At 34.1% G+C, this 130,754-nt stretch overlaps 1 protein-coding gene and 2 pseudogenes across 1 annotated transcript; 1 reads left to right on the top strand and 2 right to left on the bottom strand.

Annotated features, from left to right (window-relative positions):
- Positions 1–19,483: 19,483 nt before the first annotated feature.
- On the bottom strand, positions 19,484–121,241 carry SPRED1 (sprouty related EVH1 domain containing 1). Its single transcript, XM_039843944.1, has 7 exons — positions 120,331–121,241; positions 74,991–75,165; positions 56,480–56,648; positions 55,708–55,757; positions 45,613–45,768; positions 25,604–25,705; positions 19,484–24,335 (listed from the first exon to the last, which is right to left on the bottom strand). The coding sequence occupies exons 1-7, from the start codon at positions 120,360–120,362 to the stop codon at positions 23,685–23,687; spliced, it is 1,335 nt and encodes a 444-aa protein (XP_039699878.1). The 5' UTR covers positions 120,363–121,241; the 3' UTR covers positions 19,484–23,684.
- On the top strand, positions 55,024–55,142 carry LOC120587281 (uncharacterized; annotated as a pseudogene).
- On the bottom strand, positions 107,391–107,509 carry LOC120587268 (uncharacterized; annotated as a pseudogene).
- Positions 121,242–130,754: the final 9,513 nt, after the last annotated feature.

Here is a 130,754-nt window from a genome sequence, read left to right on the forward strand (position 1 = left end):
CCTAGCCTAAAAAACTGCCTAAACAAAAGTAAATCTTCTTAGAGGAAGATAACAATCCAGAGAATTAAACTATTTCTTCAATGTCAAGATCTCGATAAAAAATAACCAGGCATAAAAGAAAATAAAAATAACTGAAAATCAAGAGAAAAAAAAACACACAATAGATCAAATGCACAAGGAAGCCAAGTAATGAAATTATCTGATATAACCCTAAAATATATATGATTAATATGTTGAAGTAATTAAGAGACAAGTCTGGAAATGTTGGTAGAGACTGAAGCATGAAGAAGAAAAAGGATCGAAAATAAAGAAAGGAGATATTCAATATGTGATAAATATGTAAAAACATCTATAATTAGAAAAGAGAGAAAGTTGGGGCAAAAGCAACATTTGAAGAAATAATGACTGAGAATTTTTTATAACTGATTGTCGATATTAAGCTACAGATTTAAGTATATTGACACAGGTAATGAGCAAATTTCTCTGAGGTACAAAGTTATCTCATTGATGACATCTTATGGCTCTCTGCAAATTCCTGGCTTTACCCATTTTTGGAGCAATAGCTTGCCTATGAATCAGGTGGAGGATGAATTTCATATATGGTGCTATATTTGTAACTCCAGAATCCTTTATTTACTCTGGTCAAAGCAGCCACTCTCTTAAGTAGTTACATGTATACAAATTTTCTATTAATATTGATATTTGTTAGCTTTAAAATATCATGGATTATTGAACACAAACATAGTTTTTATATTTCATTATTAAAAAATTCCAGGAATTACAATATACTTTAATATATTAGGAACACCTTACCTTTTCATCGAATTCAGGTGTCAGTAAACTTTTTCTATAAAGGACCAGATAGTAAATATTTTGGGCCTTGAAGGCTACTTATAGTCTGTCATAACTACTCAATCTGCCATTGTAGCATGAAAGTAGCCACAGACAATACATAAATGAATGAGTAAGGCTGTGTTCCAGTAATATATCATTTACGGATATAAGCAAAGTGCTAGTTTGATAATCGGGCCATAATTTGCCCATGCCCTGATTTGACTGGATAGCAACCCTTCCATTCTACACGTTTTCTTATATTTGCACCTTCATATTATCAGCAATGATTTTTTTTTTCCTACAGTATCTCCTAACAACCTCATTTCTTCAAAAGAAATTTGAAAGGCAGAAAAAAGGAATTGAGAGACAGAAGAGACATACCGACTAATTAGAACATTTGAATCTGAATTGTATATAGGTCCTTATTCAAACAAGCAAACTGTAAAAAACAAATTATGGGACAAACAAGGAAATATGATATGAACGTCAACTTGGATATTTGTTGATAGTAAGAAAATACCATTGTTTTTAACTGTTTATGATGATGGTATTGCTTATATTTTCATAGCAGTCTATATCTTATAGAGATACACACTGAAATACTTCTAGATGAGAGTAAATGTAATCCCTTTAGAATTTTCTTTAGAATATTTGAGGTGGGGGAGAAAGTTAAGGTATATATAAATAAGGTTAGCCATGAGCTAATTGTTGAAGATGGGCGATTTCCATATTGGGTGCTTTATCTTTTTCTTCTTATTCCATCTACTTTGTTTGGTTTAAAATATAACAAAACTTTTTTTAAAAACTAGTCTCAAATAGAAGGCCTCCACAAGTGGGGGCAGAAGTCCTGCCCTGGCTGGCCCCTCTTGCCTAACCATTTGCCTTGGAAGGCAGTGGTGTCAGCAGGAAGAAGAAACATTTTTTAATGGTTCACTTAGAAAGGTCATCTTTTTGCTATTCGTAGTGAGATATCATCCTTTAAAAATCTGCATACAGGCGACTATTAGGGGGCTTAGTCAGGGGTGGCACTCGAGAGCTAGTATCACTGAGGACAACGTCTTCTCTGATTTGAAGAACTGCAATGGAGCCAGCAGCAGAAGACAGGTAAGACCCCGTGAGAACAGCACCTGTCGCATTTTTCCAAGAAACAGCAACATTAGAAGGGGACCCGGTTCACACAAGCTCATAACCACTAGGAGGTGCATTAGACTCACTGCAGCCTCAGTGATAGGCGGGGATAAAAGGCATTCTCAGTTCAAGTAAAAGCTTTGGACAAAGCTCAAAGCATCCGCCTTGCAATTATATTCAAGCCTGTCTAAAGTGGAGATAGCCTCAGGAAACACTAGCTTACATAACACAAGCATACACACCACCTTGCCCCAAAGCACTCATAAATTCTTGATACCCTCAGGATACTGGCTAATATCTCACAGGTAGCTATCCACTGATTTCAGCCAGCTCTGTTAACCTGTATATTCCCAGCCTAAATTCATGATCATTAGGTAACTAAATATTAGCAGCCTAGCCTTCAATAGGTACATTTCAAATTGGTGATTAACTTTTTTTTGAGGTCATTATTGTTTCAGAATGGCTAAAAATGTATTGAAATTGCAGGTGGTCAGTTGATTGGGAGTCAGCCTCATCACACTGCAGCACACACAGTATCATTCTCAACGCCCCAGCTTATACTCAAGCACAGCCACACAGCCTCCCACATGTTCCCAGGCTGCATGTGTCTAGCAGAAGAAAATGCCGGTTCTCAGACTTGCTGCATGGGGAGCCTGACTCCTCGGTTTCCTCCCTGGTGATTTCCAGACTTGGCTTCTGCAGGAAGCAGATCTGCTCTTCTCCCAAAGGAGGCCAAATGTCATAACAGAGGAAAAGGCTGCTAGCAACGAGGGGGCCCAGAATGAGAGAGCAGGGGAAAGGTTAGACCCAAGAACCTGAACAGATCATTTTACTGGAATGGAGGAAAATAAAACTTTTTCTAAAGCTGATTCATTTACTCCAGATAGTTCTTGTTCCCATGTCTCTGCATTCCTTCTTGGATTCCGTCCCCCACCCCCATTTATCCCCTTCATTGCTAGTTCTGGAAATCAATGAGTGATAGGTTAGCATGGTGCTCATCTCATGGTGTCACCTAGCAACATGATGTTCATAAATAGCTACAATCATCTCTTCTCCAAAAACAGCTCAAACTTCTTTTAAAGACATCAGGAAAAATGCTTAGCTCTTTCAGAGCTAGTGTGAATGTCCCCTTGTCTCCTATTCCCAGCCTTTCTCTTCCCCTTCTCAGTTTGACCTCCCAGCATGTTTATTGTTTATACTCTGCCTTTTTTTAAATGCACATTTCCTTCTACAGGGTCACATAACAGCTGCCCATGTAAAAGTCTCCCAGTAGTTTTGTGAACTTCATTGAGCTCAAAAACAACTCAAAAGCCAAAAACATTCCTACTTAATTCTCACTCCTTGCACTTTAAAAGAACTCAAACTAAAATTCATAGAATACTAAGGCTGAGAAAGAATCACTTCTAGATAAGTTAAGACCGTACTAATCAGATAAGAATTTTATACTTTATTAAGAGATTAAATATGCAAAAACAAAAAGGGTGCCTTGATTTGACTGGATAGCAACCCTTCCATAAGAAGACCAATACCCAGCAAACCTTAATTAACTCATAAATCCAACATATGTATTTTGGGTATCATATTTCAAATACTGTGCTAGGTAATGATACAAAGATGAATAAAGATGAAAGGTTCACAGTGTAATGAGAAATGTCAGGATATTCTCCTTGCAGGAGAACTAAAGAGCATTTAGGAGAAGCCCCAATCTTCTAATTCTGTAGTTGTTACAGATAGAGAGTCACAGATGAACAACTTTCAGGTAAAAAGCATGAAGAATCAGCAAAATGCTTGATATCTTATAATAGAATTGAATCTTAGGTTCTTGGTTTGAGCGAGGGGGTGCACACTGGCGCCATGCACTGTGATGGGAGGACTGGGAGGTTTAGGACAAATAGGGGTCCTGTTTGGGCCATGTTAAAGCCACAGCACAGAACTGTGACTGACTCTAGGTCTAAAGGGGCAAGGAGAGGAAGGGTGGTCTTATCAGAAGCGAGAAGGAATAGCTGTGGCCAATGGGGAGGGCTGACCTCAGCAGAGAAACATCTAACCCATGATGAGCAGGCAAAGAGGAAGAAAAAAAGATGCATACCCTGAACTCATTCTCTTCCTGCCTTCGCAAGGATTGCCAATGCTTCCCACTGGGCAAACCCAACTGGTGTCCAGAGACAAGGCAGCTTGGTGATGTAGCACATAATGGTCAGCCTCATAGGGCACAGAGCAGGGAGGAGAGGAAAGAGTGGATCTGAAGGAGGAGAATCAAAAATATCCAGCGCCCACGTTGTTGCATTTTCAACAACATGGATAGAGCCTGAAATAATCATACTAAGTGAAATAAGCCAGATAGAAAAAGTTGAAAATCACATGATATCACTTATATTATATGTGGGATATAAACCTAAAAGCAACAAATAGCAGGGCAAACAAACAAACAGAGACTCATGGACATGGATTATAGACTAGAGATCACCAGAGGGTAGGAGGTAGGGGAGGAGCAGGGAGGTAGACGGGGTAAAGGAGGTCAAACATAGGGGGTTAGGGGGAGGGTGAAGTGGGTAAAGGGATCAAATATGGTAGCTGAAGGAAACTGGACTTTGGGTGGTAAACACACAATAGAATATACAGATGTCAAATTATAATGTACACTTGAAAATTATATAATTGTATTAACCAATGTAACCCCAATAAACTTAATTAAAAAAAAAATATCCCACACCACATCCGAATGGGGATGATGAGGGTTTTTTTTGTTGTTGTTATACAAGTCTGGGAGTCAGGGGAGAGGTCAAAATCAGAGATATAAATTTGGGAGCCCTTCAGTTAATAGATGGTAATTAAAGCCATGTTTCCGGATGAGATCACTCAGAGGAGATAAAAGGGCCGTGGCCAGGGATACAATTTAGCCTCTTACTGGAGAAGGAGGAGGCAACAAAGGGGCCTGGAAAGGAAATGCCCAAGAGTCTAAGGAAAACCAGAGAGTGGTAGCTCCAGAGCTAAAAGAAGACTGTTTCAAGAAAGAAAGAAGTATTGGTCCACTGTCCTGAAAGAGGTTTGTGAGGCTGAATAAGTAGGAGAGTATCTTTCACTTAGACATAGAAGAAGAAATACCATGCACAAATGAACATTCCATTGAATAAGCAGAACTTTAAGGGTACAACAAAAAACCACTTTATTCTCTGTCTCACAATTGCCTTAATAATCCTGTTGAGTGCGTTAATTTTGTCTCACCCACATACATAAAATTTAGGCAAGGCCCATGATTTTTTTGGTCACGCTCAGATATAATTATTTTAATTACATGGCTACCTGAATTTTCTCCCTTTTGGTTTTCAGAATTGGAAAGGCCCTGAGAGCTCAGGAACCAGTGGGTGGATGTCCTCTGTTCATGTGAGACCTTCAAGCAGACAAACCAACATGCAGAACCAATCCTGGGTACCAGGGGAAACAGCTATGTGTCTTACTTGATCTTCAGCAATTACTACTGCCCCTTTCAATGTTCACTCCACACTCTTGAGTGACCTGCAATACCAAATATACAATGATCTCAGTGCCCCTCCAGGTGGTTACTGTCATCAGGAAAACAGGTCTGATAACTTTGAGTGTTGTCTGGTCCCAGGGTACTTGTGCCTCAAGGGAAGACCAGGGGAAGAGGGCAATGCTTAACACTATTCATTTATTTTAAAACTATTTATTGAGCTCTTACTCTGCTAGGTGTTAGAGATTCAAATGATAAGCAAAAATAAACACAGTCCCTGGTCTCACAGGAGAGGGTGGGTCCAGAAGAACCACTGGGTTTCTAGCTTGTAGACTGGTCAGATGGTGATGGCAACCACTAATTCATGGAGCAAGGAAAGGCCAGAAGACCATGAGTAATGTAAGGAATGTTCTACTCTTTATACCATCTCTCAACAGAACCCGCTTTCAGTCATTTCTGTCCTTTGTAGGCCACCATTTGGACAAAATAATCACCAATTTTGTTCAGGAGATAGCAAGCTACCAAATGCAATGTTTCACTCTACAGTATGGGAAGAACTTTGCATAAAATGCATAAACATTTTCAAAGCATGTTCGCATTCAGCATATTTTATCCTCACCAAAATTTCATCAGTTCCCCTAATCATCCTTATTTAAAGATTGGCACATTTACAATCTTGATAGAATTGTGGTGAGTATTTCTGGGCACATCATCAAAAACCTGCAGCTGCTAAATCCATTATGAAATCTCAGAATCTCAGAGGTTTAAGAGAACATTAGCTCTCAGTTACTTCCAAACCACTCATTTTGCTGAGTCCCAAAGAGCTAGCTAGAGGCAAAGCCAGGAATGTAGTCAAATAAAACAAGTACATATCCAATTAATACTCAAAATCTCTGATAGTTACTACATTACTTTCACATAGGGTTTTTTTTTAAAAAATGCATGGAAAATTTAAGACTCACCTAAGCACATCCCCATCACGCTAACATGACCACCCAGTTCTGCTGACAAGTGGTCTTCATAAATCAGCAAGAGGTGTGTGGCTCCACGCAACATGCTGTGAACACCAGAAGACAGAAAAGACTCAGTCCCCTCACCTCTGTCCCGCCCCCTGCCTCCCCTGGGTGGGTATTGATCTGCACTAGGAATTCTTGGCTGCCTTCTCTCAGAAAGCTGCCTCCAGGACTCCAACAGGGAACCCTAACAGATGAGGAGAAAATCAGAACTGTCTGTTCTAGTAGGGACCCAGGGTTAAAGGTGTGTTAGGGTATTATAAATTGGGTTGACACCTGGAATTTATAGGTTGAGGGGTTTAAGGGCAAAAAGATTGCTAAAAAGAGAAGAGGGGATGATGGGTGGTGTGGTGGTACGAAAATAAACAAACACACCAAGGTTTATATATATATATATATATATATATATATATATATATATATATATATATATATATATATATGTAAAACTGACCTCAAAATTCCCAAGACTACAACAGTCTTCAGGATGAAGACTACTTTACTCTTCAAACTTGCCCTTGATGTTTATTTGAATTTGATTTTTCTGCAGAAACATGATGGAGGAAAGAAATGAAAAAATTCCAAACAGAGAATTTGCCCCAAACTTAAAACATAATCCCCACCCTCATGACTCACTCTTCTTTGGGTCACAAATTAAAAAAACATTCCTTGAATACTCATCAGTGCTAGATTTTGTGCTAAGGTTTGGGGACTTGATATAAACATAGATTAGTCAATCTCCCTGTCTTCAAGGGGACTACAGTCTAGCAGGGGACTCCGACTGGTAAACAGATATACAAAGATGAGTTCATTGGCATGTGAACAAGTGCTGGAGAAGGTACTAGGAGAGACTGTTGGGGGATGCTTCATAAAAGAGATGGCATTTCAGTAAGTTTTAAAGAGTACATATAATTTGATAGGCAGCCAAAGGCAGAGGGTATAGTGTGTGCAAAGTGCACAGAAACGTGGAATCACTGGGAAGAGATTGTCAGGTAATGGCAGGAGGTGAGAAACCAGATCATGAAGGGCTCCTAGGCCATGCTGAAAAATAGAAGCAATCCATTGTAATATGCTCTGTGTATGCTCAGTAGATGCTCATTTTGCTGCAGTCATGCTGAGGAACAAGTAACCTTGAAATCTCAGTGGTTTGCAACAACAAAAGTTATGTCATTCATGTTACATATCAGCAACGGACCCACTGAGGTTCAGCAGCTCTGTGCCTCTGAGGTTCTGTTCCAGGTTGCAGGCAGACTATGCCAACCCCAGATGTCTTTCCAATCTAGGACTCAGGCTGACAGAGAAGCCTCTTTTAGGGCTGCTTTCATGCTACAATGGCAGAGGTGAGCAGCTGTACTTGTGATGACTGTATGACCCACAAAGGCTAAGGTATTTACTATCTAGGCCTTTATAGAAAAAGTTTTTCTAACCCTGCTCTAGAGGACAAGCAAAGTGATGCTGTATAACTCCCCAGGCTAGATCATAAAAGGTGAAGCAGCTTCTGCCCTGTTGACTAAATACTCAGCTTTGAAGGACACCACATCAGCAGCCTGAGTACCGTGGGGTCGCTGTGTTGTAAGAATGCACAAGCCAGCTGACATGCAGAGTCCCTGAGACTACGTGAGAGTGGCTCCAGTCCTAAGGTTCCAGCACCGCCAAACTCCCACTGCAAGTGCACCACAAATTCCCAAGTCAGAACTATCCAGCTGAGTCTTTCCTGAATTCTAGACCCACAGAAACTGTGAGGAAACATTAAGATGATTGTTTTATTGCTTTAAGCCACTACATTTTGGGGCAATTAGTTATGCAGCAATAGGTAAGTGGAACACTTATTTTCCTTTTCACCACTACAACAGCCTCTTCCTTGCTCCCAGGCATTTGGTAGCACATTGTGTTGTCATTTTTAAGTGGTTGGAAAAAAATCAAAATAATATTTCATGACATGTGAAATTCACATTTCATTACCCATAAATTAAGTGTTCTTGGAACATAGCTACCCATAAAAACCATACTTAGTTTGCAGGCTATGTAAGGCCAGCCTTGGCTCACAAGATGTAGTTTGCCAATCCCTGTCTCACTGGTAAGATACCCAGTAGGGTATGTCCACTGGCAACTGGAAACACAGGTTTTATACTCATAAGAAATATCTGGGCAGAATTATAGAGTTAGGTATCACTTGCATACGGGTGGTAGCGACAATCCCCCACGTCTATGAGATTTCTCCGGTAAGTGTACATTGAGTAGGAAGCAAAGATATCCTGGGATGGAATCTTTGGGACTTCAGCACTCAAGGGATGATTAAAGATGAGGAGCCAATGAAGAAAGGGGAGAGGACCACAGCCCAGTTCCTCTTTCACTTTTTTCTCCACTCTAATTTCAATCTTCTTGTCCCCCCATTCCTACCCTGTGCTCAAATCCAACCTCCCAACCCCGGGGACTATTTTCAAAGTTAGAGGTAGAAAGCAAGCAGGTAACACTTGAAATTCGGAGGAAACTGTTCTTCACACTCCTTTCTGTCCCATTCATTCAAGCAAAAAACATAATAACTTTGTGAAATCATGCTATTTAAATACTAGGTAGCATTACTGCATGTTGATTTTCTTAAAGAAAGCTGGTATAATAGATATTTATAAACCATAACAATTTACCATGTAGAGAAGCAGACCAACAAATTTAACCATATAAATTAGTATTTGAAAACATTATTTTTTGTACCTTACTGAGAAGGAAAATAAATTTCTCTAGAGGAGGCATTAAATTGAAGCTTTTGGGAAAGAGAATGAGAGTTGCTTAACTATGTTTTCTCCATTTCTCCATTTCTTTCTCTGAAATCTATTCAGAACTTCTTCAGAGGAGGGACCCTAACACTGAGTAATGAGTGTATTTTTTATTTAATGTTCGGGGGGGGGGTGAGGAATGATAGCTCTCTTGGCACATAAAAGGTCTGTGCAGAACAGGCAATAATATTTGAGAGTAAAGTATCAGATCGGAGCACAGCTAATTTCTCAAACTGAGGCCAGGATAAAAACAACAGACAAGCAGCAGGGTGTCAGGATGCAGCTCAAAAGAAGCAAGACAGAAGCAGCTAAATCACATGACAAGTTCTGGGAAGACAGATTTCTAACTGTGGAGTGGGAACATGGGAGGCGGGAAGGGACCTGAGCTTCTGTCATTCAATTACTGTTTTCACCTGACTTTAAATAACATGTAGCCAATCATTCATGTATTCAGCAAATATTTAGTTTAGTGAACTTCTAAGCTGAGATACAAATAAATATAAAGAGTATACTGTGAGGATGAAGGATAAACAACATTTAAATAACATTTAGTCCCTGCCCAAGTGAAATTATACTTTGTTAGGGAAGATTTGATATATAAAAAGAAGGACTGCTCTGGACTGAGAACATAAAATTTCTATGGACCTCCATTTGATGACTGAAATTAGTAGAGGCAGAAGCCTTGACTAAGGAAACTATAATTTAAAAACCCAGTTTGCTTGTGGTGCTGAGAGCCAAGGACCAGGAGGTCGGCACCTTTAAGAAAATACCTTAATGAGTGTTTTTTCTTGTTATGCAAGTTAAGTGCTGGGGACCCCTCTAGAGAACTAAAGCTTTCCAGTCTGGTAACGTTAAGAGGTTAGTTACCTCCTTTATGGACAGCGGAAATCTTCCTGAAACTGTTTTGCTATTTTAGAGGTTACTTTGGAATTTGTAGCATAAATATTTACCAGTATGCCTTTAAGTGATAATATTTCATTTATAGTCTAAGAACTTTATAATTCCATGTCTTCTCTCTGAGTTTTTGTGCTATTGTCATATATTTTATTTCTATATCTGTTAGAAATCACATACTACCTTGTTTTTATTTTTGGTTAAACAGTCAATATTCTTTTAAAAAGAACTGCATATGAGTAAAGCATTTATTTAATCATGTGGTTACTACTTCTGGTGCCCTTCATTCCTTCATTTAGATCCAGATTTCTATCTGGTATCATTTTCGTTCTGGCTGAAAGGCTTTTTTTTTACATTTAGTGCAGTCTGGGTATGCTCAAAATGAATTCTTTCAGCTTCCATATATCTGAACAAGTCTTTATTTTACTTTTGTTTTTGAAATGTTTTTGACTATAGAACCCTGATATTCTTTATTTGTCCCTAGCTTATTTTATCCCTAGCTTATCTGATCCAGTTTTACCAGTGGTTTATTAATTTTATTAGTTTTTTCAAAATCAGCAGTTGGCTCTGTTGATCTTCTATACTGCATGTTTTCTAGTTTATTAATTTTCAACCTTTTCTTATTTCTTTCCTTTATAAACTTTATTTATACTATTCTTTTTTTAACTTTTTGTATTGACTCTTTAGTAGCTCATTAGTTTTAAGACTTTCTTCCTTTCTAACATTAGAATTTAAAGTTATAAAATTCTCTCCAAATACTGTTTTAGCTGCATCTTACATGTTTTTTTCTGATATTTGATGTTATTTTTATTACTGTTCTGATCTAAAGAATTTTACATTTTTATTAAGTCCCTCTTTGAACCAGTTATTTAGCACTGTGAGTCTAATGTTTCTTATATATTTTTTCTAATTATCTTTTTGTTTCCTAACTTCATTGAGATCAGAGATGTATCTATAACTAATTTTTTAAACTTGTTAAAATTTGTTTCATGGCCTAATATATAGTCAACTTTTATAAAACTACTAAGTATGTTTGAAAATAATGTATATTCTGCAATTTTAGGGTATAACATGTGTTCATAGATCAAGCTTATTAACCATGTAATTAATAACCCTGAGTCCCAAAAGACGAAAATTGAAAGTCAAGGCAAAATCATCTATATTACCAATTTCACATATTTAAACCTAGTTGCTCCTCAAAACTATATTCATAAAGTACTCACTTAACTTCTCTACTTGGATGTCTAATAGTCACATCAAATGTGAAGTAGACTTCCTTCCTTCCCCCACCAAGACGTGTTCCTTCCCCAAGCTTGCCCACATCAATCTTTCTCCAGACTTAAGCCTAAAGATTATTCTTTCACTGATTCCCCCTCCTATCCATTCCATTTAATCCATTAGGAAGTCCTTTTGATATTTCCTCCAAAATGTATGTAATATCTGTCCACTTCTTTTCATCCTCACTACCACTACACTGATCCAAACAATAGTAACTTACCAAGACTACAATAGCCTAACTGACCTTCCTGATTTCTGTTTTGCCCCCCTCCTCCCCAACCAGTTCTCCATATAGTTGCCAGAATAATCTTTTAGAATTGTAAATTATGAAATGTCATGCCCTACTTAAAACCCCCCTATCATTTCTTCTCACACTTAGAATAAAATCAAAACTCCTTACCTTGGTTTACAAAGCCAGTAATATCTGGCTTCTGACTGCTTCCCCATGCTCACTCTGCTTCTATTCTGGTCTTCTAGTGCTTCCTGTAACCCACAAAGCTTGTTCCCACCTTAGGGCCTGTATTAGACAGGATAGGGTAGGTTATACTACTGTAATACACAATCCCTAATCATACAAGTATCCAGTGGGGCTAGGCAATATTTTAGGGCAACCGCTGTCTGTGAGGGGACTCAGTAATTGAGGCTGTCTCAGTCTTGACGTTCCACTATTTCAGTATGTGGCCTCGTCCATAACTATGTGGTAGAGGAAGAGTACTAGAAAACTCTTAACATCCGCCTGGAAATTATTTCTATCACATCTTCTCACTGCCCATTTTCCAGAATGAGTAAAAAATCCCACCTACCTGTAAGATGTTGAGAAAGTATGCTCCTGTATGCCAAGGAGAAGCAAGTCAGATACAAGTATCCAAAGTCTACCATATAACTGTTCCCTGTTTCTAAAATGTATTCCATCTAATTTTCACATTTGGGTTTCATCTCAAAAGTCACCTTCTTAGGCTATCATTGGCTACCCAGGTACTCCCTATTGCAACTAAATATTAATTATCTGTATATAACTTTCAACTGATTTGGTTGTTTCTTGTACTCCCTCTTCCCTATCTGGAATATAATCCCCATCAAAGCGGGTAGCTTGCCTGTATTGTTCACTCTTGAATCCCCTTAATAAATATTGGTTGAATAATAATCACTCGATCAATGCAATCACATAATCAATGCAAGTCTGATTATGGCATCCCCCTCCCATTAATGGATTTTTATAATCTGCATGATAAAGTTTAAACTCTCTGGCATGACATATGAAGGGAAGCTCGAAAAAGGTAAACACCCGGATGCTGGATAAGCACTAACAATTTCTGCCTTAATCAGGTCATCAATTATTCCTTTAACTTTTCTATCCACACAAAGAACACAATCCATTCTCAAGTGAGGCAACCTAAAGTGCCATCCTATTGTTCCATCCAGCTTAATGTCCTGGAACTCCAAGTGATCTATGTATTTTTCTTCTTTGAGACATGTTTCTTCTCCATAGATCTGTGAGCCAAGACAGTCAATTTATTTGTCCTGCCCTCCAACACATCTAATATACAATGCTGAAGCAAGAACAGGATAACTATGATAAAATCTCTCATTTGAAAAGAGAAGGAATAGCAAATATAAAGCAATCAATAGTCTACAGTTGTTCTCCCATCTGAGACACACCAATAAGGTCTCCTATCCTAGACACGGAAAAGAATCCTTGATTAGCCTGATTCTGCTGAGAAAAATTCCTTTATCCATTGTTTTCTATGACCCAATGCTCTGCCTTTTGAGAAGTATGGTAATTTTCTGTGGCTGTCATAACCAATCACCACAAACTTCGGGGCTCGGAAAAAAAGAGCTCTACAGGCCAAGTTCTCAATTAGAATCACTGGGCCGAAATCAAGGTGTCAGCAGGGATGTGCTCCCTCTGGAGGCTTAGGGTGGAGGAGAACCCTTTCCTTTCTCTTTTAGCTTCTGGTGGCCACCAGCATTCCTTGACTTGGGGCTGCAGCTCTCCAATCTTCCAGTCTCTCCCTGCTCCATCTTTACATTGTCTTTTCATGTGTGTGTATAAACTCTTTTCTTAAAGGACCCTTGTAATTATATTTAGGGTCCACCTGAATAATCAAAGATAATCTATCTCCAGATCCTTAAATTAGTCATACCTGCAGAGATCATTTTTTTGACATAAAGTAACATTTACAGATTCCAGGGATTGGGATCTGCTATCTTTGGGGGCTTCTATTCAGTCTACTGCTGCAAGTTATTCCTTTTTTTAATCTTCCATCTGACGTGGGACTTTGGAGGCTACACAGCTTCCTCAGCCTGCTTCTTGCTGGTGAAAGTTTAGTGGTTCAAGGAATATTTTGGTCTTAAACACCATTTTCCGGAGTTTTTGTTCTTGATTCAGTTTTATGATTTTCTGAATCAGATGACTTCTAGAGAAGCAAAGGGGAGTTTAAAAACTAGATACTACAACTAATAAATAATAATAATTTAATTCTGGTTAAAAACACTATCATGTATTATTAGTTTTCCTCATTAAAAATTGTGGAAAATTAAGTCTAAAAAATCATTGATATAGAAGAAAATAATTTTTAAATCCTGAAAAGGAGAAATTCTCTATCAAGATACATGGATTAAATCTACACTGTCATTAGAAGTAGAGATTTTAATCAACTGCAAATCAAACTACAGAAAGTAATAGATGGGTGCCAGCATTTCCTAAGCAAACAGACTGAATGTTGCTGTTACCAGGAAGCAAATGAAGACCTCTTTGTCAGAAGGTAAGGTATTGCAGAAACATGCTACAGAGGCTCATTCTGACCATCCAGTTAGTCATTTTCTTCGTACATCTTCAAAGCATAGACTTTACATAATTAAGTGGCTTTAACATTGATGGCAGTCATGAAGCTAATCCTACATAGACTGTCCTTGGAAAAGTGACTATTACTTGAGTGTTACTAGTGGGTAAGAACAGGTCAGTGAAGATAATAAGAGAAAATGCAGAATAATGAGAGAAAACACAAAGGCAGGAATTTGAGAGAAAAAAGACAGATTGAGCAAAAGCAATAAATAGAAATCAAAGTAGAAGACTGATCAGGGACTTACTTAAGGAGGACACAATGGAGGAAAGCCCCACAAAGACAGAATGGGAGCCAGGAAAAGTGGGGAAGTCAGAAAGAACAGAGTTTGAACTTAAGCTCCCACATTTAACTAAGAACTGATGTAAGTTTCTTAATTTCTGTATGCCCTCAGTTTCCTTATCTGTGAAATAGAAGTAATATCTACTTCACAAAGTTTTCGAGGAAATAATATGTGTATGTTCAACAGTGCCTAGTACTGGTAATAGGCATATAATAAATGTTCTCATTTCTCATTACTTGTTCACAAAGTACAAGCGGAAAGGAAAGGTATAGAGTAAGAGAAATAATTGCTAAATTATGAAAAAAAAGTAATAATTCTGAAACTACGATAGGAAAAGACAAATATTCAATGAGCATAAGGTAATAAATCAGTTCTAAAAATAAAAGATCTAGGCCACATTGTTAGTGTAAAAGCCATTTTTCTAATTCTCACAAGTTAGAAGTGAAAGGAATAAACATGAGTGTTGCATGGGGGGAAAAAGTAACAAGAAAAGATCTAAGAGTGAAAGAGTGGAAGCAGGAAGCTGTTGGATAAGTCTAGGTAAGAAATAATTGAGGCTTGGACTGGATGGTAGTGGTGCTCATGGCGAGAACTGTTCAGATTTGCAATCAATTGTTGAGTCTCTTGATGACAAAGGACTAATTCTTGGAGAAACTATGTAAATTATGATAATTTCTTATAATAAGGCAACAGGAAGTGGAGCAGACTTAGAGAGGAAATCAAGAGTTGTTTAGGCTTTATTAAAACTGAAACGGAACCAGTGTTACCCCAATAAACTTAATAAAAAATAAAATAAAATTGAAATGGGAGACATCCAAGCGATGTCACGTAGATGATCTAAATGAGGTTACCAGCAGTATATTTATGACAGGTAATTAAGATTGACTGAGATCCCCTAGGAGGGGAATATTGCTTAAAAAATAGAATTTATTACTGTGCCCTGAGAAATTCCAACTTACAGAGATTGAACAGAAAAGGATCTAGCAAAGAACGGAGAAACCAGTGAAATAGGAGGAAACCAGATGAGCATAGTGCCAAGGAAGTGAAGAATGTGTCATAAGGTGCTCAATGAAGTGATATCTAAGAAACATCCACCAGACTTAGAAACACGGAGGGAATAATGGACTTTGCTGAGAGCATTTCAATGGAATGGTTGGGATAAAGCTTGAGGTAATACAACATCTGAAAGTAGAATTGGGTTTTCTATTTAAAATTTTAAAAAGGCCACGTAGCAGCTAGAGCATGAAATGTCCCTATCAAAACCTTCCAATAGATTTCTATATTACCCTCAGAATAAAATCTGAACCCTTTCCTATGACCTACAAGTCCCAAGATCTGACACCTGCTGTATCTGTGAGTTTACCTCCTTTGAGCTGCCTCATTCTGCCCTCTAGACATACTTGCCTTCTTGCTATTCCTTAAACAAGCCAAGCTTCTTTAACTTCTTTCTATTCAGAGCCTTTGCATTTTTGATCTTCCTTTAACTCAGATGATTGTTTTTCCACTTATTTGCATTACCTTCCTTGACTACTATATCTAAATTGGTACCTGCCAAACATCCTTGAAGTAGTCAGCCTTGCCTGGAGATGTGACCTTCAAAAGGGAAAATCTATACCAGGTAGGCTATTTTTGATGTCGCTTTAGGGAAAAATGATTTGTAAAAAGCAAATAAAATCTTTTTAATAAGGGCTTACCTGCTTAAGTATTGATTTACTTAAAATGCTATTGGCAATAAGATTTCAAATGTTTCCACTAATGGACTCTTTTTTTTTCAACCAAGCTCTCAGAAAACCACCACCACCACCACAAGTAGACAATGAGCTTATATTACATAAAAAGGGGAATGGGTTTGAGGAAAGGAGATTATATATATACAACTTAGTTTATCATTTCTGTAAGTTTGTACTTTATAGTTCAAGTTCATTCAATTCCTCATTTTGACCAGGAACCATTTATTTTGTCTAAATCCGGGGATATCTCAATCTGAACATATCAACTTTTTACCACCATTTTGTTGCAGGCTTAAGTTATTTTCATCTTCCAATCATATTTAAAATGTAGACCACCTTTTATTAAAAATAAAGATCTCCAAGTGATTCAATGTCAAATCCCCAATGCTAGATGTGTGAAATAACTTCTACCAGGATAGTGATAGTAAAAATAGATAAAGGAACACAGACAGATTTGAGGGACACTTAGGAAATCGAACTGTAGAAAACTGAGAACTGATGGTGAAAAATGAGGGAAAATGAGACATTAAGGATGATGACCAGGTTTCTGGCTTATTGACTACTGGGTGGGCAGTGGTATCACCAGCCATCCATCCAGAGAAGAGAGAAAAAAAGGTTTGAAGAATAAGAAAATTCAGCTTGGGGAATATTGAATTGAGGTTCCTGCCAGAGATGTACTCTAGGTAGTTGGATGTATGAGTTTAAAGTATTATTAAATGAGTGAATGAATGACTTTGCACTACTATCTTAGCCTCCTTGGGTTTGTTTCTACATTTGTAAAATAAGGGCGTTGTACTAATAATCTCTAACATGCCTCACAGTCGTAAAATGTCAATGAACTTTATCAGTAATCTTAAATAATTTCCTTCTTAAATCTTTGGCGTATCATGTGCGCATTTTACTTTGACAATTTAACAAGAACTTTATTAACTAGCTGGGAGCTCATGAATTCATACGACTTTGTTTTCTCTTAAATTTTAATAGATAGTGAAACACTGGTTTCCTTAATTGATAAAAGACACAAATTTAAGCTTGCTGGCCTTTCTTGAGAATATAAGAATTTTTAAAATAAATATACTGTTAAAATTTCTTCTCAATGTTTTCTTCTCATAGATTTGGAAAAGTTGGAGACGTTATTCCGATAACAGGGAATAGGAGGTAGGAAAATATAGAAGGCACAAAAGGAGTTTATGTTTCACAAGTAGTATCCGTATGAGCTTCTCTATCACAATATATTTTTTCACAATTAAAAAAAAAACATTTACTATCTTGCAATTTGGCAATGCAAAATTAAGAAGTGATGTTAACAAAAGTTACACAGGTCTCCTTAAGTTTTATTGTCCAGAAAAGTATTATCTTATTTCAATATTAGAAATTCTGGAATTCTTCTTATCCAACTTCTTTCCTAACTGCACACAACCTCTGGGTTGTGAATTATTTCTAGGTTAAAATTAAGTTTGAGGGAAGAGGGTATACTAACCTGATCATTGTGATATATGTGCGAGAAATAGCTCTGCTACTAAATTCAACTCTGGTTCAAAGGCAGGATGTATGGAATAACTGACATGTGAATGCTGGCCATTTTGAAAAAGGAGTATAAAATACAGTAAAAGACTCATTTGAGAGCACTGTTTTCTACTGCCTCAAGAGGAAGTATTGCTTTGGTGAAAAAGAATCCGTCCAACTCAAAATCTTTAGAGAAATGCCACCAATTGAGCTAACTGAACAATACCATACACTGAACTATATTTATATCTTTAGTGCTTTCTATTGGATTGGCACACAATTGATACATACTGAAGCATTATCCCAATTTTACTTTCCCAATTTTAAAGATCTCCACAGGCCATACTGTGGATGGTACACAACCTAGTAAGAGAGATAAAAAGGGGGCCCACAAATGAAACAAATATGAGTGGGAATTAAGAAATTATTCCCCTATAATATTATGTTTAAAAAAGTAAAATTGCATATTAGCATAACAATGTTTATTCTATGAAGTACATCTATAGTAACAAAAGGCAAAACTGGACTGTGACTAGAAACAATGGAGTAAGCAGAATATACAGTTCAAATCCTGGTGCCTCTTTTGTGATTTTGGGAGTATTTTTTTACCCTCCGGAAGCCTAAATCTCCTCTTTAGAAAAAGGAAGAGGGTAATACTTACATTGTAAGATTATTTAAAATACATAACAATAACAAAGATTGCTAAACAAAACACCATTTCAACTATGATTCTGCAGTTAGACTTTTATTATGAATATATTTTAAGCCATCATTTCAAGGGTCTAAAACTGCAAATCTTAAGAGCATTTAACTTTAAAGATGTCAACTCCAGCTTTCATATTATTAATATTGTTGTTTTTTTAAGGACCACTGTGTGCGTACTATATTGATGACCACGCAGAAACCCTAGTTTTAATTTCTCTAATGTAAAAACTATCCTACTTACTTGTGGGTATTAACTTGATGTGAAGAATATAGAGCAAATTCTGAAAACCTGTAAATAAGCAAATGAGATTATATTTCATAATTCATGGTAAAGGTATAAAGAGTTAACTCTTAATTTTTCAAACAAATACAACTATAATATAGTAATCCAAAAATTATTCTGGTGTTGAAATACACTATTAGTTTTTGAGTAGTGTCCTAACAATTTTTCATTTAGAATATTAGTTATCTTTGTTTATATTACAATTTAAGCAACACTGAAACTGATTAGGACACACACAAAAAATAAGCAGTCTTGGGTTAAAAATTTCCCACATATTATTTAAAGTGGTTAATCTAGACTTAGCTGTAACAAATCCCCAAACCAATAAATGTATTAGGTAACAGACTATAAAAAAAAATCTGGATACAATCAAGGATGAATAAATAAGTCATTAAGATGAACCACACATGAACTTTCAGTTAAAAATATACCTTAAAAAATTATGAGCAAAAGCTTCCATTTCTATTCATTTCTCCTCTGGTAATTATTATCTCTTATGTGATAGTTTTATCCTCTAAAAGAGTAAGAAAAAGTCCTTTCATATTTCATGACAGGTTTAATCACGTAATTAAAACAAATTATTTGATATTATCTGATATGTCCAATTACATGGGTATGATGTAACAAAAAGAGTTACAAACTTATATATGCATATTTACATTATATACCAAAACTATCAAGCTAGTCAACTATATCTTAAGGAGATACATTATGACATGAATTAAACAATATTTCATTGCTTATTATGCAGTCAAGCTTTTAATGGAAATAATATACAAGTGAGGCACTTTTGAGGTCAAGAATAGAAAGCAAATGACACTACATACTGGCAATGTTCACAAAAATCTATGTGTATCTTTAATACAAAAACTTTTCAACTAGATTATTTTTGAAAAATTGCAAAACTAGCAACTTATGCATTTTAAGGAGCTTTCGGACACAATGGCTAACATCAGTGTATCAAAGCATATGAAAGTTTTATAACCACCTGGCTGCTTGGCAAACAGTACCTTAATAACTTAAAGCCCTTTTTTTTTCTTTTTTTTTTTTGGTTTATATAAATCACCTCAGGTTGTGATTTATGTTTTGACTTACTGCAAAGCACCTTATGGTGCTATTATTATTGTGGTTTATAGACCAATTTAAGTGCAACAATAACTTGTTTCTACTGCTTTCCCTTATACTTAGAAATATGCTCCCAGAGGTCAAATTAAGAATGAGAATATTTAGTGAAGAATCTGTGTCTTCCTGGTAACTAAGGATTTCAGTTTTATGTAGAAAAATGTTACACTTACTTAATGTATCTCTGGGCTAAAATTAAAAACCCAATCTTAAACATATTCCAAAATGTAACAAGACCAAAAAATTTTTCAACAAACATCCTGAAGATTCTTTAAATTGCCCATGTGGAGAAAGTACATGTTTGCTATACTTTGGAGATTTATATGGATATTAAGAAACATCTCTGTGCTATTCAATTAAATGGTGGTGGGATTGGTGGGGGTGGGGGCGTGCAATAAAAGAAAAAGACTTACCTAAGATATCGGATGGCACTATAACATGAATTAAAAGTGCATTTGTATCACTTCAAAAGTTCATATTAGGCACTGCTGAATAACCAATAAAAATAGGTAGTTTCAAGTTTTCCCCTTTAAATTTTAACCCCTGCCCCAGTGTCCCAGAGACATACACAAACACTCCCTCTGAAGTTGTCTTGATGTAATACAGGTGATATTTATTTATTTGAATTTTCCCTGACTAGTCATGGGAAGAAAAATAAGAATACCATTTTGGTAATGGCTTGAGCAAGTTAAAAGAATTGGTTGTATAAATGCTTGGGCACATTCATTAACTTTGATTGCCAGTTCCAAATATCAATAAATACTCTAAAACAGGATATATATAAAAAAAAAAGTGCTTAAAATCTTTCAGAAACCAACAAGATACATTAGGGAAAAGATTCCTTTTAGAGTTCCTTTGAGATATTTCTTACTCCAGCTTGCTCGGTTTGGAGGTGGCCACCACTTAAATAGCCCTTTACTGGTAAAGGGGCTGGAACCCTGTCAGACCCCAACTGCCACCTTATTTCTCTGGCCTATAAATCATCCAGTAGGTGGTACCGAAGTTCCACATCTCATGTTTTTTGAGAAATCGAATGATTCCCCCTCTAACCCACCCATCTCTTCCTTCAAGGCAGGAGAAAAATCATTTACGAGATACCAAGTCTGAACACAACAAGCCATCAGTCATGCCATCTAGATGATTTCACTTTCAATAGTTACTATCCCTTAAGTAGTTTTGTTTAGCCATTTGCTTAGACTACCAGATTAAAAACAAAGAAGGTTTAGAGGAAAAGCCAACTGGCAGTGCCAAATCTGTATGTAGAATAAGAAAAGGTCCCTAAACATACCTATACACGTTTAAGAACATGAAATTTAAACTACCCATGAGTTTTCACATAAGCATTCTAATTTAATCAAGAGAAATTTTCCACATAGGGATTCAGATAATGTTAATATATTATCAGTTAGTCTTCTAGACCAATTCGGAAACTGGGTATGTTAACTATATAAAGATCCAAGGTGAAATAAAAACCATTTTATTATCACCATAGTTTTTAATGAAGAAACTTGTTTAAAATTGTAAAGGAAAAAATGGGGATGGGACGGCAAAATCTTAGCAGCAAAGTGGTTAAACAATTTGAAAATATTAATGCACAAACATTAAAATATTAAAGCATATATGTTGCATATAAAATACAGTACAGAACCAGGAGTTGCACTATACTGATTAGTGCTTAACAGAAGAAATGATTAAATTTGTTCTTCCCAGAAGTATATACACAGTTCATTTCCACAGCATTTTCCTATATAGCCAGCAAGTTATTTTTTTCAGTTAGTCACACCTTGCTCAAACCTGAATTATAAACTCCGCACTTACAAATATGAAAATCCATTCAGAAGGAAAACCAATATTCCCATCCCACCAATAAAAAGTAATTTTGAAAGTTAACAGTCTATTCTGGATAAACAAGTTTAGCTGAAAACTTCAGGGATGAAGATCATCTGGCGTAGCAGCGTCCAAATATATAAACAGTAAAAATAAGACTTAAAACTGCTGCTACAGTGTGTCATGTTTGGATTTAGTTCATCCAATTGATTTTTAGTACAAAACTAGAAATAACCTCTTCTTCATAACATCTATAGTTATCAATATATTTTTCTTCTTTTCAATGTGAAATAATACTTCAAGATGATCTATATACACAATGTCAGTTCAAGCTGTCATATAAATATAAATGCTTTCTTAAAAAAAAAAAGTATTTTACAGACAGTGTTATATACATTGTTCAGTTTGATCTGGGCAAAAGAAGACAGCTAACCCAAGCTAAAGTGTGAATGTAAAAAGAATGATACATAAATGACATTTAAAATCCTGCATAGAAAATGAGCTTCAAATGGTAGTGTGATTTCAATGTTTTCCACTTCTGAAACTTCAAGCCATTAAAAAAAAGGCACGCTTCTTAATTTTATCCTCTAAGAGAAAGTTCTTAAAGAACCCCTTACTTGGTTAGAGTTTAAATGTAACACTTACAAAAGAAAAAAGAAAAAAAAGCAATTTGACCCCAAAGTACTTTAAACAATTTGTTGGAACATTTATCCAACTACTTTGTAAATAAAACATCCAGTAATACAATGCTCTGCGAAAGAAATAGATTTATATGTACAAGATATTCCATTTACAATGTTGGATTTAAATACTTTCCTGGGATAGTTTAGTACACGCTTTAACATAAAATATTTTTGCTTTAGGCCAGTTTAAATAAAATGCAAGTGAGAAAGTTATTGTTATGTGAATAATAAGCACTGAAGATTAAGCTAAAAAATTAGTAACACAGCTGAACAAATTCTGGTGTAGCAGAATGATAAATGGAGATCTGAGAAGGAAACCTTTACACTAACTATCCAGTTACACTTTTGCCTTATAAATATTTGTAAATGCAATATAATTTTTTGAAGGAGGAAACTGAAAGAAAACAACTTGCTGGTTGAATACCACAAAAACAAAACAACAACCCCAAAACCTCATTTTTTTCTATAATGTTTACTCAGTCTCTTTTTATATAAAAATAAGTGTTACGTTCCCATCAAAACATTAGACAATTACATCTGTGCTTTAAAAAAAAGTTGGTCACTCAAGGCTATTAGAATATTTTTAAGGATTTTAGATTACCAGAATGTACAGATATAACTCAATATAAACTGGAGCCAAAGGGAAATGAGGATGAAATTCACATGGAATAAAAGCATTATTAACTAGATGAGTAAAATATTCAAAATATAATGGAATGTGACAGTAGATACATGTACATCTACTTCAGAACTAGGAAGGGGAAGAAAAGTTTAATATGTCATAATCCGTACCTTATATTTAGTTAAATATAAACATTTGTTATTTATACATAAAACTGCTTTCAAAAAAACGATTTAGTTGCATTTGTTTAACTTCTTATAATTTCCAAGTGTTAACTTTTCTTAGATTGAAATCAGCTGTCCCCTAGTGCACTTTTTAGTTCATGTCCTAGAATTCAAACCTTTAAAAGTCCCATCACCTAATGCATAAATATACAAAAATGCCAAAAATTAATCCCTTTTAGTCGGATCATATTTTATGTTCACTTTTTATAGCCAATAACCAGAAATGATTTCCTTTCACAAATACTCTTTACAACCTGTAACAAAACATGCCATGCACTCAAGGGAAAAGTTAGGCATGGCTAGCATTTGTGAAATGCCAAGAACGGACAAGATCTGCTTCCTCCACGTGTGGCCCCAATGACACCAGGCAAGATTTCATATTGCTTGCCAAAAGCTTCCATAAATCCAAGTTAGCTAATTCCTGGAAACAAAGATTTTAAGCTCATTCTGGCACTGGATTCTTTCATCCAGCAGCTTTATGTTTCCCACCACAGCACCCACATGCCTCACCACAACGATGGCACATTCTCAAAGGGACGTAGCAGCACATACATGGTACAATGAAAGACAAAGCTACTAGGGCTAACCATCGTAAGCAGAACTTGTCATCGCTAGTGTCACATGAACAGGGATCTGAAAAATCTCCCTCTGAGTCTGACATACAATGATACAACATGCTCTCTGCACAGAGCATGCAACTAACTTGATATATGCATCTTTTAATAGGGTCTGGAGCATCCTGACATTTTCCTCTGCCATTTTCTTCATGATTAAACCTTTCCTGGCAGTATACGCAGCGAGAACGTTCACCATCTTCTTTTCTTCGTTTTGACTTCTTAAATTTTAATGAGGAAGGCTGTGTCTTAAATACCACAGAGTCTTTGAGTGAACTTAACTTAGTCTCATCCCCATAAGAGTACAGATAGTCTGATTTTTTACTGTCTGGTTTAGAAAACTGAATGTTGGAGTCAGTATCATCTCTCTCCAAGTCATTTTTCCACATGTCAGGATGTCTGTAGTCTGCATAGCGACGTATTAAAATATCTCGAGGGTTTATTCTGACAATCTCATCCTCATCTTGAAAGCTGACATGTCGGATTGATTTCAAAGGGACCTAAAAAGGAAAGAGATGAAAATTGCAATAAGGGCTGTGAATGCTAATTTTTTGTGTCATCTTGGCTGGGCCATAGTGCCTAGATATTTGTTCAAACATTATTCTGATGTTTCAGTAAAGATGTTTCTTGGATGAGATTAACATTTAAATTGATGATCTATGATGAGTTAAGCATATTATCCACCATGACATAGGTGGACTTCATCCAATCAGCTGAAGGCCTTAATAGAAAAAAGGCTGACTGGAACTCTTCTCCGGGTCCCCAGACTTTGCAACTGTACCTTACAGATTTTGGAACTGTACCTCTACTATCACATAAGCCAATTCTTTAAAATAAATATCTCTGTATATATACATATCCTATTAGTTCTCTTTGGAGAACACCCTGACTCATATGGATTTTGGTGTAGAGAAGTGGGCTGCTGTAACAAATACCTAAAAATGTGGAAATGGCTTTGAAATTGGGTAATGGGTAGAAGCTGAAAGTTATGAAAAGATGACCACTTGCAAGCCAAGGAGAGAGGGCTCAGAAGAAACCAAATGTGCTACACAACCTTGACCCTGAACTTCCAGTTTCCAGATTCACGAGAAAATGAATTTTTGTTGTTTAAGCCACCCAGTCTGTTGCATTTTGTTATGATAGCCCTGGCAAACTAATACAAAGACATGTGTTTTTAAAGTTTGGCTATGTAGGTCTCTGAAAATGACCTAAAACGCACTGTACCACATATACATACATGTATATGTGTACACACACAGATACACACACACATACATTTTTCCCTTCTGGATACACTATCTCCTTGAGGCCAGGGAGCAAAGTAAATCTTGTGAACATAAATCATATTGGTCTAAATAAAAATGACCCTTCCCTTTACTCACACTGATGGGCTTATAGTACTCATATTTTTATCTTCTAGCCCCTGAACACACAGTGACTTATCTACAAGTAAGCACCTGACCCTGGTTGGGGCAAACATCAATTCCCTAGATATTTGGTATTGGGGCTAAAAAAATTCCAGATCTGGGCTAAAGGTGGAGTGATTAATGCAGTCTATTAAATTAACAATATACAATTCTTATTAGTTTTATCTAGTAATAAATACACTGTGGCAATCACTCAGACTCAAACCAAAAATTTAGAAGGAATTTAAGTAACAGGATTTATAAGAATGAATGTAGCAAATCCATACACTAAATTTTTTTCTTGTATAATTCAACTATATGGAGAATTAGAAAGACTCTAAAATTTCACAAAGATTACTTACCCTATTTTGGGACTTTAAGCTTCCACATTCCTTGGATATTTGTCGCTGTACATATTCTATACTTCTGCCCTGAACGTCTAGGCTTGGATGGCTGAACGTTATCTAAAACACAAACAGTTTCTACTTAATTGACAAAAGAATGAATTTCTTATGTTTAATAAAACTACATACATTGTATATTCCAAAATTTTATAGTTTATTAGTAGTGAAGTTTTCCAAAATGGTTTTAATAAAAGGCATTATTTGAGTCTTATTTATTATTTAAACTTCGGTCTTTCCTTACACATTTAAAATTTAAAAAGTAATACAGACTTCTGGTTTCTGGTTCTGCATGTAAGGAGCTTGGAAGTTGCCACTCTGTCCTAACAAGTTAAAAGCTAAACAGGAAAAAAAAACCCAGCAACTCTCTTTGGGTCCATAATAGAGAGAAGGACATAGAGCAAACTGATGTCTCCAAGATTCGAGAGACAGACAAGAGATAAAGGGGAGTAATCACTTAACAGAGCAGACTCATGAGTGGAACTGCCATAGAAGCCAGTGCTGGGTGAAGAAAAACCAAACTGTAATTTATGAGTTGCTGGAAGCTCAGGGTGGACAACATTGAAAGTTAAAAACTCCAGGGGTACCCAGTCATAGTGAGTCACCCAACTTTTGTGAGTTTATCTGAGGAAGCTCAACCAGATTCCCATAGTAAATATCAGAAAAATCTCTACATGATTCCGGCAGGGAAGAAGAAAAAGAACAATTTTTAAATTAGAGAGCACTAATTCTTAACAAGGCCTGCCCTCAGGAGAGACTATTTAACCTGAGCCTGACCTGTTGGAAATACTTTTTGCTTCAAAACTGAAAGCAAAAAGAACAAAGACTAAAAGAAAGAAACAAAACATTCAAAAACTGTGAGATAACTACAAGAGGTGTGACATACACGAAATAGAAATACCAAAATGAGGAAAGAACAGAAGAAATATCTGAAATAATAATGCTGGAGAAATTAATGTCAGACACCAAACCGCAGATCCAGGAAGGTCGGAAAAGACCAACCTTGATAAATGCTTTCCAACCTTCCAAAAGTTCACCTAAGCATAATATTTTCAAACTATAAACAATCAAAGATAAAGGTAAAATCTTAAAAGAAGCCAGAGGAAAATATACCTTATTCAAAAAGAAGCAAAGATGAGAATTACATCTGACTTCTCAGAAATTATGCAAAAAGAAGAGAATGGAGTGGAACATCTATCAAGTGTTGAAAGAAAAAGCTCACCAACCTAGAATTCTGTACCCTGCAAAATTATCTTTCAAAAGTAAAGACTTTCTTAGGCAAACAAAAATTGAGGAAATTTGTTGCCAGTAGACATACTGCGCAAGAAATGTTAACAGAAGTTCTTTAAAGAGAATGAGTAATTTAGGTCAGAAACTTGGATCTACGTAAGAATGGAAGAGCAACAAAGAAGAAATAAGTGAAAATAAAACCCTTTATTTTTCTAATTCTTAATTGATCTAAGAAAAAAAAGTTTGTTCAAAAAATAGCATCAATGTATTTGATTATGTGTGACTATCTATGTATGTATGTATGTTTATACACAAAATGAAATGAACAACAGCAATGATACAAGGGATGGGGAGGAGGAATTAGGATTATTTTGTTATAAGGTACTTGCACTACTTATAAAGCAGTTTAGTATTATTTGAAAATAGACTTGAACTAAATGTAAATATATAATGTGAACTATAGAGCAGCCACTAAAAAGTTTTTAAAAGTCTGATATGCTAAAAAGGAGAGAAAACGGAATTATATAAAATGTTCAATAGATCCATAAAAGATGAAAAAAGGGCAAGACAAAAATAGGAAGAACAAGGGTAACAAATATTATAGATTAATTCAACAGTATTAATAATCATTATTTTTATTAATGGTAAAAATATACCAATTCAAAGATAGAGATTGTCAGAGTGAATTAAAAAAATAAGACGCAACTAAATGTCATCTATAAGAAACACACTGTAAATATAAAGACACAGAGTAAATGGATGGAGAATAACGTATCATGCTAACACTTATCAAAAGAAAGCAGGAGTAGTTATATTAATTTCAGACAGAGTTGACTTCAAAACAATAAAAGTTATCAGTGATGAAGGGCATTACATAATGATAAAGGGGCCAAATCTCCAAGAAGACATAACAATACTTAGCCTGTATGTGCTTAACAAAAGTTACGAGACAAAAACTAACAGAACTGAAAGGAGAAACAGATGCAGCACTCATAGCTGGAAACTTCAACACTCCTCCATCAGAAATGGACAGATCCAACAGGCAGAAAAATCACTACAGACATAACTGAACACAATAACTTCACCAATCAAATGGGTATAACTGACATCTATAGACTATTTCACCCAGTGACAGCAGAATACACATTCTTCTCAAGCTCAGATGGAACATTAATCAAGACAAACCACATTCTGGGCTATGAAACAAACCTTAACAAAAAAATTGTTTTTAAATCATATATCTGCTCTCAGACCACAAAGGAATTAAATTAGAAACCAGTAAGAGAAAGATGACTGGAAAACTTCAAAATACATGTAGATTAAACAACACACTTCTAAACACATGGGTCAAAAAGAAATTGTTAAGAGAAATTAAAAGGTATTTAGAACTAAATGGAAATAAAAACACAACTTAATCAAAGTTCATGGGATACACTTAAGTGTTTAATGAGAAACTGATAGCATTGAATGCATACATTAGGAAAAAAAGAAACATCTAAAATCACTGATCTAAGTTTCACCATAGGAAAGTAGAAAAAGATTAAATCTAAAACAAGGAGAAGAAAAGAAATAACAAGAATTAGAATAGAAATCAATACAGAATATTAACAAAATCAAAAACCAGTTCTTTGAAAAGATTGACAACATTGATAAGCTTCTAGTTGGGCTAACTAAAAAGAGAACACAAATTAGTAATATCAGAAATGAAATAGGGAACATCACTATAGATCCCATGGAAATTAAAAAGGATAATAAAAGAATACTATGAATAACTCTACATCCACAAATTTGAAAACCTAGATGAAATGATCAAGTCCTTGAAAGGCACCATCTGCCAAATTTAATACACAATCTGAATAAGCCTACATCTACTAAAGAAGATGAATCAATAATCTTTCAGAACAGAAAGCTCCAGATTCAGACGGATTCACTGGTTAATTCTACCTAACATTTAAGGAACAAATTATACCATTTGTCTATAACCTCTTTCAGAAGATCCAAACAGAGGAAATACTTCCTAATTCATTCTATGAGGCCAATATTACCCTAATACTAAAAATAGACAAAACCATTGCAAGAAAAAACTCTACAGACCAGTATCTGAAAACACGGATGCAAAAATCCTCAACAAAAGGTTAGGAAGTTGAATCTGAGAATGTAGAAAAAGAATTATATGCCACAGCCACAGGGGATTTATTCCAGCTGGCTTAACATTAAAAATCAATTAATGCAATCCAATAATAGAATAAAAGAAAAATCACATTTAATGAAGAAGAAAAAGCATTTGAAAAAACCCAACATCCATTCAGGACAAAATAACCTACAACTAACATAATTAATGGTGAGAAACTTGAAGCTTTCCCACTAAGATCAGGTATGAGGCAACAATGTCCCCTTTTACCCCTCCTTTCCTACATCATACTGAAATTTCTAGCATAAGACAAGAAAATAAAATGTATGGTTTAAGGGAAGAAACACAACTGTCTCTATTCACAGATAACATGATCATCTATGTAGAAAATCTAAAAGAACAGACAAAATATCTCCTGAAATAAGTGATTACAGCAAGGTTGTAGCATAAAAGGTTAACATATAAAAGCCAATCACTTTCCTATAAACCAACGATGAATAGGAATTTGATATTAAAATCACAATACTATTTACATTAGCACCCCCCAAAATGAAATATTTAGGTATAAATCTAAAAAAATATGTACAAGATCTATATGAGAAAACCCACAAAACTCTAATGAACAAAATTAGAAAAATAAATAAATGCAGAGATAGTCCCATGTTCATGTATTGGAAGACTCACTAATGTCAAGTCAGATCTTCCCCACATGGTCTGTAGATTCAATACAATCCCAATTAAAATCTCAGCAAGTTATTTTGTGAATATTTACAAACTGATTCTGAAGTTTATATAGAGAGGCAAAAGACTCAGAGTAGCCAGTACAATTTTAAAGAAAAACCAATCTGTAGTGCTGACATTACCTGACTTCAAGACTTACCATAAAAATACATTAATCAAGACAGTATGGTATTGGCAAAAGTATAAACAAATAGATCAGGGGAACAGAAGAGATGACCGTGGTTATGGCGATGACTTTTTAAGATATAACATCAAAGGAATGATGATACATGAAAGAAATAATTGATAAAGTGGACTTCATTAAAATTAAAATAGAATGTCGAGAGAATGAGAGAACAAGCCACAGACTGGGAGAAAATATTTGTAAAAGCTATCTGATAAAGGACTATTATCCAAATATACAAAGAAATCTAAAAAAAAAAATCAACAATAAACCAACCAACCTAATTAAAACATGGGCCAAAGACCTCGACAGACACTTCACCAAGAAAGATTTACAGATGGCAAATAAGCACATGAAAAGATGCTCAACACCATAAGCCATCAGAGAAATACAAATTAAAACAATGAGATACCATTACGCACTTACAGTTAAGTCCTCACTTAACATCGTTGATAGGTTCTCAGAGCTGTGGCAAAACAACTTATAACAAAACCAGTTTTATCATACAGTATCAACTTATCGATTGATATAATTTATCAATTGATATAAACAAGAGTTAAGTTCCTCGGGCATCTCATCCAGGTTATAATGAAATGATATTGAATAAAACAATGTTATTCAAGGACCTGCTGTATTAGAACGGCTAATATCCAAAACACTGACAACACCAAAAGCTGGAAAGGATGTGGAGCAACAAAACTTCATTCATTGCTCATGGTAATACAAAATGGTACGGCCACTTTGGAAGACAATTTGGCAGTTTCCTATAAAATTTAACATATTCTTTTTAATATGATCCAGCAATTGTGCTACTTGATATTTACCCAAAGTATTTAAAAACTTATGTCTACACAAAAACCTGTACACAAATGTTTATAGCAACTTTATTCTTAATTGACAAAACTTGGAAACAACCAAGATGTCCTTCAGTGGGTGAATGAATAAACTGTGCTACATCTAGACAATAGAATATTACTCAGTGTTAAAAAAAAAAAAAAGAGAGAGAGAGACACAGAGGAACCTTACATATTACTAAGTGAAAGAAACCAATCTTAAAAGGCTACATACTACATGATTCCAACTATATGACATACTGGTAAAAGCAAAACTATGGAGATGGGAAAAAAAATTAGTGGTTATCAGGGGTTGTGTGAGTGTGTGTGTGAGGAGATGAATAGGTGGAATACTGAGGGGTTTTAGGGTAATGAAAAACTATATGATGTTATAATGATGGATATCTGTCATTATACATTTGTCTAAACCCACAGAATATACCACACCAAGAGTGAAAAGTAATGTAAACTATGACTTTGGGTGATTTTGATGTCAATGTAGGTAACTGCAACAAATATACCCCTCTGGCGGTACCTTCCACTTTTTGGCTATGTATTTTGGCTATGCATACACATGTATGCATGCATGCACATATGTGGATCTTTAAAATTTTTAAATGTAAATAAGATGGCCAGATAGGAAGGTAGTTGGAGAACTAAGTAAAAAAAAAAAAAAAAAAAAAATGAAGGGATTAAATACAAATTGGTAAGTACAAAACAGTCACAGGGATGTGAGGTACAGTACAGGGAATATAGTCAATAATACTGTAATAACTACGTATAGTGCCCAGGGGGGCACTGGATTAATTGAGCGGATCACTTCATAAGTTATACAAATGTCTAATAACAAGGCTGTATACCTGAAACTAATGTAACACGAATCTCAACTCTAATTGAAAAATAAAAATACATACCTAAAAAAAATAGCACCTTTGTATTGTGCTTTGCTTTTTCACACTTACTAATCCATCATGGACACTTTTGTATGTTTATACATATAGCACTACCTTACTTTTTTAATAGCAACTTAATATTCCATTGAATGGATGACTTTTAATTTATTTACCTAGTCTGATTAATATCCACATAGGCTTTTCTCAGTCTTTTGATGTTATAAATAATATTGCAACAAATATTCTTATACATTTTAATCCACATGTCCAAGGATAATGTGTATCACAAATTCCTAAAAGTAGAATTGCTGAATTAAAAAGCTGGTATACTTCAATTCAAAAAAGAATTTAAATGGATATATCCAATTTGAACCATATACTCAGTAGTATTGTAAACAGAGAAGGAAGTAAAAACAGTTAGTAAAAACAGTTAAAGACTGAAGAGGTTATCTCATTCCCGGCCTTGTTTCCTATAGTTTTGAGATTTTACTTTCATTAGCATTCTAATCACATAGTAGAAGCATAAACAAAAGCATTCAAATTTTAATTATGCTATAGAACTATAGGATCCGTGTGGGATGAAGTAAGATTTCTGCATTGAGTTTATTTTCCCCAACCTCTCTATTATCCATTCTTCTACGCCCAGTTACCTATACCTAGTATAGAAAATTATGAGCCAACACTTCCCACTCAATTTTTCTTTCAGTTTCAATATTCAACAATATATTTGATTTCCTAATATATACATACTACTAGTCTCTATGGAAGGCGCAAGGAAACAGAAAAATGGCTCTTACCCTTACAAGTAGAATGATAAAGCAGTTATATAACTATATTATAAAGAGTTATAAAACTACAACTTAAGGTATATTATGTAAGTTTTATAACTACATTTATACATATACAGCTATATAACTATGCTTTATCATCCCACCTGCAAAGTTATTTAACTATTACTGAAGGTGGAATATGTAAGAATTCAACAATTGCTGGATGAAGAAATCATGATGATTAAATGGTCTGCGAAAGGCTTCATGAAGGAAAAGGAACTTAAAGTAAACACAGAATAAAGTAAGCATTTGTTAAGATTTTCAAAAGATGAAAGAGCATTGTAGAAAATAGAGGAAAATTTTTGTTTTCCTGATAGATGTATTTCTTATAACTACAATAACCACAAGTTATATATTAAATGTACATTGCCAAGATTTTTGAAAGTAAAAATGTCATTTTAACTTATTTCTCTAATTTCACTCAGGAAAAAAGTCAAACACTAAACACATTCACACTTTGAAACTACCTGAGTTAATAGAGTCTATAAATATTAATCCTCTCACACGATCTTCATGTGAAAAGACAAACAATGTTGACTCTTCACACTTATTAAACACAGACGTTCTAAGATACACCCCAATTCACCACTGCTTTTTAATACCCTAGGAATGTGATGCTGTTGCTTTAGGTCCTTAGAAGAATTTATCAGCTGAAAAAGCCATGGGAGATGCTTCTTCAAAGTCAGTCACAAATGAAATTTTAAAAGGATTCCATTTATAACGTTAACAACAACAAAATAATACAAAGAATAAATCTTATAAAAGATATACAATATCTTTTCACGAAGAAAATGCAAAGCTCTATTGAGAGATATAGAAGAGCTACACAAAGAGATATATAATCTTCATGACTAAGAAGACTAAATCCCACCCCACCTCACAACCTAATATAGACAGACATTCAGTGCAATTCAAATACAAACTGCAAATGGACTTTTCACCAAACTTGATAAGCTGATTCTAATATTTTTGGAAGAAAAACAAACACTAAGAGGAAAAAGAAGGTAGAAGCACTTACTTTACAGATATTAAGACTTCTTATAGAACTAAAATAATTCTATAGTAAAGAAGACAATATGGCACTCGTGTAGGGACAAACAGACCAACAGACTAGAGAAACCAAAAACATCTCAATGAATATGCAAACTTGATAGATGACAGATACAGCAGTCCACAACAGTGGTGAAAAAGGTTCAAATGGTGCTAGAACAATTATTTTTACGTATGGTAAAAATAAAATTGGATCCCTATCACAGAAGAGAAGTCAGTTCGAAAGCGTATAGTCAAAACTAACTTTCAGAACAAAATACGAAGAAAATCTCTGAAACAAGGATTGGGAGGAATTTGTAAAAAAACACCAAGAATGCTAAATTCAGTTGCATTAAAATTTAGAATGCCTGTTCACTAAACACCATAAAGAAAGTGAAAAACAACCACAAACTAGGAGATTCTGGACACAAATAAAACTCAAAAAGGAGAAGTGACACTGAAAATCTTATTACTCAGTAGCAAGATTATTATATAAGAACATGTTGTTAAAATTAGTTTGTAAAGGAACAACCACAGCTATTTCTGTAATCTTTCAAATGCTCAACACATCTCTCTTGTACTCACAGAACACAGAATCCTATTGACTTATTTATCTCAGTGCCTTTTGTAGCACATCAACCTCAAGAGCTCATTCCTATACACCCTAAAGAAACTCTAGCACATATAGCTGGAGACAAGAAAGTTCATACTAGAAGCATGCTTAATAGCAACAAAAATATGAAATTATCTTCTGGCAGAAGAAATATAAATTAAGTGGTAGAACTATCAAGAAAAGAATAGGAATTCTAAGCAAACAAAATGTAAGTTAATGGCCACCTCTAGGATAAAAACAAGTGGACAGAATGAGAGTGTTCCTTTTTGTTGTTTGGTGGTTTCTCAGGTGTTCATTACATATGTTGTTTTCTATGTATTAAATGTCATAAATCTTTGATCACAAGTTCATTGATACATGTGGTCTTATTTCTCTATAGTGAAATAACCTCCAGGAACTTGAAGGTAAAAGAAATTGAGTAAAAGAGCCATAATAGCTTTTAGGCGTATTAGGCTTAAGTAAAACCTGAATGAGAGTATAAGCATTTTGAAAGAATGAATCTTTCCATCAAAAGAACTTAAATAGCCCATGGAAGCACAGAAAATGAGTCAAAGACAAACACTGACAATGCCTATTTAAACATTACTAGAGGGAGAAACTTAAGCCAATGTTAGGTAACTATTCTCTATGGGTCTCATTTCTGCAGATCTAGTGGGCAGGCGCATTTGTCTGCCTTTGTTTCAGACTGTTTTCAAAGATGTGTGTTTAATGGAACCCTTGGAAGATATAGTGTCTCCCCTGTGACATTAGTTTGTTTAGTATCCAGTATAACAAAAACACTGTCTCCCTCCATGACAAAAGTCAGGTATTGCCCATTATGAAAGATTTGGGTTCCCTAAGCTCAGGGGTTCCAATGCTGTGATGTTAAAACCACTGTGTGTGCAACATCCACCTGATCAGCTCAGCACAGTTCCTCTGGGACTTGGGAGGCAAGGGGAACCAACACAAACATGAAGTTCCCACTACTCTACTGTGCTATGAGCAGTGAAGTCCTTTGTCTCTGATCAAGTAGTCTCATGCCTTCTGGTAGCATCCATAAAACTAGTTAGCAAATTAACTTGTTAACTTATATAAGTAGGGTTAAATCTTTGACTCTTCATATTTCTTGACAGTGAGGAAGTAAGTAGTCTAGTCTAGTCTAGTCTAGTCTTTTTGGCAAGGTTGTTCCTCTCTTGTAGAAAAGGGTCAAAGCATTTAATTACTCTGTTGAACACAAATACATAGCCGGCTTTTGACAATAATGTAGTAATATATCATGAAGATTTATTTTATGCAATGTGCTAAACAAGCTCCTATGAACAACATGATGGTTTAAATTAAAACTTTACATCTGGCTTTTTACACATCATATTCTTAAACTTGATTATTTTAGTCTCTGAAAGATGACTCCAGTTTAACAGCATGACAAAATAAGGTTTCTGGTCTGAAAGTTCAGGGACAGATTCTGTACTATGGAAAAATTCACCCTGTGAGATCTTTTGGGTGACATCCAAATGGACAACCGGTACGCAACCCTAATAGTACTGCGCTAAATGCAAGTGTGCATTTATTATTCCTGTTAATAAAGTTCTGCAATATTTACTAAATGTATAGCTAATGGCTTTTGTAGCTTTAAAAGAGAAAACCTTTTCCATCTTAATTCCTAATAAATCGAGTTCACTTATTTCAACAACAAATGTGTAAACATCTAATTATGCAACATACAACATAACCCTTGTTTCTCTATGTCACATCAATCTTGTAGATAAGTTTCGATAGTATAGCTGGAATTCAGAATCAAATGGTCTGGCTGCCTCTAGAAGCCATATTCAAAGTCCCCATACTAAGAGCTATTTGTCAAACATTGTTCACATCCCTCTCTACAGTTACCCAGTACTATTTTGTACTTTTCTACATGGTGACTACTTTAACTACTATTACCATTACTGCCATTTTGGGAGAGGGGTACAGTTCTTCTCCCCCAACTAATCAAAAAAAAAAAAAAAAAAAAGAAAATAGCTAAAAATTTATAGTTCCCTAAGCCAAAGAAGGTAAGACAAGTAAATTCCCAGAGTCTAGATGACGACTATTAGTCTACTGTAGTTTGGGTTACATTCACCAAGTTTTTTCTCCTTGTTCATCAATATGACCTACTTCAGGATGTGTGTATCTCTACTCTCTCCTCCACCAAAATGAGTTTCTCTGCCCATCACTCAAGATATTAGAACATATTTTATACTTAAAAGTGTTAAAGTGGGTACCTTAGACTTATTTCCTAAGATTCCTAGAAGCTAATAAGCAAATATGACTCCAGATATTGTTCTGATATCCCAAAATTCCTGAATGGGATAAAGCAGATTACTTTTTGCTTTTATTCTTGCTATCATTTGCTCAAAGTAAAACTGGTTTACAATTACTTTTTTCCTTTCTGGTACTAATATTTTAATTGTTCTTGCATTTCTTATAAAATTTCATAATAAACTTAGACAAAAATGCATAAACTATAGATAATTTTTATCCCCCATATAAAGAACCTTGTTATATGGGTTGTGAGGATTAAAATGAATTATATAAGTGCTTTAGACGTACCCAGCACATAGTGGGCACCAGTTATGACTAAGATTAACAAACTATAATCAACTGATTCAATGAAGTATAAGGCTGACTGTTTACCATGAAGAGAAACATTTTAATCTGAGCTAGAATACAGAGGAGGAGAAAAGAAGTACATTTGCTTACCATTTCTAAGTAACATTAGAATTCCAATAATTCAAAATTTAGCGACCTTGGTTCAGGTACTTACTATTCTATGCATTAATTTCTTCACTGATTTTAAAAACTAAAGATATTAGCTTTGCTCAAATGAAATATTGAACTCAAAAGCACTTAGTGAGGCACCAAAGTACTATAAAATTTCCTTATTTTTAACAGTCTTCTTGATTTCTTAAGACAACTACAGAGGTGGAATAAATTATTAAACACAATAATACATAAACGCTTTAACAGCTATTCTGAAATGAAAGCCACCCCCCCCCAAAGTAGAATGATTCCAGAAATGATGTTGCTTTCAGTAATATTTTTATTTTCCATAAAACTTAATGAAAAACACCAGGTAGGAATCACAACAGGTTTCATTATGCCATCTCATATCGTTTCTTCTATAACATATTAGAGGGAAAAAAATATCAAGTATATCAGTACAAACTTCAGCTCTAATGTTCTAAGGGAATAGACACTCCTGTGTCTGTTTAACAGAACAACAAATTAAGACAATCAAATATTATCAAAGAAACAAGAGCCTTGTCTTTTGAGAAAAATCCCAAGCAATAGATGACAAAACTAATGTGTTTCAAAAATGGCTGATGGGAAACTGAAAGGTGCTATAAAATCTGATGTGAGTAGGAAAAGTACAACTTTAGTTAAATGAATAATTTAAAACTATCTGATCATAAGAAATACTTAGGATGATCATCAAAAAAATTTAGATAACAGGATCCATGCTGTTACTGTGACTCTCGCTGAGACCAATTTTCCGTGAGTGCCCCTCAGTTCCTAGAGGGTTAAAAAACTATAATCTTTAATTACTCTGGCCAGGGAACTACGCCCTCCTTCCTTGCTAGGACAATAAACGCCATTAAAGTTTGCTAGTATTTATCTATGTCTTACTGAGTCTGTAACCCAGTAAGATCATAAATAAGGTAAATGTTTACAGATTGCTTAATTCACTCAAGAAAATCAGCAGGCTTATGTTATCTCTAGAATTAGGTTTGTCCTTAAGCCGGATCAACACATTAACCCACCAGTCAGACTAATTATCATGTCCTCTCCCCAAAAAAACACATATGCTCACGAGCATATCTATGTGCACATGCACATATACATACCCTCTGAGAGTAAGCCAACTACTGGTCCTAAGCTGAGGCAAAGGCTGAAATAGCAAGTGTTCTGATCAGACCTTTTGCTGCACAGTTGCTTTAGCTCTCTACTTGAGGAAAGCTCATCATGTAATCATTTTCAAGGAACCCTAAAGATTTAAGAGGTCAACTTCCATACCAGTTAGGACTGTATGGCTAATTTTACATAAACAAACAACAGCAGCAACAATAAAATGTATTAACTATTTGCTCTGTCCTATAAGCAGAGCAGTAACAACAAAATTAGAAGTAGTATCTTAGGACATATATATTTCTTCAACTTTATCTCTTCAGACCACTACAATGGTTAGAAAATTTACTTTTTTCTTTTCATTGTTTTTAGCTTAAATTATCATTTATCCCTCTTCTTATTGCTCTTTTTAAGAATTTTGTTCTTTAAAGGATTGGTTTTATTGTTTTCCTTTTTATGCTACTTTTCTTTAAGTTTTTATACTTTTAATTTCCCAATTCACACAAATTTGGGGGTTTTTCTTTATATTCCATCTATTCTTCATTAAGAAGTATTTATCATTTTTTATCCTCAATTTCTCAGTTTCTGGTTCAAATTTAGTTTTAAATTTTTAATTTTAATTACTTTTAAAATTCCTGCTTTTTATTTACTTTTTCTGGACATTTTAGATTTTATATCTTCTTATGCTGGATGTCAGGACAAGTCATGTCTTTTATAGCCATTAATAATCATGACAGTTTATTTAATCATGAAATGTAAATGTTAATATTGGCAGCTACCTGTTCTAAAATGTCTGTGGTTTCTAACACACAACCTTTGGATATTAGGCAAATCACTTACTCTATGCTCTCTGACAAGAACAGGAAGTGGTAGCAGTGTTGTATTGGTGGTAACGGAGGTAGTCTTCTTCCCCAATCTTCATTCAGATGATTAACCACCTACTCGACTGCTTGGACCTCAAACTCTAAGTCATCCTTGACTATTTTTTCTCTCGTATTCCATATCCAATCTATTATCATGTGGTTTTATTTTTTTTGGCTCTTCCTCCAGAATTTATCCCAAATCTACCCATTTCTCATCATCTCTGTGTAGTCCAAATCACAGTATCATTTACCTAGACAAAAACAATAGCCTTCTAAATTGGTATTAATTCTGCTCATGACCATATTCTGTCAATTCTCCACATAGCAGCCATGTTTTAAAAATGCAAATTAGACCTTTATTAGAGATTAAAAACCTTCCAATAGCTTCCCTTTAACACCGGAACAAAATTCTAAGTCTTCCCGACAGCTTACATTATCTAAACACTACTAGGTTCTCTAACTGTAATTTGCAGTTATTACCACCTTAATTCACTAAACTATAGCTACACAGGCCTGTTTCTCTAAAATACCAAGCTGCTGCTTGGATTATTCCCCCCTCTAGATTTTCATATGGCTGTTTTGTTTTGAAACATCATATATCTGCATATAAATATTTCTTCAGAAGCTTTCCCCAATCATAAGTCCCCCTACTATTCTATTTCCCATTACTTTGTTTCATAGCTCTTATTACTATCTGAAATAGTACTGGTTTTTAAACTTATTTATTGTCTATCTTCCTCACTAGCATTTATATCCTCCATGAGGCTATGGTTCATATCCTTGTTCACAGTTCTTCCCAAGACTTAGAATAGAGGCCTGATATATGAGTATTCAAAAATTTATCATATGTATATATATCATATACGTATCAATGCATGAATATGAATGACTTTTTTTAACCCCTAAAATAACACTATAGGAGTCTTACTATTATTGCTATTTATATATGAGGAGCTTTGTAATTTTAAGTTAAAAAGCCGGGAAGTATAATTAGATCTGCCTGCATCTAAAGTCTGAGATCTTACCCATTATTGCAAAAACTTCTATCCAGGGAATAACTTTCCCCTAATGCCTAATTTAAATCTGTCCATCCTATAAATCTTGGAATGGACAGCTATGTGAGCTATATAAACCTGCCCTAAACTGAGCCAATCAGCTTTCTTCTTTTAAGAATATGACACTGGTTTATAGTATAGGGATCTATTATAACCACAGAACCAGCTCAAAATGGTCCTATCCTGTTTTAACATGATACCAAGTTGCTTTTCAGAGACAACAGACCAAAACCACAAGTCATACAGCTGAAGCATGTGCAGAGGAGAGAACGCTGACCTCCAGCTAGACCCAGACTAAAGTCTCCCTTGCACTCCACCAGAACCAAAGGACCAAGACATAAATAGAACCTGAACACTAAAATCTTTTCAGAAACAAGGAGTCTGTTGTCCAGAAGCAAAGGATCCACTGTCCAGAAGATCTTGTGTTGATGCCCTTTACCATAAATGGCTAAGCTCCAAAGTCTTCTAATTAAAACTTGCCCCGTCAGAGCTTCTGCATACCTGTTTCCCTTAGACCCTTAAAAACCTGCCCTGAACCCTGGATCCCAGTATTAGCTTCCTGTTCTCCTGGGTGGCACCATTCATAATAAAATAACCAATCTTTCTCTACCGCAATTCTTGGTGTTTAGTGTTCAGCTCTGCCAGTGCTGGGTGGACGAACTCTCTGATCTGTAACTCTAGGCTGGAATATCATGTAGATTAAAGGGCTATGCCTGATATTCTGATAGTCATGACTGTTTATAAACTGATGAGGCAACAAAGAACCTAAACTATAGAGAAAAAGAAAGAAACAGATGTGTAATGAGAAACAAAGATAAATGGTCACATGGGGTATGTGTCGGTAGAACAGAAGGGAGGAGAGGGAGTGGGAAAAGAGAAAAGTTACCTAATATCTTTCAGTTCCCCAAAGTCTTAGCCTTATTATTCTTAAAATGAATTCTGAGAAATGCCATTTTGTCATTAAAATAAAGTCGTCTTCCCTTAAGCTAGTTTGAATGGATCTGTTACTTACGACCAAATGATCTTAAATTAACCAAGTTTCCAATACTGAATGATAACAAGACTAGGAATAAGCTGAGTCAAAACACTGTTCGCTTCCAAGGCGAAGCTGTTAGCATTTATTCATTTTCTCTCAACAAATGTTTACTGGATGCTTACTCTGTTTCAGAAACTTCTAAGTTACTGTAAATGTGAACAAACAAAAAATTACAAATAGGAGAAAAATATATAAAGTCAGAAAGTAATAAGTATTATGAAGAAAAATAAAGCAGAATAAGGATATATCAATGGAGAGGTTACTATTTTATTTAGAGTGCTCAGGGAAGGCTTCACGGAAGAGGTGATCTGAAGTGAGAAACTAGCTCTATGAAGACCTGGGGGAAAAGTGTTTCAAATAGAGGAAAGAGATAAATTTATCTGAGGCACAGATAAATTCTTAATACATTTAAAACATGGAAAGTCGGGGTATTTGAGACAGTGAGAGAGAACGATTAATAAAAAGTAAATCTGGAGAAGCCAAGAACAAAATCATCTATATAGTAGCTTTGTTAAAACTCTGAATATTATTCTAAATGAGATTATACACTTTTTGAAAGTTTTGAGCAGGTTGGTGATATGATCTAATTTATATCTTTGAACGATTACTTTGGCTACTACGTGGAGATTGGCGATGTGTGTGGGTAAGATGGGTAGAAATACGTAAGAAATTACGGAGGTAAGAAGAAGAAATATACTTTGAATGTAGAGCTTACAGAATTGTTGACTGACTAGATAGACAGAGTGTCAGAAGAAGAGAGGATGAATCAGGATGAATTCAAATTTGTGCCCTGAGCAAATGTATAAATGATATACTTAGATGACAATTACTGGTAAGTAGAACTAATCAGAGTGAAGGAAAACCAAGAGATAACCTAAAGTGAAGTTGTAATTTTGAGAGAAACAGGGAGGTTGTCTGAATATGTGCTTTTATCATGGTATTTGCCCAGGTGCTTACAATAAGTCCTGACGGTCTTGAAATAGCCTGAGAATGTATGTTTCTTGCAACCTTTAATAACCTAATCAGATCTATTAGCAAAGAACCTCTCACAATCTGTGTTCGACTTAAATATTTCAAACTATATTTATATGCTATATTATGGCTGTATTGAGAGTTGCTATTAGAAAAGTTACCAGATAATCTAGAAGGTTTTTCATTTTCTCTTCAACTGCCGCCCCCCAATCCTATTCAAGTCTTTAGGATTAAAAAAAAAGAAAAGAAAAAAGAGTTAAATTTTAGGCTCATCCAAGAACGCTGGGGTCCACAATGCTGAATTGATAAAGTTTGAATTTAATTAAATTTCTGTCTCCTTTATAATAAATATGTAATTTTAAATAAACTTTTCTTTGGCTTTGAAGGTTGAAGTAATGCTACCTCCTTAACCTGTGTTCTCTAACCTGAATCGTTACCTTCTCTTCTTTATCCCTTCAAATTATAAGCATTTTCACTCCTTGGCCCCACACACCATTAAGCTCTAAAAAAAAGACCTTTATAGTCAAACTTTTTGAAAGGAGCCCATAAAAAAGAAATGTTTCCTCTCCCATCATGAATGTCTCCTAATCTCACTAAAACTGTGCTGTTACCAATTACGTTTTAGAGATGAATTCAAATTTTATTGGGTCATTTAACTGCAAGACATTAACTTCCCTATCATTTCCTTTCAACTCTCCTTCCTATGCTTCTGAAACATTACCCTACCCTAATTCTCCTACCTGTGTGACCATTTTTCTTTACCTCACTGTCTTTTAATATTTAGATACCCCAGTGTTCTAGTTCTGAACACTGTTCTTAACAAAGTAATTATAAAATAATTCTAACTGTTCTAATTTTAATTTCCATCTTTGAATAACGATTCTCAAATTTTATCTCGAATCCTGATCTCTCCCCTTAAACCTCAGATCTAGAAATATTATTTGAAGAGACACTTGGTGGAGAAATTTCTAAATCTATTCAAATATAAAAAGGCACAGATTCAGGAAGCTCTATAAACCCAAACTAGATAAATAACATAATATCTAGACATAGCAAAATCAAACAGCTCAAAGCCAAAGATAAAAACAGTATTTCTTAATAGCAATGATGGAAAACTATAAGACAATGGTACGACATCTTCTAAAGTGTTAAAAGAAAATAAATGTTAACTTAGACACAATAGTCAGCAAAAAATCCATCAAAAATGGAGGAAATAAAAGATGTTTCCAAAAAAACAAAAATTGAGATTGACAGCAATAAACAGCAAATAATCCTAGATGGAAGTATGGTAATAAACAAGGGGTTGAAGAATATAAAAATTCATAAATAAGTAGATAAATCTAAATAAATATTGACTGTTTAAAATAATATTGTGTGAGGTTTTTCATATATATAAGTATATACAGAGAGAGAAAGAGAGAGATAAAGTGAGAATGAATTAAAATTCATGACAACACCACAAAAAGTAAATGAGGGATAAATGGTGTTAAGGTATTATAGGATCCGTGCATTGTCCAGGAAATAGTAAAAAAAAAAAGAAAAAAAAAAGTCAATTCTAAGGAGCCAATGATGCATACTATAATATTTAGAACAATTAATAAAAATATTGAACAACTGTATTACTAATTAATAAAGGGGAAAATTAAGTAGTTAAATAAGCAAAGTGAAGAAAGGAAGAAATATGCAGAGAATCAACAGGACAGACAGAAAACAAATAAGATGATAGATTTATAATTAAATTTATCAGTAATTGCAGTAAAAGTAAATGAACAAAAACCTCAAAGACACCTGGGGAAAAAAAGTCCAACTATATATGGTTGAAAAGAGACATCTTATATATATATAAGATATAGAAATATTCCAAGTAAAAGGATGGGAAAATATGTACTGTGCTAACCAAAAGAAAACTGATGTAGCCATACTAACATCACACAAAGCAGACTTTCAGGCAAGAAGTATTACCAGAGATAAAGAAAGATATTTCATAATCGCAAAAAAGTCAATTCAAAAAAAGATAGAGCAATTGCGAAATTATGTGCAATGTATAACAGCTTTGAAAAGCAAGAGTTGATAGAATTGAAAGATGATTCTACAATCACAGTTGGAGATTTTTTAACATACCTTGCTTAGTTACTAACGAATTAAAAAAAAAAGTATAAGGATATATAAAATTTGAACATAGGTTCAAACAGATGTCCAACAACAAACCTGATCTAATATATATAAAGAACACTGCATCCAACAACTAAGAAGACACATTCTTTTCAAGAGTACTAGCACTTGACCATACGTTGAGTCATTAACCAGACAACAAAAATTTTGAAGGACAAAGTTATAGGACATAACTCCCAGAATCCAGAATTACTGTAAAGCTATATAATAATTTAAAAAGTCTAGTAAAGGTGAAAAATAGACAAATATGCTAGGGGAACAGAACAGAGATTAGAAAGAGATCCACACATATATTAGTCATGTGACAAGTGCAATGCAGTTTTAGAAACCACGGACTTTTCACTAGACGATGCTAGATCAATTGGCTCCCCAGGTTGGGGGGAGATCTTGACCTAATCTCACACCATTTATAAAGATCAAATGAAAGGAAAAATAGTTAAGCTTCTGAAAGACAATATAAAATATCTTCATGATCTGGTGAGGATACCCAAAGATTTCTGAAACAGCACATGAAAAAACACTAACTATAGAGGAAAAAATTACTAAGTTGCTTTTATTAAAATTTAAAACTTTTATTCAGCAAAAGACATTACTATGAGACTGAAAAGGCAAACCACAGGAGAGAAGATACACCTGCAATATATAAACCCAACAAAGAACTTATTTCTCAAATAAATAAAAAGAATGATTATAAGACAACTCAATATAAGATGGGCAAAACCAAAATGACACTTTACAAAACAATTTCTAAATGGTCAAGAAGCATATGAAAAAAGTTGCTCAATATCAGCAGTAATCAGAAAAGTATAAATTCACAATATAAATATTACTTTACTTCCATCAAATGACTAAATTGGGAGAAAAAGAAGAGCAATACCAAGTGTTCAGGAAAATTCCCACCACTGATACACCATTTGGGAATTTCTTGTTTTTGAGTAAAACTGACACTCCATAAAAATTCACTGTGTTTATTAACCTGTGGTTTCTTGTGTCTTCTGGTAGGTGACTGTGTACCCAGATTTGTGGGGCAACAAACAAGATAAAGTCCAGGTGTTTTTGCAGAACATAAAAAGCACAACAATCTGGGCCTTTGTTCTATCTTCCTCTTTTCTACCCTCCACATTGTTTTTTCCCCTAGATTGTGCATGCTTTTATTTATGTTGCTTCCTGTTATGAACTAAATATTTATGTCCTGCCAAAATTCATATGAAAAACTACCCCCCAGTGTGATGGTATTTAGAGAGATGAGGCCTTTAGAAAGTAGTTAGATCATAAAGGGTGTGGTCCTGGTCTGAAAGAATTAGTGCCTTTATAAGAAAGAGACACCAGAGTATGCTCACTTTAGTGCTCTCTCTCTCTCTCTCTCTATGCCACATGAGGACACAGAGAAGGCAGCTGTCTGGATTTGATTCATTATAAATCATATTCTCCTGGGTTCCTACTGTTGTTTATTTTGTCTGGAAAAGGGTAGATGGCTTTGATGTTCTTGTCTAACACGTCTGATTTCTATACATATGAATAATACACTGAAAAATATCTTCTCACCTGATTGGCTTGGCTTTGCAAGTAGACTCTTCTGGCATTCAGATCTTCAAAGAGAGAAGGTCTTGAGCTTCTATAAGGCTCACTGGTAATAACTGTCTCTTGCTGGAAAAGACGATCTTTCACTAGAGTACTGGGAGTATCCTCTTCTTCAGTTGCCTAATGGGAATAATCCCCAAATCATTAGTTGCCAGAATATAAAAAACAATAAAAAATTAGATACTTGGGGGGAGGTAGATGGGGTAAAGGGGGTCAAATATGTGGTGACAGAAAGAAATCCAACTATGGTAGGTGAACAGTGTAAATATATATATGCCTTACTGTTAAAGTGTACAGCTGAAACTTACTGGATTTCATTAACTAATGTCATCATAAAAAAATAAATTAAAAAAAAAATTAGATACTTCACTCTCTAACAGATATTTTGCAAATCAGTCAGAACACACCACCGCCGTCACAATGAATAGCAACTCCCAAAACTCAAATGTGTATGATTCTGAGCTAAATGAAAGTAAATTTCAAAAAAAAAAAAAAAATTTTAAATCGATTTTATGAGCAAAATGGGCTTTCTTACAGAAAAGAACTTAGGAAGAATTAGAAGGTTAACCATTCCATGTGTGAGAGAGCTAATTATAATGAAGCTTTTAATTATAACTAAAGGTGGTATCATACATAGAATATGAAGAAAACATTAGGAAGAAAATACAAATCAACAAAACTTTTGCAAGTCAAAAGAAAGGCATGTACCAAGGACTGCGTAATCGTATGTGATAGAGGGGATCAGAAGAAGACAGCAGTCCATGACCTTTTTGAATAATGAATGAATGAATCACGTAGCCTGAACTTGCTGATTATTTAGAAAAATTAAAATCACATGAGACTTAGGTAGGGGATATGCTCAATGACAGTCAGTAAAGATTTGCCTTTAAAATTTCATAAACAATAATTCCTGTGAAATAAATGTTAAATAAGTGAAACTTAGCACATTACAAAATGAAAAGTCCTACACACATTTTAATTGTTTCTTTTCTTTTTCTTTAAGAAATGAAATAACTATTTGATATAACTTTTCCCATTATCATATAATTATTTGGAAAAAAAACAGTGACATCCAAGTGAAAATGACAGAAACACTTCCACTGGTTTATTCTAAAATAATTTAGAGAAATCACGATAGGGCTAACAATTTTAAAGGTACAAATCTTTATAAGTTTTTAAAATAAAATTTTAAAAAATCAAAAAATTTTGGTGTTACTTCTAAAATTAAGCAATAAAGTTCATTAATGTCTAAGATACTTTAAATTTATAAATTCAAGTTCTAGTCTTTGCTCTGAAACAAAGTAACCTTGTGACATTTAATTTCTTTGGAACCCAGTTGTCTCAATTATCAAATAATTATAATTCCTGACATGGATTGTCATAAAAACTTAGTGAGATGAGAAAGAATACCTGTGAAAATGTTCTGAAAATTCAAAGCCATTATTTTATTAGGGAATAAGAAATTTAACTTAAAATATATCTGAGAATCTATTGTCACTTAAAACTAAATATGTCAAACCCAGTTAATTGCTATATTTAGCTAATTTTCATAACAGTTATCCAAATGTGTTTCAACAGTTAATGCTAAATTATTGGAAAGGAGCTGGCTAAATACTGGTATCCAGCATACATTCTTTCGAAATGCATGATCAAAATTTGGAAGAATAAAAACAACTTATTTGTTCTAGAGAGTTCTCAAAACAAATAACTCAAGCAATTGTCAAAAATTAAGCAAAGTGAATAGAAGAAAACACCAGGAATAAAAGGATTTAGAGTAAGGGCTTAGGTTGGAACCTTGTCTCATCCAACTAGGTAATAAAATTTAAGCAATTTACTCCTCTGAATCACAATTTCTTTTTATTATAAATTGGGTATAATATTCATATTAACAATCTCAGGGTTAGTTAAGATACTCAAAGGATTACAAACTACAAAAAGTATTTACTGTTTTGTTATTAAATAAAAATGTGTATATTTGGGTAACAAATGATTTAGTTCTGCTTAAAAATTTTTACCAAAATAGCCGAAAATAACCAATTAACTAGAAGTATTTCATATCACACAGTGAATTCGAATATACGGCTAAGTGGGTCTCAGCTAATAAAATAACTAAAACATCTTTCATACGTCTAGTATTGTAAAAACAAAAAACAAAAACCCTCACTATTTGAGAATGAAGAGTCTACAATCTATAACAAGGCACATACTATACATGAATTGTGAAAAACAAACATTTTTAGAGAATCCTAAACTGGAAAAGAATATTTTCCTACTATTTAATTATGTATATTTCAGCAAGTTATGAATTTAGATGTATGTTAAATTGATAAAGTTAAAAAAAAAGTGGTGATGAATGGTCATTCTTTCATTGCTAATTCTATATACAACAATAAACCCTGCAACAACCATTTTGAAAAGCCATTTCAGTAAAATACAGCAAAAGCTTTTAAAATATTCACACATTTTAACCACTTCTTGAAATTAGTTTTTTAAAAAAGTATTACACGACAGAAGATTTAGGCACAATATATTTTTCTCAGAACTATTTTTAATAGCAAAAAAAGAAATAACCTTAATGTCTCAAAATAAGGAATTGGTTAAGTAAATTATGGTATGCCCAGTTAACAGTATTAAGTGGTCACTTGAAATTAAGTTTATGAATAGTATCTACTACGTGGGGAAATGTTTAGTGTTAAATAGTCAGTATACGTAATTTTATTTACAGCACTATCATAACCATAAAAATATAAAAGACTGATTTTTCTACTTGGAACCCTTCAAGGTCTCCCATTATAAAGCTGTGTTGGGAAATCTCGCACATACTGGAGAGGAGAGGAAAGACAATCAGTATTGTCTGAGGAACACTTCCATAAAATACATAATTTACACAATCCACATAAATGGGCCCTCTCCCCCTAGAAACACTGATGTACAGAATATAAGTCCAATTTTATTTTATAGGGAAAAAACATATGGTAAGTATATGAAAAGATGCTGAACTTCTCTCAGTTAAAGACGTCAAAATATGCTAATTTTCTATACAGATTAGAAAGATGGAAAAGATAAATAGTACTCAATGTTAGCAAAAGTTTGTGAAGAAAGAGGAATACTTTTACACTGTTGGTGGTAGTGCAGTTCTTCGAGAAGGTATATATATAGATATATATACAAATAATCACGGTAGCACTATTTTTAACGACAAAAAAGACAAAATCATATGGCTATATCAGCAGAGGACTGGTTAAAAAATTATGATATAAATATGATAGAATTCTGTGCAGACATTAAAAAGATCTGTATGCAGCACTCACAGGATATTGTTAAATGTGAACAGGCTAGGTACAGAACTGTCAGTATGGCATGATCCTATCTGTTTAACTGACAGGTGGACAGATATTTTTAAATTTTATATCAGGAAGGATATACACCAAACAATTGATATTACTTTAAAGAAATATCGTAAAGGACTATACACATAATAGCATAAAAATAATGAAATGTGTATACCTGTCACCCAATATAAGAGAATATAACCAACACAAGTAACTCCTATGCATTTTTCCATGTTAACATCTCCCGTATCTACCACTTAAAGTGCCAACAGGTAAACAGTATCTTGAAGTTGTTGTATTTTTTCATTTTCTTACTCTTCCTTACAGTTTTCCCACAAGGTATTATCCATAAACTAGTTTTAGATGCTTTTGAATTTTATTTGACTGACATCATGCTATTTGGGACATTACAGGACTTGCTTATTATGATCAACTTTTTGGGGGTGAAACTCATTCATGTTGACATATTGCTACATGCTGACATGTAGCAATAGCTCATATTTTCACTTCTCTGTAGCAATGATAACTAACACATATTGAGCATTTTCTATGTATCAGACATTGTCCCAAGTACTTTATATGGGTTAACTTATTTAATCCCCAAACCCTTGGAGGTACATAGTATTATCATGTCTCTGTTCTATATGTAGAAACTAAAGATCAAAGAAACTACATAACTTGCCTAAGATGAAACAGTTAATTTTTTCCTATTTCAACATGTTTCTAAGAATATTCTTGTACAGCCCTCATGGTACATATGTACAAGAGTTTTTATGGTAATATATCCAAGAGTGGAAATGCTGGATTGTAGGATATACATATGGTCCAGTTTACATAATAAAAATTACTTTCCAAGTTGGTTTTAACAATGCATGTATCCACAAACAACACTCCAAATTTTCACCAAGACTAGACATTATCACGATTTCACTCATATATCTGTTTATTTTAATTTCTATGATAATTTTTGTCTCACTAAAATTACATTATTTTCTTTACACAAACAAGAAATTTTGAGAATGAACAAAAGAACAACAATAATTGTTCCAACAAATGAATGAATGTATAGGTTTTACTTTTTACCTATTCCAAAGAGGTTCATTAATGGAAAGAATTACTTTTTGTGTACTTTGAACTTTTAACTTATTAAAATTAATTCTTTTGTGAGTGAAGATATTTTGTTAAGGAGTTCTTTTATTTTTAGAAATGTATGAAATAGTACATGATAGAGAGACCATTTCCTTACACATTTGCCCACACTGGGCAGTATCATTTACCAATCTTTGCCAATTTAATTAAGAAAAAAATTTTACTGTTATTCTCCAAGAAGATTATCTGTACCATTTCTATAAGTAAAATTAATAATAACCAAAACATTTCCTTAATTTGGATGTGAAAAATAAAAAGTTTTCAGGCTTAGTCAAGTCCGGATGTTTTTTTACTGAATTATAATCCTTAAAAAAAAAACCCAAACAATTACTATGGGGATGTGGACACAATCTAAAGTGAGGTGTGGGAAATGCCAAATATCTTCCACGAGAATAGAAAATTTAATATACAACATGTATAAAGACTGCACATACATCTGCATGATCTTCACCTTTAAAAAAAATTGTCTATAGCAGTTATATGATGCACACTCAATGCTTTTAGTATTGTGCTGCCATAGGCTCATCTGCATTATCTATAAAGTATCCCACGCAAAGTTTAATGTACAATGGAAAACTGTTTCACTATCAGAGGTTGGTATAATAATTATTCTCCTATGGTTGCTAAGAGATTGTTTAGCTTTTTCTTTTTCCAAGACTGTAGCAATTTTGTTTGTAGAGGCAAAGGGATGTGGGTAAAGCAATAAAATAATTCGGGCTGTAGAGAAAATGAAAACAGACTTTAGTTTTCTCCTGCCTTTGTCCCTTCTCCCTATGTTAATTCTGAGGCAGAGAAAACGTCCAAGTTGTTCTGCAAACCTTTTAATAAATAATCAATCAAGCATGAAAAAAGTGATATCACAGTCTACTTATTGCTCAAGAACTTCATTCTTATACTTGTACATCACAAATTAGGTTTGAAAATGTGTAGCTGAGTCATATCTAACAAATGAAATTAATAATTATACTCTTAGTTTATTTTAGCATTATGAAAGAATTTTAAATGTTCTTTGATAAAGAAATCTTATATTTTAGCTCTGCATGTTGAAAATGTGACCAAAGCTATTTTTGGCATTCAAAATAATATACTGAAATTATGCAAACAGCACAGAAAAGGAAAAAAAATTACTAATAACTCCACGAGCCCAGCAAAATCATTATTAACATTTTGGAGTAGTATTCAGTAGCAGCAATTCAATGCATTGTCTCCTATTCGTTCATTAGATTTTTAAAGTTACTTTTGATTCGTTTAAGGATATGAATGAACTGACCCTTGAGTTTCTAATTTTGCATTTGTCTGTAAACTTTGCCTGAAAACATTAATAACATACACATTATTGTGTTTAAGCAACCTGCACACAGTAATCAGTGATGAAAACATGAAAGTATAAGACATTTATTTACCAAGATAACATGCCTAGCAAAAAAACTGAAAACAAGTCCTTCACCCTATCAACAACAGAAAAAAAGAAAACTTAAAGCACCTTTCTAATGAAAGTTTAGTTTGGCTTAGAAGTGGATATTAGGTTTTCAGGGATTGTTCATTGTCTATAAATCTGTTTGTGTTAATAGGCAGTAGTTACATAGTTCTTGATAACTATATAAATCTCTATACAATCCTTTAACCGGCAAATCTACTTACTTCTAGGATTTTATCCTAAGGTCACACTCAGAAATACCAACAAAAATTAATTTAAAAGGCTATAGAAAATAAAGTAAATGTTCAATGAAACATGAATGGTTAAATAAACTGTAGTACAGTTACATGATATAATGGCTAAATCCAAAGACTGTGATGATAAACTGTGTGGGTTCAAATTTCATAAGTAATATTTCTTAAATGCCAACTACCACCATCACTCACTATAATCACCAATACAAAAATCTTATTAAAAACAATCAAAATGGAAAAGAGATCGATCTCAATGGTGTTTTTTAAAAAGATGTATTTAAATATAACATGAAAGAATAAAACAAATATACAAAAAAAAAAATCTAGGCAGGGGTACCTAAAATATTAATAGCAGTTACATCTGGCTGGGGACAAATGATTCCTGATTTCTTCTTTATAATTTTCTAACTATACAAAAATTGTACATAAAGATGTATTTGTCTAAGAGTCAAGAAAAAATTTACATAATGAAAAATTGTTATGCAAAAAGGTTATATAGGTTTTATTTTGTCCCCTCTTTAAATATTAAATAAAACTCAATCTAAAATGTATTAAGATGCTGGGAATTTAGCTATAATTACTTAATGTAGGATGGTGATTAAGTCACAGTAATATAAAATCCATTTTGCTAGCTAAATAAAACCTATCCAGTAACTTAGGAGTTTTCAGATATAGAGTCTTATTAAAATGTTACCACCTTTGAAAATAAGTACACGAACAATTTATACTCCCTTGTCTAAAGCAAAATTACTTTAAACAAGTATAAATCACAGCCTGTTAATCTTTTTGGCTCAGAATGGCATTACCTAATTATAAAAAAGAGTAAGTTAGTCAAGTACTTCTCACTTCAGATCAACTAGGTATCATCTTCCTTCTGCCCCAAAGCATGAAATCTGATCTCTTTTCCTCTTAAAACGTGAAGTCTGTTGTGAAGTGAGTTTTAAGGGTTTTGTTACCAATCTAGTATATCTGAACAATTAGAGCTATTGTAACTGACAAATTTGGTGGGGAAGATATTAAAAATGATCTCAAAACAAATATAAGCTTGCATTAAAAAACTATCAACAAAAACCCTTAACTGGCTCATTAGTTTACAAAAAAAAAATCAAACTTAAAGGTCATTCCTACCTTATTACTGCTTATGATTTAAAAAAATCCTAATTTTTTTAAAGAATTTTCTTCAAAAAAAAAACCTTTCTTGAGTACCAGTTATGTATGTGATCAGCACTGTAATAAACATCAGGGATAAAAGATGGGCATGAAATGATTTTATTAAATTCAAATGATGTTATGAAATCCTTCAAATATAGTTATGAAATAGAAGGTAAATATCTTGTTAATTTATGCTAACTGATGAGGATATGGAATTGTTGAAAGCAGAAAGTTGTCCACCAGCAAATAACCAAATGTCTAGGTATTTATTGGCACAGAATAGGTACTCAAATATTTGCTCAATGAATGAATACTCAAAATGGAGAGGATTTCCACTCTGATATTTAATAACTTTGAGACACTTAAGATCTAAATATAGCATAATCATGACCTCCTCTGGGTTTAAAAATTTAGATAATAGGTTACTCATTTAACACCAATTTAATCACCAATAAAGTAAACATGACATAATCATTACCACAAATCAATTTGTACTCAAAATAATTTCAAAATGTTTATGCCAAGCCCATAGGTGAATTATGAAACAAAGATGTACTTTAAACCTAATAAAGTAGCTCAATAAATTAGAATACTTTATACCTCCAATATATTATTCTAAAATAAGAACGAAAAGCAAAAACTTTGGCGTATCATAAAATAATAATGCAAATTTAAGAGTTTTCTTTGGTAGTTTTAATTCCAGACATTGGTTCTTTTAAAAAATTTTCAAATAAGATGTTCAGAAAATTTTAACTCACATATTTGCTAGCATCTCAATACCTCCCCACCCTTTTTTAGTATGTGTTACATGACAATGAGTTAGCTCCAACTCTTGGCGACCTCATGAAAGTGTAGTCAAATCTTTTTGACTACTTTCTTAAGTTGAATTTTTACCAAATTTACTTTCATCATAGGGAGCACTTCAAAATGTTTACCCATTTCCAGGAAACATTAAAAATTACAAATATGAAATAACATTTAAAACACAGAAAATATTATGTATTTAAGTGGAAAAAAATCCAGACTACAGTATAATGATATCATAACATATGTACATACACATTTATATGTATAGAAAAAAAAAAACACCAAAATATATATTTAAAAATAACTATGGCAGTTATCATCTATGGTAACAATTTATGTTTTTTCTTTAAACTTTATGGAAACATATTTCTCAAATAAAATAAAAATATTTCTACATTCTGACTGTACATAAAGCATTTTTCCATGTCTTTAGGTCACAACTATTTTAATAATATGAATTACTGATCATTAATACAAGGTATACATAGAAATTTAGATTCTTTTAGTGTTATTCTAAAAGTATTAATAGTATTGCAGCAAGCTTAAAAAATATATAAAAGTACTAATAAAAAAGCCATCTCAGAATCCCATAATCTAAAAGTTAACAAAAATATTTAACATTTTAGCTGAGTAATAATGACATCATATAATTTTTGTCTGTTTTTATTACTCAATAACATGGCAAATTCATAAAAAATAAAATTTTAATGACTGTGATAAAAACATACCTTAATTAATTCAATCATTCTCATTCTCCTAAATAGCTTCTCATTTCTATCAATATTTTATACACACAGCCCCCCAAAGCTGTGTATAAAATTTTTTTGTGTTTCTTCCTTAGTGAGATTACTACAAATTGATTCACTGGATGAACAGGCACGAAAGCTTCTATTTTTAAGGCTCTTTTATACATATTACCAAACTGCTTTCTAGATAGAATCTACGAATCTACATTTTCTCTACCAGTGTTATCAATCTGTCAGTCTCATGGATAGACACAGCATGGGATAATATCAATTTTTAAACCTCTGGTCATTGTTAACCAAAATAATGTTAATGTAGACTACCTGCTGATTACCGGCGTGATAAAAGGGAAGGGTGTCCATATGGTTATTAACAACTTGCAATTCCTTTTCTGTGAATTTTTATAGAAGTATCTTGCCCATGGGAGGGGTACCTGTGGTAGTTAATAATATGTCAACTTGTCTAGTCTACAATGCCAAGCTTGGTATTTGGTTGAACACCAGTCTAAATGTTGTTGTGAGTCTACGGCCATGCTACCCTAAACAAGCTCGATCCCGTCTCATCTCGGAAGCTAAGCAGGGTCAGGCCTGGTCAGTACTCAGATGGGAGACCACCTAGGAAGACCAGGTGCTGTAGGCATAAAAAATAAAAAAATAAGGGATTGTAAGCTGACGCGGTCCTTGCAATCTATGAGGTCAACCAAGGGTTGCCTCGCCTGAAAAAAAAAATGTTGCTGTGAAGGTAATTTTCAGATGTGACTAACGTTTAAATCTGTAGACTCTAAGGTGATTACCTTCCATGAGGTGGGTGGGCCTCATTATAAAAACACTTAAATGACTGAGGTGCCCCAAAGAGGAAAGACTGCCTTCCTAATCAAGACCAAAACATCAACTAATGACAGTACTTCCAGCATGCCTGCCTACCCTGTGGATTTTGGACTTGCCAGCCCCTATAATCTCATGAGCTAATGCCTTCAAAGCAAAATGAAATGAAACAAAACCAAAAACCAACCCAAACTAAACCAAAATAACTCTCTATAATACGTACATACATACGTACATCCTGTTCGTTCTATTTTCTTGGTATTTTCCAACAAAAACAGTGTCAAAGAAATGTTCTTAAAAATTTACACAAGTTGTTTATTAAGGCTAGTCATCCTCTATATCCTTTATGTTTAGAAATTCCTTTCAGCCAAAATACTTACTTGTAAGTCATCTCCTGCTCCTTCAGTTTCATTTTTCAATGCTGGGCATCCTAAGAAAACAGGTAAAAGTTAATTAAATAAAGAATTTTTGTATTAGCTTTGTAGTATTACTAATTGAACATATCATCAGTATACTATAGGAGCATAATCAGAGATCAGTCTGAGGCCGTCTAGCAACCAGTCAGATGTTGGCCACTCATACTTGCCCCTCTCTTAGAAGAATAGAGAATAAAGTGATTTCCTCTTCTATAGGTAAATTTCCAGTTACTTACCTAAGAGATGTTTTTGTCAAATCATACCATTTCTAGCAAGCCTTGCTCCTGACTTCTCCAAAATACTCAAATTGCTAGACAGAGCATATGCACCTCCCACCTCCAGTGTTTAAGTAATCCCATGTATGATTTCTCAATTTTTCTAAATACTCTGAACCAGGAAACAGTATTTAGTACCTAGAGATAAGATTTTAGTTGTGTTATTTAGAAAAAAAAAAAAAGCCTTAATCCACTATTGATAGTTAATGGTCATTTGTACTATTGACCGTTGCGCATTAATGTCTCTGTATACATTTTCATTATGCTCAATATTTTCAATGTTTAAAAATAACAAGATAGGCTGAGTACTGCAGTCTACTCTGCATGGCTGGGAGTTTATAAACTTCTCATAAACTGTCTTTAAACATTAAACCCAATCTATTTGATCCTACTTTAAGAAGTATGTTGTTATGGGGACATGAGTGTAGGCAAAAATTAAGAAAACAGTCAAGAAAACTTACCTTGAGAAATATCCTCTATAGCTCTTCGAATACCTCTATCAAAAGCCCTAGCATCAGCAGGACTTTGAAAGGTAAGGCCAAATTTCTTGTCATCAATCTTCCAGTGGTGAAATGTTGGAGTGACCTTATTGTAAATGAGGTCTTTTTTAAGCATACATTCCAAAACCACCTGTCAAAAGTTAAATGCCAAAAATTACTATAGATATATCAAATGTATCTAATGTAGCTCTAAAAATACAAATTGAGGTGAGAAAAGAGCTATTATATTTTAATGAGTATTTCCACTATGTATTAGTACAGATCTTGTTACTTAACCTGTTTCACGAAGTTACTCAATACAGAAATTAAGATGGGATTAAAGAGGATTCAGACTAAGAAGCACCAGGAATCTGTCTCCCCACCCAGACAAGAACGGGACTGGCAGAATTTGTCTGATATAACTATGCTGGAAGTCTGGAGCCTGTTGAAGGCTTTTAACTGCCTTCAGTTAAAGACATGGACAGTAAATTGTGGTTAATTTCCATCCATTTTAGCTATTAGAACAGTAACAGCAACCCATCCTTCACTTCCAGCCACATGGCCAGGCGTAGTGCGTGTATTCCTGGAACAGCTTGTACACAAATCATAGGAGCCAAGGTGGGTAAAAAGGATCCTGTCCTCCAAATATCAGGTATCTGTGCTCTGATCACTGGCTGCTGCTTCTGATCATAGAGGTGAAGACAAAGAGGAGAGCAGCCACTGCTGTTGTACCTTGCCTCATTATTTCAAGTCTTTCCTCATGAAAATGAAGTGACTTGCAGGATATTTAAAGAGCCAGTACCTTTTTTTAACCTGTCATTTTTCACTTTTTCCCATTTTGACGGCAAGACATTAAAAACTAGAACATGCAAAAACAACTACATATATGTGAAAACTAAAAGGGACTATGCATACCTGGGGAAAGATTCAGAAAAGATGAGAAGACTTTAAGTTCATACCTCAGGCTGATCCTTGGTACAGAGGAAACCAACAACAATTAAAACAAAAACACAAAACAAAAAAAACAATAGTAAAAACAGCAAACCCTGGGGAAAGGAGACAATCTGATTTCCGGAGTTACCACATTATTAGAGTCAAATGCCCAGTGTTCAACAAAAAATCCCAAGGCATACAACGAAATAGTAAAGTAAGGCTGGCTGAAAGAAAAAAAAAAAACAGAAACTGTTCTTAAAAAAGACTTGATGGCAGATCTACTAGACAAAGGTTTTTTATTTTTTTTTTAAAAAAAAGGTCTTAAACTAACATAATTTTGAATGTCTACTATAACTGAAAAAAAATTTTAATGTCTTAAAGATGCTCACAGAACTAAATGAAGATATGGAAAAAAATCTAGAAAATGATTTATAAACAAAATGGAAATACTAGTAAAGAGATAAAAAAACCTAAAAAAAAAAACTAAAAAGAAATTCTAGAGTTGAAAACTGTAATAACGGAAATGAAAAATTCAGTAGATGAATTCAAAAATCAGATATGAGCAGGAAGAAGAATCATTAAGCTTGAATACAGGACTGTCTAAATGATTAAGTCTGAGAAACAAACAAACAAAAAGAATGAAGAAAAGCAAACTAGCCCAAGGGACCAGTGGGGCACCATAAGAGGGCCAAAATACATTTCGTGAGAGTTGCAAAAGGAGAAGAGAAAAAGGAGTAGAGAGAAAATTCGTAGAGACAATGTATGAAACTCCCCAAATTTGATAAAAGAAACAGATACAGACATCCAAGCTCAACAAATTCCAAAGTAGATGAACTAAAAGACCTTCACACAGGGAATCCTGAAAGCAGTAAGAAAAGTGAATCATTACATACAAGGGATCCAAAATAAGGATAACGAAGGACTTCTCTTCGGAAACTTTGGAGGCCAGAACATAGGGCATATATATTCAAAGTGCTAAAAGAAAAACTGTCCACCAAGAATCCCATATCTGGCAAAACCATTGTCCAAGAGAGGAAAAAATTAAGGCACTCCCAGATAAACAAAAGTGAGGGAGTTTGTTACTACTAGATCTTCTCTATAAAAAAAGGTAAAAGGAGTCCTACAAGGTGAAATGAAATGATAGTAGACAGTAACTTGTAGCCATATAAAGAAATAAAGATCTCAATAAAGGTAAAAACATGGACCATTATAGTAGCAGTATTATTTTAACAATGGCTTTTAATTGCAATATTTGTTTCTGTACAATTTATGAGAATAATACATTTGAAGAAAAAAAAAGTACTACTGTAAAAGCCAGTTATTAATATAACTTTGGTTTGTAACCCCAAATATAGTTTTCTATAAAATTCAATAGATTAACACAATTAAAAGAATTATTAGCTTATATTTCTGGGCACACAATGTATAACGTTGTAATTTTGTGATATCAACAACTGAAAGGGATGAGGATGAAGCTGTAAAGAAGCAGAGTTTCTGTATGTTTTTAAAGTTAAACTGGTATAAATTCAATTAATGTTATAACAAAAATTGTAATCTCTATAGTAACTACAAAGAAAACTATAAAATATACAGAAAAAATAAGAAAGGAATTTAAAGACTTGACTACAATCAAACACAAAAGAAGACAGGAATGCAGGAAATGAGCACGAAAAATGTTATAAGGCACATAATAATAAAAAAAAATACCTCAAGGAAAGAAGTAAATCCCTCACTAGTAATTATTTTAAATGTAAATGGATTAAACTCTCCAACCAAATGACAGAGATTAGCAGGAATGGATAAAAGCACATGACCCAACTATATGCTGCCAACCAGGAACTCACCTTAAAGCCGGACATGAACAGGTTCAAATGAAAGATGAAAAAGATATTCCATGCAAATAAAGAGAGCAGGGGTGGCTTTACTAATATCAGACAAAATATACTTTAAATCAAAAAGGTCACAAGAGACAAGGGAGGACATTATATATTAATAAAAGGTTCACAAGAACAAGAGACTATGAGAATAAACATTTATGCATCTAATAACATACTATCAAAGCACAAGAAGCAAAAACTGGTATAATTAAGGGAGAAAGAGTTTGAAGCTAATTGAAAACTGCAATGCCCAATTCACAAAATCAACAGAACCACCAAACAGAAGGAAATTGAGGACTTAGCACAATAAACCAACTAAACCTAACAGACATATAAAGAACATTACTGAACAAAAACATTTAAATTTAAGAATACACTTTTTCTTCTGAAGTGCACATGGTAGGCCACAAATTAAACCTCAATATATTTAAATATATAGATATTATATAAAGCATCTTCTCTGGCCACAATGGGATGAAGTCACAAATGAATAACAAACAGAAAACTAGAAAATTCATTAAACTTAAGAAATTAAACAACTGACTGAAAAAGAAACCACAAGGGAAATCAGAAAACACTCAGAGAACGAAAACAAAAACACAGCATACCAAAATCTATGAGATGTGGCAAAAGCAGTGCTAAGGGGAAAATGCATAGCTATAAACGCTTATCTTAAAAAAAAAAAAATCTAAAATCAACCTTGTAATTTTACAATTTAAGGAACTAGAAACAAATAAACTAAACCCAAAGCTAGCAGAAAGCAGGAAATATTGATGAGAGTAGAGAGAGAAAAAAGTAGAGAACAGAAAAACAACAGAGAAAAGCAATGAAACCAAAAGTTTTAATCCTTCTACACAGAAGAAAAGAAAAGGCAAACCTTTAGCTAGATGGACTAAGAAAAAAAGGGAAGATGCAAATCACAAAAATAAGAAATCAAAGTGTAGGCATTACTACTGATTCTACAGAAATAAAAGGGATTAGAGTACTATGAACAATTGTACGTCAACGAATTGGATAACACAGGTGAAATGAACAAATTACTAGAAACATAAAATGGACCAAGTCAGAAATAAAAAGTCTGAATATACCTATAACTACTAAAAATAATGATCAGTAATCATAAATCTCTCGACAAAGGAAAACCCTGAACCTGATGGCTTCACTGGTGAATTATATTAAACATTTAAAGAACTAATATCATAACTCTTAAACTTTTCTGAAAAACTGAATTGGGGGAACACTTCAGAAGTCATGAGGCTACATTAATACCCTGATACCAAACCTAGATGAAGACACTACAAGAAAACTACAAACCAATATCCCCTATGAACACTGATGCAAAAATTCTCAGCGAATACTAGCAAACCAAGTTTGGCAGCATATTAAAAGGATTATATACACTATGATCAAATGGGACTGATTTCTAGAAATGCTAAGATGGTTCAACATATGAAAAGTGATTAATGTAATATGCCACATGAACAAGATGAATAAAAAAAAACATGAACATCTCAACTGATACAGATAAAGCGCTTGATCAAATTCGGCTTCTTTTCATGATAGAAACACTCAACAAACAAGGATTAGAAGGAAAATAACTGAACAGATTAGACAACAGTGTCAAGACCATTTGATGGAGGAAAGAGTCTTTTCAACAAATGGTACTAGGAAAACTAGATATTCTTATACAAAAGAATGAAGTTGGACTCTTACCTAAATCACGTAGAAAAATTAACTCAAATAGATCAAGGGCCTAAAATAAGAACTAAAAAAATAAAAGTCTTAGAAGAAAACATAGGACACCAGATTTGGCAATGATTTTCTTGGATATGATACCAAAGGCATAGGTAACAAAAGAAAAAATAATGGTATACTACTGCTCACTTCTTCCAAATTCCATATGCAGTGATGCTGTAGTGACTGAAATCAGTCGTGGTGGGCGTATGTATGTAAATGTTATAAATCACTGCCTTTTTTCCCCTGGGAGAACTGATTCTTAAACCTTTATCAGCATATCACTGAATATATGATTTTTTGATAGTAAGTCTGATTAATTCTGAAATAAGTAACAAAGAAAGTGATTAGATTCTGTCCTGTCTGCTTAGAGGCAAAGTAATAAAACTGCCTTATTTCCTATACTTTGATGATTCTACATATATTACAAAATAATCAACATTTATTCAAGGCTTTTATGTGTTTGCACTTTGTTACAACATTTTGTGCAGATTTATTATTTGTCACAACCATTTTGCAATAATAATAATAAAATTCATAATTAAATTAAGTTCTGGAATTAAAGTTAAAATTAATGTCACTGATTACTGTAACATTTTTATTATATTCATAAACAGTAATATGTATTTTAGGAAACAATGCTAAATTGAAATTGTTAAAAAGACATAAAAAGATATAAAAAGTGACTTTGGTCATATTGTAAATATCACTAAATTAATTTTTAAAACATAGAAATATTGCTGAATCAATCACTCTGTTAAATTTTCCAAAGTTGTCTGCCAACTGTATTTTCTCAGATAAATAAAATTTCAACATGGTCTAAACACCTTTCTACCAATTGTTTACAATGGCTTCTATTTTCTAGAGGCTTCTAAAACACACAGAAAAATGAGTTTTAAAAATGGGCTTTAGATTACATTGAGGAAATGGAAGGGATAATGCACTAGCTCTTTGACTCACAAAAATACCTGAACAAGAATGCGTTCCACCTAAAAGTCATGTAAATGTTGAGGTTACATGCCATATCAACTGGTACAAAAACATGCCAAATGATTATGAACTAGATGTCAATATGTGTTAACTTTCATCTGTAAAATGATATTATGAAATAATATTTTACTGTTATTATTTATTTAATGTAGCATAAAAATACTTATTCCTTAAAAATGGCTATCATGGTGGTAGCTCTTCATAATTTAGGAACAGGCAGTGAGATTAAAAAAAAAAGGCATGCAATCTATAGGTACAACCATCACCGTTTTTTATAGATAAAACATCTGCATCACTCAGCATTTACATAATCTCAAGGCCTCCATGTCCAAAGTATAACAATTTCTCATCTAAGTCACACAATGTATTAGAAAATTGTTTTGCTTCTGACATTAAGTAGCATTAAAAATAAATAAATGCACTCTCATCACATTAAGGACAATGTACAGCAAACTTTAATGTACAGCCCACCTCAAATTTAAAAAAAAAAAAATCAATGAAATTAAAAAGTTGTATTTAAAAAAAAATAGATAGGAAAATTCCTCGAAAGACTTTTACCCACCATGTAATCAATACTTAATCGGCATTCGTGAAAAAACAAAAACAATTTTAAGGGCTAGAAGGATTCTTAAAAATCAGTGAGTTCAGCTACCTTCATCTTTACATTGCCCCTCAATTATATCGGAACGATGTGTTCCAACTTTGGTCCACTGCAGTTTTCACTATACTAATTATGTATCTTAAGATAACGGTAATATTAAGTGGCATGTACTAAGCAGAATTCAATGTTTATCATAGTCATGATTAGCATATAATTAGCAACCAAACTACAGAAAATGGCAATTACATTTTTGCCAACAATTACAATCAACTAATCTAACATTAACAGTTGATTTATTTATCCTGAAGGAAAAACAGAGAATGGGATAAATTATTTCTGGCCAGTGTAGTAAACTAAAAAGTACTCTATAGACCTGAAATGGTTACAATCTCCCAGAATACATGACCTATACTTACCCTTAGAGCTTCTTTATAGTCTTAGGGTGTGTGTGTGTATATCTGGTACAAAATGAATAATCCTAAATTCTGTTAAGACTATCCTAAAGGCAAATGCCAGAAGCCATTAAAAATATAATCTGAAAATTATTCTGCATACAGTTGTTAAACTTAAAACACATCTATAATCCTAATTAATAGCTGAATATACCTCTTTCTGTGGTTAAAGAGCTCTTAAAGTATGTGAATTTCACCAGACTTCCATAGTAACTATGAAAGCCATTTATAAATTTAGAGTAAAGATAAGTTAAAAAGTAGATCAGTGGCCCTGCTCTCATTTCTACCCAAAAGAAGATAGTTTACATTAAATTAACAAAAAGAAAAGATATCCAGAGTGTAAATAGCCGATTGTAAAGTGAATATTAAATGTTAAGACTGACTCAACAAGAACAACTACAAAAGAATATGTTGCCAAAGTATTCTGACATCAATAACTCTTAACTGATCCATTAAAAATATGGCTAGTTAACAAGTAAGAACAAATTAAAGAGTCGTGTTTTAGAATCAGCACAGTACTAGAACCTTTTGAACTTGATCACCTATAAGTGTATTGGGATAAGAAATGAAGTATTATTAACAAAAAAATAAACGATCCAATTAAAAAATGGGCAGAAGACTTGAACAGATACTTCTCCAAAGAAGAAATACAGATGGCTAACAGACATATGAAAAGATGCTCAAGGTCACTAATCTTCAGAGAAATGCAAATTAAAACTACAATGAGATATCACCTCACACCTGTCAGAATGGCTATCATCAATAAATCAAAAAACAAGTGTTGGCGAGGATGTGGAGAAAAGGGAATCCCTTATACATCATTGGTGGGATTATAAACTGGTACAGACGCTATGGAGGTTTTTAAATTTTTTGGAGGTTTCTCAAAAAACTAAAAATGGATATACCTTTTGACCCAGCAATTGCACTTCTGGGTATTTATCCAAAAAAACCCCAAAATAATAATTTGTAAAGATCTATGCACCCCAATATTCATGGCAGCACAATTTACAATAGCCAAGATATAGAAGCAATGTAAGTGCCCATCAACAAGATGATTGGATAAAGAAATTATGGTTCATATACACAATGGAATATTACTCAACCATTAAAAGAAAATGAAATCCTACCATTTGCAATGACATGGATGGACCTAGAAGTTATTATGCAGAGTGAAATAAGTCAGACAGAGAAAGATAAATACCAAATGACCTCACTTATATTTGGAATCTAAGGACCAAAAAGAACAAACTAATCAAAAACAGAGTCAAAAATATAGTGGACAATTAGGTGACGGACAAAGGGGAGGGGGTTGGGTTGCTGGGAGAATGAGGTGAAGGGTTAAAGAAGTACAAATTAGTAGTTGATAGTTGGTCACAGGGACCGGGAGCAAGGCAGAGGGAATGCAGTTAGCATTAATACGATGGCTAGGTGAAGAGCCAGGGGAGGGACGGAGCAATTGGGGGGATCATTTTATGAACTATATAGTTGTCTAACCAATGTACTATATACTTGAAACTAATTTAAATAAATAAATTTTAAAAAATGATGTGTCATTTATTATAAGCTAAAAAAACATATAATGAAAAATCTTAAAACTAGAAAAAGCATCAACAAGTTCAAAAGCACTTAACTGTTTATAATGATTGCATCAAAAATAATTTTTTTCCAGACTTCTACATACCAAAATACATGACCAGGTTTGAACAGATTATAACTGCTGCAGACTGACTAGAGCCAGCTTTAGGAAGGTGATTATAATAATGGAGCAAAAATACAACTATATAATGGATATTTGGTAAAATGGCTTTGCATTCCAATACAGATCTATACAGATTTGAGTTGGTTAAGACATACAGGACTAAATGTTTTCTAGCTAGATAAATACTTTTGGAACCATTAATTATTTTAATAAGATCTCCAAGTCTTTCAATCTAGTGGTAACAAACAATTTTTTTCTTTTGTTAAGGTTAGATAGATGTTAATTAAGGGAAAAATACAGCTGAATGGGTGAATTCTAAAATTAAGAAAATGGAAACTACTATTAGCATAAATATATTAAAATTTGATATAGATGAAGGGAAAGAGGGGAGAGAAGTGGTTTCCCTACAGTACCAGGCTAGGAGTTAAGTGAAAAGGGGGAAGAAGGTAGTTAATGAGAATGGGTGTTTACGTGAGTGAAGTGTCCAAAATAAAATGATTAAGGTATGAATAATAGAAGGAGTAGGAAGAGTGAAATTCACATACACTTCCCAAGAAGAAAACTATTAGTGCAGTTTAAGAGGAATTTGAGATAGTAATTAAGTTTGTGGGCTTTGCAGCTAAGACCAGCTGGGTCCCAGCCAGTCTCTACCATTCATTATCCATCTCACTTTTGAAAATTAAATGAGGTAACATACAGAGTACTCAAATACTGCCTGACACATAATAAACTTTCAATAAATATTAGAAGCAATGGTGATGTTGGTCTCTAGATAATGTCACTAGCCCATAATAGAACAGTTGCTATAAGAGACTGAGAGGTCATTATTTAAGAGAGGAGACTTTGAGGGGGAGTGGGGGAGTCTGAACAATAATAAAGGTACTCAGGACCTCAAAGAGCTAGTGAATGGATTCTAAAGCGCTTAAGTTAAAGGAGTCTAAAGACAGTGAAAAAATTTCAATCTCCAATGTTTTTCTTTCTTCTGAAAAATATCTAGAGTGTTTTATAGAGGGGAGAGAAAAAGGAAATGCCACGGTCACTAAATAACTAAAACTTCTGAAGATATATTCCAAGTTATTTTGGAAAATATAGAACAAAACTCCCATCATAAAATTACTAGACTTTATGTTTTCCACTAGCATTTAAAATAGACTAAGCCAAAAATGGGTACAAGTGCATTTTTGTTTCACTAATAACAACTAATAATTTGGGAGAGCAGAGTAAAATGAAATATGTACTTTCAAACTACTATGTACTTTATTATAGTTGCTACCTTACAAGTATATAATTATATGTTTACAAATAGTATTATCTAAAAAGTAGTATAGTTCACAATCAGACCTTAATAATTTTACTAGCAACATTCTGAAATACCTTTGTTTCCAGGGAAAAATATCTTCATTTTGAAATAAAATTCCGAATTCAAAATATTTGATAACCGAAATCAATAATTGGTATCTCGAATAGTTGCCTCATATTATGAATTTTAGTCTTTTGGAAGATATAAAAATTAGTATCCATTATGAAGGACATCAAGGCATCCTATGAAATATGAAATTATATTGTTATCAAATAGATATTTTACTAATTATTAATAAAAATGTGTATTTAACACTGTGTTCTGAGCTGAGTGCAATTTAAGAAATTTTAAAAAAAGTAACAAAAGGAACAATGGCAGTGCTTCACGCATAACAGCAGTTCAGCTACTAAAAAGAGAGGAAGCCAGTATTTTTAAGTATGTCTGTCATAAAAAGAAAGACTGAGTAACTGCTCTAGATTAAAGGAGAATAAAGACACATGACAGCTAAATGCTACATGATCTTGCAATGAAGGAACAAAAATGTTATAAAAACATTATTAGGGCAGTTGACAAAACTGGAATATAGAATGTAGATTAAAGTACTGTATTTATGTTAAATTACCTAAATAGGATAATTATACTGTGATTATGTAAGAAAATATCCTTGTTCTTAGGAAAATTACACTGAAGTATTAAGGGGTAAAAGGACAAATGTATGCAACTTACTTCAAAAACAAGTGTGTGTATGAGTTTATGTACTGGGGAAGGGAGAGAGAGAGAATGATAAAATCAAATGTTAAAAATTGGTGAATTTGAGAAAAGGTGTATGGGAGATCTCTTGCTGAGACAGTTGACTCTGCAAAGACCAGTGGAATGAAGAAACAAAAGAAGGCACATAAGTACAAACAAACATAATTAGGAATGAAAAGGGACAAAACTAAAAGCACAGCAAAGATTTAGCAATTAATAAATACAATTTAAGGTTTTGGGACCCCAAATTTGGAAAACTAAGTGAAATAACTGATTTCCTAGAATATCTATTACCAAAACAGATTGAAAAGAAAATAGAAAACCATTTGTTATCTGTAACCATTAAAAAAATTGAATCAGTATAAAGTGAGAGTGAAAGAGGATGAGGGAATGGAAAGTAAAAAAGTGGTATTCTTTCAAAACTCAATAGAAAAACAAAAGTAATTCAATGAGAAAAATGGAGAAGGACATGAACAGATATTTCACTGAAGAAGGTACAAATAATGAAAACATATTCAACATTAATAACCATTAGGGAAATGCAAATTAAAACCACAATGAGCTATCGCTACATACCTGTCAGAATGACTAAAATAAAAAAGTGACTACACAAAATACTGGCAAGAATGCGTGGAAGCTAGATTGCTCATCCATTGCTGGTGGAAAGGTATTAATATAGTATAGCCACTCTGGGAAAAGCTTGTCAATTTTTTAAAAACTAAACATGTAACTACCGTACAGCCTAACAATTGCATTCTTGGTCATTTATCCCTGAGAAATAAAACAACATTGGTAGAAAAACTTGAATATTTATTGCAGCTATATTTGCAATAGCCCAAACTGCAAACAGCCTAGATTACCTTCAATGAGGTAACAGTTAAACTTTGGTACATAGTTATCACAGAATACTAGTCAATAATAAAAAGGAACAAACTATTGATACACTCAACTACCTGAATGAACTCTCAGGGAACTATGTTGAATGAAAAAAGCCAATCCTGAAAAGTTACATATTACAATTCCAATTATATTAACATTTTTGAAATGGCAAAATTATTGCAGTGGAGAATGGGTGACTGGTTGTCAAGCCAAGAGGGAGGTGGGTGTAGTTATAAAAAAGAGTAACAGAAGAGAGGATTCTTGTGGTTCATGAACTGTTTTTGTGTCTTTTCTATGGTAGCAGATACTGTATAGACCTAAATACACCCAAACGAATACAAGTAAAACGGAAAATCTGAATATGATGGATTGTATAAATGTGAATACATATTATGGTTGTGATATACTAGTTTGGTAAAATGTTATCATTAGGAAACTGAGTAAAAGGAAAACAGGATCTTTTTATATCATTCCTTACAAAAGCAATTTATAACCTACAATTATCTCAATAAAAAGATCAATTTAAAAAGTCTATGGAACATTTGCAAAACCAGATTTCAGAAAAATTAGTATCAAATTCTGATGGGACATAAGAAACATTAAGGACACTTCCTTACTGTGATAAAGGACATCTCAAAACAACAGCTAACATCATGCTTATTTGTACAACACTAGATATACCACTAAATTCAAACATTCACCAACATTATTTAATAGTATTCTGGAAGTTCCAGTTAGCACAATATAAACAGAAGGCAAGTTGAATGAATGACCTTTAAAAGATATCAGAAAACACCAAAAAAAAAAAAAAAAATCATATACAATGGTCATAAAAATTTTCATGTAGGAAAAACCTGAATATATATACATATATATATATAATATATATATATAAATGTTTAGTGTTCTGAAAGAATGAGCAAAAATATACCAAAAAAGGAAGAGTAAAGACTAATGAGGAAAAAACTAGTATTAGCAGACAGATTAAAAAGTACAACTGTATAGGAAGTGATATGGATTGAATTGTACCCTTCTGAAGTCTACAAAGAGAGCTCTCAACAGAAACCAAGCCAATGAGCACCAACTTCTTGGATTTCCCAGCCTCAAGAAGAATGAAAAAACAAATTTTAGCTATTTAAGCCAGCCAGTCTATGGCATTTTTTTATGGCAGCCCAAGTAAACTAATACAAGAAGTCTAGCAAATAAAAGGCACTCAAACAGCTACTGATTAATTAAAAGAATATCATCAACCAGTTAAAAGCATGCTACATTCAGATGATAATTTAGATTCTAACAGAGCAAAAGTAGTGAAGAAATATTGAGAAAGTTAATAAGTAAGACCAATAATTTGAGATCAAAGAGTATGGACTTTAATTTAGCTATTAAGGAACCTACTAACTATTATAACAGTTTAAAGGCAGCTCGACTGTAATGCAAGGGATGTGAAATATATCACAATCAGGTATAAAAGAGAAAGAAGCCGCCAAGATAATCTTGATGGGCCTGACAGACCAGATCGATCAATATAAATCAATAATTAAAGAATAGAACAATATTAATTTAAGACAAACCAACCGAATAATAAAGAGGAAGTGCAGTATAGTCAGTAAAGAGAGTACTGAAGGAAAGTTGTGTTAAGCTGAAATTTTCTAAAAAGAGGCAAAAAAGCAACTAGGAAGGAAACACAAGACATAACTCTAAATCTTAAATTTTAGGAAACAGCTCCAAAAAAAAGATAATAAATATGCTAACAAGCGGGTTTTTTTCCTCCTCAGGCAATACTGGCAATATTAAAGAATTAACTGTTGTAAAACAACTGCCAAGAGAAAGTCACAAAATTTGTGGTTGTACGAAAGACATTAATAGTACAATTTATCTTTTCAATAAACTGACCCTAAAATGAACAGGTAATTTTGGACTAGATGAATGTTGTTGTTATTATTATCATTGTCATTATCATTTCTTCCAATTCCAATCCTTCACATAAAAACTGGTTTGCCCAAGGTACTTTCTAACTCAATTTTCCTATTTTCTGTGACTTACCCGTAGACAGTAAAAATGAAATTGTTCCTGCCATTGTTTCCTCAGAACTAGCAAGCTAACTGTATATATTCTCTTCTCCACATAAACTCTTAGTATGCTATTCTTATAGTTATTTAGTTAATGAAAAAGAGGGGTGGGCATTTCCATAAATTCAATGCTTGCTTCGGTGAACCATTAATAACTAAGTAAGGCAACATTATTGCAGTGACTGACATTGGAAACAGGCAGAGATTCAAGACAAAGGAAGTAAGGGACAGATTATAAAAGTTCCTCCCACAAAAAACTCCCTTCCCTTGATTTTTTTTTTTATTGCCTACTACATAAACTTTGACATAGTACTTATAACTGCCTAGCATACTGTTCATTTTACTTATTTATTTATTGTAATATTTCTTTGTACCTCACCAGAATGTATATTCTCTCAAAAATTAGAATTTCTGTCATTTATTTACATATCCCCAGCCTAGAATAGTGTCTAGCACACAGTAGCTTATCAATATCACATGAAAGACTTGCCTTTAAAAAGAGTATTCTCCTTTAATAATGTAGGATTCAATGAAGTTCCTCTAGTGTAAAGTAAGGTAAAAACTAGGCAACATATTGTCTACTGAAATATGAATGAGTAGTTTTAAATGACTGACAAAAAAATTTTAGACTAGATTTAAAAAGAAAATAGAAAAAGATATTCAAGCCAGAGAAATCTAGTGAAATTGGGAGAAAATAGGAGGCACAAAGTAATAGAGTAAGCATGAAATTGTAAAGCAAGAAAAGGAGAATAAAAAAATGACAGGAAATTGTAAAATTCTTCAAATGGAACAGTTCTGGCTAACAACCAGATCCAGGAAAGCAGCCTGCTGAAATGAAGACCAGAAGGTCAAGACTGTGCAAAGCAAAGTAGCCAAGAATAATGATGAGGTTCAGATGTGGAAAAGTTGGCTCTAGGAAGGAACTGCTCAGGTCAATAGATGAAAACGAAAGCTAGAGGATGGTAATGTGAATGGTACACAGTGTCAGTACAGGGATTTATTTATATATGTGGGTGACAGAGTAATACTCTGGAAGGAGAATAAGGCACAATAAAAATGTGGATACCATCTCTACTTCCACTGCCACTTTTTTTCTCCCGCTAACTGTGATATTATGCTGAATAGGAGAACCAGTATCTTTAAAAAGACAGGCTGCCGAATCTTAAAGGGAAAACTAGTTAATGCCATTGGTTTTTAGTGGAGGAAGAGCTCTGTAGAAAAACTATGGTTCACAATGGATTAACTCAAAGAGGCACATTAGGAAAAGCTAAGCAAAAATTGTTGTTCTGTACTTTTATAAAGTTCAATTCAAGGCAGAAAGATGTTTCCCTGGTCTTTTAGAGATTCCTATGGTGAAAAGGGGATGAGTCTCATCTTTAATAAAGTTACTCCTATATTATAACTACTTTATTTTCTTCCTAGAAAACAAATACTCTTAATTTTGTTTTAGGCTCTAATTCTAATAACTGGAAAGAAATCCCATTTTTAAAATGTGTCATTTTAAACAGAACTATTATTTTATAGGCAACTTCCTAAACTTGAAATGTTTCTGGTTTTCTCTTTCCTCCTTTCATTATTACCTCTCTCACTATTAAAGTTTATAATGATAGCTATCTTATAACTTTGCTGACATAGCACAGTGACTTTTTCTTGTTTCCACATAACATCGTAAGTAATCGGATGTTGTAAAAGGTTCTACTGTATCCTTCTATGTAGCCTATTCCATTTTTTGTTGTCTTATGTGCTTTTAAAAAGCAATAACTTTAATTAAATTTTACAGCATTTTATTGCTCTCTACATAAAATTAAGAATATCTAATTTAGTAAATAAAACTGTTTCATAGTAAATATTTTAGCAAAATTTTAATGTCATTATTGACGGCTTATTCAGCTACTTATAAAGATGCTACGGGTATATGATAATAATGTTTTAAATTTACATATCACATACGATTCAGCTAAAAATGGTCAAATAATATAACCCATACATATGGTAAACTATCTGGATAAAATATCTGCTTATAAAATAGAAGTGTCATACTAACAGAGAAGAGCTGCTGTTGTATCTAATGAAAAGTGAATGCAAAACAGAAAGTTTCTATCATGGGGAATGTGGAGCTCTACAGTAAAGATTATCTATACAAGTTAACAGTTAAATTTCAGCTAGCATTTAAAAAAATGTGATCCAAGATAATACTAACTTACACTAAAGAATTAAAGGAAGAAATCAAGGCTATGAGGAAATGAAGGTTATAACTCATACAGATCAAGAAAGGTGGTTCTCAGAATCTATCCTTCTCAAAGACCATTCCATCCCCTAGTATTTGAGACAAAGGCACTACACTTTGATTATCTTAGGGTACAACAAGCCTGGTGTTTCTTTTTAATTCCTTCTCAACTGTCAATAAAGTATGAAAGCCAACTATACAGAGCAGTGCTTTCCAACTTTTTCCTAAGACATACTTTAAAAAATAACATTTATAAGGCAACCAGGAGAGACTAATTTGCTATTAGTTAAGAGGCAACCAGCCTGAAGGCTCCAACCACTTTTATTTATGGCACACAGCTTGGGAAGCTCTAATTTAGAGTATCAAAACAGTAACCTATAAACTGTACCATGAGGGTATGAGGGGCAGGTTATCTCACTTTATTTCTAGAATTTATCTAAGGTACAGGATTCTAAGATGTGACCTACAGACAAATGGATACAGAAACACAGTTTTTGACAAATATCTTTTACATGATTAACTATTACATAGGAACAAAATTAAAATGCAGTTTACTCACCAAGTAGAATTTTAAAGAAAACTATCAACTTGGGAACTTTGTAAATTTATAGATTCAACAGTCACAGAGTTCTTTAAGTTTAGAAAAATTAAAAAACTAAAACACCAAAAATGAATTAAAATAAACCCAACTGATAAATACATAGAGAGACTTGGGATATTAACGATTCCCCCAAAGCAGTCACAATGAAAAAGAATATATACTTTAATTCGGTATTGCTTCAGAAGTATCTTGGTCAGAAATCTATTACCCAGCAGAGGGGGCAATTAATCTACTTATTTCAATGTCATTGTCTTATTTATCTTGAAACACACAAGACTTTGCCATTTTCAATTTATAGCCATGCATTATTGCCTCTGTCTTTGATCATACAAGTCCCCAAAATCTAAAATGCTTTATTAGATAGCTAATCTCTATAAAAATGTCAACCTTTCAACAGAATGATTTTCCCTTTTTATCTACACTGAGACATATTTACCATCCCTATTTCACAAATAACAAGCTCCCTCAAGAAGAAATGGTTAGGTGAAATAACAGGTGTTCTGATTCCTAAGTCAGTGCTTCTATCAGAAGAACATATTTTCTTGTTAGTCTATTATGATTCTAAACCCTAGGATTAGGTTATGGGCTATTTTTTTAAATCCTGTCATAGAGAATAAGTTTGTGATCTTTTTGAATCCCAGGTTCATTCTCACTAGCTTTATGTCCGAGCCATACTCTGAACAACCACCTAATCCATCAGTCTGAGCTGTCTTTGATAACAAGCTTTTTTCTCAAATTCTTTTTCTGCCTTTGACATTTTTCTTCACTTTTTCTATCTTTACTATTAAAAAATGCCTTCACTATTAAAATTTACAATTTCTCCAACATTTCCCAGTTATCATTAGCTCACATGAAATGCATTATACTTTGGATAGATAACTATAAACCCTTTCTCGGAAATCTACGAAGACGTATTTTAAATAAGCATTAGCATATGCCAGCCACCATCTTATCCAAGGCCAGAATCACCTTTAAATATTTAAACTGTTACAGAGGACATATTAAATTTATTATAGGCACTTCTGAATTTAACTGGGGTTCCTTCCTATAATCCTAAAAGCACATTCTGATTAATTGCGATACACTGTCAGGAGTGAATCATAAACTCACAAAAAACTACAGTTAGAAGGTTTTCAAGAGGATTCAGGATAAATCTCCTTTTAACTGAGGCAGGAACTGGGGCAAGTTAGGCAACTTTCTAAATTACTGAAATAATTCAGTAGTAAAAAATATCCAGAAACCAAGAACCAAATTAAAAGTAGGTTTATTAAAAAATGTTCATATATATTAAAGAATTATTTGAAATTTAAAACATATTCAATAGAAATATCATGTATATTAAATAGGCTCACAAACCAGTCTACAAATACATATTTAAAGGAATTCTAGTTATTTTCAAGGGTCTTAAAAGTTTTGGCACTTTTCTCGTTTTTCTTCTAAGTGTATGCTCTCCTTTTACTTGATATAGGAATAACACTAACATTACTCAGCTTTTCAGATATGATTACAGAGTCGTTTTTGTTAGCTCACAAATGAAATAAAAAATTTTCTACACTAATTAAAAAGTAAATAGCTAACATTACCAAAGGTTAGGTTCAAATTTAAAAGTACATGGATGTAAGAAAACACTCATCTGAATAGAAGATAGTGACAAAAACTAGGCTGGCCACCAGATACTCTTATAAGTCTAGAATAACTAGATTAATAGGAAATGAAGAAAAAGAACCAGAGAACAAAGAAATCTAGGGTGACTGTCAGCAAAATGTTTCTGTTTAAGGGTTCAAATGTTTACAGTCTCTGTCGCAACTACTCAACTCTGTCATTGTAGTGTAAAAGCCTCCATAGACAAAATGTAAATGAATAAGCTTGGTGGCTATGTTCCAATCGAACTTTATTTATGGATCAAACTTTATTTATGGACACTGACATTTGCATTTCATATAATTTTCACGTCATACAATTATTACTCTTCTTTATTTTCAATTATTTAAAAGTGCTAAAACCATTCTTAACTCATGGGCCATATGAAAATAGGTGACAGGCCTAGATTTGGCCTGTGGACTATAGCTTGCCAGTCCAGGGAATAGTGGGGAGAAGGGGAAGCAGGGTGTACCTGGTTTGATAACTAGGGGTACTATCCATAAATGTTCTTGCATTAAACCTAACCAGAAAAGCAGCTTCCCTCTAACATGTGTTATATTAATGTCAGTCCCAGTTGCAAAGAAACAGGCTTATTTCACTGTCCTGAGGAGCTCCAGAAACAATCACTGTTCCTGGGCAAAAATCATTCTCATAAATAATGGTCCACTAATTGTAATTTTAAATAGATGATTATTTCTATAGAATCTTAAAATTATAGCAATAAATGCATTATTAATTACCATTTTGTCCCTGAGTCGCTCTCCGCGGATAAAAAAATCAGCACAGCCATTCTCTTCCTGGTGAGGGACTTTGAAGATAGTAACGCAGCTTAGTCCACTCCCTCCAAGTGGTAACCATCCACCACTTGAGTCATCCCGGGTCATCACCACAGCTCGCACTCGTGCATAACTATTACTAAAATAGATGCAAAGATTACAAATTAGCTTTTCCATAAACAAAAACCAGCCAAGCTGTCAGTAAAGACTACATTAGTTAATGGCTGGTAACTATAGTGTTTACTACTCCATGATAGTCCACAGAAAGTAATCGACTTGAAGGAGGTCAAAACCCACAAACTAAATTTAAAAGGTTAACCTTTATTTTGAGGACTAACCTCACAATAAAAAGCTACAGAACTCTTATTTCAATTCATCATCTGAATAGTTCAAGCACATTTGATTGCCATGAAACAAGTCATGAAAAACCCCAGAGACAAACACTGTCAAATTACACAGGCCATCATCAAACTTGCCTGTATATACTTACCTGCTGCAATATAATCAGGACAAATTACTGCTGTATTTTGAGACATTTAATAGTGACATCTCTAAGTTTCTAACTTTTCTGGAATATATTATAAATAAAATGCTGAAACTCAAATATCCCATTTTTCCATGTCTTCCAACGACTGGGAATCGAAATCACACAAATCATATAAAAGCAAATGTTCTCTTTCAGTAACTTATCAAGCAAGTTAGTGTGTAGAAACCTTTCATACCTTCTTTTTGGCAGACTCCATTCTTAAAGAAACTACATTCTAGTTCCATTCAGAATCATTTCCCAATATTAATCACAATCATTCTTTATATAAAATCAAAGAAATGTGTCTCATATACTAATGTTCTAGACAACTGACATCTAAGCATTTTTGTTCTAAAACTTTTAATTATTGATGAAACCCTTCCTAAAAATAGTATACCTTGCTGACGTCTTAGAAAATTATACTAAATGTAACTTAAATTTGTCTTGGTTATTAGGACTATCAAACAAGGGTCTATGTAATAGTTCTGTGCTACTTAGTATCTCTGTACGTTCCAAGTATTAGGTTGTCAGTTATTCCTCTTGTCATAGTGTTGGTGTGAAATCTCTCCCTTGCTTTTTTACTTTACATATTTACTTTATTGAGGTATATTTTACACACAATAACATATACTGAACTTAAATACACAATTCAACAAATTCTGGCAAATGTATACATCTGCATAACCAACATAATAATCAAAATATAGAAGATTTTAATGACTTCAAGAAAATTCCCATAAACCTCTTTCCCATCAAACAGGTAACCATGGTTCTGATTTCTAATATAAACATTAGTTTTGCCTGTTATGAGACTTCATATAAATGGAATCAAACAGAATTACTACTTGCACCCTTTAGGTCTGACTTCTTTCACTAATTATGTTGTTGTATTAGTAGTTCATTCTTTTTTACTGCTAAGTAGTCCTCTCACTGAATAAATATATTACATTTCATTTATTCTTGTACATTAATGTGTATTTGGATTGGTCCTAGTTGTTGACTATTATGAATAACCTGTTATAAACATTCTAGTACTAGTCTTTTTGTAGACAGATGTTTTATTTCTCTTAATTACCTATGAATGGAACTGATGGGTCACATAGTAGTATATTTAACTCTAAACTAATAAACTATTTCCCACAGTAGTGGTACAATTATACATTCCTATCAGTAATGTATGATAGTTTCAGTTGTTCCACATCCACACCAATATTTGGTATTTTCAAACTTTTAAATTTTATTCATTGTAGTGAGTATGTAGTGGTAACCCACTGTGGTTTTAATGTCCATTTCCCTGATGACTCATGATGTTGAGCATCTTTTCATAACCTTATTTGCCATTTATGTACCATCTTTTTAAGTCTTTTGACCATTTTTTTATTATGCAGTCTTTTATTACTGATTTTTAGAAGTTCTTTATATATTCTGACACGTCTTCTGTAAGAGAGCTATACACTTTTAAAGCTGTACTGTGCCGTGACTGAGTGAATAGTCTGTCCAACTTTCTTAAGTTGGATCCTGGCTCAACAACTTACTCGCTGTGTGACCTTGAGAAGTTACAGAATCTATCTTTAATAAATGTAAACAATGCCTGATATAATAAACACTATGTAAGTATTAGTTATTATTGCAATGAAGAATTTTAAACTGAAGTAGTTATCATCCTGGTATCTGAAAGTCAAGTAGGACCTAGGAAAAAATAAAATTTACATGATCAACTATAATTCTCTACTATCGGGGTCAAAATAATTCTTTAGGTAGAAGCTCTGAAAGTCTTTAGTTTTATTGGTATATAACCTAAGCTTTTTATTATTCAGTTATTCAGAGGCTCTAATTCTTGTTTGGGCCCAGTTCTTACCAATATTCAACTCAGAACTGGTCAATGAAGGTGTGGGTACATAAAGGGTGGGCTGACATAAGTATCAAACTGGAATCCTCCTGGGATAGGATGGAACAAGTACTTCTACTATAAACATGATATGCATCCCAAGAAGCTGGGGAAGCTTATTACAGTGGGAACCAAGTTGGAGGGATAGAATCAATACTAAATGGTAGTCATTTGGTTTACCAAGAATCTAAGTCTAAGGATACACCAGAAGCATAGCTCATTAACTTAGACATATTAGGTTCAAATTAAATGTCTATGAACTAAACTCATTCATTTAAAGCTCAACACATCTGAAGTTCAGTGAAGTTAAAGTAGGAAGGTAGAAGTGAGTCAAAATCTAAATTCGAGTTCCCAATTATCATTTAAGTGTCTATTTTACTACAGGATCCTGACTCTTCCTTCTCGTATAATTATGTAGTAAACTGGGAAATGTTAAGAATTTTATACTAGATTCCATAAGACTTAGAAGACCCAAGAAGTAAAATACCCAATTTAGAAGCTCAGGGTATATTTTGACTTCAGAATGTGGGAGTAGTTATCCTCTTTAGGGCACAGATTCTTATTTCGTCATCTTTGAATCTTACTAATTTTCTCATTTACAGTTTGTATGCTTCTCGGGCATATTTTATATTTTAAAAATATTAAAATATGCACACTATTAAAAATATATATTTTAAAACACTTAGTGGTTATTTTAGGATAGTGAAATTAGGTATTTTCCCTTCATTTCTGAGTTTCTTCAAAAATTACTTAGTATTTATGAGTTAAAAGTAATTTAAATACATTAAAAACCCACATTCTAAACTGTGGCTTTACTCAAGATACTGTAAAAATTTTATAATGTTATTTTTAACAGTGTATAAATGTTTTAAACAAAAGTACCCCTAACATAATTCCTCTTACTGCCCCCATCTTCTTTAGTTATTTTACTTTATAAAAATGTGCCACCTAGACGAGATGTACTGTTCTTTCTAGGAAAATCAGATAAAGATTTCTTGACTGGAAGAGTAAGGCTGAGTGATTCACTGTTCACCTTAATACAACAAAAGAGGTTTTAAAGGTGGCCAGTAATTTATACAAACTTTTTTTGAATTTCATGTTTTCAACTGTACCAAATACAAGTTTCCCTTATCTATAAAAGTTGCTCCTTCAAGCTTTAAAGTAGTCCAGAAGCTTAGATAAATCTGTATTCCCCTACACCATAGCCTTCACTAATTTATAATTTAACAACTCAGCTTTCAACTTCATGACCTAAGACTAGACTACTTACCATAAAATTCCTCAAGTTGTTTCAGTAATGGTGGGTTTTTGTTTTTGTTTTTTTGATAGGCCTTCATTCTTGCCAAGGTTAATGTTTTCTTTCAACTGTGTTTTTAATCTCATAACCTCCTTGCCTTCAAATGTCCTTCTCTTTTCCCAAATAAAAGCAGTAACTCTTGTCTAAAACATGCAACCACTCACAAAGACTAATAGCAGCTCTTACAAACTTTGTCATACTCTGCCTTGTAGCATAAAATTTGCACTGATCATCCCTTCCTTAGATGAATGTGACTTAAGAGCAAGAAATCAAATTGAATTCTTCTATTTAAAGTATTAATAAACTAATTCTCCTGACCATGTAAACAATAGAAGCCCAATTTAATGTGGAAAATAAAGAAAAATAAGATTTACCATTACAGAATTAAAAATCCAAAATCTGTTGAATTTTTACTCTCTGGGTTTCATATTTGCAATCAGTCTCTGACACAGCAGCCACTTAAAATGACAACTTACTCTTACTGCCAAAAAAAAAAAAAACCCTCAGAAATTTCACTCGAGTTTCTTTAAAATACTTAATTAAAAGGCATTTGTTCCCAGTGATTTATCTAAAGTCAAATGACTGTAATTAGTTCTTTAATATTATTTTCAAAAATACTTCAAGTTCTATTCTTCACTTGGTAATGAACTACATACATAACGACTTTTCAATCTAGCTTACATTCTAATGAAATGAAGAGGCTCTTATAAAATGTTGCTTGGTTTCTTTTATTTTATTCAAAATCTAAATTGTACCTCAACTGCTAATCTCTCATCTCATTTGAACAATTATACCAAGTATATTCTTTCACCCACAGTAGGGGAATTAGACAACTAATGTAGAAGTCCAGGTGAGAGGTAATGTCGGATTGGATTAGGGTGGTAATAATAGACACAGGAATAGACTGATTTGAATCTATTCTGGAGGACGAAACAAGAGGACTTGTTGATGGGGTTATAACTACAAATAAATATTCTAAGATATCTAAAATTCTTAATAGCAACCATGAGCTTTGTTTTCTAAATTTTCAACTGGTATTTCAATAAAGTTAAGGCAAAAAGAGAACCAAACACAAAAGTAAAATTCTGCCTCATTTATATTGATCCATGTAGTTTCTTTTGAAATAGCAATACTGTGTTATATATGATGTAGAATAACTAACTCTCAAGTTATACTTTATTGCATTTAATGGACAAATGCAAATTATGGTTATAGTTTCAAATTTGCATGTTGGCAAGATATTTCTTATTAAATTAAGGGTATAGTTATAAAAATTTTTACAAGCTCTAATAGTTGCAGCTGTCTACACGGAAACTGGCATTTTTTTTTTTTTAGTTTCTTTATTCCCTTGTAGAACCCTCCTGCTGTTATTACCAAGCCTATTATATATCCACCCAACTGCCTTCTTGCTCTATTCTTTCTTCCTATACTTATCTCAAATTTTCAACTAAGTGTTTGTTCTATTTATCTGCATAAATTCTTTATATTATAGATACTAATTCTTTGCTAGTTATGTGAATTATAAATATCTTCTTCCAATCTGTGGCTTCTTTTACTTTTTTAATGTCGCCTTTGAAGAAAAAAGTTATTTTACCATGGTCAAATATATTTCTTTTCCTTTATGATTTATGCTATTGACTTTTTGTAAGATCTCATACGTACCTATTTTAAACCTTTTACATCCTATTTTTTTTCTTTTTAAAGTGATTTCAGCAAACAGAATACTCTATTTTCTGTGAAACTAAGAAAGTCCCTAAAATCACCTATGTCAGGCAGAGCAAGTATTCATATATTTATACTGAATTATTGCACACACTAGTCCTTTTCCACTGCCCAGAAGTCAAATCCAATTTGGTCTTTGTTTCTCAGCTACATGTGATCTTCTGTTCATGTGATACTCTATTCTCCTGGGCAAAGGCACCAGGTCTTCACAGGCGCTGTATAGTGTGGGTGAACTGAGACCCTGTCTCCATTAATGTCTTCTCGTTTCAAGGGCCCATTCTGCTCAAGCATGGATTTGGAACAGAAAACTTCCCTATCTCACTCCTAAGCGAATCCACGTTCTAAACTTTTCTACCCTTCCATGCTTCCATGCTTTAAAACTTCCAGGTTTTTTTTTTTTTTAACTTCATTGATATATTTAAGTTAGTTCAAATAGTGCTCAATTATATCGTCACCAAAAAACTACCAAATTATTACAACAATGTTGATAATATATGTAATTTATATCCTTATCTAAGAAGTTTCCTACCAAAGGAGGGTATTTAATAAAGATTTACACAGCTTGAAAGTTTAAAAAAAAAAAAAAAAGGCATAACAAGGAGAGACTGTGGGCAGAGATTACTAAGAAAGTTATTATAACAAATTTTACATAATAAAATATCTTAATAAATATAAATAGTTACATAGATACTTGTTTATAGCACATTGTCTCAACATCAAACCTATCTAATATGAGAAGCCAGGAAATGTAGTCTGTACTTCCCGGTAACATGTACCCATCTAAAAACTGGAACGCTATTACTAAGTTAAGAGAAATGAGCAGGCTCTGTGTCTGAAAGGTAAAAGAAAAAAATTACAAGTAAGGACTTTTAACATCTTGGAATCAAACTGCCCTCAACATGGAGTCCAGAAGTGGTGGGATGGACTCCATGTTGAGGGCAGTTTGATTCCAAGATGTTATCTTTTTCAAAGAAAAAGATAGGAGAGAGTAACAGGAAAAAAAAGGAGAGAAATAGAAAGGAAAGTGTTTTAGAAATGTTAAGCTTAAGAACAGTTATAACATTATAAATGACCAACAGGCAATTAGAAATGTATACAAATTTAGGAAACAGATCTGAGAAAAAACCAGAGCAGTGTAAATAATTTTGTTGGTTTTGTGTAGTAATGGTTCTTAAATTGAGGTACCAGGGTAATTAATCATTGCTGCTGTTGCAATTGTGACAAAACTATATAAACTATCTTCCCTGAAGAAAAAATACATATGGCTAAAAACTTATATTTGAATACAATTTGGAGGTTTACAGTCCCTTCCAAGGAGTTCACAAACCTGAGATTAAGAACATTTGGTCTAAAGGGCAATGCTGCTCTGCAATAGATTTTTAGTTCTATAATTTATAGATTTATTGAGATGACATTTCCTAGCAAATTAGTTACCTGAATACTGATTAAGTGGAGTTCCATTATCCTCTCTCAAGGAAACCACAAAATTATTACACTTTCAAAGGAACAAAATATGTTAAGTAACATTAAGAAAATGAAAACAATAGCAAATATAAGGTCAGTTAAAGTGGTTAAAGTGGGAAGGGGAGGCAGAAGAGGAAGTCAGAATAAGAGAAATTTTAAGATACTACGCCGATTGGCTCTGAAAATGGAAGAAGAGTCATGAGATAAGGAATGCAGGCCTCCAGAAGCTGGAAAAGGCAAGGAAACGGATTCTTCCCCAGATCCTCCACTCAGAAAGAATGCAGTCCTTCCAATAAATACCTTGATTTTAGCCCAGTGAGATTATTTGGACTTCTAACCTTCAGACTATAATAGTATCAAACAAAATAACCCAACCTCTCAAAAAACAAAACAAAACAAAACAAAACAAAAACAAAACAAAACAAAACAAAAAAACAAAAGAGGGAGAAAGAAAAAATACTTAGAATCCTTTAAGATTTGTTCAATACAAAAGAATTTATAATATTTCTCCAGAGAGGAATACTTACAGTGACAAAACATCCTATGTTCTCTACAATAATATTTTAAGTAAACATTACCATCCAACTATTAAACATTACTAGAAACTGGATATAAGAGAAGAGGGACACCTTTAATAGAAGTAGTTTATAATTTACAGTTTTCCCCAGTCGTACAGACTTGTTCAAATATAGCCTGGCATCCCAGCCCTCTCCACATACTTCTATAGAACATACCACGAATCACATCATATGCATGTAATTCTTCTAAAGATACTGCCTCATTTTACTAAACTTGAAGCGGTTGCTCTGTGGAAGGGTAGACAGCAAATAAGGTATTTCCTGGAAAAAAAAAAAAAGCTAGAAATTCTCATGTTCAATATACAAAAATAGGCATGACTTAAGAGAGGCGATACGAACTCAGAAGACAAACAGGCACAAGAGTCCTCTTGCACCTTAGATGGAGACTTTGAGAAATAAACATCTGCTTGAGAAGGGTTCCTTGGTGGTAAGAGATAAATGATTTTCGCCCTTTGAAAGCAGGCATAGGTTTAACAGAGAGTTATTCGTATAGACTCCAAGCCGAATTTGTACAATCTCTAAAATGTAATATGTTATCTAGCTTTATTTCTTACTCTTCGGGAAGTCTCTGGTGCCTATCATTGAGTTAGGTACCCTATGTAAATGTAGGAGACTCAAATAATTGATATTTTATGGTTAGCTGTGGTTAATATTCTTATTTAAAGCAAAAATAGGAGATTGTTCCATTTTTCTAATTTAGACTAGGTACATGATATCTTGGTCTGTACCAATATGAAGTTATATGAGAAGTTCCTTTCCACCAGGTAGGAAGAAGGTATAGTAGTCTATTACTCTTGTTTCTTGGGATCTTCAGTAAAATTATATTGCTTGGTCTTACCTGTGCTACCAGAGATATTAATGAAAAAACTGTGGATTCATAACTAAGATGAATATTCTTCTGACTGCTTTGGGGCAATAGCAAGAGCTTCATTGAGAGAGCTCTCTCTAGTGAGGGCACAGACTCACGGAAAGTCAGTTGACACTCCAGAGGTAATTCTTTCATTGTCAACATTATAAGATGGCTTTCACTAAGCAAGCCAACAGAATCCCTCATATTTAGTACCCACAACTTTTCGATATGTTGCTAACTCCTTCTATATGATTCTGTACATGTAACTTTGTTTAGTAGAAGTGAAGAGCACTCACTGTTTCAAAAGCACCTGGAGGCAAGTATTTAGAGTACAGCTTTACTCATGCTGAGAATGTGTATAACATCTTGGCATTTAATGGGAAGGAACAGAGGAATAACAAGGGAAGCTAGCAACCCTGCATATCTAGGATGCAAATTCTTCAGGGATCAGGTAAATGAGCCAAGGATGCTAAAAAGATATGGAGTCAGAGGCGGTGATCCAAATTAATCTGCGGAATAATCTCCTGAGAAAAAGGAAATACCTTCACATATAGCATTAAAAATCACCAATATCTAAGAGGCCCTTATACAGCCAAAATTGAAAATAAGTCCTAAAAGTATTTCCATAAAATAAGCATTTAATAAATACTTATACAGTTGAATCCAGAAATAAAAAAAAATCAGATGAAGCAGGCGAAATGCTCAGTTCCTCTTATAAATATATACCCAAGAGTGCTTTCCAAAAGTAGACAGCACGAGATGTCTTACTTGATCAAATGAGAATCTAGTCAAAATTTAGAAGACTTCAGCGATGTAGGTACATAATTACACAACATTAACCATGTTTCATCCTATACAAGAAAATTTACAGAGTTCCTCTAAAAATGCCACACTACTTAGAGAATAGAAAGTATAATGGCAAATAGCTAATCCTAATTGTGCAATTATAGGACCTTTGAAAATTTTAGATATTTTTCCCTTCCAAATGCAACATAAATGGATTCAATTTTCACTGAAAATGTGATACTCTACTGCAGTGATGTCCCATAGTGATATAATGCAATCCATATATGTAATCTTCAATTTTCCAGTAGTTCCATTAAAAAGTAAAAAGACGCAGTGAAAGTTGCTCTAAGGACCTCGCCCTTAACAGAAATACTAAAAACAGAGCAAAAAAATGTCAGGATAAATTCTGTCAGAATTCTAGAAAAACAGTCAAAGGTTTACAGAGACCAAGCAAAGCTAAATTAAAAGGCAACTTAAAAATGGTTGGAAAGCTCTGTGGCACTTTTACTTGTCTTTGGCCTAACCCCACTCCCCACCCTTGCACATCAGCAGTGGTCTTGAATATGACAGACAGGCCTGTATTCTCAGCATGGGATCCTGGTTCCTGATTCTGGAGGGAGCAGAACAGACCTTAGTCTCAAAGAGTTCTGTCTAGAGCTGTGTGAAGGACCAACACTTGGCACTTGCATTCCTCAAGCACACTGTAAAGCAAACAAAAAACCAGCTATGAACTACCAGTTACTGCTAGGGACAAAATATTACAGAGGCCAACAATAGATGTGCCAAAAGCCTGGAAGAAAAGCTAAGGAGACAGATTCTTTAGAAAATTAGAGCTGATTAAAACTGATCTCATATACTGGGGAATTTAGGAAGCCACATGCATACCCAGGGCAGGACACATGTTCTGAAAAGATCTGAGAAGACCCCAAGTTTTCATCTTGGTTCTGAAAAAGCAGAAAGTAAGGGGTAAGGCGGGAGTTGTAAAAAGCTAAGCACTGAAGCAGTGCCTTGATCCAGAGATAATCTACAAAGATTGAGAGAGTTTTTCCTTTTTCCTTTCCTTCCTTCTCCCCCACCCTGCCACCCCGCCCCCCTGCTTCTGGTATTCAAGGAAATCTCTGTCAAACCATGAGAGGACCACAGGCTAAAGACACTAAGACTCCAGAGACCACACATGGCAAAGAATAAAGACTTCACAAAAAGTTTAGAAAAGTAACTAAACAAACAACTACAGCCCACAACTAGCAACAAAAACAAACCCTGAAGATTGGGAAGTATGTAATTTCCAGAGTTATCACATTATAATATTCAAACTGTTCAGTTTTTAACAAAAATTTATGAAACATGAACATATGGACCAGTCACAGATGAAATTAACAGAAATTGTCCCTGAGGAAGCACAAATACTTTTACTCAACTGACTTAAATATATTCGAAGTAAAGGAAACCAGGAAAACAATGTGTGAATAAGTGAAAAATATCAATAAAGAAATAATAAAAAGGAATCAAACAAATTTTAGAGCTAGTAAGTACAGTAAATGAAATGAAAAATTCACTAGAAGGTTTCAATAGATTTAAGCAGGGAGAAGAATCAGTCAGCTTCAAGACAGATAAACTGAAATGATCCAGTCTGCATAACAGAAAGAAAAATGAATGAAGAAAAATGAACAGAGTGGAAGAAATCTGTAGGACACTATCAAATATATCAACATCTGTATCATGGAGAGTCAAAGAAGGGGAGAAGAGAAAGGGGCAGAGAGTGTATCTGAATAAGGGCCAAAATATTTTCCATATTTGATAAAAGATGTACACATCTACGATTCCATGAAGTTAAACTCCAAAAAAGATAAAGAAATCAAGACAAATAAATAATCGAGTTGCTGAAAGACAAAGAATCTTGAAAGCAGCAAGAGAAAAGCTATTCATATATGAAGGACTCTCAATAAAATGAAGAGCCAATTTCACACAGATAACAATGGAGGCCAGCAGCAGTAAGAGGACATATTTAAAGTGCTAAAAGAAAAAGAACTGTCAACCAAGAACCATACACAGCAAAACTGTCCTTCAAAATGAAGGAGAAATTAAGGCATTCTCAGTTAACTAAAAAGCTGAGGAAGTTTGCCAGTAGTAGATCAGCTCTCCAAGAACTTCAGGATAAAATGAAAGAACACTAGACAGTTACTCAAAGACATATGAAGAAATAAAGAACTCTGGTAAGAGGTTACTACAAATATAAAACATTAAGGTATTTTTGGTTTGTAACTTCTTTTTGTTTCCAATAATTATAAATCTATATTAATAGGCTCATTAAAGTATAAAGATGTAATTTATGACAATAACAACATAAAAGGGAGTGAGAGCTATATAGGAGCAGAGCTTTTATATCCTATTAAGCTAAGCTAGTATCGATTTAAGTTGTTATAAATTTAGGATGTTAATTGTAATCCCCATGGTAACCACTAAGAAAATATCTAAAAATATATAGAGAATAAGAAATTAGAAGGGAATTAAAAATACACTACATAAAAAAATCAAATACTTAAAAAAGAAATGGAGGAAATAAAGAACAGAAAAGGTATAAAACACAAAAAACAAACAGCGAAATAGTAAAAGTACTTCATTATCAGTAACGACTTTACATGTAAGTAGATTAAACTCTCCAAACAAAAGGCAGAGACTAGCAGAAAGAACTAAAAGGAAATAACCAAGACCCAATTATATACTGTCTATAAGAGATTCGATTTATAACCAACACCACAAAACAGATTGAAAAGGAAAAGATGGAAAAAAAGATACTCCATGAGACAATAACAATAACCAAAAGAGAGCTAGGGTTGTTATATTAATAGCAGAGAAGATAGTTTTACTAAAGGTCAATAAATATTGATAAAAGGGTCAATTAGTCAAGATGGTGTAACAAGTATAAACATACCTGCACCAAACAGCAGAAACCAAACTATAGGAAGTAAAAACTGATAAAACTGAAGGAAGAAAAAGATCTACAATAATAGTTGAACACCTCAATACCACACTATTAATAATGAATGTAACATCTATTTTTTTAAAAAATGAAGTACTGAAATACTACAATGTAGAACCTCGCAAATATTAGCTAAATGAAAGAAGCCATATCCATAGATCATGATTACATTTATATGAAATATCCCGAATAGGTTAATCTACAGACAGAAAAGAGATTGCCAGGGAACTGGAGATAGGGGTGGGAGTGGGAGGAAAAGGGGAGTAAGTGCGTAACGGATATAATTTTTGGGTTTTTGGAGTGATAAAAATATTTTGGAACTAGAGATGGTGGTTGCACAACAATGTGAATGTATTAAATGCCTAAATTGTACACTTTAAAATGGTTAAATTTGTGAATTTCATTTCAATTTTTTACAAATAACAGGTGAAATTAATATTAATAATATATTTTAATTAACCTAAAATATCCAACATATCATTTAATAATATAAAGTGAGATATTTTACATTTTTTTCATACCAAGTCTTTGAAAATTGGTACACATTTTACATATACAGCACATGTCAATTCTGACTAGTGCTTGATAGTCACATGTAGCTAACAGCTTTCATATTAGACAGAGAAATCCTACGATTATAAAAATAAATTGTCAGGTAAGCGTATATTGAAAGAAGATGGTCTAAAAATCTGGAATGTTCACTTGCTATCATACAACACTTGCAGCTAATCCCTAATGCCTTCTCTTTTTTATAAATTAAGTACCTATCTAAGAAATAAACACATGAATATCCCTACCTTTGATTGTACTTTCTCTCCTGGAATGCTCTTTACAGCTACATAAAAGAATGGCATTTAATTCTCATTCTGGTTTCTAGAGGCTGTAAAGGCTTTTTCTGGTGAATTCAATGTATTTATCACTTATATTTTTCATTAGGCAATTACTACCCTTATGATTCTTCTAATATTTTCTATCTAACTTCAAACTTCTCCCATAGACCACATCTTAAACTTCCCTGTACCACCCATAGTGCCTCATATGCAGCAAGGACTTGATGTTCAATACTTACCTTATCTGTTCCATCACAACTTTCTCCCTACTACAACTAATGAACAATATTTCATATGCAGGTAATGATAATACCAAAAAGATGTCTGCTATATCTACTCTCAATGGGTTGTTTTCAGATAAACTAAAAAATCAAAATTCATAAAACCTGAATTAGGCTACTTAGCATCCTTAACTCAAAAACAAACAAGCAAAAAACCCCAAAACAGGACAGGAAACACAGTAGGGCAACTTCATACATACATATCTAATTTAAAGACGTGCTTGCTCATTATAATTCACTTTATTAATATCAGCTGAATATTAATATTGTTTGATTATAGGTAATTTATTCATTATAATATACTATATAAGAATAAAAATGTATTTTTAAATAATCTGAATTATAAATCTGAAAAGCACTGCTGCTTTTAACAAATAAGATATCCTACAACAGCATATCATCTAAAAATGGCACTGACAGCGGTAGAAAAAATTCTAGTAGCATTTTATTTAAAAAGTGGACTGTGATAGAACATTTTTAAACAACACTGAATATGTGTCTGGAGTTGAGACGCAGAGCAGGTGAGACTAAAAGACCTGCCAGCCAATTGTGCTGACACAGAGTAGATTTATTTAAAAGTATAAAGGCAGGACATATGCTCCTCTGAATCAAGCCTTCTGAGGAGAAAGTCTTGGCAGCTGCCAATTAACCAAAAGAACAGAGATCCCTTTGGGGATCAAAACAAAGACACTCTTGACAATGTGTCTGCTGTTAGACTAAAATAACTAAAATTTAGTTTCAGCACTAGTTTTTCTTAGTGAGATTTCCTTAACCTCTCAATTCTTCCATACTCAATAATATACATAGTAAATAATAGAGCAAAGAATTAAATGAAGGTCTGAAGAGACAGCCTATGCTTTTTTAAATCACAATTACAACTAAGCAAATGCATGATTAATATAGCTCACTGATTAAAAAAAAAAACAATATTCACGTTTATATGCATTCATCTATTCAAAACAATTATTTTATCTCATTCTTCAGGGTTCCAAGAAGCTGTTGGACTGCTGTAGAGTAAGTTAAAAAGCAATCTCTCTTGCACATGTACATGCACACATATACCCTTGCCTGGATGTGGACACAGTACACAACTGCCAGTGGGAAATTTAATAGGATCCCTGCCCTGCTTATTAAGTTGTTTGAAGTGTACAGACCATGCTTCGAACCAAAAGAGTTTTAATTTTAAATAAAACTGACTTCATTTCAAGTTGGTTCTGGTTAAGTTACCTTATTTATCTCCTCCACCCCATTAGCTCTAGGTACACAAAATCCTTATAGCCACAGCACAAAGTGCCTCTTCTCAGAGTTCAAAAGTCCTGGAATTGAGTCTTACTGTCTGATTGTCTGGCTTGGGTTACTGGATAAATCCCTTAACAAATTACACCTACAGAGAGTCCACCAAAAGGCCTAAAAGTGAAGATGGGCTGATTCCTCAAAGTAGAGTTTTTAACAGAAGAAGAATCAAGGTATGCTTGGCAATCCAAAATAACAGATGGCTATTACAATATTGAGGGAGGGAGCATAGGAGTTGATTTTTAAAATCATTTAAAGTAGGTGGCACGGGCACATCATAGAAGACACAAAAATATGCAATATATGTTATTCTTGCTTGAGCTGGAAGATTACTGAAGATAACTAGTAAAGGCCTTGGATATTCAAAAGAGAACTATTCTAGGCTTCTGTGTGGGGGGGATATCATTAAATTGATATCTAAGAATAATTATATTGAAAAATAGGATCAGGAAAGCTTAGAATAGTCAGGAAGCAGAGATAGAAAGGCAGCTAGGAAGATGTTATTTGAATCCAAATGCTATTTCAATAATGAAGCCTGGGAATACAGCTGTGTCTTTATAAGAGAGAAGTAGCAGGCAGAACCCTAGATTTGTTACTTAAACATAATTTAAAGACAGAACGAGTACTATGAAAAGTACGAAAAAAAAGCGTACAAAAATACCGAGTCAAAGATAACCTTCAAGATTCTAAGTTTTGTAAAGATTCCATCCAGTGGTGCTGCATATTATGTAAAAGATGTAGAAAAGAAGCTCTTGTCAATCTAGAATTAAAGAGTTCAGTTGTCAAGTGTGGCAAGAACACTTAAAAGAAATAACTAAAAAGCCATGGAGAGCTTAAGTAATTCAACACTCCCTGGCACTTAATAGATGTTTGATAAAAAATCGGATGTATGGATTGGATGTCTTTTACAGGCCAAATAATATACTAAACAAAATGTATCCAAAGATGAATAAAGTACAATCCCTGTTCTCAAATAATTTACAATGCGACTAACCCGAATAAATAATAAGGGCAATAATTTTTTTTAGCTGCCATCAGAGTTCAGAGGAACAAGTGATTATTTCTGGTAACAAAAGCTTCAAGAGTGAATCAGAAGGCTGTGTAAAAAAAAGTAGAATATACGACTGAAACTGAGCTTTAGGAGAAGTACTTCTTTTAAGGAAGAAGAGAGGAGTCAGTACTTTTTTTAAGGAAGAGATGGGGGTCAGAGAGCTTAAGATGGGTGAGGAAATTTGAGGAATAAAATATAATGAAAGCCAAGTCAATGATTTTGTCTTAAAATGCAAAAAAGAAGCCTAATTTGAATGCAAAAGTACTAAAGAACTGATATCAATAAATATGAAACACTCATTTCTCCAGCAAAAGAGATTAATTAAAACAATTCAGATTTTGTTAATATCACTTTAAGCCAAATCATTTTAAGATAGTCTGCATTTTAGAAAGGAATTAATAGCTATTAATACATGTTTGAATTTTCTCTTTTCATTTCACAGAAGATTCAGATTCAACCTATTCCAATACCTGTAATATTATCTTAGATCTTAAAGCAGAGGTCAAAACAAATATAAATGAGCAAATATTACTACTTTAAGTGCTTATAATACTTACACTGGTGGGGACTGTGACCATGTAAGTGGAACATTTAACACTCCACATTCCAGCAGCTGCCTAGAATGTAGACTCAGTATTATAAGAATGTTTAGATCTTTTAGAGAAGCTGAAAATCCTGCCTATATGAAATCTCCTGATTTCTTAAATGCTGACTAATTTATACGCAGACTGGCTTCACCTGCTGTTTTAACTGAATGTTATTTTTCTTTCGTTTAACAGAAACATAAATTGGTTTTACCCATTTTCACCACTGCATGTATCTATTTAACTAGGAAATAGATACAAAATATACATAGCATATTTTAGGATCTCCTAAATGCAAACAAGAGCAATTAGCCAATTAACATTTTATCCTTAGTTCCTTAAACTAAATGCTACTTTAATATATTTTTTATTTCAAAGTGATGAATACACTTTGCTCTTAAACATGAAACACAAAACATAAAATCCCAACAATTTCATTTAATAATGACTACACAAGTGACCAGGAATCATGGCCAAATTTGTTCTAGATAAAAATTCTTCTGGTTCAGAGGTTCCTAAATTCACATCTAAGGATTAGCTCTATGAGTACTGTCTGGAGAACTTTTTAAAAACACAGATTCCCACGGTCCACTCTCTGATTCCTAAGGGATGAGGCTTAGCAAACCTGTATTTTAAATTTCTGAAGTAGTTCTGATATATCGCTGTATTTGAGAATAGCTACTTATTCAGAATATTAGGAAACTATAAAACTATAAAACTAATTTTTAATTTGAATAAACAAAAAAGTGATCACTATAAAATTCTATTCAGAATAATTTCTTTCCTATCACTTCAGACAATTAATAGCTAGTTAGTCTAGTCTTGGGATTAAGATAATTTTTAAATTCCAAAGGAAAGCACTAACACAGGAACTCAATAGTCAAGGCAAAAATACTGATTTAAGACAGCCTGGCAATCTAAAATCTTTTAATAGCTCCTTGCCATAACTTATAAACCTACACCCTCTTGGCTATCTCTCTTAGCTCACTCTCTCCAACCACGACAGCATTCTTTCCACCGCTTAAACAGTTTCATCCACCCCAGGGCCTCTGCACTTCCTGTTTCGCTTGGATGTTCGCTCCCCTGAGATATACTATTGGCTGCCTCCTTATGCATCAGCTAAGTGTCATGAATCCTCCTTAAAGTGTCACGCATCCTCCTCAAAGTGGATTCTTCCAATCTAAACTAGCCCCAACACCCAGCTTCCCTCCATCCTATTCTGTTATACTCTATTTCTTTTTCTGGTTTTATTTTCCTCGTAATGTTTATGACTATCTAAAATTATCTTATTTCTTTAGCTATTTATTGACTCTCCTATTAACAACAGGATTTATGTTCTGTGAGCAGGGACCTTTCTTTCCTTGCTCATTACTGTATTGAACAGAACATTACCTGAGATGTAGTAAGTGCTCACTATATATGAATTGTTTAGTAAATGAACAAGAAAGCATATAAACTCCGAATCTTACTCTCAATTTATTAATGTGTCATATCGATGAGCCTCTCTAAAGACAACATGTTTTATAAAATTTTAGTCCTAAGCAAGATTAAAATAGGAAAATTTCAGTTCCCCAGCTTCCTCTACCTTCCTCCTCTCAGCTCCCTTCCTCACTCCTCTGTACTCTTATGGTTAGGTAATTTTTATCTGTGTTAGGTAAACATAAAAGACCCCAAGAGAAACTCTAATGACATAGAGAAGTGCAAACAAGGAGGTTCTTACAATCTAAGTAAAAAAACAGAAGATATATAACTTTTCTCAGATATGTGTCATTCTGAGAAGACCACCTTGGATCTCAGAGTGATTTGTCTTTCTAGGAACCAGGGGCATTCTGACGCCTAAAAGAGCTGAAGGGTAAGTAGAGGTAAATTAGGAAAAGTAAAGGAAGGGGAAGAATGATTTTCCTGATTTTTTTTATACAAAGGACTCTTATTTCCTCAAGTTCACCCATCTCTTTCTTCAAAGAGTTCACTATCTAAATAGCATTATTAAATAACATGACAGACACTACAAGTAGCAAGAACAAATAAAAATACATAGAAACAAAGAGGAGCAGAATCTTAAATATAAATTTGACAAACTCAATAAATTGGGACAGTATTACTTTTAGTTTATACCTCAAGATTCAAAAGCTAAAAGGGGAACTAAACTGGGACCCGACAGGCACTGTTTTAGAAAAACCTTACTACCTTGAATAATGCTTTAAAAACCTATAAACTGAATGTTACTTCTTGAAATTATTCTTGTAAAGAAATATTAAAAAGATGCTTCTTTACCATGGTAAAGGCTGCTAAAATTCAATAAATATTTCCATAAAAATTCAATAAAAATGTCCATACCTCAGAGAAATACCTGAGACATTTCTATTACAGTTAAATATAAGACATTACTGGGAAGGCTTTAGAAATTTTAAGAAATATGATTAAAAGAAGAGAGAGAAAGAGAAAGAGAAACAAAATATAAATATCGATTAAAAATTATCCTTATTTGCAAATTACATAATTGTTTACCAGAAAGAATACAAGGAAATTTTTTATTAGAAACATATGGACTTTCAGTTTCCAATGCAGCCTGTAAAAAGCTTGGAAGCCGCCAACTTGTGCTAAGAATGAGTAAAAAGCTAAATAAAATGAAAAATCAGTAACTCTTCTTAGATCCTTAAAAGAAGTGAAGCCACAGGGCCAATTGCTGCCCCTAAAATTGGAGAGACAGGCAAACAAATACAGAGAATCACAACTTACTGGAGCAGATACCCAAGAAGAGAGCAGAGACCTCTGTGGGAAACAGTGCCACAGTAGGGAAATCTGATGTTCAACTGACAATTGCTGGAGGCTCAGTGTGGACAACCCTGAGATAAAAACTCCAAGAAGACCCAGTCACCAAAGTGCCCCAAACTTTTGTGAATTTTACGTCTTGGGAGTTCTACCAACTTCTTACAGTGAATATTGGAGAAAACCCCCCTCATGCTTCCAGAAAGGAAGAAGAAAAGAAAGCATTTTGAAATATATCAGAGTACTGTGTTCTTAAAGTTTGCCCTCAGCATAATTTAACCAGAGCATAACCTCCTGGAGTTTTATCAGCACCTAATTAGTCTAGGGAAAGCGAAATACCCAACTACAGCCCCCTCCAGCCATCCTGTCACACCTAAGAGGGGTTAGGAAAGAAATAAAAAGTACTTGAAAATTTCACAATCCAGAGACACATAATCAAAAAAGACTAAAACCTAAGTAAATTCTGGAGATCAAATGTACAGCAATGTAATTATAGTTAACAATACTGTTACATACTTGAAATTTGCTAACAACGTACGTCTTAAGTGTTCTTACCACACAGAAATAAAAAACGAAGAAAAAGAAAATGTAACTATATTCTGTGGTGAATATATTAATTAGATTGATTGTGGTGATTATTTCACAATGTATGCGTACACCAAAACATCAAGTTGTACACCTTAAGTATAAACAATTTCTGTCATCATACCTCAATAAAGCTGGGGGAGATCGAGAACTAATAAAGCACTTCTCATACCCCTGCTCTTTATCACCACGTTACTAAGCACCTATTTACAGCAGTTCCAGTACATTAAGTTTGGCAATCAAGAAAAAATTACAAGGTATACGAAAAGGCAAAAAACACATTTAAAAACAGAGCATAACCAGATCGAAATGTAGGAATTATCAAAGCAAGAATTTAAAACAACTATGGTTAATATGCTAAGGGCAAAGTAAACAGTAAGCAAAAACAGATGAGCAATGAAAGCAGAGATGGAATCCAAAGAAAGAAACAAAAAGAAATGCTAGAGATTAAAAACGCTGAAACCTAAATTAAGAACGTCTTTGATGCGCTCGTTAGTAGAAAGGACATGACTGAGGAAAATATCTGTGAACTTCAGGATATAATAGAAATTTCCAAAACTAAAACCCAAAGAGTTTAAAACAAAAAAAAACACTAAGACCTGTGGGAAAACTACAAAATGTTAACATACAAGTAATGGAAATACCAGAAGGAAAAGAAAGAAAGAAACAGATGAAATATTTGAAACAATAAGGACTAAGAATGTACACAGATTAATATGAGACAACAAACCACAGATCCAGGAAGCTCAGAAAAGATCAAGCAGGATAAATGCCCAAAATGTGCATCTAAGCATACTATTTTTCGAACTTTACAAATCAAAGGTAAAGGGAAAATCCTGAAAGAAACCAGAGAAAAAAACACCTAATTTATAAAGATAACAATTACATCTGACTTCTCCTCAGAAACCATGTAAGCAAGAAGAGACTGGAGGGAAATATTTAAAGCATTGACAAACGAGAAAACAAAAAACACCACTGATTTACAATTCTATACTTTGCAAAATTATCCTTCCAAAGTGAAGGGGATATAAAGACTTTCTCAGGCAAACAAAAATTGAGGGACTGTGTTGCCAGGAAACCTGCCTTACAAGATGTTAACAGAAGTTCTGTAGAGAAAAAAATAATAATACAGATTAAGAACTTGGATCTACATCAAGGAAGATAATCAACAATGGAACAAGCAAAGGTGAAATAAAAACTTATTTTTCTTCTTAACTGATCCAGCAGATAAGTGTGTTCAAAATAACAATACGTTCAACATGTTTACATGTACATGTGTGTATACATATATGAAACATAAAAATCAAGACATTTTAAATATTTTGAATTATATGAAAATGAAAACAGTTTGCTGAAATTTGTGGAATGCAGCGATAGCAATGCTCAGAGGAAAATTTAAAGCACTGAATGCATATATCAGAAAAGAAACATCTAAATCTATCTAAATCGATCATCTACAATCAATCTAAAATCAATCTAAGCTAACACTTTAGTAAAGTAGAAGAGCAAATGTAATCCAGAAAAGAAATAAAAATTAAAGAAGAAATCAAAGAAATTGAATACAGAATACTGAATATTAATAGAGAAAATCACTAACACCAAAAGTGGTTCTAATAAAAGTTTAATAAAGTCTACCCAAGAAAAGAGAGAAAGTACAAATTACTAAGATCAGAAATTAAAAAGGAGGCATTACCAAAGATCCCACAAACACTAAAAGGATAATAAAAGAATACTATGAACAACTCTATGCCCACAAATTTCATAGCATACATGAAATAGATTGATTCCTTGAAAGACACAATCTGCCAAAACTCACACAAGAAATATATTACCTGAAAGGCCTATAAATCTACTTTAAAAATTGATTCAATAATTAATAACCTTCCAAAGCAGAAAGCACCAGGCTCACTTGGGTTCGCTGATGATGCCCCCAAACATTTAAGGAAGAAATTACACCAATTTTCTACAATCTTTCAGAAAATAAGAGAGTATACTTCCTCATTCCATGAGGCCAGTGTTACCCTAATATCAAAACTAGACAAAAACATTGCAAAAAAACTACAGACCAATACCTTTCATGAACACAGATCCAAAAAAGTCTTCAATCAAATTAACATTTTAATTTTAGTTAAATCCCACAATGTGTAAAAAAAAAACTTATACGCCGCAATCAAGTGGGAATTATCTCAAGTATGCAGGCTAATTCTTCATGAGTAAATAATCAATGTAATCTATCACATCAGGTTAAAGAAGAAAAACAAACAAAGCATTTGACAAAACCCAACACCCATTCACGGTAAAATCTGTCAGAAAACTAGAAATAGATAAGTATTATCTTGATCATCTAACCACCTACAGCTAACATCATACTTAATGGTGAGAAACTAGAACTTTCCCACTAAGATCAGAAACAAGGCAAGGAAGTTCCCTCTCACCAGTCTTTTTCAACAACATACTGGATGTTCTAGAAATGCAGTGAAACAAGAAAAGGAAATAAAATGTAGATAGATTTCCCGACACTGTACTTAAAATTTCTAGTTAATGAAATAGGGAAATAAAAGGTATACAGATTTAGATGGAAGAAACAAACTGTCTTTGTTCACAGATGACACGATCATCTATGCAGAAAATCTGAAAAAACCGACATTAAAAATTTCTGGAATTAACAAGTAATCATGGCATGGTTGCAGGAAACAAGGTTAATATACAAAAGCCAATCATTTTTCTATATTCTAGTAACGAACGAGTGGAATTTGGAATTAAAAACACAATGCTATTTACATAGGCACCCCTAAAAAATAAACAAAAGAGGCAGAAATCTAATAAAATACGTACATCTATAAAAATTACAAATCTTTAATGAAAGAAATGAAAGAACTAAATAAATGGAAAGATACTCAATATTCATGAATAGAAAGACTCAATATTGTCAAGATGTCAGCTCTTCTCAACTTGATCTATAATTCCAATGAAATTCCAGTAAAAATACAGCAAGTATTTTGCGGATATCAACAAACTGATTCTTAAGTTTATACGCAGAAGCAAAAGACCAGAATAGCCATCACAATATTGAAGGAGAACAAAGTTTAGGACTGACACTACTTCATGAGTTACAGTATCAAGACAGTATGGTATGGACAAAAGAAAAGACAAATAGATGAACAGAACAATATACAGAGCCTAAAAACAGACTCCATAAATGTAGTCAACTGATCAATCCTTTAACAAAGGCACAAAAGCAGTATAGTGGAGCAAAGATAGTCTTTTCAACAAATGGTGCTGGAAAAACTGGACACCCATGTGCCAAAAAACAAATTTAGACACAGACCTTATACCTTTCACAAAAATTAACTTGAAATGGATCACAGACTCAAATGTAAAACACAAAACTATAAAACTCCTAGAAGATAACAGGAGAAAAATCTATACAACCTTGGGTTCAGCAATGACTTTTAGATACAACACCAAAGTCATGATCCATGAAAGAAAGAATCAATGAGCTAGACTTCATTAAAATTAAAATTTTCTGCTTTATAAAAGACACTGTCAAGAAAATGAAAAGATAGGCCACAATCTGGAAAAAAAAATTAGCAAAATATATATATCATAAAAGACTATTTTGCAAAATACACAAAATTCTTAAAATTCAAAAATAAGGAAAAAAACATTAAAAATTGTACCAAAGTCCTTGACATCTCACCGAAGAAGATACACAGATGGCAAATAAGCATATGATAAGATGCTCTACATCACCTGTCAACTCAGTAAAATGGGATTCCACTACAAACATAAAAAAAAAGAACGCTGACAACACCAATTGCTGGTGAGGATATAGAGCAACAGGAACTCTCTCATTGCTTGTGGGAATGCAAAATGCACTTTGGATAACAATTTAGTGATTTCCTATAAAACTAAATGTACTTGTACCATACAGTGCAGAAATAGCACTTCTTGGAATTTACCCAAAGGAATCGAATACTTATGTTCACATATAAACCTGCACATGGATGTTAATGGCAGCTTTATTCATATTGGCTAAAACTTAAAAGATACCAAGATGTCTTTCTGTAAATGAACAGATAAACTGGTACATTCAGACAATGGAGTATTATTCAGCACTAAAAAGAAATGGGGTATCAAGTCATGAAAAGACATGGAAGAAGCTTAAATGTACATTGCTAAGTTGAAAAAAGCCAGTTTGAAAGACTATACACTATATAATTCCAACTATATAACATTCTTCAAAAGGCAAAACTATGGAGGCAGTAAAAAAAAAAATCAGTAGTTGCCAGGAGTTTGGTTGTGTAAGGATGAATAATATGAACACAGAAATTTTTAGGGCAGTGAAACTACTCTATATAATAATATAATGGTGCACACATCACATCATTGTAGATTTGTCCAAACCTGAAGAATATGCAACACAAAGGGTAAACCCTACTGTAAACTAAAGACTCTGAGTGATAACTATGTATAATAATTGATGAACCTAATAATTCTGATGGGGGATATTAACAGTAGAGGCTGGTCAGGTCATATGACTCTTGTTCAAAATCCTGGAAAAGCTATATATTTCATTCATGGTAAGAGCCCTAACCCTGAAGACTCAATTTTGGAGAAATAAAAAGATAAAATGTATATAATATGCCCATGAATATGGAAAAACTTACAACATGATGTCATCATGGCTATCCCTTAGCAGTATTAAGAGATTACCTTTATTTTCCACTTTTATAATCACAAACAATAAAACTGCCTAAAATGAAACAAAGCAAACCAAACTGTAATAATAAACATTTAATAGTAAACATTTATCTAGCTCATATTATCTGCCTGCTCTCTTTTGGGTGTTTGGTGGTTCGGAATTATTAATTCTGATAATAATCCTGCAAAATGGTGTTATTCCATATTACAGATGAGGAACTAAAGTTTCAAGAGGTTCAAAGTGACTTGCATCACTTGTAGGTAAGTGAGCGAGGATTTAAACTCCATGCTGTTCTCTGCAACTTAAAGAGCTGTGACTAGAAAGAAACAAAAGTTGCTCTTTACCCTCAGCTTCATTTATGTAAGAGTAAGAATATTTGAGGTCTCTTATCAATAACGTTTTTCATTTTTCTACAATTTTGTGAGCCTAAAATGTAAGCTCATATCTCTACTGAACAAGCAGGATTCCATAATCATGACACCCTCTCCTGCAGAGAAACAAATCTCAAAACCTGTAATTCTATTTTACAGAGTAAAGATGCCCACTTTGACAACATATCCTTTATATAATACCCATTATCCCTCAATTCCGCGCCCTCCAAAAATGTTCAGCAACCCAGTACATCTCATGAAAATACTCTAAAACTTAGGAGACCTTTTGTAACTATGAATTTTAAATCAGCATCATGGTTTAAAAAAACAAAGACAAAAATGAAAGCAACATACTGCTAAGGCCCTTAAAACCTACAAACCATGGTCCTTACTTGGAAGAAATAATAGGCAATGGTGAAATAAAAACAACCATCACCAGAAAATTTTAATCATCATCAGACAAAGTATAACCTATAAACTATAATCTTTCATTTCAAAAGTTGTAATGAATAAAAGATTATACTAAAGATATACAGAATTCATTTCTCATTGATATTAGGAAATAGGCATAGATAAGAATTTTCAAGGTCCAAAAACACAAACTATTCTAACATCATTTATCCATCTAGGTCAGTAGCTTCTACATGGGACACAGCTGAAAAAAAATCAAAGACACTTTCCATGGCTTCTTTAACAGAAAAAGGAATGCTTAATGTATATAAAGTAAACCCACACCTACTCTCCCAAAAATGTATTATAATAGAACATGTGTGGAATATTATGTACCATGTATATAATCTCGGTAATGCTGGCGTCCAATGAAATATGATAATTCAGAAAGCATCAAGGGTCAATCACTTAAAACAAGAAGTGAAAGCTTTTTCATTCCATAGGTAAATTTCATAGAGATATTCCATAGATAAATTTAAAACAACCAAAAAATCATAGTCTCATTGCTCTCTAAGAGCTCATGGCATCTACTAAAAAAAGTATGTGGAAATGGGTATCAGTTTTACATTTAAAATTTTCAGGAGCTGCATAAACATAAACTGAATGTGTGTTTCATTTTAACCAAAAGGTTAATGAGGACTGACAATTTTTCTCCATAAATCTCAAATGATAAGGTTTCCAGAAAATGATCACTTCAAAACCACTGTAGTATTACATGCATAAAAATTAAAAGCTACACAGATGATCAATCCTTTGTCTCAACTTGAAAATAAGCTGAAAAACTCCCAACTTCACGAGACAGTCTATTCCATTATCAGTCAAATCACATCATTAAGAAATTATCTTTTGTATAAGACAAATAGTTATATCCTTTCTCTTTAACCTCCATCCACTGATCCAGTTTTACTCTTAGGGACAAGAGAGTCTAAGTTTACTCCTTATATTTTATGAGGTTTTCAATTATTTGGAGATAACTATTATTTTCCATTGAATAACTCTTCTCCAAACTCAAACTGACAAATTCCTACTTTTCCTCATCTAACTTACTTTCTAAATCTCTCATCACATTGGTAAATTATGAATTTATCATAATGGTTATGTGTGTATGGGAAAAGAATCACAACTTTTTAAATACAGATATTAGATGATGAACTACCATCCATTCTATAATTATATTCCTGAATAATGGTCAAGATTTCACCATGTATTTCTTTGAGCTGTAAGAGATGATAAACAATTTGCACTTATTCATTCTAATTCATTTGGTTTTGCAAATAACTGTTATTGCATATAAAAGTAAATGTAGTTTGCAGGTCCACATACAGACTTATTAACTTTATGAATACACTGCCCAACCAAATGTCCTATTAAGAATTAAGAATGAAACATCACAATATTTTCATCTCTTATCTCTCTCTAGGTAAAATAAATTTAATAGCCTAATTGAATTATAATTACCACCAAAAAATAACTTAAAAAAAAAAAAAACCTGTGACAAAGATAACAGTGATTAATTTTGGATAAGGATATTGATGACTATTCTTTGCATTTTTGTCTCTTAAATTTCTAAATAAACAAATAAGCAACTCACTCAAAAGCTAAAAAAACTGTTTCTTGCCAAGACCCTGGTAGCTAGCATGGAAATCTAAACAATGTGCTTTTAGAGAAGATTTTTCACTGACCCGTTGCTCATGTTAATGAAAGGATTCTGATTAAAAGTATTATTATGCTTATCATACTCCCATAAAGAGGCAAATTAGATATTTCTCTTCCAACTTACATTGGCTACATTTTAGAAACCAGTGTTGATTACTGGTATCAATCATTCCTACAAAGGATGACGTCTCCAAATAAATTATTTCCCCTAATAGAGATTAGGGTTTCCAGGGACATACTATGAAAAAAAAAAAAAATTGGCAGTGGAGAGAACAGTGAAACAGCCATGAAGCCAAAGTTTCCACTTATAGAGTGACACATGTAACTGTAATATTTTGGGGCAAGTTATTTCATCATTCCAGGCCTTACTACCCTCATCCAAAAAATTAGAGACAAGATGCTACTTAATCAAAATCCTTTCTCATTCTAAATTTGATTCCATGAAATACCCAAGACTTGTAAAATTATCCCAGGTAGTCTACCATAAATGTTTGTGATGTATTATTTAGCATTTATAGTATGAACTTTTAATGTTTCTTTTCAACAAATTATTATCATCGTTTTACAGATGAAGTTTTCAAAAGTCCAAGGTCACAAAACTGGTTAAGTGACAAAGCTGAGCCTTCAACTTAGGCAGAACAAACTCAAAAGCCCCCATAAAGGTATACAGAGTAGATTTGTTCACCAAATCCTCAATATCAAAACTAAGGAATATTCTGAAAGCCTGAACAAAATACTTATATAACAGAAACAGTTATTTCACACAGTAAAATATGTAAAAATTGGATTTAAATTCGCCTTATGATATTTATTAAGCCTTATGAGCTTAGGCAAGTCACTTAATTTAAGTGTCTCTGCTCACTTGAAATATGAGACAAATATCAACTCAAGAAACTATTGTAAGAATTAAAAGCAAAAATATAAAGGGCTTAAGTGTGTTTAGCAAAGACATATCATTTAATGGTTACATAACATTACGGATACTATGAAGTGACAGTGTAAGAGGTACATAAATATATGTAAATCTAAATACCACATATATTTATACACAAAATAAAAATCACTAGACCTTTTAGATTCATGGATAATGAATTTACAATAGCCACATCACCTACCTTTATGCCTTAACTACATAGAAGGGAAAAGAAGGCACAGTTAACAAATTTTCAGCACAGTCCCTCCAAAATATATATGCCCACACATACCACCAATGTCTAGCACAATGCCTCATCCGAAGCATGCATAAGAAATACTTTGAATCGCAATGACTATTTTGTTTTGAAATAGCCATACCGATGTTGGCAAATAACCTTAAATATTAGAATTAAATATGCCCTGTCCCTGCCAGAAATGACAAATGATAAAATTAATGGAAAAGACAAGTGTAAGGAAGGATTATGAAAAGTAGAAAACCTGGACTTAGGACTGAGAAGGACTGAGGACTGAGAAGGCCTGAGTGTATGTATCAACTCTATCACTTTTACTTGGGTGTCATAAACAAGACTTTAAACCTTCTGCTTAGTTTTCTTCATTTGTAATTTTTACCCTAATGCCATGAGCACACCTAGTACCCGGATCATAGTTTCTAAATATAACTTTCCAATAAATGGAAACAGAGTTCCTTAGATCAATGGGATGACTCTAAAGCTGAGGCAGGAAAAACATGAGATGAGCCCAGAACACCTTGTGAAGCCTAAAAGGAAGTGCTCAAAAAATAAAGGAACATGTCAAAAGAGCACAAGTCAACTTGATGGGCTCCCAATGACCAAATCTGGGACACTGAGTAATCAAAATAATGACAGTAATGGATTATAATCCATTCTGACAGAAATAAATAAATGTGGGGAGAAGAGAACGCTTGTCTATAGCATTCCAATTAATAAATGTGGAGGAATGATGGAAATAGAAAATCACCATTTTGCAAATATCACAATTGTTGCAGGCAAGAATCAGCAACAAATAGTAGAAATAGTGGGCAAGTGTTTAATAGGAATTAGGATGTTTAGTCTCAAAATATCTCTCCTCAGAGGATGCTTATTACAAAGAAAACTTACCAGTCAGATATCATCTTATTCACATGATCAAAGTTCACATCATCAGTATGAGATATATCAACATCATGCACCTCCAGATTTGAAGGATGGAGACACCAACACTCTCTAGTATTGTTGCTCAAAATGCTTAACTTGAATTTCATCAAGAGTGAACATCAGACAAACCCAAACTGAGGAACATTCTACAAAATACCTGGCTAGTACTCCTCAAAAGTTTCAAAGTTATGAAAGAAACACTGAAGAACTGCTTCAAATTAAAGGAGACTAAAGAGACAGGAATACTTAATACAGTAAGAGATGCTGCACTGTATCTTTAACTAAAAAAGGACATTAGTGGAACAACTGATGAAACTTGAATAAGGTCAATAAATAACAATTTTATATCAATGCTAATTGCCCGATCTGGCTATGTTAGTTAAATGTTAACATTTTGGAAAGCCAGTTGAAGAATATATGGTTGAATGGTAAAAGGCAATGACAGACCAGCATGTTTACCTAACCCCTTCACTGCTTCTACCTTGACCTCTCATCCATAGACATCTCCAAATTTTAGTATAAATAACTGAGAGGAAAGGGAGAAAAATCAGTATATTCAAGACAAGTTATTGAGGAGTTTAGAAACCACAACTGTGTACCTCACCTAAAATGCTCTTTTGTCTTCCAATCAGAAATCTAGGCTGTTTGAATCATTTGTTTCTTAGAATGACATGTCTCATGCTCTTACATTAAAGCTTAACCCAACAGAGCTAATTCGTTACAAATTACTTGTTTCAAAGCTTTGCTTAGTGAAAAAAGGAATTTTTTAAAGAAAAAATTAAGTCATAAACATCTCATAAATAATATCATTCACATATAAAAGTTTATTTACACTGCTAGTTATAAAAAGACTAAGTTCACAATATTAATCTGATCCTTAGCTGTTATTGACACTAAATCTTTAACCTTTCTCACACAATCTATCCTGCCATACAATCTTCAAAGTAACAATCTTCAAAGTAAATCAAAGACAGTTAAGACTGTAGCTACTTTGGTCAGATCACAAAACTATAAAGTTAAGCGTAACCCATAAAGATGCCTCCTCAAAATGTAGTTATTTTTACTTTCGATAGTTTTCTCACTCTTTGGGAAACACTATATTTTCCTCTAGCAAGAAATCAGTATGTCCAAGTCCTTCATCACCAAAGATCGAATCATTTGTTTCTAATATCAGACTGAGAACTCCTTGAGGGCAAAGATGCAGATTTTATTCATCTACATCCCCAAAGCCTACTGTCTTAACACCTCAAATATATTAGTTCTAATTCTTCTCCGGCATATAACAAATGCTCAATAAACGTTTGCTGTAGCTGTTTCATTCAGTATCTATGTTAATGACTGTGCCAAACCTAAGAGTAATGTAAAATCCAGAAGACGAACTAAATTTGACTAACAAATGCTGCGATATCCTGATCTCCATCTGGCTGCTTCTATCAGCCTACCACTCCAACACACAGTGTGATTGATCCTTTTGTGCCCAATGCACTGAGACATTTAACTACCACTAAAATATGCAGCATACACATAATGGATTTGAATCACACTCTTCCCTAAGGAAAAGACCTAAACACTGTTTTTACAGAACCTAAACACTTTAACATTGAGGTTTAGATATTATCATACTTTGGCAAGAAACATGAGTAATCAGGTATTCATTACTGGGTCTAGCACTTTGTCATTCAACAATTATTAAGCAAGTAAGTTCACATCTATCAATAGAATTATAATTTTAAAATAGTATTTTATCTTAAAACTCGGTACCTAAAAGGTAAAACAAAAAACGTCTCTTCAGCATCTAGCAGATGAGAAACAAAGACAACTGGCTTAATAATGAGCTACTTAAAGGACATTACCTAGATATGATAAAGGAAAAAATTTTAATCAGTTCATGATGTGTACAAAAGCTTATATGGAGATCAGTATATATTCAAATCCGCTCCAGAATTTTTAACTACTTAATACTCTTAAATACTCTATTAAAAAATAAATTCAATAGAAATATACAAAGAAATAAATCATAATAAATTGTTTGACATTTTAATATTAAAAAAAGAGAAAACACAAATAACAGATTATTCTGAATTTAATAACGAACTGTATAGATTAGGTTAAATTACAAAATAGTAGAGCCAAAAATTCTAGAACTCATCTGAGCCATATTACTCATTCTAGCAATGAGGAAACCGAGGTTCTATAAGAGACTGCTTTTTAAAAGAAGGCTGCTACACAACAAACAATGCTAATTCATAATATAAGGATAGTATAATCAGCACTCACCATCACAAGCACATAAAGGCCAAGAAATTGATGGGCAGGAGGAAAGGGTAAGAGAATATGAATTCACGTTCAAATATGAGCATTTGGAGAGGTAAAATATACTATTAGTTAAGAGGCTGGACTCTGCAGCCTGACCTGACCAAGTCTGTCATTTACTAGCTTAACCTCATAGAGCCTCAATTTTCTCATCTATAAATGGATATAACAGTACCTACCCAAAAGGGTGGTTGTGGGATTAAAAGAATTTATAAATTCATGTTAAGTCTTCAGAAGTATCTCGCACATAATAAACACTCAAAAATTTTAGCAAAACTCATTATCTTTTATAGAAAAAATGCAAATAAAGACAATAAAGTACAATTTTATACCCATTCTCTTACATTTCTATTAGTACAAATTAGAACTACATTGGGACACAATCTGGCATTATCCTGTAAACTTGAAAATTCACATGTCTTGCAATCCAACTATTTTACTCCTACATAATACTCAAGAGAACATTTAGCATATATGTATCAGAAGCATATTAATGTTCACAGTAATAATGCTCATGATAACGAATACCTGGAAACAACTCAAATACGCTTAGATAAGAGTGTCTAAACTATAGTTACTTCACACAATGGAATATTATATGGCAATGCAAATGAATAAAAAAGTATACCTGAAAAATGGATACATCTTAGCAACGTATTAAGGAAAAAAAATCAAATTCCAGGAGTTGACACATAAGTAAATAAAATATTTATTCCATTTCTTTTATAGAGTTCGAAAATAATGAGATGCTGTTTAGGCATACATATATGTGATTAACTCTATTTTTCAATAGAAATGGAATGGCAAACACACAACTCAAGTTAGAGTAATCTCTGAGAAGTCAAAGGAATATGATAGGTACACATTAGAGGCAGATGTTAGTTATCAATAATGTCCTGATTCTTGGACTGCACAATGAGTGGGTATTTGTTCAAGTAAATAAAAAATTAAATTAGACTTCAGAGGTCCACAAACAGACCAATGATGACAGTATGAACCAAAATAAAGATCAGCCCAATTCTAGGTACCAAAGGATTTTCTTTTTATTGTAGTTGACATATATTATATTAGTTTCAGGTACACAACATAGTAATTCAATATTTGTATATTAATGAAGTGATCACAATAATGCTGCCACTGTATATGGTTATTACAATATTATTGACTATATTCCCTATGCTTATATATATATGATGTGTATGTATATATATATTTTTAGGCAAGGCAATCCTTGGTTGACCTCACAGATTGCAAGGACCTTGACAGCTTACAATCCCTTATATTTTTATTTTTTACACCTACAGCACCTGGTCTTCCTAGGTAGTCTCCCATCCAAGTACTAACCAGACCCGACCCTGCTTAGCTTCTGAGATCAGACGGGATCGGGCTTGTTCAGGGTAGCATGGCCATAGATAGACATTCCCTATGCTTTAAATTACATTCCATAATTTATTTTATAACTGGGGCACCAGAGATTTTTTAAAAAAGGATTGAGGGTTAACTATAATCTGCCTTGGAGTGAAGAATTAAATAATTCATGTTTGACATAAAGCAAAATGCTTAATACATGTTAGCTGACATTTTAAATGTTATGATCAGAAGTTATTACAGAATAAAACGTATTTAAAATTTTAAATCACTTCTCACTCTAAACCAACCTCTTCCCTTTTTGTCAAAGCAGATACCTTACCTAAAAAAGACAGACACTGAGACTCAGCAAACTAGTGGCACAGCAGTGCTCTTGATTCCCTATTAATCCAATTTTTCTGCTAGATAGGTATGTCACAATCTTGTTTTTAACATTCACTGCCTTCATCAATTTTCTGCCTTATATATGTAGCACATATATTATCCAAAAAATATTGTTCCAAAAGAAAAAGTTTTAATCATTATAGTCAATTAAAAAAAAAACTATCGTAAGCCATATATAGTAATCAGATAATTAATACAGTAAAAATCAAATAGTATGGCTCCTCTACCAGAGACTGAGATTGATATTACTACTTTCTTATTAAACACACACATACACATTTAACTTAATTAAAATGCAAAAAGTTATTGAGAAAGAAATAACTTGCCAACTTAATTTAATACCATGTCTGTGATAAAAGTGAAATTACCTTACATACAAGGGCAAGTTCCACACTTTGGAAAAAGCTGCACTAACTCAAGCTAACTCCTTATTCAAAAAAATTTAACTTTCTTCAACTAATTGGCTAATATCTAAAAGAAAACATTATTTTCAAAAATTTGCTGAGATTCAAGAATTAGAAACACTCAGTATCTGTACTATCCAATACAGAAATCATTAGCCGCATATAGCTATTTAAATTAAATTTAAAATTTAGTTCTTCAGTCCTTCAATCCATTTTTCAAGTACTCATTAGCCAAATAGCCACATATTTGCTACCATACAGGATAGCACAGAGTATTTCTATCATCACAGGAAGTTCTACTGGAAGAGATGCTTTAAATTGTCAAAGGATTCTGATAAGGCCTAAATGGTAACAAATGAAAATAAGGAAAATTTTAGCAGGAAATAAAAGTATCTTTCAGTAAATAGAAACATTTTGAAAGAACGGTGAGAGAATGAATTAAAAGCTAGTAAAAATATTTTTTTTCTACAATTCCTTTAGTTTGATGATTTCAAAAGCTGAAGATGTACTAAAGCAAGTTGGAATCCCTTCCCAAATAAAATGATAGGATTATTATTACAACTGAGGAATAGATTTAAACACTTAGAAAATAAGGTTAAGAAACTGAGGTCATATCTGAATGCATATTGGCGAACGGTGCTTACTGTGTATCAAACAGTTTTAACACATGAGCTTATGAAAACTCTTAATTACATTACCTTCGTTAATAAAGCAATAAGTATGCTCAAATAATGGACAGAATATCAAATCCATCCTTTAAAAATAAAGGGTCTTGCATAATGAATTGTCATTTACCAGCCCCTGATCACTTTAAAATATTTAGGTTCTCCCCCTGCCCCACCTATATGATCTCAACATCCTTGTGAATTTGTTTTGTTGCAACTAATATTTTTAAAGGGAATTTTCCTGTTCACTTGATACACCACTCAAATTTTCAGACCGATTTTTACTATGCAGAAATTTTGAAACATCCCAAAATGCAGGTTATATAACCTATGAAGATACTTTATATAACTTCCCAATATACACATTATATAACTTTTAACTTAGCTAATAATACTCCTTATACAGATCTCATTTACCTCTCAAAACGGGCCCAGACATTTCAAATCTAAGACCAACGTTCATTTTCCTCAGCTTTCTTCCTCTCCCTAAGGTTTAATGAAAATCATTTACTTATCTGTCTGCCTTCTGCTTTATCTCCCCGTTTTTTATTCCGATCCCCCAGTAAACCCCCTTCCTCCCCTATAAGAAAATCAACTTATACAGATAAATCCATTTATATATGCTTTCCATACAAAAGTAATTTATAGATGGGAAAAGGTTACTGTCTTCATTAGCACAGATGCTTAGATAGGAAAAAAATCTGCTCTAAATCACATAAGTAAATGGAAAAACTGAGATGAGAATCAGTTTCCTTTTCTACACATCACTGCAGAGTTTTGTCTTTACAATACTTTTAATATAAATAACTGCACGAAAGAAAATTTCTTTTGTGGGTAATTTCTTATCATTTTCCAAGTTTCCTACAATGTGATTATATTTTCATATTTCAAGAAGTTTATATTAATCTTTGCTGAATCTGTATGTTCCTACTTTTTGTTTGAAAATGGCAACCACTGTAATTACACTGCACAATCCTACGCTTGTCTCAGGAGCACACCCTGGATGCACTCCAAATGCTACTTCTAGAGAGTATACTTCCTCTCAGGAATGGGCTAGGGACACATAATGCCATAGGACACAAATACGCAAAGATTTCATGGTTAAAGAGTTTCCATTTTTCCTTAGCATAATTAAAAACATTTCATATTAGAAAAACTACATTATTGATCAGAATGTAATATTCACATGAATCTTTGAGAGTTTACGAGATTTCAAAATAATTACATACTTTTTAAAGGCTGATTTTGGGATGCATTCTCTTATCTTTCAGAGAAGCAATGATGTAATGCTTATATTCTATAATCTAGCTACAGCAATTCAAATCCTCCAATTCCTCACAACCTGACCTTGAAATGCACTCCTCTGAGGATCCTGTACCTTTCAGTATTCTGTTATTTCATGAAATAAGCTGAACACAAATGTAATCTTCAGTCCAGTAAGAGATACATCCATAGAGGACTATATCCCATATACTGCACTGTAGTTCAGAACATGGGATTTTTAACTGCAAGAGTCGTGACCAGCATTATGTTTTTATATAGGAGTACAAAAGTCAGCCTATGTCATCACAGTAAGTTTAAGTTGTTTATAAGGTTTTCTGTGTGTGTGTGTGTGTGTGTGTGTGTGAATTCAAAATGTGCTCAGATATTAAAGTTGCTTTCATTAACAAGCTCTTGAAACCTATTCCTTTATAACTAGTTGTATTAAACACCAAATACAAAAAATTGGCTAGAGCTTGGTCTTTGCTTTATAGTGCCTTTTCCAACACTTATATCTACCTCATCAATCAGTCTTTGCTCAGAACATGGAGGAAGGTGTTCACAATATAGGTTTATATTATTTTCTGCTTGTTGGAATTTTTAGATTTTAAGTTTTTTTTTGAAAACATGCTTTTTAACATTTAAACTGAAATACAAATTTTCCAGCAGGTCATTAATCCTTTTTTAAAAGTATCCTTTATCTACAGGCTAAATGAAAATGAGCAGTGATTATTTCATGAACATAGTACCTTTCTTCTCAAGAACTAAAAGTTCTTTTTAATATTCCCTTATCTCTAATCAAAAAAAAATGTTATTGGGGGAGAGAAGATTAAATTTATTTTAACATTCCTCTGAAGTAGGAACATATTATCCTGGTTTAACAGATGGAGAATCAAGCACAAAGACAGGTTACGTGATTTGCCAAAGTCTTAATGCAACATTCATCAGTAACCACAGGATCATGTTCATTGTGAACACCAAGTTAACTGTAGAAATTTAATTAGTGAATTTTGTTTTGAAAAAATCTTTCTAACCATATTAAGATTGGTGTACCCAAAGAATACAAAACCTTTCATCAAAGAAAATATAATTTATTTGGATAAAATAAGTCAACATCTTGGTTAGCCTCTCAGAAAACCTTAAAGTTCTTAATAAAATCCAAATTTAGATAATTTATTCACATGTCTATCTTCCTTTCTAATTCCCAACATCTCTAATCCCTGACAGGGCCATAATTACATGAGATCCTATCATTTCCAATACTCTCAACTCCTCCCAGCTATACTCTTTCCTTTTCTTATCCTCCTCCCCAACACCTTCCTCAACCTCCAACTCCGAAATCTTTATTCCTGTCTCTTTAAACTGCAGAGGCAGAGGTCAACATTCATACTCCCACTCCAAGCCGTTCATCCCCCACACACATTAAGTACTTTGGCACGGGCTCAGGATTCCTCTCCACCTCAACTCCTGATACCAACCCAGCAACTTGAACAGCCACATTGCTGACCTTTTTAAATATCTTAGCAGATCCTGGCTCCTCTACTCCAGCAACCTGTTTCTACTTTAACCTTCCCTCATATGTCATCACGCTGGAGTCTGTGTTCTCTAATCAAAAGCTATCTTTCTATTTTTCCCACTTCCACTCTACATGCTCTTTAACTGTATCGAAACTTCCAATCCCTCAAAACAGCTGTCAACTCTGTCTACTTATCTACTTTGAGCTTAAGTTTTTATTTAAAATTAAAATTATCTAGTCTTGTATGAGGTACAGTATGGTATAAATATTCTGCAATTTGAATTACTCCCTTGTGTGGCTGTGGGCAACTTACTAAACTTCTCTTGTCTCAGTTATCTCTATTTGTAAACTATTGTTAACACCTAGCTCACAAGATTAAATGAGAAGCAGTGAAACAGTCAGATGGACTCTTCTCCTGGGCCTTAAGGGCTCTACCAATTACCGGTCATTCCTTAAAACTTTTTTTCTTCCTCTCTAGTACTGACATCACTTCATCCAACAAATAATCTCAACTCCTAACTTCCCCCTGAGTATAATCTTACTTTGCTATCGCATTTCATCACTTCCTATTTTGCCTTTAATACTTTCTCTCTGAACTCTCCTACCTCTCAAGATTGTCTTTTGGTGTCTCTTCTTACTCTCCCTTAAAAATGCTGCTGTTAATCACTATTCAACTTTCCATTACTACTTAATATTCTCCTTCGGCAATTTACCACTAGCTTTCAACTATCACATATGCTGAAGATATCACCTTTAACTCTACCCTCTTATCCTTCTTTCGGCACCAAAACTATAATTAAAACACCTTATGGGGACATTTTCTACCCTGATACCTAGTAGGCATCCACAATTTAAAAGATCAAAATTGAGTTATTTTCCCCTTAAAAGCCTTCTTTGCCTTTTCCCATTTCATGTAAGCTTCGCAGCAGCCCAAATTTAAAATGTTGAAGTCATCCCACACTCTTCCTACTCTTTCCTTCATATCCAGTCATGTAATCACACTAATTGTAAATCTCAACTGCCCTACAAATTCATCCTCAATAATTCCAAATGCACTATTTCCAGCTGTTTTTTTACCATAATTATTACATCCTCCTCATCAACTGAAGTTCATTTTCTTTTCCTTTGAATCAATTATCCAAACAAGCCCTAGTATTCAGCTTTCTACACAAATTTGACATCACTCCCTCACTAAAAATGGTCTCTACTGCCTACATGATAAAGACTTAAGCTGCTACTCAAGAGTTATGGTGAAAAGTGAGGGACGTTAGCCCTAAGAACAAATTTTCTTTGGATGCTTACTGCTTTAACTGAAAAATTAATGAGAATTCTGTTCGAAATTAATGTTATTACTGACCAATTATATAAATTTTCCTCTACTTTTTAGAAAAAACTTTTGAAAAAAACGTTTTCAGGAGCTTCTGTCACATTCATCTTGAGAGTCTCATGCTCCAAAGCCTAGCCATCACCCTTTACCACAAGGTTGCTGATACACAGTAAAGCACAAATCTAGACTGCTTACAATCTGGCTCACTGACACTTTTATTATCTCTCCACTACTCCTCCAAACAAGTGTATACAAAAAGTTATTGCTTTTCTTCACTTTCCTTTTCTCTTTTTATGCTTGTTTCTATGGCCCCCTCCCCCTTTCTTGGAATATCCTTTCCCTTTCTATCCCCCACTTCTCTGGTTGATTCCTAAATTGCCAAGACTTTTCTGAAGACTTCCTTCACACGTAACTCATACCCTGGCATCCACACCCACATTGAATCACTATCTCCTTGAGCCTTAAAGAACTTCATAAGCAGAGTACTCATCACATTTCAGAGGGATCTGGTTCCCTTGCTGGATAGTGAAAGCAGTTATCAGGCTCTACTTATCTTTGTATCTCCAGGGCTGAGGAAAAGTCCAGTGCCTAGTAGGCACTCAAATGTTACTGAACTGAAATTCTCAAAGAAAAAGTTACTAATGATATCTGTCCCCAAAAACTGTAAGAAATTCATATATATGATCCAGCCACTAAAATTCTGAAATGTTTCCACATATTATAAAGGGAGCAAGCCCAGAAATGAACCCTAATTTCGATCTCAAAACATCAATGTAATTTACAATAAACGATTAAAAAAAAAAAAAAGGTTTGGTGACTTTATGCCAAAGTTACTAAAACATTGTGATGTGGTGAAAGCTAACTTTAAAAAGTGGCCTCAGAAGTCATGATTCACTAAATTTCATCTAAATGTTTGGTAATCCTATCATATGACACTAACAGAAGTCATTAACAATTACTGTGTCTTGGCGAAAATGATCTCGAAATGTGAATAAACAAACAGGATGTCTCTTATCATATGCAAAAGTATCATTAAATACTACCAGGAAAACAATTACTTTCTACATTCCAAGCCATAATAGCCTTCATCTAACTTATAATCCCTGTTATACAGATGAAATTTAGAAAATTATAACATTGATCAGATTAAAATTTAATTTTCAATTACTCTTTAATTTACTAAAGCTTATTCTTTGCACTCTAAATGTGGAAATACTATAAATTTATATTTATGAAATTTGCATTACAAATATAAATTATGAACATTTACTACGGGCAGAGATTAAATGTTAATATTGCATTTCTGGCATTTATTAAGATTGTATCATTTCTCTCCCTTAATCTTCAAATATGATAAAGTACATGGATTTTCTCATGTTGATGCATTCTTGCAATCTCAAGACAAACCCAGTTTAACTGTGAGGCTTTGTCCTGTGTTGAGTTCACTGCGATGGGTTGGATTTGCTACTTGAAAATTCTCAGCCATTATCTCTTAATAGTTCCTCTTCATCTCTTTTTTTGGAAATGTTAGTCATATGTTAGATTTGTTCATCTTATCCTTCATGTTTCTTTTCCTATTTTATATCTCCATCTTTGGGTTCAGCCTTCTGGGCTTCAGTCTATAGCAGGAGATTTTAACCTTTTGTGCCATGGACCTCTTTGGCAGTCTGATGAAGCCTACGGCCTCTTCTCAGAACAATATTAAAGAGTTAAAACAAAATACATAGAATTACAAAAGAAATCAATTTTATTAAAATAATTACAAAAGTATTTTAATTTTGAAATAGTAATACAGAATATGTTAAATATATGTGCTTCTTTATTAACATTAAAATAAGTTCTAGCAAAGATTTGATAACTATAACTTCAAACTAGTGATGGCTATAAGTGCTATTTTAGATATCTATAACCACCGAACTATAATTGTACTATAAGAAAAAAAAAAATCTGATTTCTATGGGTGTTACAGGTTGTATTATATCCTGCCAACGATAATAATAATAATGAAGATAATCATGATGACGACGATGATGATGAAGGCCAAACCCCTCGTACTTCAGAAAGTGACCTTATTTAGAAATAGGGTCATTTACAGATGCAATTAGTTAAGAGGAAGTCATACTGGAGTGAGGTGGGCTCCTAATCCAATACAACTGGTGTCCTTATAAGATGACCATGCGAAGACACATAAAGAATGCCATGTGATGATGAAGGCAGAGAAGGGAATTAGGTGGATGCAAGCCAAGGAATGCCAAAGTTGCCATCAACCCCCAGAAGCAAGGAAGGCAAAGGATTCCCCTACTGATATCCGAGGGAGCATGGCCCTGTCAACACCTTAATTTGAGACTTCTCACCTCCAGACTTGTGAGACAATAATTTCTGTTGTTTTAAGCCATTTAGTTTGTAGTACTTTAAGGCAGCCCTAGGAAACTAACACGATTGCTATCACAAGTAGTTCTAATTCTGCTATGGTTTTTTGGTGTTTCCTTCAATTATGAATGTAGACAAGTTTCAGTTAAAAATTAGTAAAAACGATCTTAATTCTGAAAACTCTATGTCTAAAGCAATTTTTAACACCTTAGTCTAAGGTCCATCACTAATGAACTGTTTTAACGAAAGTAATGAACTATGTTTAAACAACGATAGTAACAAAAAAAAAAAAATCAATTGATTTTCTTTTTTCATTTCAAACCATTCTGAGTGCCACAAAATTAACATCTTAGGAGTTTTTAATGACTTTGGTTCTGGACTATAAAATGAGATGCTACTATGACACAAACTTTGTCATAAATAGCAAACTAAATCTAAATACTAAAGAATGAAAATATCATGTGTTAATTTCTTAAACTAATTAAATATACAATTATCCTTCAGTGTTAGGACATGATTTCTATGAATAACCAAATGAAAAGACTTACGTTTTTGGCACATTTTGGCCAATTAAAGCATGATTCTTGGTATCTTGTTAGTGTAAGTATTCCTCTTACAACTACTCAAGTTGGTGTTCAAACCCAATAACCTTAAAAAGAGGCTTAAAAAGAGCCAGTACAAAGTTCTCCATCTGTGATGCATATATATGTTATCGAAGACAAATGGCTATTACGCTCAAAATAGGAAAATCTTAAAAGATTATAAACATACCAATTGTTTCCAAACTTTTTATTTGAGTTCTTCAAAACTCATGCTTTTACTTCAGCATCCTACTAGATTCTCTATGTCAAAAACAACATAATAAAATTAATCAATTAAAAAATACGTATGTTACAAGTCTAGAGACTTGCAATGCGCCTATCATATTACTTTATGGTCATTTAGCACAGGAAGGGCCCATACAATGCTTAGTTCAAATACTGTCATTTACAAATGAGCAAAATGAGGCTCACAGAGGCTGTCACTTGCCTAGAATCACAGAATAAATTAATGACAGGTAGGATAGTAAGGCATCTCCCAATTCCAAGTCCAATGTTCTTTACACTAATACTACACTGCATAAAGGATGGTAAAAGTTAAATAAATTATCTGCAAATGCCTTTCATATGATCACATTAATTCTATTTATAATAGAATTAATGTGATCATATTAATGATCACATTATACAGTCCAGCAGTTGCCCAAAAACAACCCGAAAATTTTTTGTTATTTTAAAAAAACAATTTCATTTACCATCCAGCACATTTTAAAAATAGGCAAAAGATCTCATTTCCACCTTCAAAATTGGCAAAAATTTTTTCAAACAGAATTAGATAGATATTTCAAGGTATAAGTACTCTCATACACTGAGTTTTCCTTTTCTAGAGAGCAATCTGGCAGAAAGAATAAAATAACTTAAAGTTTGCATTTCTTTTAATTCCATTCCTAGACAATCTCAAGGAAAAAGTAATAGATTTGGTTAAAGACAGAACTCAGGATCAAATGCAGCACTGCTCAGAAATAATAGATATATCCAACAGTGGTAGAATGATTAAAACTAATGCATGTTATGTTGAATATAATGTAGCCATTAAAAATTATGTTCTAGAAAATACTTCACGACAGAAAAATACTCACAATATATTAGCTATGTTAGACTCTACTATGTAATTCCATTCTGTCGAGAATACATGCATATACATAAATTATATAATACATGTGTAAAGCATTTATCATAGTGCTTGGGACATAGTAAAAATTCAATAAATGAGTATGATTCATCAACATCATAGGAAAATAAAGATTTGATTATATATCAAATGTTGAGATGTTATCTTAGTACAAATGCAAATAAATTATTATTATTCACTTAAAAGACCATTTTGTACATTACTTGAAATAAATTATTATTCTTGCATGGAGGGAATTATTTTTTTAAACTGGCACTTTTAATTCAGTTCTAATTCCTACTGAAGGTTAGAGAAGAAAATCCCACTTTTACCAATACTTCCCCAAGTCTGACATTGCATAAGACAAAGTCTTACACATAACAGGTCCTTCAATAATTCCCGATTAAATATATACTCACAATTAACCTCTGGGAGCTTTCCATCTCTCTACACAGAACTCTTATTTCAAATAATAGAGCACTACTACAGGATTTCAAAATGAGGCCTCTAAAAGCTTTACCGGACTTTACCACAATGGCTAGAAAAGATTAAGGTTTCTCAAGATAGTAGTGATTTTCGCTTTTTTTTAAAGGTTGAAATCGGGTGGAAAAACACTTGAGTGCTAAAAACAGTCTCTACTGCAATTAAATTCCTATTGATTGTGGCTTTAAAAAAAAGAGAAAAGAAAAAGGAAAAAATATATGGAAGGATTTTACAAATAAAATCCACATTACAGGGCAGTTTTAAACTATGCTAAAAGGGCATCTGCTATATCTCTTTTGTTTCTTCATAATATATATAAATAATAAATTGCCATTTTAAAACATTATAAAGATGAGAAATATAAATTATCAGAAAAAAAGTTACGTTCCAAAGAAGTTCACTCTTTTTGGTTTAGTTAAGGCACAATATTGGCCCTAATAAAAATGATTACCAGATAAACATCACTCTCTAACATAAAAAATTCTTAAAGTAAAACCCCAAGGGTTTGTCCCCATGAAGAGTTAACATCTAACGGCAAAATATTATATGCTAAAACTCATTCTTGTCCTACAAAAACTAACATAACAAAGCTCCTTGGGAGTAACTTATTAATAATAAAGTGAGATAAATTTGTGAAAAAAGAATCCTAAAAGTCTAGGTAAGTGAGGCAATTTCCAAATTGTCCCATACTAAGTACATTAAAAAAAAAAAAATTTTTTTTTTAAAAGCTATCCTCTCAGTAAAAAATCCCATTTGGTATTTCAAACATCAACATGTTTGGGATTCAATCATTGAAAATATTTACTCATTTTTCGTGTAACAGATGCACTGACTTCACATCAAAAACTTGCATTCTCAATATGCCTATGGCGAGTATTACAAAAAGTGCCCATTTAGAAACAATATTTCATACAAGTCAATTCACATTCCTTCGTTTTTCTATTAGCTGCATCCAACAAGAAGGTATTCAGCATTTTATTTCAAATGTGGTATTTTCTCACCCCTAAAATAGAACTTGACGTTTTGATCCAAGCTACTTTCTTAAAAGATACTAGTAAAAATTATCGTCATTCGGTTCATAATTTTAGCAGTTTTTCTCCTATCTAAGCGTTATCAGAGATACAGTACTTCTTGATCTCTTTCAAAGTAGGTCTAATCTACGGAAGGCAGTGAGACAGTGTACTGCACTGTGAATGGACAGCCAGGTATTTTATGAATGGAGACGATCACGTGATCCCAGCACCTCCCCGAACTGATATTTCCCACATAACTGTGTCAACATTCTGAGAACAGGGGTAGTTGTTTGTGTGTGCGTATGTTTTTGAATTTAACCTGTAACTTCGAATTCTCCTTACTTCCTGAACTCAAAAATCTACACGAAGACCGACGATAAAGCTTCGAATATTTTCCTTGGAAAATCCTTTTAAGATGTCCAAGGTGATGGATGTTTAATTATTTTTTTATGAATGAAGAGTGTGCTATGCAAATGAGGGCGATTCACAAAAAGGGAGAGAACATGGCGGCCACTTCTGCTTCTAGGCTGCACTGACACTGCAGCAATCTACCTTCTCCCACAGCCGCTCATCAGAGGAGTGTGTTGGGGGGGAGGGGAGAAGGAGAAACACTGCTTGGCATTTCTCAAGCTATTTTATGTAAAACAGGCCTAAGTATTAGACTTTAAAGTTCTCTCAAAAAATTCTGACTCGAGGAATGCATTTTATTTAAAGGAACGCATCCTAGGACTAGCCCTCACTTAACTCTTTCCAACCCTCCTAAGATAAACAAAATTTGAACTGAATTACAAGAAAACGGAAGCTAATATTCTGCATGGAGTTAAATCCCGTCTCAATAAAAAACTGTTACCGCACCATCATTCCTCCAGGCAGCTGTTACATTAAAAAATACTTAAAAGGCAAAGTATTTCGTCTGGAAAGCATAAGGACAGCCAAAATAAAAACTTTAACCGGGATAGTCTAGAAGTTAATCAACGAAGTCATCAACATGTTCAGCAATGTAAATACTGTTAAATCAGCATAAATGCTGTATTTTAATATAGCTGAAGTATCAGAATTAGCATTCAAAATTCTTCTATGCTCCTGATAAAGACATGTCCAATGTTCGCAAAGGTAAAATATAGTAGTTCACCGTCTCCCACACTCCATGTATCTTTATCCTATTAAATTCTAAAAATGTTTTCCTAGCCCCATTTTTTACAAGAATCTTACAGGTCATAAGTTTAAAAAAGGAGGGGAGGGGGATGGAAGCTAAAACGGTATTTAAGAGTCACTGACTCATCGAATTAAGATTCAAGAGCAGTTTGCTGCAGGAGGTGCTCCCACACATCAGTTTCCAAGTGAAAAAGCTATAAAGGAAGCAGGATGGATATTCAGGGTATGCTGATTGGCATGCTAAAGTAAAAAAGGACAGGCCAAAGGTCTTCCAGGCAAAGGGGTAATTTCTACCCCGCCTCCATCCATCCACAATACTCCATCTCCTGAACATAAAACTGCCATTCAACCCCAACACTCAATACCCTTCCCCAGAATAAAGCAACTAAAGGTGGGGACCGGGAGAGACAGAGTAGGGTGCTGCCATTAAATAAAATGGCTAAAGAAATCAAATGTTATCGGCAGGACAGGATGCACCGAACTCTCCCAGGTTGCAAGCCTTCCGGCACCCAAGTCTCGGAGGGGTCTGGGGGACAGCGGAGAAAGTGGGGGGCGTAATTAAGATCAGTGAAGCTCTTACTCGTTGTCAGAAGTCGCCGTCTCCTCGCTCATCTTTCCCTCACCGTGATCCGATCTGGAGATGGAGGAGCAACAGCAGGCGGAGGAGCGGCAGCAGCAGCACCGAGGGGCAGGAGGCAGCGGCGGCCGGGGGGGCGCGGGGGCAGCGGCTCAGGGGCCTCACCATGGTGGATGTCTCACCCGGAACGGTGCCCCCCCAGCCGGGAACTCCGGCCACCCCCGCAGGGGGGTGGCGGCAACAACCTCCGCCGTGGCGACCCCAGCCTCTTCCCCCGCTTCAGCGCCCAGCCAAAGGATCCGAGGAGGCCGGGGACGGTGGGTGGAGAGGGAAAAAGGAAGGGGGGCTGCGAAGGATGACTGGAGAGCTGCTCCTCCGGCCACTGGGGTGGAGTGCGGCGGGGTCCGGCCAAGAAGGAGCGGGCGGGCGGAGAACCCGGGAGCAGAGGCGGCGCTTCCCTCAGGGATGCGGCGAGGAGGAAGCAGAGCTCCCCTGGGTGGGGGCCGACAGGGGGGAGCCGAGCCCAGGCTCCAGGCAGCGGCGGCACGGTCCTGCGGGAGCCCACCCCACCATCTCCCGCCTGGCGGCCGGCTGTCCGCTCAGCCCTCGGCGGCGACTGGGACAGTCCTCAGGAACGAGCAGAACCGGCGAGGGGCCTTGCGGCGGCAGATTCCTCCAGACACGCTCCTGCCGGGACGACTCCAGAAGAGGGAGGAGGGGACGGCGGGGAGCGTGTGAGGCGGCGGCAGGCGAGCCGATCGCCCCCACCCGGGCAGGCTGGGAGCAGGCGCGCCCGGGGGACAGGGTCCCAAGAAGCGGCTTGAGAGCGAGGACTGCGACCGCAGGTCGCCCGCCAGCCGGTGCCCACCAGCAGCTCAGCGGGCCAGCTCCTCACCTACTCACGCCCGCCAGAGGGGAGCTGCGAGGGGGGCGGCGGAAGCGCTCACGCCGCCCGCTCCTTCCGCCGCCGCCGCTGCCCGAACCAGGGGCGCCCGCGGGAGAAGGAGGCGAAGTAGTCCCTGGCGACTTCTCCTGGCCGCCGACTTCCCCCGGGGGCCGAAGCGAGCACGGGGTGGGGTTGCCGAGCGGAGTGCCCGAGCTGTGAGGGCGGGTGGGTAGGAGGACCAAAGGCAGCGGCCTCGGGGCGAATCACTGCAACTCGAAGTCGTGTGCAGCATAGCAAGTTTCAGGAAAGTAGTTCCCTCCTCCCTTCATTTCCCAAATCGTTGTCGAGCCACTGAGAGGGGAGAGGGAGGAGGGAGGCGGAGGGATACGCTAGGCTCCGTGCTCGGTGTGCGTGCGCGCGCTCCAAACTCTTGGCACGCTGCGAAAGGGGGCGGGGGTGTGAGCTGCACAGGGAGCTGCTTGGGAGGTTGCATTGTTGCGGCGCGGTACTCTCGGTTACTCGTTTTGGAATATCCCGGTGGTTTGAACGAGGAGACTAGAATGATACTGTGCTCAAGGAGGAAATTGGAGGCTACTCTGTTCTGCCGTGGTGTGTGTGTGTGTGTGTGTGTGTTTGTGTGCGCGCGCGGGCGCGCGCGTGTGTGTGCATGTTCCTGCAGAGCAAAGAATGGAACTGGCATGGGTTCATTAGTTAGTGGGGGTTAGAAGAGGGACTGTACAAAGAGAGCTCCGCCTGCTGTCCCTCTGGTTGCATTGCTGCAGTCTCCTAGCTGCATGCACAGCGGAATTTGTGTGTGTGTGTGTGTGTGTGTGTGTGTGTGTGTATGTTAGAGACAGAGGAAAAGAGTGTTAATACCTTGGATTATTACTGCGCAAGGAGTATGCTGTGCAGGGCATTCATCTCCGAAAGCTAAAGTGGTTGTTAATGGAGAACGACTTCCATTGAAGCCCGGGGTAGGCGTGTTCCATGAATCTGGCGCAGCCAGAAGCACAGGAAATAACTCCCGCTGCGAGTGAGGTTGCATAACTATAGCGCAGAAGATGCCTCTGTGGCACGAACTGCTCTAAACGGAGGCGGAACGAGTATTGAATAGGCAGCTGTCACGTTTGCATTGTTAGAGGACAATGTATGCATTCATCTGAAAAGGTTTTTGCACAGAAATCTGCTGGGGTTGTGGGCCGAAGTATTGGGTCTCTCGGATCAGAGGACTCAAGGCTCTACAAATTCTATTATCTCTTCTCTACCTAGAAAGACAACCTTTACATGATTCGGCCTGGGGGACTGAATCCCAAGCGCTCCGGTTTCTGACGCATCTCCCTAGAATCAGTCTACCTCTGAGCGCAATGCTCTCTGCTCTTCATTCTCGGGTGTGTGCGACCTGAGAATGAAGGTTGCCTCTCCTTGCGGGGTAGAGCAATTTCTAAGGAAGAAGAAAGTGGGAGAACCTCCCAAACACGCCAGCATTCCTCTTCTGCCATCTGTTTTCAGAAAGTGTCAGGATTGCTGTTTTCAGGAGTGCATACACTAGCCAGTTAACAGTGTTTTGCACATAGTAGGTACTACTACTGCTAACCACTTCAGCTGCTCAGATTTGAATCAAGTCTCAACAGTTATAATTTGTGTTATAAACAAGTAACTTAAACTCTGTACCTGTGTAAAATGGGGATAAGCGTACCTAACTCATAGAGCTGCTGTACTGATTAATGAGGTAATGATATACATTAAGCACTTAAAACAGATTGAGAGCTCAATGTGTCCTAGCTCTTACTATGATTTTGTAAAACAGAGATGGTAATAAACTCCATGACAAGGTATTGGCATTTGCTCTGAAGGTTTAATGTAAAGCATTCAGTAGCCTTGTTTACTCATTCAATAAATAATGGGTTTTTCTTCTGTATAGCACTCTCGCTAGACACATAGCCTGGCCCTTAGTAAGCTATCAATAAATGATAGTTTTGAGTTATGATTAAGTACAGGGAAAGTTGGGTCACCTGCAAAACCTTGTCTTCTTTCAAAGAAGATCTGTATCTGTTTGAGGTTCAAGCGCATCAGGGAAATTATCAATGACAGACTTTGGGAGAAGATATGAAAACTGTCTTGGCTGTTGTGTGCAAGGCACTGTGCTGGCCACTTTCACACATGTTGCTTACCTAAAGGGGAAGGTTATGATCAATAGCCCTCATTAATGCTTTTAGATTGTTCCCAATCCCATGACCAAGACACAGGCACCAGTTTTTATTTTTAAGCAGTCCTCAATGTCGATGAGGTTTGACTTTAAGCAAAACAACATATAACAAAATCAGTTTACCATAGGCTAATTGATATAACCAAGGGTTAAGTTCCTGTGGCATGTCATCAATGTTATAACAAAATGACACTGAGCAAAATGATGTTATTCAAGGACCTGCTGTACACTGCAGGTACTGCTTTACTGCAGATTCCTAGATCCTACTCCAGAAATTGATCAACAGATCTGTAATCTGCTTTTTCAGAAGTATGCCAGGTTCCTCTTAGCCTTTCACAGTCTACTCCTCGTTTCCTTGCAACTAATGTCATCACATATCTGAACACACTAATTGAAACCTCTATTCCAGCAGAACACAAAAGAGTGTGGCCCAAGCTATATCATATGCTAAGGTTGATAACAGTCAAGGCCAGAGAACTGACTCAGCTAAGGAAGATGGATTCAACAAGAATTGAAAAGCTGTGTAAGAAGGTAAATACAGATCACAGTTTCACTTTAAGTTCCAGCAACATTCAGTTGGTTGAGCACTAGTCAAGAAGGGTTCTGTGGCCATATCAGGGTCAGGAAGGCAAGGGACCCTTGTATTTGCTCAACTTTATTTTATTTTTCTCAAGAGGGTCTATGAGAAGGAGACTGGTCACAGTAGTTGGTGCTCACAGGTGGCTTTTGGTACTATTGTCCTCAGTTTAGGAAATAGCCACAGCCACCTGACACTTAACAAAATGTTATAGATGATTAATTATCTAAAGCATCCATGAGCCAACAGCACAATTGCCAAGTAATTGCCACTGTAAGACAGCATCAAAGTTAAGAAGGTACAGATGAGTTATGAGTTCCAGGTAGGTATCAGACCAGAGTTCACAAGGACAGAAAAGTAGCCTTTTCTCATTAGAGGCACTGGAAGATGGCATGGAGCACTCCAATTCAAGACTTTCTCCCTCTTTCCAGACTGTTTGGTCCATAGTGATCATCTTATGAACTCAGAACTTGTCTTTTCAAATTATTTTTGCCTTTACTATTTTATACCTATATTAATGATTATAACTCTCTGTTCTCTTTTTATTTTGCTAATCGACTTTTCATGAGTTTTTTTGTTGTTGTTATTTTCCCAGTTTCATTTTAAGAGACTTGAAGGCAAAAGCAACATTTCATATTTTTTGGTGTTCTCTTCAGTATTGGTTTTAAGTAATGGAAGCTTTTCAAGTGAATGTATAAAATTTATATGTATAAAAATGAAGCTATGTTGACTGACACTATATGTAAATCAGGAGTCGCCTTATTAAGACTTAAATACTACTGCGGTTTAGCATTTCACATGCACCATGCCCTGTACTAATAAGTTCTCAGCAGATACATGTATACTTGAAAAGCCAAAAGAGGAGACAACCATGCCAACATTTGAGGCGCTAACAGCATATAAAATGCATGTACACATTTCCATTTATAAAACTACTCCTAACAGTAGTTTTTGTATTTTGTATTTTAAAACTGTAGTTAATACGTGCCTAGATCAAAGAGAACACATTTTCATGCTGTACTTTGTTTAATGAACTTTTTTTTTTTTTTTTAAGTGTAACCAGTCTCTTGGCTAATGAGCTCTGCCTCTCAGTGGAATTACTAAATGGTAACCATGTTTCTAAATAGTTTCCTTGCCTCTGGCATGAGTCTGTTTCTCCATCACTAGGGTTTCCATGTTCTTCCAAACTAATACAAAGTATAGAGGAGAAGTATGCTATTTTATTCTTCTCCCAAAGGACTGCAATTGTTGGTCTGGTAGTATCCGGTGAGTGTGAAATCAGTTTACATTTAATGCTATAACTGCCTTTTACAGGAAGTTTCCACAAGATTACAACGAGTACAAGGGAAATGAGCAGTCTGCGATTTCCTTTATTTTCAGTATAATCTTAGCAGGGAGGATGTTTACTAGGCCCCATGCTACTAAATAAAGCACTTCTCCCTAGCCATCATTCTCCCAAATGGCTTTGGCATGCTCTTTCTTTGAAGGTTATATCCCATTACAACAAATATAACTGAAATATCTGTCACATAAGATTTCCAAAGCCATGTGCATGCAACACAAATTCAGTATACAACAAAAATATCCAAATGGTTCCTTGGATTTTGGTTTAAATATGAATTTGACTTTCCTTTTAGTGAGTAGTGATAATTAGCCATTGTATAGGACTATAAAACTTCTGATGCACCTCAGTAACTTACCTTTTTAACACTCTGGTCTGCTAGGTATCATTATCAACTCCAATTTACAGAGAGAATTAGGAACTGAAAATCAGAGAGGTTAGGTGACTTGCCAGAGGTCACACATTAGTAAGGATGTAGCTAGAGCTCAAACTCAAATTTTCACCTTCAAAAGCTGGTGTGTATGTGTGTGTGTTTACATGTGTGTTAATATTATATATAACTTGTCAAAGATGGGATCCCTAGTGGGATGAATACAAGTACAGGTAGGTGCCAAGATACTCGAGGCCATTTTAGCTGCTGGGAGGCCTGCTTTCTGGAAACTTGCAATCTAGCTGGGGATATGTGGAAAACCAAAAGGAAACATTTAGAAAATACAAGATGTTATATGAATAAATGCCATGACAAGTAATAAAAATAACTGGTGTCGTTTCCTCTAATGATACCTCATTAGCATTCTCAAATATGTCCATTTTGGAATTTTATAATAACTTTAATATCTTTGTATGAAAACTAAAATATACACCACATTGAAAAGTTCTGTGTTTAAAAATTATTACATGCTAAAAACTTCAGTTCCAGTGACATCTGGCCAGTCCTTACCTCACTAGATAAAGACGGTTTTATTCATAAGATTTAAAGTCGTAAGAAAACACTGACTTTCCTTCATACTAGAGAATGCCACCTCAGCTCTAAGCCTTTATCAGAAGCCCGTAAACACTTCACGCTCTTATTGTCATCTGGGTCTTAGCCAGTCTTTGTTTATTTCCAGTTTCCTTCCTTTGTTGGATCATCCCAGTCTTCCTTCTGGGTCTCCTGCCAAGCTGTGCCAAGTACTTTGAACAGTCTCTCTTTTCTTGCCTTATTGTCCTTGCTTATTTTAAGTACATCTCTTGGTATTTTCCATAAAGCTTTTTAGGATTGATTTTGGGGAAAAAATGATTTCTACAATCTTATAACATTTGGTCCAATCTACATCTTAGATATGTTCCATAATACTATTCTTAACTATGTATTTGTCTAATGTCTATAGTTATATATTGTTTCTAAGTTTTTATAAAACCCAAATATATACATATATTTATCAAATTATTTTTGTACAATAACTTGTAAAGTAAGATATCTAATAGGTGCTTATCAAACATTATTTTACGAAGTACTGGTAATTTATTACTCTAAAAGGACAACTTTTAATTCCCATTTTCGATTTATGTCTCTGGAGCTCCTATCCATTTAAATGTATAAATGACACCAGAGATTTTGCCAAATTTTCGTTCAAATTCATAAATTCTATTTATATATAATCTCAGTTTCTCTTTACTTTTCATATACCTACGATGTCACATTTCCTTTGAAATCACTTGAAATGTAACTCATTTAATTCTAACAATAATTATTTCTTGGTTCTTTATTCTTTTTCATCACCTTTACTTCTGAAATTGATCTTTTATAAAACTGAGAGTACACAGTAAAGGATAGAGAGAAATTTCAGAAAACTGTCATGAAAATTCATTAGAGAGTGGTGTTTAGGTCCAACTCTCAAAGGATTCATCTTCAGTAGACTCACGGAAGATATCTATACTAGCAATATTAATTAGTTAATTAATTTTATATGCCAGGTTCAGTAATAGAGATGAAATTAAAGCAGTCCTTGACTTCAAGGAACTTATGTGTAGTGAAGATGTAAATTGATAAATTACCATTCCCATGGTAATTACTCTGGGAACAACTGATGTTACTTCACATAAAATAGAGGATTAACAGTAGCTGAGTTACCATAAAACATTGTGAAATGTAAACAAGAACAATGAAATGAAAAACCATCCTTGAAAATGGTTTCATGGGTGTGTTCAGGGAGAGTGTGAATAGAAAAAAAAAAATGTTGATGGTTGTATAACTTCAACCTTTAAAGCAACAATTAGAGCTGAGAGATTTGATAAATGTTTGCTTCTTTTTTGTGTGTACGTTTATAAAATAACAAGGCCAAAATGCTGAAGATTAAACCCCATGAGGATAAAGCTTTCACAGCCACTCCTCCAACCTTCAGCCTATTTAAATATATTACCCTTTTCACCACACCTATCTATCTTCATTTTCCCTGGGAGAAAGCCATCCAGTGACCTGATGAATGTTTATGTAGCTAGCTTGTTTGTTCGTAGTTATTTTCTGGCAGTTATTTATTATACAGGCCCTTGTGGTATATTTCAGCAATCTTCTAATTAATACTTAAATACTCTGAGAAAATAATCTTTTACATAATGCACCTCGTTTTGATTCTCAGCTCAAGAATTGTTTGTGGTTGCTTTTTGTGTACTAAATGCCCAAGGCCACCTGCTCTGCTTCTCATTTCACCCATCCCAATGTAGTTTTCACTGGGCCTTCCATTTCTCTTGTCTCTTCTGAATGCATGTAAAAATTCTATGTTGGACATATTTTTGTTGTGTTTATTTGATTTCAAACTATGTTCTTAGGTTCCTAGTTTATGTTCTGAATATCTAATTAACAAAACAGAGGCCTTGTTCCTTCTTCAAATGTCTAGTATTGTACCCTCGACAATATTGATAAATAAAAGTTGCCTCCCCAAATTTGAAGGACGCTCATGTAAACCTGGGTCATCATGTGCAATTTAAAACAATAATTTTAAAAGGCACAAAATGACTAATATCAAGATGAAGAAATCTGAAGATTTAGTTACCTCAAATCAGATATTGGAGTAGAAATTTGAAATGGACTTTTCTTACATCACCAGTAGTCCCCAGATGCACAGCCAAAAATACTAAACTGTCTTTTGGTTAATTTTTAATTTAAAAATGTTCCTTGTAAAAACTTATAACTCTATAGAAAAGTAGCAAAATAAATGTGAGGACTCCAATTCTACTTGCCTCAAAGGTGACCATTATTAACACTTTAGAATATATCAGTCTTTTCTATATATTTACACACACAATTTACACATTTTAAATTTATCCTATTTCCTTTTTAACATGCCATGTACATTTTCAATATGTGTTCATTCTTTTAAATATCGTTATACAATATTTTATAACATAAGCATGCTATAACTTATTTCTCCTTCTCTCTATAAATAGATATCAATCATTGATTATTTCCAGACTTTGTTTTTTCTATTAGAAACAATGTTTCAGTGAGCATCTTTGGGCTTATAAAGGTGAAGATTTCTCTTAGAAAGATTTATGTAAGTGAAATCACAAGGTCAAAGAGAATAAACATTTTAAATAATGAAAGATAATGCCCCATTGTCTTCCAAAAACACTTTTCTAATTTTCATTTTTTTCATCAAAGTGTAGGAGAATACCCTTTTCTCTATATCCTCACTCAAAGTAGATATTAATCTCTTAATTTTTGCCAATGCAATACCCCTCCAATGTGGTATCTTACTGTTGTTTTACTTTGTATTTTCCTAATCACTTGGTTTCGTTTTGTTATGTTTCTTCTTCAGTGAAGTCCCTAATCCATCTGTTTCTCATTAGATTCTCTCCGCCTCAATTTCCTTAGCTGTACCTTTACCTGAATATTATTATGAAGTAAGTGTTAGGAGAATACTTACTTATTAAACACTATTATCAATGGGTCACTGTCTTTTCTAAGAAAAATAATAGATAAAAAATAAAGTATTGTGTAGACTTTTCAAAATTATCTTTTCTGGATTTGATATTTTATTTTTATTTATGTAATTTTTAAAATTGCCTTTTCTCCAGTCACACAGAAACACTGTATACATTGCATGCAGGCTAGCAATAACAATACATCAGGGAGAAGTTCAGTGGAACTATTTATATTCTATTACTATAAAATGTACATTTGTTCATAGTATTCCCCCAGCATAGCTTCCCCAGCACAAAGGTGTTAAATAAAATGAGCATTATTCCTAAAAGTGTGATGAGACAGATACCTAACTTTCTCTTCTCCAGACCAGTAATATAGAATAATCCACTTGATAAATACGAATGTGCAAATGTTGCTGGACTCTGGTGAAGGATATAAAGATAATTATAATAGCTAACATTTATTGGGTGCGTACTGCATGCCAGATGGTGTTCCATGTGTTTTACATACATGTTAATGCTAATCTTAGCATGAGATAATTACCATTAGTATCATCTCCATTTTAGTGAGGAAGTGAAAGCACCCAAGGTTAAAATAATTTGGCTTGAGTAGCTTTCACAGCAAGAAAATAGAGCCCAGGTTCAAACTTAGGGGTTCCAGAGTCCCACTCAGAGTCACAATGCAGAACTTCCATGACAAGTGTTTGACTAAAATAGTAACAAAGGGGGAAGAAACAATAAGAAGAAGGACATGAACAAGGGGGAAGAGAAAGAAGTGAGGGATAAGAAAAAAAAAGGATTGGAACCAAAATGGCATAGCTGATAGAGGCTCTGTTCATCCCTCTGGTGACTAAATCAAAGTTTGGTCAGCAGCAAGGAAAAATCACCTAGGATCTTGATGAACAAGCCATATAACTAGGGAGAAATCCAAGAAAGCACCCTACAATGGCAGAAGGTAGGATGGGGCAAGGACGTGGGGCTGCCCAGTACTATGGACCTGCTCGCTCTGAGCACCAGTGCTGATTTGGCTGTGCACAGTGGGCACCAGGGACTTACAGGGAGACATTGTCAGAATGAGGGTCTAGGCGAGACTTGCTCTGTACAGAAGTGCCAGCGGTATCCATTGTTCCTTGTTGAGCCCTACCCCCCACAGTGCGCGGACACAGCACCTTCATTACCATGAGATCATCAGACTGGATAACAGAGGTCATTCTGCCCAGAGGATTTCCTGAAACCCCATTTCCCCCAACTTGCAGCCCCATCCAAGCCACATCCAGGTAGATCCTCAGAGAGTCAGGAGCTCCTTGCTGAGCAGCACCTAGACTCACACTGGAGGCAACTGGCCTCGATTTCTGGTGTGGCCATTTGAGGCAACTATAAGCACAGAATCTGTGGGGTGCTTGCTGAATCTTAACAGGTGGCCCTGGAGGGGCAGAGCCTTGGGCTAAATTTAGCTGAATCCCTCTCAGGGCTGTGCCACTGGACACCTACTTCACAAATCCACACTAATAAC

Source organism: Pteropus medius, unplaced genomic scaffold (genome assembly GCF_902729225.1).
Source record: "Pteropus medius unplaced genomic scaffold, Ma_sr-lr_union100, whole genome shotgun sequence".
Taxonomy (NCBI): Eukaryota; Metazoa; Chordata; class Mammalia; order Chiroptera; family Pteropodidae; genus Pteropus; species Pteropus medius.

What these genes read in the sequence shown, in the direction of transcription:
- SPRED1 (XM_039843944.1), bottom strand. Translation starts at nt 120,362, where the DNA reads ATGAGCGAGGAGACGGCGACTTCTGACAACGA. An exon ending in TATAGAGGATATTTCTCAAG is followed by an intron (nt 55,758 to 56,479) that starts GTAAGTTTTCTT and finishes CTGTTTTCTTAG; the next exon opens with GATGCCCAGCATTGAAAAAT. An exon ending in GAGCAGGAGATGACTTACAA is followed by an intron (nt 45,769 to 55,707) that starts GTAAGTATTTTG and finishes TATTCCCATTAG; the next exon opens with GCAACTGAAGAAGAGGATAC.